The sequence below is a fragment of the Nyctereutes procyonoides genome, unplaced genomic scaffold, assembly GCF_905146905.1.
Source record: "Nyctereutes procyonoides isolate TBG_1078 unplaced genomic scaffold, NYPRO_anot_genome, whole genome shotgun sequence".
In the NCBI taxonomy this organism is placed as follows: Eukaryota; Metazoa; Chordata; class Mammalia; order Carnivora; family Canidae; genus Nyctereutes; species Nyctereutes procyonoides.
The window spans coordinates 34,353,260-34,456,943 of NW_026575140.1; the positions used below are offsets into that span (position 1 = coordinate 34,353,260).

The 103,684-nt window shown below is 40.0% G+C and overlaps 2 protein-coding genes across 4 annotated transcripts; both read right to left on the reverse strand.

Annotated features, from left to right (window-relative positions):
• Positions 1–233: 233 nt before the first annotated feature.
• Positions 234–46,796, reverse strand: NDC1 (NDC1 transmembrane nucleoporin). Of its 2 annotated transcripts, none has more exons than XM_055306435.1 (18): positions 46,493–46,796; positions 45,000–45,120; positions 42,238–42,339; positions 39,440–39,614; positions 37,037–37,175; positions 33,632–33,740; positions 31,216–31,267; positions 28,526–28,661; positions 27,596–27,688; positions 25,733–25,814; positions 23,539–23,694; positions 21,076–21,321; positions 20,847–20,962; positions 17,294–17,344; positions 15,497–15,560; positions 14,574–14,674; positions 5,460–5,620; positions 234–2,811 (listed from the first exon to the last, which is right to left on the reverse strand). In XM_055306435.1, the coding sequence occupies exons 1-18, from the start codon at positions 46,547–46,549 to the stop codon at positions 2,748–2,750; spliced, it is 2,025 nt and encodes a 674-aa protein (XP_055162410.1). In that variant the 5' UTR covers positions 46,550–46,796; the 3' UTR covers positions 234–2,747. The 2 variants fall into 2 exon arrangements, with proteins under 2 accessions (XP_055162410.1, XP_055162409.1); XM_055306434.1 differs by lacking the exon at positions 46,493–46,796 and adding an exon at positions 46,216–46,345.
• Positions 46,797–50,935: 4,139 nt separating this feature from the next.
• On the reverse strand, positions 50,936–86,575 carry YIPF1 (Yip1 domain family member 1). 2 transcript variants are annotated; one of them, XM_055306411.1, is made up of 11 exons: positions 86,472–86,569; positions 86,110–86,181; positions 85,687–85,763; positions 81,296–81,459; positions 77,462–77,542; positions 77,129–77,216; positions 71,312–71,428; positions 67,836–68,002; positions 67,294–67,476; positions 62,980–63,078; positions 50,936–51,489 (listed from the first exon to the last, which is right to left on the reverse strand). In XM_055306411.1, the coding sequence occupies exons 3-10, from the start codon at positions 85,715–85,717 to the stop codon at positions 62,992–62,994; spliced, it is 918 nt and encodes a 305-aa protein (XP_055162386.1). In that variant the 5' UTR covers positions 85,718–85,763; positions 86,110–86,181; positions 86,472–86,569; the 3' UTR covers positions 50,936–51,489; positions 62,980–62,991. The 2 variants fall into 2 exon arrangements, with proteins under 2 accessions (XP_055162386.1, XP_055162387.1); XM_055306412.1 differs by lacking the exon at positions 86,110–86,181 and having other exon boundaries at positions 86,472–86,575.
• Between the last annotated feature and the right edge of the window lie 17,109 nt (positions 86,576–103,684).

The following is a 103,684-nucleotide window of genomic DNA, read 5'->3' on the forward strand; positions in this document are numbered from 1 at the left end:
TTGCATCCTTTGTTTAGATACGGAAGAAAGAGACCTTCAGAATTCAGGCTCATTAGTTATCGTTGAACATGGATCACCCACCAATCAGTCCAGTTGGGGGCAAAAGCTCCTAGATTCTCAAGAAGTTAAGCCTTAAACAACTGAGACTGAACTGAAATGGCTCAAGAAACACGCACACACCAGAAATTAAATAACTGATCTCGAGGATACATGTATTTTAATGAACAGTCCCATTCAGAAAAATGTCAATTTATTTTTCTACCCAAGTCAGTGTCAGTCATATACAAAAGGATATAAACAGATTACCATATTTACAGCAAGATACACAAAACAATTACCAAGGAACAAATCCAGCAAAGTAACAATTTGTTGTTTATCCACATCCTCTCAACTGTAGTGGTTTATTGTAGGACAGTTTCCCAGTTCCCCGGGAAAGAAGCTATGTGAATTTATGCTAAGGCCAAGCAGGCATCACAAGAGCTGACAGGACCAGATTTTGTACTGACAGAGAAAAGCTTTTAAAGAACACACTCTAACTTTCAGGCCAATGTTATAGCATCAGTGGGCTCACAGGCACGATGGGACTTCATCAAAGGAAATGCCTCACTCCTTTTGGCTTTCCTAAGATCCTTCTCCTTGTACACAGGAGAAGGAGCTTTCTTTAGTAACAGGTGATTGAGCAACACCCTACCCCAAAAGATTATCAACTCACAACAGGGAAAAGGAACTGACTCTTATCTACTAAATACAATCCAGATTTGGGGAAGCGTTTCCGAATCTCCACTAGGAAGACATGTGACCTCTATTTCATACACAGCACATTCTCTTGGGAGATAATATGGATGAACATCTCAGAAATGTTCACACTGCTCATCAAATATACCTTTCCCCAAAGCATATGGGAAATGGCAAAAACCTAAACCTAAGCCAGAATATTTTATCCAAATTAAGTCAAAGTTTAAAGGAATCATCCCATTGTCACTCTCAGGAATCCAGTGGGTCACAGGCCACAATTCTTTTATGGAAGCAGAAGGTTAAGAGCCCTTTTCTCCCAAAATGCCTCAGCCAGGGAGAGTGGAACAGAAAAAACTCAATGGGTCTATAATATGGAACTCAACAGTTTTCAGTCAACCTGGCCACAGTCTTCTGGTCGTCTCCAAGGAACTACCACATTCAAAATTCAACATTCATATTCAAAAAATGGAATAGTCCACTCCAGATGAGGAAAAAAAAGGAAGGAAGGAAGGGGCGGGAGGGGAGTAGAATAGGGAGGGAAGGGAAGAAAAAAAGAAAGCAGTAGCAATTAGCCTAAATACTCCAGACACTTGACAACTGGGAAACTGTCTCCTAAAGACACTCTAAAGGCCAGCAGGGTTCATTTATAATTTGGCATGTGCTGGTTAAGGGGCAACAAACAAAAGGAATAAAGATATAGTACATCAAGTAACCAGACAAATGGTAGACATACATACTACATTAAAGATTCATATACGATACTGTGCTGACCTTAAAGAAGAAATTGAAGGAGAGCTGAAAGAACAGATAATAGAATTACAAGGGAACATTTCAGCCCAATGCCAGTCCAGTGAATACCTACCAGGAGGACTTTAGATCTTTTATCTCCAAAGAAGTTGATCTAATAAATTATAAAATTCCCTCGCTCACATTTGGGACATACAACAAACTCCCAAGTACACTAAGCCCTCCGACATTTTGGTTTCACTTACTATTTGATGACTAAGTTGTTTCTGGTTGTAAAGATTTTCCCAATATATTTTTATTAGCCAGTTAACACAGCAAAGGCTGCTCCCTCTGTGAGGCCAAACAAGCATCACCAAATAATTTGATCTAATGAAGATTGGGGGGGGGGGGGGATGGAGAGGAAAAAGGGAAAGTTCCTGGTGTTTGTTGCAAAACTTTTTCTCCCACTTGAAAACCTCTGCAATCACTTAATGTTTTGTTCCAGAAAAAAGAAAGCAAAACTAGTTGGGAAAATACCCATATACTTATTGTTTACTAGTATGATAGAAAACAAATTCATAGTTGTCAGTCAATCGTCTTTCGAAAACCAAATGTGAATGTTTAATCTTGTAACTTAAGAACTGAATTTTTCCACATTCCTTTATATAGAGTTAGCATCTGTAAATTGAGATCTTTTTTGGACAATCATGCAAATTTAATTTGTCCCTGGAAAGAAAAACACAACCTACCAGATTAACAAAATATGTCCTTTAAACAGTAATTTTTCTGTGAATTTTTCTGCACTGTTACCACTTTTATCCTTCAGTAAACAGAAACTACTCTTAAAAGGCTCATGTATTTCGAGTGTACAGAGACTTCTACTCTCAGAACAATTAGGAAAACTGAATCGAGTCAACCTATTTTACCTTCTAAACTGGCTCTACTCAGCTCAAAAGTAAATTCTAAAAATTTTCCAGTTATTATTATTAAGCTATAGAAGTTAGAGACATTTTTACTGCCATAGAGGCTTCTGTAAAATTGAATAAAGATTTTATTATACCACACACACAAAAAGCAATCGGTACAGAAAAGGCAGTTTTCGGTTATTCTGTTGAGAATTTCTTTCCATGATGATTTCTCCCATTAAAGTATAGTTTTCAAAGCAACCACCACGACAAAGGAAGCATCTAATTAGTCCATTTTCTTCTGATCCAAGAATGCTGAACATTTACTGTCCCATCTGTAGCTGTATCAGCAGTGTAATGAACACAGTTTATATTACTGAGCTATTCTTTGAACTCCAAGAACTGTTGAAGTCTTTTCTGATGTTCTGCAGATGCTTGCACAGCACTAAATGAAACATAAATTCAAAGCATAAGCTTTATTTTACATTAAGCATATTAAGTGAACCACAGAGCACAGAGTCAATATTTTTCAAAACAATTAAAAACGAATAGAAATCTTCACTTATTTAGTACTTCTGAGAAAGCTGGATGAAAACCCTCCTTAATCTAATGAGGAGGAGGGCTTGCATTCAGGAACGGCATGCTTCTACCTTCTGAAAGACCAAAGCAAATTAAGACTGACAAGTGAAAGCATCGATTGTAACCTGCTCTGCTGTGGAACCTGCTGTGCAGAGTTCCAGGCCGTGCAGTAGATTTTCTGGATTTTATTATTTTATTTAAACCAGATTCCAACATTATCTTTGAGTTGTGGAGTATTTGAATTGCCTTTAATATAAGGTCCTTTAAACTAAAATGTTTGGTTAAAACACAATAGACTCCACTAATCGTTTTCAAAGGTAACAGCTTGGTGGTTTAGATTTAGTTTTCTCTTTGAACATAAGTTATGTCTTGGATGGGGAAACCGAGTTCTCTCCTCACGCTCGCCCCCACTAAAATACATTACCTTGACAAAATTATGGCAAATATGTACTGAAACTAGTATAAAACTTCCTTTTAAACTTTTGGGCAAAAACTGAATACAGTTTCTGGTTTTCTAGCTGTTGAAGATGTTATTGTTAAATGATAAAATTCCAGGCTACAGAAAGTTACCATTTTTAAAAGTGCCAAAAAAGTTTATTATAATAATTTCACTACAAATCATCCCAAATTGCCTTATAAATACACATCTCTGCTAGCTTAAACCTTGCAGCTGCCTCCGATTGAACCATTTCAAGTACTTTACTGTGTGGAGTCCCTCTGGGTACTATTGAGGCCAGATAACACACCTTTTCCACAGGAGGGCAGACAGTATCACAAAGATCAGAGGTTAGCAGAGACAATTCAGCCTACTGGTTAAGAGTACAGATACTGTTCGTCAGAACTCTGGGATCAGAAAGATTTGAGTCTGAAATCTGGTTTTACATAATCGTGGGCAAGTTAAATCATAAGGCAACTTGACCTCAACCACAGACAATTAATGATGTAACCAGACATAAATCCAAATGTTTTAACTCCAAATCTTTTTTCCCACCATACCATTCCATCCCAGGTATATAAAACACTCTCTACTGACCTCACCATATATAACAAATGGCTCTTCCCAGAGAAAAGAAACTAAAGCAGAATTTCATTTTCCTCATTTTTTAAATCATTTATCCCCCTTTCTTATCTAAAACTCTGTGTCCCATTTTCTCTCTGCTTTCGCTCAATTATCAATACACATATTTCATGCTCCACATCCATCGAGGACCCTCTATGGAAGCTTACACCTTTGAGGCAGTCCAGTGCACAAGGAGAAAAGGTGGAATTTTAAGAAAAGACCTGATTTCAGGTTCATGTTCTAACACCAACTAGATTGTGCTATGAGGCAAATTCTTAACCTCCTTGAGCCTCAGTTTCCCTGTCTGTGCAGTTATGGTAACCTCTATACTTCACAGACTCTTTGAGAAAGGGACATGAAAAAAACATACGTAAGTGCTAACTGCATTGTATGGAACAGGGCTGTCCCAATAAACTTTCTGCAATGACACAAATGTTTCAGACCTTAGCTGTCTAATATGGTAGCCACTAGCCATATGTAGTTACAGAGGACTAAAATGTGGCCAGTGTGACTGACAAATTGAACTTGTAGTTAATTTAAATTTCAACAGCCATATGCAGCTAGCTACCATATTAAGAGAGCACAGATCTAGAGAGCATTCAAAAACAGGTTTGTTTTTGAACAAGTGAAAAAACCTTCATCTTAGAGCTCTTTATATTCCCACATAGGTTTTATGGAACATAAAAACCTGCTATTACTGCTGTATATTATGGAAATAAAATATACTACTGTTTCTAAAAGCAGGCAGTATGAGGAAGTTCTGAACTATTTATTGGTTGCATACAGAAAAAGGAATCTCTTGTGTCTTCTACAGTTCATTTACAATTGTGATAAACACAGTTAATAAACTTGTATCCTTTATACTGCCTAACTAGATTGTTTCATGACAAGAAAGCAGTAAACATCAATGAAACTAAATATAAACAGGTTTGGCATTTGTGGTTTTCTCTCTGGTTCCATTTCTGAAGGTGTTATGATCTGTCACTGTTTTTCCAGCATGATTCACAAAGCACCCAGGACTCATTTATGGAACACTCTGCTCACCCCAACTCTTAGCTGACCAAGATGTAATATCAGGATTATTTTTAATATGCCTTTCTGAAAAGATACTCCATTTTTTGCCCTTTATCTCTCATAAGGATGTTTTGGTAGTTAAGAAAAAATTATATATAGATACACATTTATATATGAGATTACATTTGCTGCTTTTATAACTTTCTGTCCTCTTTTCTATCTGTATGAAAGAAGGCCCCAAAGCTTATACAATAGTCCCAATTTTAAAATTGGACTATTTAAAAGGTCTATTTTAAATCTTAGTTGTTAATTCCCAGTAGGAACCATGAAAGTCCCAAAAAAGCATGTTCAACATGTGAGCCTTTATAATTTTCAAACCTATTTCTTAAGGGAACTCCTGAAAGGGGATTCTTATCATGGATTAAGACTGGTAAACTTACTTCAGATGTTCACCAAATGTAGTAGTTATTCGATAGATGGCAGTTTTTAGTGATGCTCTAAATGCAAATCTTAATGTTTTATAGGAAGTGTCCACAAGGCTTCCTGAAATCCGAGGTGGTTTACTGGAAGCATGAGGAAGCTTGAAGTACTTGTCAACTGCCTAGATCAAGAAAAAAAAGAAAGCAAATAGTTCAGAATATCAACAAAGCCGTATTAGTTGAAAAGATTAAGAGATTTTACTTCAAATCAACTGACAGATTTACACATCATAAAGACATACTAAGACGGCCCAGGTGGCTTAGCGGTTGAGTGCCGCCTTCAGCCCTGGAGGCCCAGGATCGAGTCCCATGTCGGGCTCCCTGCATGGAGCCTGCTTCTCCCTCTGCCTGCGTCTCTGTGCCTGTGTGTGTGTGTGTGTGTGTGTGTGTGTGTATCTCTCATTAAAAAAAAAAGAAAAAAAGACATAATAGACAACATTTATTTTGAGTCACAGGACAGTTTAAGGAAAAATAAGAAAGAACAGTTTGAGAAACAACACAGTAGAGGCTCAGCCCCTAAAGCAGTTAGCAGGGAAAAGTACAGGCTCGTCCTCTAAAAAAGGAGCTACACTCCAATGGCTTTGAAAGTGCAAAATTGAGAAATTAAACACAGACATCCTACTCTGCTTACAGTATGTGATTGCTGAGTATTTTCATTATAAATCTCAGCAAAAAGAAAAAAAGACCAAAACTTTATACTTTACATAAAATTATTTACTAAACTAGCTTATCTTCCTTTTCACTTCTAGATACTAAAGCATCTGTGAGCAAGAATAGGTGGGAAGAGAGAGAATTCACAAGTGAAACGCTTTATTTATGCTTGGTAAAGAGATTTAAATATATCTTTTAAAGGTCCAAGGTAAACAATATAATTTTTAAATGATATAACTACATTAAGAAAAGGGAAAACTGAAGATATAAAAGTGTAAGTGGATTAATCTACTATAGCAAGATCACATCTACAGTGACAAATAATATAAGCCTATTCTTTACAGTTATGGCTGTAACCAAGAAAAGACACACATCAGTTAAAATTATTTCTGTCATGTTTTTAATTTCAAGAACTCCTGAGTGATCCTCTTTATTTTAGCATCCTATTTTTGTTTCAAAGACGCAATACCCTCTCCTATTTCTGTGGATTTTGATGATTTTTGTTGTTTTGGTTGTTTTAGTTTCTTCTTTCCCTTCCTTTGCTTCTTTGGTCTCTATCTTCTGCATTAGAGACTTTGCTCAGAAATCTAGTGATCCCTGGCTCATGACTGAGTGAGACCTCCTAAAAAAGCAGACAGAATGCTCTGAGTACACAGAGATCACTGACAACAAGCTTCACAATAGGTGATCTGCATGGGGTTTTTTAAGGTTGGATGCCCAACTCAGTAACTTTGTTTTTCTTCTTGGATTAGTCAGAGTTCCCAGAGAAGAGTTTTCCAGTACCCTGTCTGGAGGGCCTGCACTCAGGCGAGTACACCCCTATGCTTCTCAAACAGAATGCACAACTGTGTCTATTATATCTACTCACAACTCTGCCAGCCAGAGACGCTGGTTTTCTACCCTCCCTAAAGGATAAACCTCAGCTGCTGGGGGGGAGGATCACCAGCTGCTGGGGGGGAGGATCTAGGGGTCGGAGTGATTTTCAATCGGCTCACACCCATCCTCCTTATTTATTTATTTATTTTCCATCCTCCTTATTTTGGTACGTGTCTCTTCACCCTTGGTTGGTTCCAGAGGTACTGGTGCCTGTCCCACTACTGATTTCAGATTTGCCTCTGGGATCGGCTAAGTTAGTTATCTCACCATCTGCTCTCCAGCTTTGAAGACTCTGTTGCTGTTGTCTCCTCTCCTGTTTATGGATTTATGTCTTTTTAAAAGTCCTTTTATTGTAGTTTAGCACAGTTTGGGGGCAAAGAACAAGATTTAATGCATGTGTTCAGTCTGCCATGACAAGTTCAAGTTCAATCGTTTATTCTTTCAACAGTAACTTTTAAGAGTGTCTCCTAAGACTGGGACAGAGTTGAGATAATTTTAGGCAGCATGGGAAGTGGTATTCAGTGACAAACTTAAGCAACATTAGATAACACTGAATCATAAGGGATAAAGTTACTTTTTTTCAATTTTCTTGTAAACTTTCTGATTAACCCTCATCAGACCAGGGAAAATAGTCATCCTCATCTGGCAGTAAAACCTGACAAAGGCTACTCATACACAGTCTTTATTTTACTTAATATGAATACTCAGATATTTCACTGGAGAAAAGTATTAATGTACCTCATTAAGGGGATTCTACCTCAGATTCCAATAGGAATATTATGTAATATATGATACGTATTATATATACGTATCATATATATATATATATAATATATGATACGTACACAATGTTATATTCTTAAAATCCAAAAAGATCTGTATCTTGAAACATACCCTAGGGTTTAAGATAACCTGGGTCCAATGGAGCCTTTTTATAATTTAAAGTAATCTTATAAGAAGAATGATACCATCAAAATACAGTATTTTTTAAAATTTTTTGACAGTTCATAATTTTTGTTGTTGTTGTTGAAGAGAGATTAGCCATTTTCCATGCACTGTACCTGGAAGACATTTTCACTCTTAGGTTTATAAAGAAAAATTCAAATGATCAATCCAGTGAGTTTTTTCATCTCAACATCATCGATTCCCTTTGATCACCTTTGTATGCCTTCAGCACTTATCCACTAATGAACCATATAAAGTAAATTTTGGTGCAAGGTATCATAGAAAATGAAAGAATACTGTCACGTGTACTTTTGGCAAAATGGGATGATACACAGGTTCTCATGATAAAATATTGTGAGACAAACTCTTTCCCCTTGAATGACTTACTGGATGAGAATGTCACATATATTTCCTTTTTCTCCTTAAAAATACATTGTTCTGTCATCACTTCTTGAGTTTGAGAAAATATACCTAGAATATTATTATCTAAAGACGTATAGTCTGAAATTCCTCTAATATGATCGTCATTAAAGTCTAGAGATATGCCATCCAATACAGTAGCCACTAAAATACATGTAGCTACTGAGCACTTGAAATGTGTCAGTTCTCAATTGAGATATGCTATAAGTGAAAAATATACATCAGACCTTGACGACTTAGTGTTAAAAAGTATATAGAATATTTTATTAGAAATTATGTATTGATAACATGATAAAATTATAATAGTGTAGATACAATTAAAATATATCATTAAAATTAACCTCACCTGTATTTTTTTAATGTAATTCCTAGAAAATGTAAAGTTACATAAGTGTATTGCATTATATTTTGATTTGACAGAGCTGTCTTGAGTGCTGTTCATTTGCATTCATGTTCTGATTTATCCAAATAATTATTGAATATACTGGCAATTTTCTTCCTATTACTAGTGTAATCAAAAAATGTTTAAATTCTAAATTAGTAACTATATTCAATGAAAGCTTAAAAAAAAAGACTGTAAAAATGTGTGTTGATTGCTTATAGGCCTTTTCTTGAAAGATGATGTGATACTACATGATTCCATCATTTTCCTGTTTTCTCACTGGTCTTTTACCACAATTGGGAGTAACTGATGAGTAATGATGAAATAATTCCTAGAATGATCAAAGAGCAAACTGTTCCAGGATAATGGAAGTGGAAAATCACTAAGATTTCAAAATACATCTTAGATTTTAGAAGGATCCTAAGGGTAAATGCAAAAGAATGAATTTTACTGAATTGTTCCTTCTCTTTGTTCTTCAAAAGACCTCTAAGAATGAAAATCACAAAATATCAGCTCCTATAAATAATTAGAACAGCTAAAAAAAAAAAAAAACGCAACAAATAAATAAGAAACAATAGATCCTAAGGATGTAGAGTTAAATAAGGGAGGAAAAGACTGAGTTTGGAGCTAATATGTCTATAACACATCTTTCAACCTCACTAATCGCCTTTTATGACAAAGGATTAACAGGTTTCAGGTTCAGGGGCTTCAGCAAACAATAGTATCTACTAGCTAGAGCTTTCAATTATTGTCTTTTCTCACTTTGTCTTATCCTTAACACTGAAATCCAAAATGCCCTGAAAACAAAAACTTTAACTCTATTAGTAGCAAGAGCTGAACTGACCTCATCTGGCAGTTAAACCTGACAAAGGCTACTCATACATAGTCTTTATTTTACTTAGTATGAATACTCAGATATTTCACTGGAGAAAAGTACTAATGTACCTCATTAAGGGGATTCTACCTCAGATTCCAATAGGAGTATTATGTAATATATGATATGTATACAATGTTATATTCTTAAAATCCAAAAAGATCTGTATCTTGAAACATACCCTAGGGTTTGAGATAAGGAACTGTACACCTCTGTTTGTAGTGACTCAGGCTAGTTTTCCTTTTATAAAAGTAATATGAAATTTGCTTTAATATAAATTTAAGTTAAAAATGGATGACTTAAATACTAAGAAAATAATAGCTCAAGTGGCATATGACTAAAATTATGACAATAATATATGGTATAATAAACAGTTACAGCAAAAACTATGAAAGTAGTACATGAGTAACTTAAACCTAAGATACACCAGTTTGTAATATTTGATGACGTGCCCCATGGTTGAACTGAAATACTTAATTAGCTGTGAGATTACACAAGTATCTTTGAGTACTACACATGCTTCCTGGCGAAGACTCAGATTACACAACTGGGATCTCAAATACTTAGTGAAGAATTATCTCAAATAATGAGAAGGGTAAGCAGTGAGTACAGCATAACCACTTAACAACACACTCTTCAGGAAAAGTTAAAAATTCCAAGAAGATCTTCTTACCTTAGCCTAATAGAAATCTGAAGAAGGGCTATCCTATGAAAATAGGCACCTTGGGCCCATTTGTTATTTATATGCAGCAGTATTTGCACAAAAGCCAAATGAAGAGAAAACTCCAGTTGCTCTCTCATGAATATTTACACACCCATGTCATTAACAAATGTCTACTGTATAAAGCCTTCAAAGTCCCTGGTCTCAAGAATCCTCTTACAACCCAGTTAAAAGAAAGGTTTATTCCACTAAAGCCAGAATCCCAAACAAGTGGTAGGGATAACAGCTTTGTTATGGAATTTGTTAATGGAAATCATGACTACAGAGCAGAGTTTCTCAAACTCAGTACTACTGACATTTTGGACTAGGTGATTCTCTGTTGTGGGGGCTGCCCTGTGCATTACAGACCATTTAGCAGCATCTGTGGTGTCCACACAACAGATGCCAGTAGCCCTCCTCTCTATGTATGCCAATCACAATGTCTCCAGACATTGACGAAAAGTCTTCTGGGGAACAAAACTGCTGCTGGAGGCAACCACAGCTTACAAAATAATAAAAATATTGGATGATGATGCTGGTAGCTAAATTTATTGTGTGCCAGGAACTGAGTTAACTGCTTTATTTATGTTACCTTGTTTAAATAATACAACAATTTGCTAACAAAGCCACCATGCTAACATCACAATCATTGCATTTAACGAGATGTTTTTATAATAATAGTACGTAGTACCTACTATTTATTGCATACCTTTTTTATGTTCCCTGATCATCCTGCATTTCTGTGCACTGAGGCACTTATTAAAATTGTAGTTAATTATTTGTACCCGTAAATTCTGTCTTTTTTTATTCTGTATCTTAGCACATGGTAACTGGTAATTGCCAGGCAATTGATAACTTGGCCAGACATCACTCTAGGCTTTTTACAGATTTTATCTCTAATCCTCATAATAACCCTTTAGGGTACTATATTTTAAAGATGAAAACACTGATCTCAAAGATGTTTAATAAATTACCCTTAATCACTAAGGAACTACTGGACTTGAACTGGGCATCTGCCTGACACTGTGTCTCCTGGAACGCTTGCTTACAGTATTTTTTTAAATTTAAATTTGTTAACATACTGTGCAATATTGGTTTCTGTAGTAAAATTTCAGTGATTTCTCACTTCAATATACACCCAGTGCTCAAGCGTGCATACAGTATTGATAGTAATATTTTTTAAATTTTTTTAATTTATTTATGATAGTCACACAGAGAGAGAGAGGGGGGCAGAGACATAGGCAGAGGGAGAAGCAGGCTCCATGCACCGGGAGCCCGATGTGGAATTCGATCCCGGGTCTCCAGGATCGTGCCCTGGGCCAAAGGCAGGCGCCAAACCGCTGCGCCACCCAGGGATCCCAATTTTTTTTTTCATCTTGAAGGACCCTTTTCTCCTGTACACTGTAAAAATACTGTCATACAAAATGGTAATAATAACAAAGTAATAAAAGCTTATTATCTGCTGGGCAGTCAGTGTAGGATAGGCACCCTGAGTGCTTTACAGAGATAATCTCATTAATTCTTCACCTCCCTATGTGGTAAGTACTGTTCTCACTCCCTCCATTTTCCAGATGCATATGTTTAGAGATTACTATTTGGTTATATAACATACTTCCCCCCATTTTATAATTTCTGAAATGGAGATGTATCTTCTAATTAATGATATCCTAGATTCAATGAAATATTATAAATGCATTTCCAAGGTTGCACAGGTGCGAAGTAGTAGGAGCTAGGGTTTAGACACAGGTAGAACTGACTCTGGATCTCACACTTTGGTCCTTCTGACATTCTTTCTTAGAAAAAGGTTAAGAAATGCATACCCCTCCAGGCCCTCACAGAGGCAAAGGTCCTGGGGTCTGAAAGCCTAGTTTTTAAATCTGCCTTGACCATTTACTGAGTATGATCTTGAATAAGTCATACCAATATATATAGCCTTTTCGAGGGAGACACAATCATGTACAATAGGCCTTATCCTAACCTTATGGAGTTGTTAAAAAAAAATCAAAGAAAAATAATTTCTTTCAGAGTACTACACAAACATTGGGTAGAGTACCACAGAAGTCTAGAGGAACAAAGAATGAACTGTGACTTATAAAAGAATATAGGTCAAGGGTCTCTGAGCCTTCCGACTCACAGTTCTATACTGCTGATGCCCTCAAGTCCCAGCTCTGCTACCTGCGAGACTTGTGTGTGAGATCTGAGGTAAGCCACCACATTTCCAACCCTCCCTCATCTGTAAAATAGGCCTAAATACCTCCATCCATACTTTCTTCACAAGATAGTTATGAGGATCAAAAAATTATGAGTGAAACCATATAGTATTATTCCTTCTCTGACATTTCACTTAGCATAATACTCTCCAGATCTACCCATGTTGTTGCAAATGACAAGATCTCATTCTTTTTAATGGCTAAGTGATATCCCAGTGTGTGTGCGTGCGTGTGTGTGTGTATGCACACATGTGTGTCCCCACATCTTCTTTATCTGTTCATCTATAGATGGACACTTAGGTTGCTTCCATATCTTGGCTGTTGTAAATAATACAACAGTAAACATTAGGGGTGCATGTATCTTTTCAAATTATGCTTTCATTTTCTTTGAGTGAACATCCAGTAGTGGAATTACTGGATCATATGGTTATTCTACTTTTAATGTTTTGAGGAATCTCCATACTATTTCCCACGGTGGTCGCACCGGTTTTTATTCCCACCAACAGTGCAAGAGGCTCCCTTTTTCTCTACATCCTCACCAACGCTGGTTACTTCTTGTGTTTTTTATTTTAGCCATTCTGACAGGAGTGAGGCTGGATTTAAAAAAACAAAAGAAGAAAAAGAAAAAAAAAAGGCAAACAAAAAACCAGACTCTTAACTGTGGAGAACAAACTGGTGGTCACCAGAAGGGAGGCTGGTGGGGGGATGGGTGAAATAGATGAAAGGAATTAAGAGTACACTTATTATATGAGCACTGACCAATGTATAGAATTGTTGAATCATTATATTATAAACCTCATAACACTTGTATGTTAATTAGAGTTGAATTTTAAAAGTTCAATAAAATAAAAAAAAAAATCCCAGAAACTTAATATATAGAAAACTTAAAAATAAGTTTTCCTAATTGAAAAAAAAAAAACAAAAAAAACAGAAGAAGAAATTGCTCTGGAGACTACAAAGTACTGTACTGTTAAACTACACTACCAGCGTGATAAAAAAAACAAACTATGCTGTATGTGTCAAAGATATGCCCAAATCCTGGGTATCCTACTATGTGGTTAGATAAGTCTACTATTACGCATCGTAAGAAATGCTCAGAAATTATTTCCTTAGAGAAAGGTAGCTGGGAAAAGAATACAAATAAAAAACTATTCACTTGTACACATGTCTCAAAAAACATACATGACAAAGTGAGCACAGAAAGAATTCAAAGGCAAAAAAACAAAAATCACTGGCTTTGATGGGTAAGACTTTCTAAAAGGTAAAATAAATTGAGTTGAAGAAAGGAGAAGTGAAGCCTGTTTTCTTTTCATGTCTTACATTGCTTCCTAAGACCCAAAGATGCACCAACTCTTCTCCTTTAAACCTACTTCAACACCATTCCTCCAGAAAACCTACTGTGTGGCCTAGCTCCCACCCCGAAATGCTTTTGGCACTCAGTGTTCCTATCTCTCCTCTGACTTACAACTAAAATGACAGGGCAGTGTAAAACACACCATCCAACATGAGGTCAGGAAAGGCAGCCTATTCAAAAGCAAGAAACATAGGTTCTATTTTTCTGTCCTTATATCTAGGACTAAAAAGAACTGCTACTTTAAAACTATGCACCCAACCTGGAAACAGGTATCCACTAACCTCAGCTTTACCTTCTTGAGCCTCTGGCCAATAGGTAACATTTATCTGCATGGGTAATTCAACTATAGGTCTACAAGTTGTGTAAGGATCCAAATTTATATCAATGAAGAGAATCCGAAAATCCTAAATAATCTGATTAATACCAGAGGTGTAATAACTTCCTTTTTCTGTTTCTATAAAATTATTATTTACAAAGGAATTAGAAGTTTTCTCTTCCTGGTCTCTCTTAGATTATAATTTCCTAAGGGTGAGAACAGTAGCACATTTTAACATCTAACCTATGTTTTGTTATGCAATAAATGTGATCTATAAAAAACAAACTGAAAAATCTGGGAGGGAGGGAAAGACACGACCTCTACTCCCAAACCCAAATACTGCCTACCTCTTGCAGCGTCAATAAAGTATTAAGAATAGCTGGTAGTGTAGTCTGGACAACTCCAAATCTATCTTCGGTAAATGATGCTGCTACTAAGTGAGACAAACCTCAAGGGAAAAGAAAAAAAAAAATTAAAAGGAAATCCAAATCATGCAAATCTATTTGCAATACATCTACTGAGAAAGGATTAATATCCTGAATATATAAAGAACTTAAAATAGAGGAGGGGGTAATACAATAGGAAGATGGGAAAAAGATTATTCATAGAAACTAAAAAGGTGTTCGACTACATGGGGACATGATTAAGAAAACAGTCTGCATTCTAGCAGAAAAAAGCTTTTAAATAATACTATGTTTGGTGGTGATGAGTGGTAGGAAGGAAAACAAAACAATAAGGGAACAGAGTGACAGCTATAAGGACACTTTTCATAGGGGGTCAGGAAAGGGCTCTCTGAGGAAGTATCATTCTAAGCACTGACAAGTCAGGATCTGGATGATAAAAAAAAAAGAACTCAGTTTTGTAACAACTAAGTTTTCATATTCAAGCTAAATTAAATATGTTAAAATATTTATGTTAAAAATATTATGTTAAAAATGTTATGTCATCTTAAGTTGACAGTTGAAAACAATCTATTAATCACAGTTTTTTGAAGTAGAAAAAGACAGGCAAGAATCCCAGGTTCAAGTTCTTTGCTCAAATATAAGGAAAATTTCTGCCTAAGTTAAAGTACACCTAAATATTTAAGAAAAATGATCTATAGAAAACAAAAATTTAAAAATGTATCTAAAAACTCAAAGATTGAGATCAAAGCCCAGAACAGACCTTTCATGGATATACGGCAGTATTTTTTTTTTTTTGGATATACTTCAGTATTGAACGGATAATGAAAATCAAAAAATCAAAGTTGTAGTTCACTGAGATGTCTTACCTTCTAATGCCCAAATATGCATTTGGGCATCTGAAAAAACAGCCTGAATAGAGGCCTCTGGGTGCTACAAATAAAACAAAAACACTTAAGCAAGTTACTCTGGGCATTAACTCTATTATTTTATCTAATCAACTAGGTATCCTATAACAATAAAAAATTCAAAGCTGCCTCAAGAATTAAAATCGGAAATTCTTATATGATTTAACTGCAATAAAGCATTCTGCCACCAACTTATTGTGTGACCTTTGCCCAATATCTAAATCTGTTTCTCATTTAAAGTAAGAGTTACACACACTCAACCCACCCTCAGATTAGTATAGAGATCACCTAAGAGAATGGTTACAGTGCTTTTTTTTTTCAAACCTCAGAAATGCCTAAATACATATTACTTCTCTTAAATTGTGTACCCTCAGCCCCACTCCAAAGAAACACCATTCAACCTTTAGTACACTAAGGTCGAATAGTAGGGAGCAAACATTGGCCTGTTTAGACAAATACTGACTTTGTGATGTACCCAGTGAAACCTGCTAATAAGTACATCAGCATGTTACATTTCTCAATACTAAATAGCAGGGTCTATAACCCTTAATATAGAATAGATTCACTTGCAAAATTAGAATCAAAGGTGGCCGTTCACTTCCATAGAAAAAGAAGATCTTGTTCAGCCTCTGCTCTGCTCTTACTGGGTATGTGCCCTTAGGCTACTACTTAACCCCTCTGAGTCTCAAGTTTCCTTATCGGTAAAATGAGGACAGAGACACACCTCACAGAAATGCTGTTAGAACTAAATGAGGGAACTTAAGAGAAAAGAACATGGCGTACATAAGACACAAGCGTGAGTTCTCTTCCCACCCTCTGAAGTAAAACTTCAGACAACCCCTCTTCCTCTTGGTGGAAGAGAAGACACCTTTCTCAGGGGGGTGAGAGTTTTCACAAAGCTCTAATGGAGAGCCAGAGGTAGATTCTTTTTGGTAAAGGTCATAGCTAATTGGGTAGATCACCCCTGCCACCAATGTGAGAAAACAGTTTTAAGCACTCGCAATGATTCTTTGTTCTGTGTACCTATGTTCTATCAGGTTACTCTTATTCAGATCTCTCTTCCCACAGAATAAAAATGAATAATGCATGCCAGGGCAAGCCATTCACTTTGAGTACAGTATCAGCTAATAATATAATATCTTCAGAACGAAGGAAGTTAGATTAAAATAACTAAAACAAAACAAAAATTCTTTCCCTACATATGGGCAAAGATTTTGCTCATCAAAGGATTAACATACAACAGCTGTAGTCCGTGAAAAAGGAATGATTCTTTAGCTTCTGCAGTTCAGTTATTTTCCTATGGCAGCTGGAGCAGCTGACACACAAGCTGGAATGTCATTTAGTTTGTGGACTGAATTACAACTTTTTATCCCACACAAACTTAACATCTGCAACCTAATCCAGTCATCTCTCTTCTGAACACCAAATTGGCCACAAAAGATTACAGCAGGACAATTAGCCGTGAAGGATCGCCATGGATTTGATCATTCTGTAGGAAGGGGTTGTATTATGAGCACAAAGTTGCCTGGAGCCCAGAGACTCAGGAGACCAAACTGGAGTCAGCCTTAGGAAGTCACTGAGATGAGATGGGTGTCTAGGGCAGCTCTTACTCACAAGGAGGTTTAGTCAAGCACTATACAAAGCTGTTTGGCTTGCTTCGATTGAGCTAAATATTTAAAGTCAAATCAAATCTGGTACTTCATTTCTTATTTCATTTCCTCTTCTCCCCTTCCCAGTGCTCTAACTATATATCCTTACCTTGCTGAAAAAATACATTATCAACACCCGTTTTGATAAGAAATTCTTAACCTGAGTTGGAGAAAAAAAAGAATTAACACATTTACATTTTTCAATTCTATTCAAGTATGTTAACACATCCCCAGGTTCTTCCTGACACTAAATTAAATGAAACACTTCATATCTTACAGATTAAGAACAAAGAACAATATTTACACTAAACCAAGTAAGTAAATACTTTTGTATTATAAACTAGATGACCAGGATGGGCCATCTAACCTGAACTGCATTTCCATGTACACATGTCTAACTCCCAAATTAGAGCCCTATAATAAAAGGAATTCAAAGTGGTTCTTGTGATATTTTCTTACTCAATTCCTTACAACTGTCTTGCTTTTTTACCTCCTAATACCAAAAGAGTGCTTTCTCTACAAAAAAAAAAAAAAAAAAACAAAAAACAAAAAACAAAACTTAAGACATGAAATGATTTTCTGCCAATTGATATTTACATGGGAAACAATTTTCTTAGTATTAAGCTGAAAGCTACATAGTCCAGCTGACTTTATTTTATTTTTTTTAAGATTTTATTTATTTATTCATGAGAGAGACACAGAGAGAGAGGCAGAGACACAGGCAGAGGGAGAAGCAGGCTCCACGCAGAGAGCCTGATGTGGGACTCGATCCAGGGTCTCCAGGATCACGCCCTGGGCTGCAGGCGGTTCCAGCTGACTTTGAAGTGAATTCATGATATGGTGGTACTTAGGGCATGTTGGGCAAATGGGATCCCGAAGTTTGTGAAATGTCTACAGTCCATCTTTATTAATCAATCATCCCATCAGCAAAGATGTTGTTACTCCTCTCATCTTAAAAAATAAAACTCTCCAGGATCCCTGGGTGGCTCAGTGGTTTGGCGCCTGCCTTTGGCAGAGGGCATGATCTTGGAGTCCCAGAATCGAGTCCCACATTGGGTTCCCTGCATGGAGCCTGCTTCTCCTTCTGCCTGTGTCTCTGTCTCTGTCTCTCTCTCTGTGTGTCTCTAATGAATAAATAAATAAAATCTTTAAGAAAGAAAAAAATAAAATAAAATAAAACTCTCCCATGACTCTCCAACTCCCTCTAGCTATTATCCCATTTCTTTTTTTTTTTTAATTTTTATTTATTTATGATAGGCACACAGTGAGAGAGAGAGAGGCAGAGACACAGGCAGAGGAAGAAGCAGGCTCCATGCACCGGGAGCCTGACATGGGATTCGATCCCGGGTCTCCAGGATCGCGCCCTGGGCCAAAGGCAGGCGCCAAACCACTGCGCCACCCAGGGATCCCAATTATCCCATTTCTTTGCATCCCTTATAGCAAAGCTCCTTGAAAGACTCAGCTTTTCTTGTGCCCTCTAATTCTTCCCCCAATCTCTCCTGGCTCCATCCAATCAGCATTCATCCCATCCACTCCTACCCAGAAGCTCAACAAGGACTCAGCCACCTCCACATTTCTAGCACAACAGTTCATCCTAGTGTGGCTCTCAGGCTACCCAGCAGCAGCACGTGGCACCATTCACTTCTTTTCTCGGTTCTCTTCTGACCTCCACAGCCACTTGATCTCCTCTACCAGTCCTCCTCATCTCTCAGACCTGCAGTCACTAGAGGGTCCCGTTCCTGCATCTCTCCTGCATCCAAAGAGTTTTCATGGAGGCTCATGGCTTTAAATACTGTCTGTATTCTGAGGACTTCTAAATGTCTATTTCTAGCCCAGAACTTTCCCCTATGCTCTGGATATATGTCTCAGTTCTTACTTGGTATTTTCAATTGGTTGTCTAATAAGCATCTCAAAATGGACATAAACCAAATTCATGATTTCCCTACCTTACTTCTACCAAATCTCCTCTCCCTGAATCATCAGCTAACTGCAACTGTATTTCAGATCCTCAAACCAAAAACTTGGTTTGAGGTCAACATTGCACTCTCTTTTACACAACAACCAGATCATAAGCAAATCCTATTAGACCTACTTTCAAAATACATCCAGACCTTGATCACATCTTACAGCCTCTACCATAATCACTCTGGTCACTGATACGATCATCTCCCACTATATTACTTCGACAGCTTTACAACTGTCTCTTTGCTTCTACTCCTGACCCCTGAGAATCTAATCTCAACACAACAGCTAAAGCAGCACTTTCAAAATGTAAGGTTACATCATGTCATTCTTATGGACAAAATCACCCTGTGGCTTTCCAACTCACTCAGAGAAAATGTCAGTCTTCATAGTAGCTAATGCGCCTGATGAGCCCTGGGTGCCTGCTACCTCTCTGACTTCATCACCACCTGCTAGTGTCCATGTTATTCCTCACACAAACTAAGCGCACTCCCACCTAAAGACTTCTGTATCTTGCTGTTCCCCACCTTCCCTTCAGGTTTCTGATCAAGTGTCCCCTAATCAATGAGCCTTTTTTTTTTTTAAGATTTTATTTATTTATTCATGAGAGACACATACACACACACACAGAGGCAGAGACACATGCAGGGAGCCCGATGTGGGACTCCATTCCGGGTCTCCAGGATCATGCCCTGGGCTGAAGGCAGCACTAAACTGCTGAGCCACCCGGGCTGCCCATTTTTCTATGCAGCACTTAAGACATCAAGTTTTTTCCCTTTGAAAACATCCATTTTTCATATTTTGTTTTTTTTTTATAATTTTTTTAATTTTTATTTATTTATGATAGTCACAGAGAGAGAGAGAGAGAGAGAGAGGCAGAGACACAGGCAGAGGGAGAAGCAGGCTCCATGCACCGGGAGCCCGATGTGGGATTCGATCCCGGGTCTCCAGGATCGCGCCCTGGGCCAAAGGCAGGCGCCAAACTGCTGCGCCACCCAGGGATCCCTATTTTTCATATTTTGAATTAAACATATTGGGATGCACTTAGTCCACAGCATGTCATGGTTTAAGGGGCAACTTTTTTCTTAACAGTACACAAAGTAAGTCTTACAATTCATAGTATGTTTTTATATCCAAAGAGACACAGTTTAAGACATTTGCTTGTCTATTTCCCCTTGCTGGAATGTACATATTCAGGGGCTTTTGTTTGCTGTTTTCCCAGTGCCTAAAACCAGTCTGGGTCAGCCCGGGTGGCTCAGCAGTTTAGCGCCGCCTTCAGCCCAGGGTGTGGTCCAGGAGACCGGGGATTGAGTCCCATGTCAGGCTCCCTGCATGGAATGGAGCCTGCTTCTCCCTCTGCCTGTGTCTGTGCCTTTCTCTCTCTGTGTGTCTCTCATGAATAAATAAAATCCTTTAAAAAAAACAAAAAAAACAGTCTGCGCACAGAAAGAACTCAGTTAATATTTCTTAAATGAAAGAATTCACAGCTCAAAGTATCATATTAGGTTAAGTCCCATGAAATTTCAATTTATATATTCAAAACCAGTCAAATACCAGCAATTTCATATGAGTCAATTTAATACAGGAAGCATCAAAAAAAAAAAGTCTTATTTATCACTGATGGCTTATTCATGTGAGATCCTTGATGCGCTCAATGAGAAATGCGCTCAAATATACATCCTATAATTATATCATCCTACCTGTTCACGTTTATTCTGAATCCATGAGCAAATCATACTGGGTTGTCTCGCTGTCTTACCCTCAGCACTAATGGAGGTAGATGGAGTAGGGTTAGAAAATTCAGTCATCTGCTGATCTAAATAAAAAAAACAAAAACAAACAAACAAAAAAAACCAAGATGGTGAAAACTCAGGATATCTGAGTCTCTGCAACTATGACATTTCAAATTTTCGAAAACAGTCCCCTTACCAGAAGCAGAAGTCCACAATCTTGGCCCTCTTCTTACTAGCTGAGAACTCTGAGGGGACCCATAGCAGGTATTTACATCAAAAATTCCAGCCATCCGATTCACCACACTAGAGCCAAACGGGGTTCCGAGGGGACTTGTAACATCAGGTGTAGATAATTTTGAGGAAAACAATGACGTCTTAACTAATGGTGGCACTGGAGGCCGAGTCATCTGGCTAGATTTCGGGGTCTGAAAAGTAGTTTCTTCTGTAAAAGAACATATCCAGCACTGAAGAGGCAACCTGAACAAATTTTACACATCTCAGTTTTTGGTTTAATTCATCTACCCAAGGCTTTGGGCTGTTTCTTTTTAGGTTTACATTCTCCACATCCAGCTTTTACAAGTTCAGAGATCACTTGCATAGCGTTACACATTTTCTCTCGTCAGACTGGTGCAGCCTCTCTTGTCTTCTCCCATCCAGAGAGTATCTTAACCTTCAAGGTCAGTTTCTCTAAATATAAGCTGTGTTGAACAAACCTTTCAATTTATATTCTATTTTCAAATGGCAACAACTTCAATTACTGCACTGGAGTCAGTCCAATGTTACTGCAAGGGCCTACTACAGGTTAGTTACTTTGACTAAATCTACACTGTGAAAATGTACTGATAAAGGGTCCACATTTATCCATTTTCCACAGAATTTTTCCAAGTTAACAAAAGTCACACCATAGATGAGTTTGCCCAGGATCATCTACAAATATGACCTTTAAACACCTTCAAAAATTATCTTACAATCACCAATTTATAAACTGTTGTATAAAAGCTAAGGAATATTTTTCTGGCCACTTCAGTACAAGGCATAAAGACAAATAAGTTACATTAGTATTCTTAATAAAACCACCATAAAAGATCAAACATTTAAAGTGCCAAACTTAAAAAAAAAATAAAGTGCCAAACTTTTATTAATGACTTTTTAAGGTTAGTGACAGCTAGAAATATTTGAAGAATCAATTTAAAAATTAAGATTGAAGTTTTTTAAGTTCTGCAAATTAGAAACAAATTTTGACTAAGTGATGGGATGTGACAACCATTTAAAATAATAATTCCTACTTGGTCAGACCCATGACTCCCTCAATCCAGAGCTACAATGATCTAACATGCTAATGTGATAGAACTGGCCTATTTAAAATCCTCTAAAGGCACCCTCTCCCTATAAAATGCAAACTCCATTATGTACATACAAGGCCTCCCTTCATTATCAATCATCATCCTTCCCATTTGGACTTCATTGTGACAGACTTCCTTTTAGCAGATACATTGTCTTGTCATTATTTGTGTGCCTCCCACCAAAAGGTCACTTCCAAAAGTGTTTTTTCATCTTTGACTCTCTGACTTCCAGCACACTGCTTAATATATAGTAAACAATCAATAAGCATTTGTTGAATAAAATAAATTCTAATTTGAATGCTGAGTACAACTGAAACACTCTAGAATCTTTTAAAACATGACATTCATTGTCTTACCTAAATCATTTTTCATTTGTAATGAAAAATTCTTTGCTTTTGCTCTATGACCCCCACCAAAGTAATGATGCTTGCTGTAACCCATATAGGAATTTTTTTTTTAAATATCAAGATTAATTGCCAACATTTAAAAAGTGGAAAATATCACCCACAATATTTTTAGCTTACTTAACAATGAGGTGCAGAGGTGGGGAGGTGGTATGTATGGCACAGAATACCAGGTCCAAATTCCCAGAAGGGAATTGGATTAGGGCTGAACCTAATCCACAGCTTCCCCTTCAGAGGAAGCCAGGGCTCTCAAGGTTATCACAGTTCTCACCCAGCCAGTTTTGCCCATTTTCATTCAAGGCCTGCCTCTAAAAGGCATGTGGACATTAAGTCCCTTCATTAGTCTAACACATTCCTAGGCCTCTTAAGGAATTTGGTCAAATAACCTGAGTCCCTCCACTCTACGTCATCCCCTCAGCCTCAATCCTTCAAGCATTCTACTAAGCTATCTTAAAACAATGAATGTGATAAACCCCATGGTGAAACTGCTCAGTCATTCCAAGTGCTCTCCTCTGGGCACTGTCCAGCAACTTTATATCTTTGGGATATTGTAACGAGAACAGCACCCAGTACCACCTGAAAAGCTTCACCTGGCCCTGCACTTGAGGAAGCTGACGCCTTCTATCAGATGTGCCAGTTTGTTAGCCTTTCTAATGCTACCCGCAGAGCGGACTTCCCAACTTCATTTCTTCAATCTACAATGATATGCAGGCCTTTTTCTTGGTTCAGTACAATATCCCACTTATTAGATCAATTTTCCCTAAAAATATATCCCTCACACTCATGTATACATATCCTTAGATTAACTACTGTCATCTTTCTTAGTATACATATCCTTAGATTAACTACTGTCATCTTTCTTAGGAAACAAAATGTACAGACACTGTCCTCTCACAGTAATACAGGAATTACCTGGAGAATTCGATTTCTTAGGTTCCACGGAGTAAGAGGACACCAGTCTCCCATTCGTAGCAGCTGCTTCTTGGTAGAGAACCAGTTTCTGAGTCATATCATTTAAAAGGTTCAAACACTCCCTTGAAATGGCTGTCCAATTGTGCGGATGTCCACCTAGGAGATCCAAACACCAGCTTTGAAAATGTACATAGTTACCTTCTCAAAGTGAGGAGAAAACTCAGTAAGAAATGCGATATGACAGAGGTGCTTGGATGGCTCAGTTAGGTGTCTGCTTTTGGCTCAGGTCATGATCCCTGGGTCTTGGGACCAAGCCATGCATCGGGCTCCCTGCTCAGTGGGGAGTCTGCTTTTCCCTCTGCTTCTCCCTCCCCATTGTGGCTCTCCTCCCTCGCCCTTGCTCTCTCTAATAAATAAATAAAATCTTAAAAGAAAAAAGAAATGCTAGATAACACTTTGCATCAGGGCCTACATTCCTTGGCTAAGCTACTATTTATACTCCTGTCATCTAATACACAGCAGGAGTTCAATAAATATTTGGACAAAATAATTTTCCGAAAAGTCTACAAGCAAAAGCTTGCTATTTTACCATAAAAAAAAAAAAACAAAGCAAAACAAAACACGTCTCAAATTGGCTGCTAAAATAAAGCCAAACACTAGAGCATGGGTTGAGTGAAGAAGAGCAGGACTACTTCCTTTGTAACACTGAACAGACTAAAGACTAAGACAATGAGTACAAGCATGTCTAATGACATGTACCCCATGGCCCGCCAGGACCTATAAATTGTTGTATCAGGCCCACTATGTTTCCTTACATGTTCATTTATAATAGCTCCATTTGTTTTTCCTTCTATAGGAATAACACATTATTTGATAACAATTATAGTTTATACTTAGAGAATTTATATTCTTTAACTTAAGCTACTGTGATCCACAATCTTGTAAAAATTCCTTTACTTCTCATTATCTTTTCATTTTCTAAGACCTTTATCTCCTATAGCTGCCATTTAAAAATCAACCAATCAATCATCTCTCTACATTGAGAAAAGCTGAGGAGTCCACTGAAAACTGGTTTCCCCATTCTGAGTGCCATATAATGTTTCTCTCTTCACTTGTAGTATCACTCCTTAAACATCACCCCATTTATAGCTCAAGAGGAATACAACTTAACCAGCAAGCAAACAAAATACTCCATTAGTAGGTCCCAGAATGTTCTATATTGCTATTAACTCAGGACCACTAAGGAATTATGTGATGATCAAGTTAAATTTTAATAATACTCCCTAGAATGTAAGTTCTCTGGCAGAAAACATATCATTCTGTTACAGTTTACCAGAATATCTAGTGAAAATATTTAATGCATAGAGAATTCCTTGATGAACCTGATAGAAAGGACTTGTTAATTTTCCATGGCATCAGCTCCAATCATTTATACATTTACATAACCTAATTTCATTTCCATGTAACATTTAACTATAGTAGCTTTCTTTTATAATGTGGGAACTGGTAAGTATGGCAAAATAATGAAAAGCTGATTACAGAGATGAAAAGCTACCTAGGTTCTCTGTTCTCTACTGGATGAGATGCTTTCCATCCAGGAACAAGTTTAGCACTGGCATAGTTGTAAGAAGGAGTAACAAGTAACAATGGAAAAGTGTTTTGTAGTTGCCAAGAGCATCCTTGGGTCACCATCAAATCTACTAGTTTCACTTTTTTTTTTTTTTAAAGGGAGGCAAAGTAGCATGGCAGAAGGAGGGAGTCAAATGATCAAATTTCTTTTTCCATCTCTGACATTAACTGTATGTAAGTCACTTAATCTCTCTAAGACTTAGGTTCCCCAACTAGGGATTAGATGATCTGATTTTCAAGACTCCTTGTAGCATTAAAACTTTGAGGACTCTTAAACATGCTCTCTAACTCTTCTGCTCTAGAACTGTCAACCTACCTCATAGTTTCTTCAGGTTAAGGGAATGAGGATGCTAAAGAAGATAACATATAAAAGTTTAATAGTATTTTTCTGGAAATACAACATCTAACGACAGCAATGGAAACATTTGTGTAATATTTAAATCAATACTTCATTTAATGGACTCACAGCTATGTGAGGTTTTATTAAACACATCTCTGTAACCAAAAATTTTAAGTGGAACACTTTCTGCACACATACGCCTGTATCTGTTACTTTCAGCAATACCTGGTTGGCTAAGGCTAAAAACTTCTTGTCTTCGTGAAGGAGAATACTGAGAAAGCAACATCAGGTCCTGCAAGGCCAAATACTAAACGGGGGAAAAAATACATATTATTTAATTTTTTTTAACTTCTACATAAAATCTCAGCAATATATAGGTAAGGGGAAATTACTTCAAATTTCTCATAAAGGAAATGCTTTTCAGAACCATAACCTTCATTTCTAGACTCCCAAAACTTTCTTGCCTCTACCCTCGGTAGGCTACCCCAGCCACTGTAGGCTCCAGTTACAAGAAACTATAGAACTCTTCGTGCTATTTCCCACTCTAAAGTGGTAAACTTAAAACATCACTCTTGGAACTTCCCAGGCCTCCCACACACAAACATATACTCACACAGTTCTTAACCACGGCACTTAACATAATTTATTGTAACTGCCTGTTTCCTTGTCTCTTCTGGTTCCACTCACTAAACTGTGAGGCAGGGACAGCACCTTACTTGCTATCACATTCAAAGGCAGTGTCTGGCACAAGGTAGGCACACAACATATACTATACTCTTTTACTGAAAATCTTCATTTTGTTTCCTGGCAAACCCTTTCAAGCCATCATTCAAGACACCATAACTTCTGTGAAACTCTATTATTTTAGTTGCAAGCAGAGAAAGTGGTTCCCACTGCACTTACCACAGTAAATTTTCATTATTTTGTGTATCCTGCTTTCTCCATCAGGCTGTGCTACATCTAATTTGTTATTATGCCTTACACAACTAGCAGTGACTGATACCTACCGAGCAAATACAGACTTGTTCAATAACCAAATGAGTACCTGATATTTTTGTTTATTTAATAAATTAGCAATAATTGATGTTTAAAGGTAATCAGAACCTCAGTGGTTCGTTCTCTTATTAGTTTACAACTTTTCTACAGTGTATTCCGAACTCTGGGTTCCATTTTCTTCAAATTCTTTTTTAAGCACTATAACCTCTTAACAGGATCACACATACTGTAGATATACTTTAAAATTTCAAAATACAATTTAAATCAAAATAAGTTATTCTCACTTAGTTTAACTTATAAACTTACTACAACTTCTTTAAGGCTCTTTTGATCAAAATTGATTTTAGGATCATTATCATTATTCCTATTTAAAGAGAATTCAGGGCAGCCCCAGTGGCTAAGTGGTTTAGCGTCGCCTTCAGCCCAGGGCATGATTCTGGAGACCCAGGATCGAGTCCCACATCGGGCTCCCTGCATGGAGCCTGCTTCTCCCTCTGCCTGTGTCTCTGACTCTCTCTCCGTGTCTCTCATAAATAAAATCTTTTAAAAAAAAAATAAAAATAAATAAAGAGTTCACTGTATGGGTATACCTACCAAGCACTACCTTTGATCCTATCAGTCAACAATATTATAGGAGTAAAAATACAACTTGACTCAATGATTAAAAAACAAAAAACAAAAGAGAAACAGTATTTTGTTTTGCTACCATGAGGAGTTTGTGAAAAGCTAATGCATATGGTTGGTATCATGGTATTTCATGCTTGAAAATATTTTTATATCTATTCTAAATACTGTACAAATTAGATTAGTTTGTACACATATGCTGCCATACATCCCTGTATTTTAGTCACTTGGAATGAAAACTGAAAAAAAGTAAATAGCATTCAATGCAGCATGTAGTTGATTTCTTACAATACTGGTACTAGAATATTCTAGCCCCTCAAAAAATATATCTAAGTACACTAAATATTAAGTCCATTCCAAAATTGAACACCAATAAAAAATAAATTTATTATTAAAAAAATAAGTCCATTCCAAAAGACAAGTTAGAAATGACTGTGTAAAGACATAAAATGCGTAGTTCATAGGTACCTTTATGATGAGGGGAGGATTGCTGTTTAAAACCTTTGGGAGGCATTCATCCGACTCTTCTGAAAATGGTGGCTGAACAGGGAACAGATGAGCCTATCAAATATAATCAAATATAAGGACCATGAAAATGATTATTTTCTTGACTTTATTATATTCAGTAAGTTAACACTAACTGAAATTTATTACAAGAGACAATACAACCAAATTAACATCTTCAGTGTTTTAATAATAGGTTGCACTAAAATTAAATATACCCAAACACACTACTTTCTAAATGTTATTCTCTTAATTTTATTACATCTCTGGCCCCCAATACTAGAAATAAATATTCTGAAGCCAATGAAGGGACACACACCTACAGAGATGGTAAAATAAAACACTCATTTTCTAAGACAAATACCTATATGATAAAGATAATGTAATTCCCATTCATTTAAAATAATTTCAATACAAAATTTAAAACTTTCTCTCAAAGAACAAATATTTGATTGTCTTATATTAAATATTTTAGTAGTAGTTACACCAATAGCACATAAAACTAATTTAAAATCCAGGCATTTAGTATTTGCTAAACAGAGAAATGGAAACCTTCAGAAGAGACTTACACTATGGATAAAGCAGGGTAAGTTCCACTAGCAGTTCATTCAGTTTAGTTTCCAAAAACCAAGAACACTAACACCGTTCCTTACTCTCTCTCTCTCTCTCTCTCACACACACACACACACACACACACACACACACACACACACACACGAAGTAAATTATGGTTACAAATGATACATCCCTAAGGAAGTCTCAGAAAAGAGACCAAAACCCAACTTACTCAAAATGGCTCTGGGCACAATAGCATATTACTCAGTGCTCTGCTTGCTAAAAACAAATCTGTGCACTCCAAAATACAAAAGCATTAACAAAAAACTCAATACTAACCTCTGTGGCAAAGATTTTGAAGAGTATCCATGAGATATACCAAGTCATCAGAAGAAAGACACCACAAAGCCAGACATGGTAGAGTAATGAGAGATTCAAGAGGCCACGCACAGTGTCAAGAGGCCTGTGAAACTGCCTATAAAAGCAGAAATTACTATTTAATCCTATGGGGAAAATACAATCTAAGCATTTAACAGACTTGGGGCCTCACAATGAGAAACAAATAAATCTTATTTCTACATAATAATGGTGATATAGATGCCTTTCCTTTTGCACCCCATAGAATTCTCTAACACCTTTTTTTTTTTTTTTTTTTCATGATAGTCACACACACAGAGAGAGAGAAGCAGAGACACAGGCAGAGGGAGAAGCAGGCTCCATGCACTGGGAGCCCGACGTGGGACTCGATCCCGGGTCTCCAGGATCACGCCCTGGGCCAAAGGCAGGAGCCAAACCGCTGTGCCACCCAGGGATCCCTCTAACACCTTCTTATGTACTATGTAAGGGAGCCTTAAAAGAAGAACAGACCTAAACTTGTGCTCAGTTTCTTGTGTTCCTAATCTTTACTGTCATTTATTATGGAGGAAGAATGAGCCAAACCTATAAGTCAACCCTTAGTTGCTGGGTAAAATTTTAGTACTTTTACTTTGATGCCTAACCCTTCAACAAGACTATCACCTCTCCTAGGCCAGATTTCAGCTTTGTGTTTACACCCTAAAAATAGTTCCACAATAGTTAAGAGCACATAGCATTATCTAAAAATCACAATCTTTACTTTTAAATAATTAAAGAAACTGTTAGAAGACTAAATGAAGGGGCACCTGGGTGGCTCAGTCTGTTGAGTGTCTGACCAGCTCAGGTCATGATCTTGGGGTCCTGGGATCAGCTCCATGGGGCTCTATGTTCAGCAGGGAGTTTCCTTGTTTCTCTTATTCTTACTCTGTCTCTCCCCCATGCGTGCGTGCTCTAATAAATAAAATCTTTTTAAAAAAATTTATTTATTTATTCATGAGAGACAGAGAGAGAGAGACAGAGAGAGAGAGAGAGGCAGAGACACAGGCAAAGGGAGAAGCAGGCTCCATGCAGGGAGCCTGATGTGGGATTCGATCCCGGGACTCCAGGATCACACCCTGGGTCAAAGGCAGGCATCTAAATCGCTGAGCCACCCAGGAATCCCTCAAATAAATAAAAATTAAATAAATAAATAAATAAATAAATAAATAAATAAATAAATAAATAAAGCGAACATTCCTTTACCAAAACCTTGAACAGATTAATTGGCAAAGTCATCATAATCATACAATCACACAACTAGCAATTTTAAAAGCAGGATTAGAACCTCTGGCTCTACCATTTATGAGGGTTGTGATTATGTTAACTGCTTGACCTAACCTGCCTCAATTTTCTTATTCATGTAACAGTGGCCTAATCTCTTTCTACCTCTTATGGCTATTAGAAGATTTAAAACACCTTATATTGGGAGTACCCAGCATAGTGCTTAACATTTCCTGGGAGATGAAGTTATTTTCAGATTTTTTTTTTAATCTTTATTTATCTATGCTTAGTCACACACAGAGAGAGAGAGAGAGAGGCAGAGACATAGGCAGAGGGAGAAGCAGGCTCCACGCACTGGGAGCCCGACGTGGGATTCGATCCCGGGTCTCCAGGATCATACCCTGGGCCAAAGGCAGGCATCAAACCGCTGTGCCACCCAGGGATCCCTTATTTTCAGATTTTAAGTAAATATTTACTGAGGACCTACCATATATATTAAGGATAGTTTATTTAGGCACTGTCACACAAGCAAAATGTATTTCAAGTGAAAGAAAAAAGCACTATGTTAAATTAAAATAAAATACAATTATTTTTCTTTTTCCATTTGACCCAACCTAAGATTCAGACTAACATAATAAATGACCCATGCATTTAGTTTCATTTCTAGCAATTAAGCAGAGGACAAAACTAAATTTTACCTAGAAACTATTAAAAGTTAGAAACTGAAATCCACAACATAGAAACCATAATATCTTAAGCACCCACAAATATCAATATCCTCACTCCCCAAAAATAGTATTAGTTAAATCCACACATGACAAAAAAAATCTCATAATAGCCAAAAATTAAAAGAACAAATACTAACAGAGAAATTTACATTGATTTGCCAAGTAAAGATTAATGCTTTATCATGTGCAAAATACATGGGGAATAACTAGAGCAATACATTTTAGTGATGCCACTCAACTGCCACTTCATGATCTTCAACTGGTCACATGATCTTGTTCAATTGTGGCTTCCTTAGAGGCAAAATGAGAATAATACCATAGCACTGTGCTTGCCTACTACACCATAGCAGAAAATGATTATTAAGGGGAAAAGCAAAAGAGAGGTATGTCCATGCAACTCAAAAGTCCACTTTTCCATAACATAAAGGCTGTATCTAACAAAAAACATTTACTTCTAGGGAGAAGAACTGGGTGACTAGAAAGTGGAGCAAAAGGATTCTTTTTAACTCTATATGCTTTTATATGGCATTGGAATTTTAAATTATGAACTAGACATATTCCAAAAGGAATACAAGTTTTAAAAAATTTAAAGGCTAAATCTAAACAACACATCTGGAAAGTGGCAAACCCCTAAAAAGATGGAAACTAGCAGAGTTTAAAACCCCAGACTTTTCATCTATCACTTACTCATCTATCTGAAGGTCCATCGCAGTGCTAATCCAAGTTTTTGGAATATGGCCTGAGAAGAAAATAGTGACATGCTATAAACATAAGAAGTTAATAAAGCAAATCTTAACCATTCTTTGTATTATGAGGTTGATGTGATGACCAAGTAGACACCAAGACCTCAGCCAGAATGTTAGACTGATTAGGAATAGGCTTAAGGGGCACTTGGGTAGCTCCGTCAGTTAAGCAACCAATACTTCATCTTAGCTCAGGTCATGATCTCAGCTCAGGGTTGTGAGATCAAGCCCCATATTGGGCCCTGAACTCAGTGGGGAGTCTGCTTGAGATTCTTTCTCTGTCTCCCTCTGCCCCTCACTGCCCCCTACCACCACAGCTCTCTCTAAAGTAAATAAATAAATCTTAAAAAAAAGGGGGGGGGGAATAGGCAGGAAAAGAGAATAATTTCTAAATACAAGAAGTCTTTGTTCTGCGCAGGTCAGATTATGTACTTTTTTCAGTCATATTTGAATGGTGGTTTAGTTAAATCATACCAGTCTCCCAACAACACAATTCAAATTTCAGTTACCATGGTATATTTACTGTGAGCAACTGAATATACTACTTCTAGCTTTTCAGTACACAAATCAGTATGTAGATAACACACACACACACCACATTTTGTAACTAATCATATCCCTTGTTCCTAAGTCTGTTGGTAACTGGTTATGGACATCTGTTACTCAGTTCAGGCACAGACAGCAAAACATATAATTGTGTTGCCTCCTTGTCTCCCATGAAGAGCCCACACATTTTACAAAAATGAATAACTAAAAGATGAAACTGGCCAAAAAGACCAAAGTGCAACAAAGAAAGGAAAAGTGGTAATACTTGAAATCTGAATGGAACATAAACGCGGTTATAGAAGAAATAGCTGACCACGGAAATGTTGACAGGGCTGCTATGTCAGCCCAAATGTACAACTGTAGGGGAACATCTAGGCTCACGGTGGTAGGTTAAAAAAACAACAATAAAGTGTTAACATTAGAAATGACAATAATAAGAGCTAAATAGAAAAACAGGTTATATAAACTACAAGTGAGTAAACAACAGAATGGCCTATACTTAGTGAGAACAATTCTGTAAAATTATTCCATAGATTTTTTTTTAAAAGTAGGATCAGAAAGTTAAAGAGGTATTCCCTGCTTTTCGAAAGTTCATGTTGTCACTTCACTTTTGTGAAAGGCAAATGCTAGTACCTGTTTTCACTAAATGAAGAAATCCAAATTTATGAATAATGCACAAAAGCAAAAACAGCATTCAGCATTTGTTTTGCACCAAGCCAGAGCTGTTAGGGTACAAAAGCAGGGCACCCTGAACAGTGAGAGTGGGGCAGCTAAGCCTCTAACCTGGGAAAGACATTCAACATCTCAGCATTAAGCCTCCATAGCTTTGAACTGTGTCCATGAGCATCTATGCTTTATCTCAATTTGTTTTGTGCATCTGTTAGCAAGATGTGTCCTAAGGTATCAGAAAAACCCAAGAGAGTATATTTTGCAGGTGTGGGGAAGTTCAAAAGTCTTTTCATTTAAAATAGTAACACTAATTGCTTCTTCATTTTGTGCCATTTTGGCTTACAAAAGGTTTCATAGGAATGCTCTACTTTCAGATAATGGGGGAAATCTGCAGTCTGAAAACAGTATTTTAGAATGTTGAATTTTGTTTGTATTATTGTGTTGCTACTGAGATTAATGTTTTCCATTCAACTTGAGCTGCTCCTCATATTAAATAAGCTGTATTTTTGTGCTTAAAATTCATGTTAATAAATTCTGTAAAGTTCCCTCAGTAACAGGATATTTCTAGTATATTAGTACCAAGTTACAAAAAGTTATAAAAACGAGAGTGTTATTATAGAGTACTGACCAAACAACATACAATATTTTCCTTTTAAAAAATGAACATTTTCTTATTGTGGTAAAAATCACGTAACAAAATTTACCATCTTAACCATTAAGCATACATATAGTATATGTACTTGTGCAACAGATATCCCAAACTTTTTCATCTTACAAACTGAAACTCACTATCCACTAAGCAACAACTCCTCTTTTCCCTCCCCACAGAGTCCTGGCAATCATAATTCTACTTTCTGGCTTATTTCACTTAGTATGATGTCCTCAGGTTTATCCATGTTGTAATATGTGACAGGATTTCCTTCTTTTTTTCAAAGTTTGAATAATACTCTATTGTATGCATATACCACATTTTTAAAAACATTTTCCCTTACCTAATACCCTTTGACAACCTAAACAATGAATTAGTTGGACTAATCACATACCTACAATTAAGAAACATACAATCAAGAATGACTTTGCAACTGACATTTTCTGAGCTATGAGCTAATACATACACTGTTTTAAAAAGCAGAAGAAATGCTTACCAAGAAAATAATAAACAATGCAGAAATTTCTAATCAGGAACAGTGATTCCACACAACTATGCTTAACTAACAAGAGCAGAGATCTCCTGAAACGTAAGAACTTGTATTGCTATGAAAAAAAAGAAAAACAGAATCAAATGGCATATCCAAGTAGAGGTTCTATTTCATTCTAAAGCAAGCACATAACTAAAACAGTCCACATATTAAAAAAAAAAAAACATAATTGTTGCATAAAAAGACAAAGTTTACTCCAGAGGTAAAAAATCAGTAACTTCTGATGACAAAAATATTTAATATTTACATTATACAGCATCTCATTGATATGAGAGCAGAAATGACAAAATTAACAGTACTGATCTATACTTATACTAAGGACTATGGAGACAGAGTAAGTACAAAAAACATGACAATCAGAACAGTAGCAGCTAACGTTCTTTGGCTGTTTAGCATGTCTCAGGTACCATTATTTTACACACAACCCGATAAAGAAGGTTCCATTATTATCCTAATCTTACTAATGAGAAAACCAAGGCACAACTGAACCAACTTACCAGCTAGCAAAAGGAAAATCCAAATTTTAATCCAGGCAGGCCAGTTTCAGAGACTGCAACCTTAAATATAATGTACACACTGCCTCTATAACTAAATGGTTTTAAATGCTACCTGCAAGAAAATAGGCAGCAGAAGAAGACACCAGATTGAGTCAGGAGACCTGAGTTTTAGTGCTTCTCTCTGAGCAGCACTAAGCAAGTCATGTCTCCAATCTGTGTGATAAGAAGGCTGACCCAGCTAAACAGTGCGTTAATGAGTACCTTCAATTCTAACAATCTATGAGAGAAATACCAATCAAAGAAAAAACGTGAAATGCTTTCTCCTGAAAAAATTACACTTCTTGTGAAATAGCTTGCCAAGTTTTGTCTTGATGTTCATCCACTTCTTTGTCCTTTACTCCACACTAATATTCTGCTTTTCCCTGTCAAACTATCATTAAGAATTTGATCAGGACAATAGAACTGGTTTCAGTACTGTAGACTAGTTTAAAGAAAACTAGTAGGCTAATAGTAAATTGGTTAGAATTAGATTTTTAAAAAGATAAAATTTTTCATAGTTACATGAAAACAATAGTTACTGAATAATATGAACAATATAAAACTATGGAAGTTCCACCCCACAAAATATATAATGTTACAGATATTATATATGTAAATATAAAGGATTTAGCAGAATATACACCAAACTGGCCACAATTATCTCTGAGGCAAAGACTGGGATTGGCAACAGAATGGCCAAAGGGAATTTTCATTTTATTTATACTATTTAAATATTTTTGAATCGAAATGTTACTACTATACTCTTAAGAAGTAACCTGACAGGCAGCACCAAAAATAATGATGACAAAAAAATAATAATAATGCTAATAATAATAATAAGCATATATATAAGGGTAATATTTATGTATAATATATATTATAGTATAACAATAAAAATAGCAGAGAAAAATAATAAAAGTAGTAGTTTTTTTTTAAGGTCTAACATTCTCTAGTCAGCTGGGCCAGTTAAAGAAAAAAAGTAAATGGCTACTGCGATTTATTATTTTATGGAGGTTCAGATGAAGAAATGGGCCTGATCTTATATCAAGCCTGCAATTTCCTGACAATCCTGCTTTCCTTAGCAACTTAAAGCACATAAGGGAAGGTCATACAACATGCACCAGGCTCTTAGGGCTAATCAAAGAAAGCTAAAGTGAGGTGTCCCCCCTCAATCTTCTAAGGAGGCAAATCTACCCAACTGGCCAAACATAGCTACAAACGTGATAGATGAGAAACTGTGATCCTGAGCACAAAAATTCATCATTTCAACTGCTCTTGCCACAATCCTTACCTCCCTCACTCCCTGAATCCCAATGAAACCCCTATTCCAACCATCCTCAGTTGGGAAAAGAACAAATACCACTGGGCAGACGAAAGACCACTATACATTCATGGTTACAAGAGATGACCCCGAAATACATTTTGGCCAACTACTGAATGGCCAAATGTTAAAAGTCAACCTTCTGCAAAAGCTGAACCTGGAGCCAAAGCTAAATATTACTATCAGAGAAGAAACTTCTGGGATAGGAGAATAAATCTAAATTTTAATCAAAAGAAATAAAAAATTTAGTAGTCAAATTTTATAAATATGACATGACATGGTAGAAATAATTTATCAGTACCATCAATTATTAGGCTGTTCCTACATTTACTCTACTGTGTATCTGTGATGTTAAACAAATGGTCACTTTCAACTGAGGTCCAGGGAGGAGCAAGATTATTTTGGAGTATCTCCTTTTTTTCTAACACTTTTCTTCTCTATAGTCTTATATTTGGATCAAATATGATTTAACATGGATAGTTCTGTATAGAATTTCGGGTTTTTTCCTCTGTGAAATTTTAAGGTGGCAAAGCTGACACTCTGCTTTCAATTCATTTTCTCAAACTGTGAAGAATTTCTAATTGGGACTCTTTTTTCATACAGTCAGTCTACAGGGAGGTAAGGGCCAGCTCCTTTTCTGTGAACACTATCTCCATGCAGTATGTGTATTTTCATAGAGGCAAGAGGCATGTAGCAACTTCACTTAAACCAGGAGAAGCCTAATATACACACTCTCATACTCTCATAACACATGTGTTTACACATCGCTCCCTTCCCACCAGACTGGGTCCTAATGGGAAGGGACTGGTTCTAATAGTTTTGCTCCAAAGACCAGTCCTCAGCCTACCACAGCACAGGAATAAAGTGATTAAGAACACAGGAAGAGTGGGGAACAGCCTGGAAAGAACCTTGATGCCATAGGAGAAATCTGAACTGATCTTTCTCTCTCCTGTCTTAGGAGGTGATTCTAGTTGTAGAGAAGGCTCCTGCCAGATTAGATTCTTAAAAACCTAACTGAAAGATAGCTCAAACTGTCCCACTCAAACCAGTCAAAATTGTTTTACTTAATACACATCATGCCTTGTTCTAGAAAAGACTTGAGACAGTAATTGACATTCTATACTTACTTGCACATCCTCAAGCCCATGAGTTCTTAGGTTCAAAAAGAAGCTGGCAACTGCATGAATGTCATCATCATCCTCCCCTAGCCCTGCTAGGTCACAGCAACTGCCACTACCTAGCAGGGAGGGAAAGAGTGGGGCAAAGCAGTATTCTCAGAGTGGCAGTGGGAAGGGCAGTGACGGCTATCACATACATGATAAAATCTCATGAAGAAAAATCTGTCCTCTCCAAATGGCATTTTGATGATCTCAGTCCTAAGTTTTACTACCAAATCTTGAATTAATCAGATGAGGCCAGTTATATGTACATACATCAAGGCAATTTTAACTCTGCCAAATTCTGACACAAGGTAACACTCAAATGCTATCTTACCTGTATGATAGGAAATGGCAGATAGTTCATGTTGTTAATAAAATACAGGAGACTATAGCTGTAGCCCATAAATGCTCCAGCCAGCAGGGAAAAAAGGTGATACTCATTTAAGCAGGTCTGTGTAGCAGGGCTATTTAAACTGGAGAGAAAAAATTAGATTATTAATTCAATAGTCAGGGACACATATCACAGTTTTAAACTCAAACACTGACTTATCCATTTAAGAAATGCCCCAAATGCAGGGCACCTGAGTGGCTCAGTGGCTGAGCATCTGCCTTTTGCTCAGTTATGATTCCAGGGTCCTCAGATCAAGTGTCGCATCAGGCTCCCTGCTCAGTGGGGAGTCTGCTTCTCCCTCTGCCTATGTCTCTGCCTTTCTTTCTGTGTCTCTCACGAATAAATAAATAAAATCTTAAAAGAAAAGAAGTGCCCCAAGTTCTAACAAAATGATTCATTTCAGGTTCAGTGTGGGCACAAGACTAACAAAACTCTTTCCCTGATGCATGAGAATTTGACCTCTTTAATGGTTAACTCCTTAGGTCTCCCTCTGGAAATCTGGCAAGAGTAAGAATGTCCCCTGTGATAGTAAACAATGTTGCTCACAAGTGGATATACTGCATCTGGACTGAGAGAACTAGAACTGAATGTATGGACCTCTATGCCATAACTCTATGCTTCTGTCTGTGTTGTCTAACTGGGCAATCCTTCATGCTGACCCTTTTCACTAAAGAAAATTTATCACATTAGGAAAAAAAAACTGCCTTACGTTATACTAACTAGGCGACAAAAGGAAATTAAATATTCAGTAGTACAGGGGTGCCTGGGTGGCTCAGTTGGTTAAGTATCTGCCTTTGGCATCAGATCATGATCCCAGGGTCCTGGGATAGATCCCTTGGCAGTGGTGGGCCCCCTGCTCAGTGGGGACCCTGCTTCTGTCTCTGCCCCTCCCCCACAACCTGTGCTCTTGCTCTCAAATAAAATCTAAAAAAAAGAAAGAAAATTAAACAGGGAACTTAAGATTACTACCGTAATCTTTTTTGATTTTTAAAGTCAGAATATCAAACTGAAATTCTTATCAATGTCATGTGTTCAAGAACTATATCAGTTTAGGAGAGTTTGGGTGGCTCGGCTCAGGTCATGATCTCAGGGTCGTGAGATCAAGACCCATTTGGCTCTGTGCTGGGCATGAAGCCTGCTTAAGATTCTCTCTCTCCTTCTCCCTCTGTCCCCTGCCCCCACGTGCACTCTCTCCCAAAGACAGTTTTAAAATTATATCAGTTTTATTTTATTTTTTTTTAAAACAGATTTTTTTTTAAATTTTTATTTATGATAGTCACAGAGAGAGAGAGAGAGAGGCGCAGAGACATAGGCAGAGGGAGAAGCAGGCTCCACGCACCGGGAGCCCGATGTGGGATTCGATCCCGGGTCTCCAGGATCGGCCCTGGGCCAAAGGCAGGCGCCAAACCGCTGCGCCACCCAGGGATCCCTATATCAGTTTTAAAATTATAAAAGTACTCTACTAAAGAACCTGGTTGTAATTATTTTAAAGTTTTTTCTTCATTCTTCCCATACAGTACTTCCTTAAACTCCAACCTAAATGCCACCTCCTCCAAGAAGCCAGGGATCTTTCCTTTCTGAACTCCCACAGGTTTTACATGCACAGCTCACTTTCTTATTACATCTCATTTCATGTTAAAGTTCTGATTTCTCTCCTATCACATCCCTTTGTGCCCATGTTTTAATTCCCCTACTGTTCTTAACTCTCAAGGACCTTATAGTCTATGCATGAATCACTCTCATAAATCCAAAAGCACCTAGCACACCATCTTGCACAGACAATGGTTTAAAAAAAAAAAAAAACTGCTGGGATGCCTGGGTGGCTCAGCAGTTGAGCACCTGCCTTCACTCAGGGTGTGATCCCGTGGTCCCGGCATCAAGTCCCATATCGGGCTCCCTGCATGGAGCTTGCTTCTCCCTCTGCCTGTGTCTCTGCCCCTCTCTCTGTATCTCTCATGAATAAATAAATAAAAATCTTAAAAAAAAAACAAAACTGTTGAGGGGCCCCTGGGTGGCTCAGTCAGTTAAGCATCTGCCTTCAGCTCAGGCCGTGGGATCCCAGAGCCCTGGCATCAAGCCCCATTTCAAGCTCCCTGCTCAATGAGGAGCCTGTTTCTCCCTCTTCCCCCTGCTAATCCTCTCTCTTTCTCAAATAAATAAAATCTTAAAAAAAAAAAAAATGTTGAATTCAACAAACATAAATATCAAAAACATTTGATGATATGTATAAAAGCACCTCCCAGAAGTCTAGAAAACAAAGAATGTCCATAAACTATTTACCTACGCAGGTCACCTTTGGCTTAGTAAATAAACAAGGTTCCATAGAAAAAATATATTTAGTATTACCTCTCAGTACCAGTGCAGGGAACCACAAGAAAACTGTATTGACCCCTGGTTATCACTGCAGCACACCAAGCTACCAGCATTCCCATTGCAGCATGGACGAATGAGTGCATGAGCTGCTGAGGGTGAATGATCTTCCCTATCAGTGCCAGTCTGGAGCAGGGAATGGAAGGCACAACTGTAAACAAAGCACATCACCATGGCTTTAGGCTTTATGCTCTGCAGTGTATGTAGTCAAAGGACCTGAACTATTATACCCTCTTATACTCACACAAATATTCCAAAGGAAAGAAAGAAACAGAGTTAACGTATAGAAAAATTCTAAGTTGAAAATTTGAAGTTAAAAGATTTTGGGAAGACTGAATACAGAGATGCACACAAAAAAGAAAAACCAAAGACTCTGAGAGATGAAACCTAAGGACAGCACGATTAACATTTTTCATTTCTTTTTCATTAAAATTTCTCAATAGCTGTGCCTACCCTGCCATTCTCAATAGTGTCTACCCTGCCATTCTCTTAAGTGCAAGAATAATAATCATTTTTTTAAATAGTGCTTGTTCTCTGACAAGTTATCTTTACTCCTGCGTTTGAACTTGCCAATATATAGCCCAAATGTGAAAAATAAACCGCAAACTAGGTAAAGAATGACAATATTGAATACTAAAATAAATGTTTGTATAGCAATTTCTAATACCTCTCTGATAATCAAAAATAAGTTTTCTGGAAGTGTGCTGGGGTAGGCAAGTGTGAGGAGGAGAGACGCTGACTTTTGAAAACAGCTACTAGAGGGTTTCCCGACCTATAACATTCTTTTAATATACTCCAAGTAAAGAGATTATAGAGAGAGAGAAAATTCGTGTGAAGGGAGAAAGCTTAGGTGCTCTATACTTTGAGAGGGAGGCTTCTATCACCTCTCCCTCCTTGTAAGAAATGCCCATGAGACCTACTGAGCGTGTAACTGACTACTAATGCTCTAAACATACCAAAGCTTCTCATGTGTCTAAGTCTTTTTATGTGCTATACCTTTTCCCTAGATCATCTTCCTTCTCTAATTAATACAATTCATCCTTTAAGCACCACCTCATCCAGGAAGTTTACCATGCTGGGTAAATTGTGCTCCTATATATTCCCATACTATCCAGTGTATTGTTATTGAATATGCCTGATGTTTACTCTCTGTCTCCCCATTAACTGTGATCCTCTTGGGATAACTGGGACCATAACACTTATTTCTTATCCCCACACAATGTATGGCACACAAAATGCTTGTTGAAGCAATAAGCCAAAGTAACTAATCAGGCTTTAAGAATGACAAGATGGAAAGCCCTAGGGCAGCATCTACACCATGTGGGAACATGTAAAAGAATATGTGCTCTAAGCCAAGGAGATCGGTATATGGTTTGAACTGAAAAAGAAATCCAGCACTAGGAGTAAGGGATTAGAAAAGCAAAAGAAAAGGGAATGTGAATGGATAAAGAAGATGTGGTATATATACACAATGAAATATTACTCAGCCATTAGAAACAATGAATATCCACCATTTGCTTTGACGTGGTTGGAACTGGAGGGTATTATGCTGAATGAAGTAAGTCAATCAGAGAAGGAAAATCATTATACGGTTTCATTCATACGGGGAATATAAAAAATAGTGAAAAGGATTATAGGGGAAAGGAGAGAAAATTAGCGAGAAAAATTAGAGAGGGTGACAAAACATGAGAGACTCCTAACTCGGGGAAACGAACAAGGGGCAGTGGAAGGGGAGGTGGGTGGGGGGATGGGGTGACTGGGGGATAGGCACTGAGGGGGGCACTTGACAGGATGAGCACTGGATGTTATACTATATGTTGGCAAACTGAGCTCCGATTAAAAAATATACAAAAAAAAAAAAAAAAAAAAGAAAGAAAGAAAAAAGAAAAGCGTATGTGTTGTAACATCCAGAGCAGGATCTGAAATTGTATACCATCTCTAAGAAGTAACTACTGAAGAGCTAAAAAGAGGAATGATGCTATAATCAAAAAGGAAGTGTCAGAAAAAGCTTACTGTACCAGAAGGACAGATGCAGGAATCAGAAAAGGCACAAAAAGTAAAAAGAGAAACTGAGAAAATAAAAAGCTCTACAATCTAGCAGGTGATTCTCCCAAGGCAAAACATAGTTGTTTTTTTTTTCTTTTAACTATAGAACTATAGACTTTTATATTTGAAAACGACCTTAGAAATCATCTGGTCCTGATCTCCTACCCTATAAAGGAGTTATTTTTATAATACATCTGCTGAGTCACAGCCTTAACAGCAGCTGTGAACTATTAAAAGGTCTAAATTTTTTTATTGTGGTAAAACACACATAAGTTTGCCATGTTAACCATTTTTTCCCCATTTTAACCATTTTTAGGCATATAGTTTTGTGGCATAAGTACATTCACACTGTGTGCAACCATCACCACCATGCACCTCAAGACTTCCCCATCACCCCAACTGAAACTCTGTGCCCATCAAACAACAGCTCCCCAGTCCCTCCTCCCCCAGCCCATGGCAACCACCATTCTACTTTCTGTCTTTATGCATTTGACGACTCTAAAACCTATCTAAGTAGAATCAGACAATATTTGTCCTAAGAGCTCTAAATATTCTTTTTAGACAGAGAAACTAACATTCAAATAAATTTTTAGTTCAAACATTCAAAGCAGATGATTCTGTAATCACATTTTAAATTGCACAAAACACCCACATACAAAATGCATTGAGTCTGCCATTAAGAATATATATTCACATATTTTTAAGATGATTAACATTTGAAAACTCACCTGCATAGAACTCCACATTAAAAATACTTATTATTACTACTACCACTGACAGCAGCAGGAGGTAGAAGATTACATAGGAACTATATAGATCATTGAAAGAATCTAAAAAACAAGAGAGATGAATTAGTAAGTTCATTCACTCATGTAGTTATGATCAGTAAATGGTAATAGAAAAAGGGTTTAAGAAAAAAAAAAGAAAAAGGGTTTGAACCACAACTGTAACTTTCATTTTATTTTTTATTTTTATTTTATTTATTTTATTTTTTGTAACTTTCATTTTAAAAGCCATCTTTTCTTCAAGACTTTACTCATACACTGTGACAGGTCCTACAGGACATCAACTCAAGAACTACAGTGTGATTATTTGGACCAAACTCTGGGTCCTTTAAAATTACAACAGAACTTCTTTTAGATGACCCAGATGTTAACATCAGACAAAATACTACCATATGCAAATGTCTTTCCTCATGTGAAACAGAGAAGTACCGCATTTAGTAAAATATCAGCAAGGCCTCTTTTTTACAATATAAATAGTATTTTTCAGCTCTCTTCTTAACAAATGCAATTAGCTCCTACAGCTAAAAGAGTAACATTTCTGGAAATAGCATAAGCCATAAATCACTTAAATGCTGAATTAAAAAAACAAAAAATCATGATAATCCTTATAAAATACTAACATATTCACATTTTACAGTAGTTCAACAATATTCCACTTCAAAAATCTGGCCCAGTTTAAAATACACATACATGTTATGCCTAAAAACATAAATAAGAGAAATAAAAACAACAAGGAAATACATTTTACTGAATAGACTAAAACTTAATAATGAAACCAATAATTTTTAAGAGTATCATTTACTGGCCAAAATTAATAAAGAATATTTATTAAGGATTCACAATTAAACCCCAACATTATACTGAACTAAAAGAATGAAAGAAATGATTCATGAGACAGGAAATAAGAATACAATTTATCTCAAAAGACTTTGTGAAGCAAAAGTTGAAGGAGATGAGTAACATTTGATGAGAAAAATGGCATAAATCAAATCCCATCTGGAGAGAAAGTATTATTAGGATTAAAAAACCCTGACCCACAAAATGGCAGAAAGTTTTTTCTTAAATGCCAATTCTGAACAATTGGTAATGGTTTTAGATTTCAGTACTGAATATTCCAAGGTTGTGACCAGACCACCAAGATCAATGAGAGATCCAGGCTTAGGGAAGGTGGTTACAGAAACACCTGCCATCCCCCTGCTGGCTTATGGCTTAATTTTATCTGCCTTGTAGGACCTACCGTAAGAAGTGATTGAGATGTTTCAATGAGAAACTTAGCGGGGCTCTAATTCTTTAGCAACAATATCTCCGAAGGTCACAAGGCAAAGCTGCTAACTCCTTAAAAATTAGCACTTTCTTCTGAAATTTAAATTAACAACACACTTTCCACTTCCGAAAGCAAAAGAAATTTGTTTATTGTAGTGGAAAGGAAAATTAAAAGAATTTCAAGTATTTGTGATTCTTAGCCTTAGGCAAAACTTCAAAAGCTCAAAACCTACTCTGGCAACACTTCTTTCTAATGCTAGTGTGGCACAGAGGAAAAACACTGGCTTTAAAGTCACAGACCAATGTTCAAATCCTGGTTCAGTTACTCCTCCTGGACTGTGTGTCTCTGCAGACTTCTATAACCTGAGTCTCAGCCTCCTCATTTATAAGGCGGGGATAATACCCTTTTATTATAGAAGGGTTGTAAGAAGGATAACAATATGCTTAAGATGCTTAGTACAGTACGTGGCACACAGTACATGGCAATAATTGGAGGATTATTATTAATTAACATGATCATAGCTTAATTTAGTAATTTTGTCTCCACGGATTTTAAGAAACATTTAGTCTGTACCAATCTTTTCCTCACATCAGTCTTTGTCTTTTCCTCTATGTTTTTTAGTCTTTAGCTCCTTTCTCCTTTTCTCTCATTTTTTTTTTATTAACCACAATATAGAAATGAAGTAGGCTTAATTTTAGACAGGTTTTTTAAGGATATAAACTCCAAGTTTTAAAATAGATAAAAGTGGGTAGCCCCGGTGGTCCAGCAGTTTGGCGCCGCCTTTGGCCCAGGGTGTGATCCTTGAGACCTGGGATGGAGTCTCACGTCAGGCTCCCTGCATGAAGCCTGCTTCCCTCCTTCTGCCTGTGTCTCTGCCTCTCTCTCTGTCATGAATAAATAAATAAAGTCTAAAATAAAATAAAATAAAAATGATAAAGGGAACAGTTCTGGTCCTTAAAAAGAAAATGTCAAAAAGACAAACACAAAAATTAAGTTTTTATTTATGAGGTCTTCTAATCTTTTTTGTTCAAGTGATCTCTGACAGTTTATTCTTATAATTATATAGTGAAAAGGTGATTTATGAAGGGAATGCCTTAAGATCACCTCACGGTGCATGTTTTGCTGTGTCAATCAACAGAGGCAGTGAATAAAACAAAAACAAACTGAAACATGATGCAACTTTTATGTTGAGAAGCAGGTCCCGTAGGGATGCCTGGGTGGCTGGGTGGTTGGGCACCTGCCTTCAGCTTAGGTCGTGATCCCGGGATCTGAGATCGAGTCCTGCATCAGGCTCCCTGCATGGAGCCTACTTCTCCCTCTGCCTGTGTCTCTGCCTCTCTCTGTCTGTGACTATCATGAATAAATAAAGAAATCTTTTTAAAAAAAGAGAGAGAGAAGCAGTTCCTGTAAATCTGATTTCCCCAAACTGAGTATCACTTACCAGACAGCCACTGAATAGGATGAAATAAATCAATGCTGCTGAAGATTATAAATACTGTGGTGCAGATGGGTAGAAGCAGCACTGACCAGACAATACTTGCAACTATCCTCCAGCCCAAAACCTATAATTAAACAAACAAAATCCCTCAACCATAAAGTCAAACTACTTTAGTTATTTCAGTTATGCAAATCCTATCTTTTCATATGGGCTGTTAATCACTAGTATTTACGCCAGATCGTAGCACACGCAGCTATATATAAACCGCAATGTTTACTCCTATCAGTAACACGGCAAACAACTACCGAATCTCATCCTACCAATGAACTGATGCATGTAGTCCAGAGTCAGACGCCCCATTAAATATCCCACTTTGGGGCAGCCCCGGTGGCTCAGCGGTGGCTCAGCGGTTTAGCGTCTCCCTTCAGCCCAGGGCGTGACCCTAGAGACCCAGGATAGAGTCCCGCGCCGGGCTCCCTGCATGGAGCCTGCTTCTCCCTCTGCCTGTGTCTCTGCCTCCTCTCTCTCTCTCTCTCTCTCTCTCATGAATAAATAAATAAATAAAATCTTAAAAAAATATATCCCACTTTGCGGGAGGAGAATGCTCGTCTTAGTTGTACCACCGTATTCGACAGCATCTCCACGCTTGCCTCTTTAGGCGTGACCGAGACGTCAATACGCGGGAGCTGTACACACTTTTCGGGGAAGGTGCGTACACCGTCCTCGCGTTCGGAGTCATCAGCTGCGGCAGGTACTAGGCGGTCCCTGCCCTGTATTCGCGCCCTGTAATCATCAGCGTCGGGCCCTTAGGAGACGCGAGACGCACCGCGGAGTAAGCGGATACAAGAAGAGATACTTGGCGGCTTTGAAGCGTGGACGGGACACGGGACTGGCGGATTCTGGAAGGCGAAACGCTCTTGCGTTTGCGAGGTGCTTACGATGAAGGTGGACCAGTGGGGACGGGGACAAGGCCCGCACGGCCATCAGGAGGCAGCCGACCACGGCGGCCCCAAGACCGTTCAGGGAGGTGGGAAAGGGGGGAAAAAAAAAAAGAAAAAAGAAAAGAACGCCCGTCCTGTTTCCCGAAGTCCATCTACAGGACCTCAGGGACTGGTAAACAGGCAAGGCAGAAAGCCCCCCGAGATGTCAGCGCGGCCACGGCCTCCGCTGGGCCACACCGCCTTCTTCCCGATTCTGGACATCCTCTCCCGCTTCTTACCGGGCACACGCCCCCTGCACGAAACGGCATCCCCGTCCCTCCGAGCGGCCTCCACTGCCGAGGCCCCGGGCCGCCCTCCCGCCCCCAGAGTCCACCCGGGACGCCCCCGCACGTGGCCGCCAGCATCCCGGCGGGCGCCCCCTCCCCACGCGCTCCCCACGCCGCCCGGGAGCCGGCCCCTCCCCCGCCCAGCGCGCACGCGCACGCGCACTCAGCGCCCGCCCAGCGCGACCCCAGCAGCGGGCCGAGCGCGCGCTACACGGCGCGCAGCACTCACGCGCCACAGGATGTCCCGCGACCCGCCGGCGCAGGGCCGACTCGCAGCCGTGGCCATGGTGATGGCGACCCCGGCTCTCGGGGCGGCGGGAGGCCGTGCGCCCGCCCGCCACCGCAGTTCAAAGGGAGCAAGGCCCCCGGAGGACCCTGTTGGGGCTGCCTCAGACGCTGCCTGAGGGGAGCCCGGGCCGGGCCCCGACCCGTCCCTTCGAGACCTCGTCTGGAGAGGCCCAACGCGCCCAACCTGCCCCGCGGACACGTCTCCCAAACGGGGCTGGGGCTTCAGGACCCGCCCTCTGGAGTCCAAAAGGTCTCTCCGAAGCAGGGTCCAGCGGGGCGCCAGAAACTGGGGGCGGCGCTGCATGCTGGGAACTGTGGTCTCGATGCCGCTCTGGGCGCAAGGGGAGCGTTGCATTCTGGGACTCAGAGTTCCAAAGTACAGCATGCCGGGAGTGGAAGTTTTCCCGGAGGTACCTTGTGGCATGCTGGGAATCGTAGTCTTTTATGAAGCCGGTAAGAGTAACAGTGCAGCTTGATGGTCCCAGTTTGACCTGGCAAAGTGATTGGCCCTTATTTCTCCCGATTTTCTATACGGACTGCCTGAAAGTGAAATCAAAGAATGTTGCGTCCCTCTCCACAGATGTACTCACCGATATTACCGAAATGGAAAAAAAAAAAAATCTCTCTAATGGTGAATTTGATTTTCTAAGATCTGGTTTCTAGTTCCAGCTCTGTCACTTGCTAAATGGAATGACTTGACCCTCTCGGGGCTTCCATTTCTTCACCGATAAAATAAGGATAAAAATAAAGGTGACACCCAGTGATGTTGTGAAGATATGATAAAATGCTATACAAATATTGATTATCATTAATTTCCTGCCAGTAAGGAAAAAGGGTTTTACCAACTCAAGTCCCACTTAATTAAGTCTTCTCTGATTGCATTAGCCCTCAGTTAGATCCCTGGAGGCATACTGCTAACACCTTTTAATACCCAATTACATACCACAGTCAACATTCAGGACTCTAGAAAGGTTTAGTGATTTTACGGACTCTGGAGAAACTCAGTCTAGTGAGAGAAATCGAGGTCACACGTACTGTTTGCTAATAGTGTTTGCTAATAATGGTTTCCTGAGTCGTTTTGAGATTATATTCATTTCCAAAAACACGTTAATACCAATCATGTCTGAAGCACTGCAGAACAAACTGGGAATACAAAGGTAGGTCAAGTCTCTGCCAAGAAGAAACCTATCTGGTGATGGAGAAAGATGATAAAGAATCACTTTAAATGAGTGTCCTTAAACACACCCCAGGTTGCTTGCAATCAGATTACTTTGTTTAGTCCCTTTAGCATCTTGTTCATACTGTGCTAGTTGTCTTTCCCAGGATATCTATTCTCCCCTACTTCTTAGAAATAAAATCCCCCAAGTTTTAACTGGGCATGTGGCTACATTTCCTGGTGTCCTTTGCCACTAGGTGGAGCCAGGTGACTGAGGAGTTCAGGCCAATAAAACGTAATCCAACTACCCAGTGCGTGGTAGCTTCCCAGAAAACTCCTCTTAAAAGAGAGCTAGCCAGTTCTTTGCCCCTTCTTAATCTCTTCCTGCATCCAGCTGCATGGAATTTGGATTGTCACACTCCAGGCAAAATCAAGTACTAAGCCCAAAGTAAACTTGATTACTTGGAGCAACCATAACAATCCTAGGCTACCTGCCCTTACCTCCTGACTTCATTTACACAAGAGAGACAATTATTTATTCTTTACGCCACATTTATTTTTAGAGCACTTATCACACCTGAAGTCATGGTGTGCAACTACTTGTTTATTGTCTGAGTTCTCACCAGCACATAAGCTTTGCATGGGCAGAGACTTTGTCTAACTTGTTTATCATTGTTTTCCAAATGCTGTAACATTAGGAGGTAGTCAATAAATATTTGTTTTTTTTTTTTAAAGATTTTATTTTTTTATTCATAGACACAGAGAGAGAGGGGCAGAGACACAGACAGAGGGAGAAGCAGGCTCCACGCAGGGAGCCCGATGTGGGACTCGATCCTGGGTCTCCAGGATCATACCCCAGGCTGCAGGCGGCGCCAAGCCGCTGCGCCACCGGGGCTGCCCCAATAAATATTTGTTAAATGAACAGAAGAATGAATGGAAGTAACTACATCAGAAAGTGTCTATTCAGGACAACAGACTTTGTTATCTTAGTCAAAGGGACTGATGCAGGGAATTGATAACAAACGTATTTAAAGGGCTGAAAGAACATAGGGGAGAAAGAATAAGGTTGTAGTAGCAAAAGGGAGAAGGGAGTTATTATCCAAGTATCATGAAGGCACTACTTCCTCTACATTAGAGTCCACGAGCACACACATGTGGAGCTGCTGAGGGGAGCACCTATACCGTTAGAACTACACCATTGCTTTGGAGCAGGGACTTCTATTATTTCCTTAATTTACTTTAGCTTATTTTGAAATATTATAATTTTCATCTGATTTTGTGGGCATGTCTTTCTGAAATGTTTTCATATCATTAGGGATACTATTCTCCGTGTTTTCATTTTTCTTATAATAGCTTCATTATGAGATTTGATTGCAGTCCTTTCTGTTACTCATTTTTATATGAAATTAGTTTTCCTGCATATTTAGGAAGGAGGGGCAAGTTAGGACAGCTTTACTAAATTCAAGACTCTACAGCTTCTTTTTCTGTTTTCATGAAGTGTCCAAAAATATGGCTTCAAACTTTCTGAGATCTCCTGGCTCTGTGCCCTTCCCCCACCTTCATCTGACTTGCCTTTTCTTTGCCCCAAATATCCCTGCCCTACTCTATCTGTATTCTATTCCCTGTAGTTTCTACTCTAGTGTCCTGGAAAGATACTTTTGGCTGGTTTTGAGAATTCACAGGACCTGGGCTGCTCCAACTTCTTCAGACCTTACTTTGGACCCCTTGCACTCATCAACTGCAAAGTGGGTGGTGCCAAACTGCCCCCAAATCTGGCTGTTGTTCTCCTATTGGTCCACTGTACTTTCCAGGGAGTACCTCTTGGCTATTTTGAGGTTCTATTATTTTTAGATTTCTCAGACACCCAGCTGCTGCTTCCCTCTGCTTCTTTTCACAAAAAAATGCTGATACCATGCAAGTCTTTGAATGACTAGTGGTTCCACATGCTTGAATTTTGGGGTTTGTGGTGATATCTTGTCACCCAGTTTTGTTAGAGATATTTTCCATAGGTTTTTGGCTTTGCTATCCCAGATGCTCTGGTTTTGGTGTGTGTGTGTGTGTGTGTGTGTTTTAAGATTTTATTTATTTATTCATGAGAGACACCGAGAGAGGCAGAGAGATACAAGCAAGGGTAGAAGCAGGCTCCCCAAAGGGAGCCCAACGTGGGACTCAATCCCAGGAATCACACCCTGAGCTGAAGGCAGATGCTTGACCACTGAGCCACCCAGGCATCCCCCAAATGCTCTGTATTTATGAAGGAATTTGGGGAGATTAAAAAATGCCATTGCCATTTTCCCAGAATTATTTTCTCTTAAATCTTTTCTTTTTTAAAGTAGGCTCCATGCCCACTGTGGAGCCCAATGAGGGGCTTGAACTCATGACCCTAAGATCAAGAATCCGATGCTTAAATGACTGAGCCACCCAGGCACCCCTTAAATCTTTACATGATGCCAACCGGTGAAATCAAACTGACAATGGAAAAACCACCATCCATTAACTTTTCTAAAAGCAGAGGTTCCAAGATGTAATAATTATCTATCTAAAATAGTTATCTCTTCTGGTTTCATTCATGGTGGCCGTGTTCCCAGCCAAAGAGCCTCTCTTGCAGTTAGGGATGAGAACGTGATACACCTCTTATCAATAAGATAGAAGCACAAGTAAAACTGCTAATTTGATTAAGCTATTGCTTTTTAGGGTTCTTTTACAGTTGAATACAATTCATAAGTGCTTCACAGGGGTCCCAAGAGCAGGGGCTCCTAAAAGGCAGTTGTTTCATGCTGGTCAGTTCATGACATTTTCACTGATATTTGGTAGGTGAAGAAGAAAATGAACAAGGTAATCAGCTTTTCAAAAAGCTAAACTTATTCAAGTTTTTAGTACTGACATTGTGTTCTTCGAGATTACTTGACATTATAGTGTCCTCTCTTTTTATAAAATAATGGTGCTAATTTATGGTGCTGGTTGTGTTTAAAATCCTTACTTAAAAGTTAAATCCTGACCCCTGTGTTAAAGAATCTCTAAACAGGGATCCCTGGGTGGCGCAGCGGTTTGGCGCCTGCCTTTGGCCCAGGGCGCGATCCTGGAGACCTGGGATCGAATCCCACGTTGGGCTCCCGGTGCATGGAGCCTGCTTCTCCCTCTGCCTGTGTCTCTGCCTCTCTCTCTCTCTCTGTGACTATCATAAAAAAAAAAAAAAAAAAAAAAAACATCAAGGAAGAAATGCAGACAGACATTCTATGAGGTATTTATTTTGCAATAATTAGGTTCGGTTGCCCAGCGTCAAGTCACCAAAGACAAATTTTCAGGCTCCCAATGAATTCAAACCAAAGTCCATACATTTTGGCCACTGTAGGATGGCAAGCATTTGGAGAGAAGAGGACCACCTTAGAGGAACATCTGTACACAATTCAGAAGAAAGTCCTCCCAAGTTAGGATGGATCCACTCACACAGTAAGTAAGGGCGGACCTAACATGAAGCATGTCATATGACAGAGAGAGGCAAATGGAAGGCACAACTACCGCGTTCCCTTGTATTTTGTTCCAAATCAGTGTATATAGTTCTGATGATAACTGACAGGTGAGAAAGAAGAGCTGAAAGACACATGTACTGAATAACATTTAATTACTGTTTGTTAAATTAGGTGATTAGACTTCAATGTGGCCCCTTTTAGATGCCAGAGGGTGGTGCCATCCCATCAGTTTTCCTGTGGCTTGGTCATTCTGCTTTCCTGCAGTAGATGCCATGGCCGAAAGAACCACACTCCAAAAAATAGAAAAGAAAACTGAAAAACAAAAAGAATAACGTTAAGAAAAAGACTCCCCAACTCAGAAAGGAGCTAAACTGTAGGATAGGGTATTTGTTTGTATAGCTTCAATACCAGAAAGCCTTGAGCCCTGGTTTATGAACTCTCAAGAAGACTTATTATTAGAGGAGAGATGACATATTTAAAAATTTTCCTCTATTTCTTTGGAAACCCACTGATTTTTCTCTGCCAGATCCCAGAGCTACCTTCACCCATCCTTCTTTCTCTCTCTTCTTTGTGACAGCTGTGTTAGGTGCTAGAGGAGGAATAAAGTAAATATGGAGGGACATAAAAAGATTTGAGAACAGGAGAGCTCTTGGTGGTTGTTGAAACATGAGGTTATGCAGGGGACAATGGCAGGATATGAGGCAGGACAAACAGATTAGGAAAGATCCTGGAAATCCCGGGAGTTTAGATTTTGTCTTTTAGACAATCAGGAGTCAAAAAAGAAAAGAAAAGAAAGTTTTTAAGTAGAGGAGTGATATAGTTTTGTAATTTTTCAAAAACCACTTTGGCTACACATAGGATGGACTGGAAGAAGGAAAAGAAAAGAAATAGAGAAATCCATCAAGTTACTATCACAGTCCAAATGTAAGATGATTGGACCCTGAACACCGGGCATAGTACTGATAGGACACGTCTGAGAAATATTTCAGTAGAAAAGACAAATCGTGGTGATAGATAATATGTGGAAGGTAAGAGGGAGGATTCTACATTGATGATGAGGTTTCTAGCTTGGGTGACTGGATGGATTTTTTAAGTAATCCAACAAATACTGATTAAGGATTCATGTGTCAGATGTGTCAGGTGCTGGGTAAGTGATGAATAAGGCACACATGGTCCCAACTCTCAAGAAACTTACCGTGTGGCAGTGGAAACTACATGGTAAACAAACACATAACATATTACTTACATACCTACAATTGTAAGGTACTGTGAGACAGGATAATAAAGAATCAAACGTGGCCTAAAGTCAGGAGCAGTGTGGATGGTAGTGCCACTCACTGAGACAGGAAAATATAAGGAAGGCCTGGTTGTGGGTGAGATGAGTTTAGTTTTGAAGATAATAAATTTGAGTCATCTGTTGGTACACCTAGTTGGGAATTTGCAATAGATAGGAAGTTGGAAAGAGAGGCTAGAGATATAGTGAAATCCAGGTCGGGTTTTAAGAAATGTGGCAGAGAGGCCATTTCCTAATAAATGGCCAGGCTAAGAGAATGTACCAGGCTGCCTTAGAAACCATCAGGAGATACATCACAAGTCGAAAGGTGGGGCTAATGCAGGGGCATCTGCCTATACCCGGCTCTAGAAAAGGGAAATGATGTCAGTAATGTATCTGTGAAAAGTGGTTGGAGAAGGGCAAACACTGTGATTTTCTGGGCTGGAAGAACTTAAAGTCCTGACTGGCCTTCTGGTAAACATTAGCTCAGGTTTCTGAAATGCTAAATAAAGATAGGGACAAACAAGCCCACAAGGCAGACACTAAAGAGTTCATTTTCATAAACATGCTCTTTTCTCTCATCTCTCTAGCTGTTTGTTCCAAATTAATGTCAAGACCAGAGGAGCGTTTGAAGACAGAAAATGCACTTGCCCTGCTGCCAATGTTTAGTAGGTAGCATGGAAGACAGACACTGGGGCTTCCTGGGGCTCAGGCCAGAGGGTGGCAAGTAAGAAGAGATGGCCCTTTGTGCTAGACTCGGTCCATAATGCCACTATCAGCCAGGGAGAGCTCTCTAGCCTTTTCCCTACCTAGGACCCAATTCCTGGCCACTCCTGGCTCCCTACCTGGCCCCACTGCGGCAACAGCCTGCCCTGTGCCCCTTCGTGGTGGCAGCCCCTCACCCAAGCCTCTTTGGGGTGTTCCAATCCAAAGTTCCCAAAGTTAGGATTCTCTCTTGAATTCAGTAGGGCCTTCTAGTCTGTCTGATGCCTGCGATAGAAAATTGGGATGTAAAATCAGGAAAGGTAAGGACTTATCTCCATTGTTCACCCCAATCACCCAGCAGACAGTAGCAAAGGGTGGGCTCTCAATCAATGAACAAATGAAAAGTGCCCAAGTAACCTGGCAAACAAACTGAACATATGTGTATGTAACACGTGTATCAACTGTCACTTGTGCAAAATCAAGCTTTCCCCCAGATGCCTGCTGGATGCTATGGTTATACTGGTAAATAAATTACCACTCTCAAGGAATTCTTAGTCTATGTCACAGTTAATAAAAGAACCCTTTTATTTCGTATGCCCTTATGGAGGAACACACAAAGAGCTGTAGGAGAGCACAGAGTAGTAAGCCATCCAAACTTCCTCAAGGACAGGGTATCTGAAGTGGGTCCTCAAGACTAAATAGTGGGCTTCAAAGTAGACCAACCAAGGAAAGGAATTCCAGAACTTAAGAACCTTAAAAGGTTTTAAAGCAATATTTCCAGTAATTAATGGGAATGCTGTCACTGTGATTATTGGACTGTGGTGAGTTCCTGGATAAAACAATTAGGTACTTATGTGATAGTCCAAGTCTATCAGTGCTGGTATTGTTGAAAAGTGAGATCCTCTGTAGGTGAGAAAGGAGATACAGATAGAAGATAAAAGCAATTCTGAAAAAAATCTGCAGTGGTAAACAAGAATAGAAAGTATGAGTATGAACTCACAGTGGATTTCCTTTAAAGAAAACAAATCAAGCACACAATACATGTATTTCCTGACTCTGAACAGTGGAAAGGCCTGTGAGCAACAACCACGCCAACAGCAACAAAATGCCACCAACACCCAGATTGTGACCTGGTATTACTATCTCTCCACTGAACAGAACCAAGACTCCTTCAAGAAATGATTCAGTCTGGGTCTGGGACAGGAAATGTTCAGAATGAGCCTAGAAAAACCTGGAAAATGCTGTTGTAACAGATAACAAGGTAGTTATCAGAGACTCTTACGGCCATGCCAATAGGACTCGGGCCAATTTGAAGAGGTTCCCATTAGCCAAAGAAGGGACAATTTCAGTATTGTTAAGTGTAATACTTGCAATGGACTGAAATTAACTGGTCATTGTTGCCGAGTGCTAGTTGACCAACTACTGTTTTGAAAATAGGTGAAAAAAAAAAAAGAACAGAATTATTTATCCTGCTTTTCTGTAGAAACTATATCACTAGATAGCCAAATAGTAGATAAAAGGGGGGAATTTTTTATGAAATAAGTATTCTAATTAACAAAGAAGCAAAGATAGAATTGAAATATCACCATTTTGAAAATCCTAATGACTTAACAGATGTAGGCATGGCTTATTAATGGTCACTAGTATAAAAAAATAAGATAACTGTACATTATGAATTTATGGCTGAAATAATTTAACACCACATATCAAGTAGTTTTGCCAAAACCAATCAACCAACCAATGCTGAATCTGATCAAAATTTAGGTACAACTGCCAGTTTGCAGAAAACAAAAGACAGAGAGCAACATGGTAAACGACACCATAGAGATATAATTGGCAAAATCCAGATAGTGAGAAACTATAGGATAAATGATTCTTCAACAAATACATGGTAAAGGGAAAGAGAGAAGGGGGAATGGAGTGGGAATCTATCGTTTACAGCACATTTCAGAGATACATCCAGAAACTGCAAGATGAAATTCAAACAATGAAGTATATACAATGCCTCAGAGAAATGGTGGAGACATTCCAGACCATGGCAATAAAGTGGATACCACAATAAAGTGAATCAAATGAACTTTTTGGTTTCCTAGGGCACATAAAAGTAATGTTTATACTATACTGTAGCCCATCAAGTATGCAATAGCATTATGTCTAAAAAATGTACATACTTTAATTAAGACATACTTTATTGCTAAAAAACGTTAGGCATCAATGGAGTTTCCAGCAAATCATAATCTTTTTGCTGGGGGAGGGTCTTGCCTTGATGTCGATGGCTGCTAATGGATGAGGGTGGTGGGTGTGAAGGCTAAGGTTGTGGCAATTTCTTATAAGACAGAAATGAGGTTTGTCACATGGATTGATTCTTTTCATAAACAATTTCTTTGTAGCATTTTACCTGCAGCAGAACTTCTTTCAAAACTGGAGTCAATCCTCTCAGACCCTGCTGCTACTTTATCAACTAAGTTTATATGATATTACAAATCCTTTGCTGTGTCCTTTCAACAGTCTTCATGACATCTTCACCAGGAGTAGATTCCATCTCAAGACAACACCTTGCTCAAACATAAGAAGCAACTCCTCATTCGCTCAAGATTTATCCTGAGATGGCAACCATGCAATCCCACCTTCAGGCTCCACTCTAGTTAGCTTGCTCTTTCCACCCCATTGGCAGTTACTTCCTCCCCTGAAGTCTTGAACCCCTTCAAAGTCATCCATGAGGGTTGGCTTTCAAAGTCCTACTCATGCTGATATTTTGACCTCTTGTCATGAATCATGAATGTTCTTCTAAAATGGTGAATCCTTTCCAGAAGGTTTTTAATTTACTTTGCCCAGATCCACCAGGGGAATCACTGTAGCAGCAATCGCCTTATGAAATGTATTTCTTAAATAATACGTCTTGAAAGTCGAAATGACTCCCTGATGCACGGGCTGCAGAATGCTTGTTGCGTTGGCAGGCATGAAAACAGTCATCTCATACATCTCCATCAGAGCTCTTGGGTGACTGGAATATACTGTACTATCAATGAGCAGTAACATTTTGAAAGGAATCCTTTTTTCAGAGCAGGTCTTAACAGGGGGCTTAAAATATTCAGTAAACTATGTGGTAAACAGATATGCTGTTGTCCAGGCTTTGTTGTTCCATTTACAAAGCACAGAAAGCATAGATTTAGCATAATTCCTAAGGGTCCTAGGATTTTATGGATAGTAATGGAGCACTGGCTTCACGTTGAAATCACCATCTGCATTATTAGCCCCTAACAAGAGACTCAGCCCATCCTCTGAATCTTTGAAGGCAGGCACGGACTTCTCTCTAGCTATGGAAGTGCTAGTTGACATCTTCTTCAACTATAAGGCTGTTTCATCTACACTGAAAAACTGTTGTTTAGTGCAGCCACCTTCATTAATGATCTGAGCTAGATCTTCTTGATAATCTGTTGCAGCTTCTACACCAGCACTTGCTGGTTCACCTTGTACTTCTATGTTATGGAGACGGCCTCTTTCCTTAAAATTTAGGAACCCAACTCTGCTAGCTTCCAACTGCTCTGCTGCAGCTTCCTCACCTCTCTCAGGCTTCACAGAATTGATGAGAATTAGGGCCTTGCTCTGGGTCAGGTTTTGGGTTAAGAGGATGTTGTGGCTGTTTTGATCTTCTATTTCAGACCACTCACACTTTCTCTACATCAGCAGTAAGGCTGTTTTACTTTCTTATCACCTGTGTGTTCACTGGAGTAGCATTCTTAATTTCCTGCAAGAACTTTTCCTTTGAATCACAACTTGGCTATGTGTTTGGTGCAAGAGGCCTAGCTTTGAGTCTGTCTTGGCTTTCAGTATGCCTTCCTCATTAAGCTTAGTCATTTCTAGCTTTTGATTCAAAGTGAAAGACATGTGGCTTTTTTTATTTGAACACTCAGAGGTCATTGTTGGGTTATTCCTTGGCCTAATTTCAGTATTATTATGTGTTTAATAGAGAAGCCCAAGAAGAGGGAGAGAGATGGGGGAATGGCTGGTCAGTGGAGCGATCAGAACACACATAACCTTTATTAATTAAGTTTACCATCTTAAATGGGTACAGATTGTAGTGTCCCAGACAATTACAATAGTAACAACAAAGATCAGTGATCACAGATCACCATATCAAAAATCATAATAATGGAAAAGTTTAAAATATTGCCAGAATTACCAAAATATGACACAGAGACACAGAGTGAGCAAGCACTTTTGAAAAAAGGATGCCGACAGACTTGGCTCGATGCAGGACTACCAGAGACCTTCAATCTGTAAAAAACACAATTAACTGTGAAGCTCAATAAGCAAAACTCAATAAAATGAAGTCTGCCTATATTAAATAGTTACAATTTTTTTAGATGTGACTATGGTATTGTGATCATGTTTTTAAAAGTGTCTTATAGATGCAGAATTTAAATATTTATGGGTCAAATAATAGGATGTTTTAGACATGTTTCAAAATAATATAGGGGAATAGATGGGTGTATGGGTGAAATAAAGTTGACCATGATTTGACAACTGTGCAAAGTAAGAAAAGGGTACAGAGAGATTCATTCTACTCCTCACTCTACTTTTGTCTATGTGTAAAGACTTTCCACTAAATAAGTTTTAAAAAGAATAAAAAGTTACTGTATTGCCCCACTCTCCACCCCAAGTTCTCCCAATTTACTTCGAAGACAGAAAACCAAGAAGAAAACTGACAGAGAAACAGCACAGAAAATGGAAATGGGTGACCTGAGCAGGGAAACCGCAGACATGGTGTAGACAAGAAGAAGGCGCTGGTGAAAAGCAGTGTTAGCCATGTGGGAAGTCATACAGTCCAGATGCTGTGTTAAAGAGGATTATAGCATTGAGTTAAGACTGATTTCAGAATAAAAGAACTGATGTGTATAAACGTAGTAAAAGGGTTTGTAGCCTTGGCTCATAAAATGAACTATTAGCGTGAGTGAGTGAAAGGATAATTGTACATAAGCCCTGTGTATCAAATCAGGAGGGTTTTTTAATTACAAAGGAATCTCCTAAAGCCCTTTGCTCATCTCTTATTAAAGCCCTATCACAGTGCAGTATAATAACCTGCTGGCCACCCTCCTCCAGACAGCCCCACTTGTCACGGCTCCTGGGAAGGCAGCCCCGCTCTGAATGCGGTCTTTCAGATACTCCATCCCACAAGCCAAAGAAAGTCTCTCAGGGTACAGTTTCTAGGCTTCCCCAGGGTCTTGGCTCAGAGAAGAAATGGCACTGGCCCTCAGATGATAAATTAATTTTTAAAAAATGAAGGAAAAGAGGGAAGAAGAAAGCTGGATATTCTAATATCTCAGTGTAGTTTCCCTGATCACAAGTAATTGGAGGCTCCTCTATGATCCTGAGTTTCCAGGGAGAGAAGGGGTGACTGTTCCCTCAGTAATCCATGCCAGGCTAAGCCCTCCAATGTGCAGATTTACATGTGGAAGGTTATCTGCAAGATTAGAAGCCATTCTTTTTCAGTGAAAGCTAGGAGCCTGGAGATTACAGCAGAAGGCACAGGCAGCTCATAAATCTGTAGTGCCTGGGGCTCTGGACAGCCCTCTCATTGGTAAAGCGATTGATGCTTCTGCCAGGGAAGCTCCAAAGAAACTGTTCATCACTATCTCATTTGGAAACTTGACACCCAAATGGAGACACTGACACCCAAGCTTATAGATCTAAGCAAAGCCCAAAGGTGTCAAATCTGTATAAATCAGGATGGGAGGTCTGTAAAGGCCCTGAGGACTAGGCTTTTCTCAAATGCCAGCTTGTGACTCTCTGAAGGTTTACAGCACCTGGGACATTGGCCTAGAGCCTTCATAACAAAATATAAGGAAGGAACTCAAGTCATAATGCAGGAACAGGCTATAAGAGCCCCTCACCAGGTCCATGTCAGGTATTCTCAGTGAAGGCAGAGAGACCCAAGCAACTGTTGCCACTGTGGTCTCTAACTCTGTCTTCCAGCTGGGCTCAGATTTTCTCATTCTCAGTGATGTAAGCCCACATCACATCATTGTGTCCCAATGAACAACCAATCACTTCACCTTCCCAAATGCCATGGGAATCCAACTACTCTCTTCAGAAAAACAGGTTAATTGGTTGCTTCTGCTCAACCTTCAAGGCCTGGTTCAAACAAGACCCCTTCCATGAAGCCTTCCCTCAGGCCAAATGAGTCACAGCTTCTGTACCCCACCCTCCATGCTCATCAATTCACAATCTGGGTAGGGCACTTCTTACACAGTCTGTTTATTATCTGTTTAGCTGTTTTACCCACATGCCAAGGCTCCTCAAGGCAGACTGTATTTGACTTTCTAGGTCCCCCATGCCTGGACCATGGAGGCCACAGAATAGGCTCAAGTTAGCACTGAGCAAGAGAGTAAATGATGTCCGGGACTGCGAGCCAAGATACCTCTGGTAAAAGCCCACATCCCACTCTTGCCTTAATCTTACAAAGGGTCACCTCCAACCAGCCAACATTAACTGAGCACTCGCTCTGTCTATGGCAGGCAGGCATTAGGCCAAGCACTGGGGAGTTCAAATCCAATCAGACTCAGCCCCTTTCCCACGGGACCTCAATCTCAGGAAGAGCCCACCTCGCCCCAGGGCCTTCTCTGCTAACAGTCAGTGAAATCTATCTGCAAAAGGAGCTGAAAAAGTATGTAGACAATCAAACCATAAGGCAAACAAGCTACCACATGCTCATTCTAAAGCAATGGGCAGCAAAAACCACCCCCTGAGGTAATGGGAAAAAAATTTTAGAACTTATATTATTAAAAAAAAAAGAACTTCTATTAATATTTATTTTTTATCAAAAAGTAAGAAATTAAGCTTTACTAGTTACTACATGGATTGACAACAGAATATGCAAATCCTTCAAATATACACATATTACAAGGGTGTGTGCTTGTGACAGACATACTGTAAAATGACCTCCACACAATGTATGTGTGTATCAAATCATTACAATGTATACTTTAAATATCTTACAGTTTTCTTTGTTAATGATACCTTAATAAAGCTGAAAAACAAAATAGAATAAAAATGCCTTCTGATAATCTCTGCCTCTAGGTATTCATGTGTTAGGGTAATCCTCACCCCTGAGTGTGGGCAAGACTTGTAACTCACATCTAATCAAAAGAATACAACAGAGCTGCTAGAGATCATTTCCAGAGTTACTTCACATTATATATCTTTTGTCTTCCTAACAGACTGTCTATCCATTATCTCCATTTACAGCTTTGATGAAGTCGGCCATCCTATGGAACAAGGAACTGAGGATAGCTTCCAGTTGGCAATTAGCAGGGAGGCCCTCAGGCTACCAGGCCATGAGGAAGTGAATCCCACCAACAACCTTGTGAGCTTGGAAGAAGATCCTTCCCCAGTCCAGCTTTCAGATGAGACCCCAGCCCAGGCCAACACTTTGTGTGCAGCCTTGTAAGAGAACTCAAAGGAGGGAACACAGATCAGTAATGCCCAGACTCCTGAGCCACAGAAACAGAATAAATGGGAATTGTTTAAGGTGCTAAGTTTGAGGTAATCAGTAGACAGCAATGGATAATTAATACAGTCCTCAAATTCTTAACTGAGAGGTTGTACCATCAAATAAGTATGGATTCTCTGAACTGAAGCATCTCTAGAAAAACAGAGAGGGGTTCTAAAAAAGAGGCCAAGGGAGCCTACAAATTTTAGCAGTAAAAAGATCATCAGCCTTAAAAGTAGGAAAGTAGAAAACCCTAAAGAATTGGCTTCAAGAACACCTTGGTTTCAGTCCCAGCTTTCTGCCTCTAAGAGTAAGTGATCTTGGTCAACTCAGACTTCTTAAGTTCAACTTCCTTATCTATACAATGAGATCAAGCAGGCTGGTGACAATGGACAAAGAGAGAGTGATCTAGAAACTATTTTGTAGAATGGAATGTGATATACACATTAGTTCGCTACAAAACTCTGGGAAGGCCTTGAACAAGGCACTGTTCTCTCTTGGCCTCAGCTCCCTTATGATAAGGAGGAGAAGCCCATCTTGTCTCCAAGGGCTCTGACCTTTGATTCTAACATCATATCCCCATGTGAAGAGAGGAAGAAGGGAAGGTGAGCTGTATTGTGAACTACAATACTTCCTAGGCATTCCATTGAGCAGAGCAACTGTCTTACCAACAAGACCACCAGAGGTGTCTTTGTTTAACCAACCACATCTTGTCAACTTGCAGGCTTGCAACCCAAATTCCTCATCTAAGAGGGAAAATCTATTTGTTTTACACAAAGGAAATAAAAGGTCCAAGTAAAATCAGTGAGAACCACCAAATTTCAACACAAATGTGGACCTACTCTCAGGTGGGCAGTAGGATTGATTCTGTCACTGAGCACCTTAACAATGTGCCAGGAGCTTTCATAAACATGATCTCTAACCTTCACCAGTTTTATAGTATGGATTATATCATCCTTCTTTCACAGTTAAGTTGGCTGAGGCTCAGAAACGGTAAGCTCCTTGCCCCAGGTACACTGCCAGTACATGGCAGGGCTGGGAGTTTCATTTTAGTTCCACTTGACTCTAGAGGCCTTGGTCTTTGCACTACCCCCTGTTGTTGCTCAGGAAGAGGAGCAAGTCACCCTCTGATTACAAAACAGACTAAAGGTTCTTGGCCCACAAGGAGATCACATGCATAGTGTGGCTTCATTCATTCACTCCGCAAACATTTACTGAGCACCCACTGAACACCAGGTCTTGTGGTAAGCAAGAGGCTGCAATGAGGATGCAGAGTAATACTCACTTCTTGGTCTCATGTTTCTGAGTCTAACTGGAGAGGCATACCAGTCCATGGAGGACAAGTGAATCAGTGAATGAGCAAATGAATATGCAGACAGACACACAAACAGTGAGCAATTAGTGCTTCGAGCACCATTAACAGTGATTTATAATACAGGGTATAATGGGATCACAAAGTACGTGATGACTGTCAGAAGACAGGTAACATTCCAGGCATTGAAAGAGAATGCAAAGGCATATGTGTTCTGGCAATGGCAAGAAGTTCAACTAGAGCATGGAGGCAAGGAATGAGCCATGGAGGAATCAGCTCTTCTTCCTGTGCTCTCACCTACTGAGCTAACCACTGCAGTAAAATCATCCAAGAGGACAGAGAGCAAACCAGGCATGAGTATTTGTAAGCTTTAGAGAACCTATGAGTAAGTCAAGAGAAGTCACACTCAGGGTCTGAGGCCAGGTTGAGAGGCCACAGGGAAATTAGAAAAACCACCAGGACTGTAACCAAATAGAACCAACCCATACTGTGCTCGTGGGAAGGGGACAGAGAGCAGAGCAGAGGGGAGGCTGGGGCCAAAGGCAGGAGCTCCTCTAATGAAGAAGCTAAGAGCTCACATCTCCCAAATCTGTCAAGCCAGGACCATGTGGATTTCATGATCGAGGCCTTTGGCTGAAGGGACACATATATACAAACATGCTCGTGCACAAACGCCATAGTGAATCATACTTCCAGAAAGACAAAAGGGTCTGGCTTTCTTGGTTCTTTTTTTTTTTTTTAAGATTTTATTTATTCATTCATGAGAAACACAGAAAGAGAGGCAGAGACACAGGCAGAGGGGGGAGAAGCAGGCTCCATGAAGGGAGCCTGATGCAGGACCTGATCCTGGGACTCCAGGATCACGCCCTGAGCCTAAGGCAGATAGATGCTCAACCACTGAGCCACCCAGGTGTCCCTTGCCCTCTTGGTTCTTGATGCTAACAGTATTGGAAGTGATGCACCTGCCCACTTTTTACTGTACTAAACAGTAAAAAATAAAATAAAAATATAATCTCTTACTTTCCTCTTTAGTTACTTGGCTGCAGCAGCTGTTTGGTTTGGAGCAGCTGTAGTTGCTGGGAGGTGATGGTCCATCTCTGGTGCATCAAAAAAGTATGCCTGCAGGAAAAGGAAACCCATGAGGGGAGTTAAACACGATGGTCTGCCCCAGTATTCTAGACTTCAGGCTAATAGTACTTCTGGGCTCTTGTGGCTCCTCCATTTCCCTCTGCCACACGTATCCCACCGAATCATGACAAATTCTTTTTCTGTCCATCTCACTCCCTCTACTATGAGTAACTTTTAAAAAATGTAGCCACCCTGTACTGGCCACTTCCTATATATGACTTAATCTGCATAAGAACCCTGTAAGGCTGCTACTACTATCCTCATTTGACAAATGAGGAACTTAGGCTTCAAGAAGCTGTTTTGCAATCTGGTGCACACAGCTAATGAGTGGGAGAGTCAGGTCTTCCTGACTCCAAGGTTTAGACCCTCAATCACTATATCACACAGTCTCTCTTCCAGAGCAAAGACCACATATATTCCTTTTGTCCCCGTGCCGCCAGCCTCTCACTCAGGGCCTGGCACACAATGTAGACAACCACTACCTCATGAACTAACTACAACAGATTGCTGCTAAATCAGCTGGCTCTAGGTAAAGACCTTCAAAAGAAAGTGCCAGGCAGCCTTTACCTCATAATTCTTCAGCTTGGAAATGAAAGGTCTGGTAAGGGCTTCCACTCACATCTACAGTTTCACTGCCAAAAATCAGTAAGAGGTGAAGGGGTGGGGGGGCCAAGGGGGATCTTCCTGTCTCAAGGTCAGAGAATCCTGACTTTCGCTCAGGAAAAGACCTGGAGTGTACAAAGTAAGGGGAATCCCTGAATATGTCAGGGGTTTACCTCACACCTGTGATTCCCCCTTGGAGTCAGGGCAAGAGCAAAGTAAAAGGACAAAAAGCCAAAACAAGAAGCATGTCAGCAGCTCCGCTCTCTATCAGCCAGAAGGGGGCACCAAGATGACGCATGGTAGCTTTCCCCAACACAATCCTATTTCGCAGGAACTCTTCAACATTCTTGTCCAAGTTTCTAGCTGCAGAGACCCCCTAGCTTGTCACATTCCCAGAGCAATCCTATTAGCTCTAAAAGCCTTCTTCCCAAGGCTCCTTCTGGCACCTGCTTTCTGAGGCAGGGAAAGAGTGGTTCCTGACATAAGGGGGTGGTGGCCAGGGGCCATGCTGCCAGTGTTGGGCCCCTCCAGTTATCTTGATGGTGCACAGAGCCACAAAGCCCCCCTGATGCGGGAACCATGCCTTTCTTGCAGGCTCCTGGAGGAGACCCTCATCTAATGCAATGCACCAAGAGGCTAGGCTTTTGTAAACTTGGTTCTGCTAGTAACTCACACTGTAGCTTTGGACAAGTCACTCCAACCCTCTGAGCCTCGGTTTTCTAATGTGTAAAATGAAAGGATTGGGAAAAATTCTAAGGGCAAACTATAGTCCTGCGACTCACTAAGTTCATTAATTCCACAAATACATAGTAACAACCACAGTTACCATTTGGGGAGTGCCTACTGTGCACCAGGCACATACCTGATCATTAATCTACTCAATAATCCCATATAGGCAAATTTTATCCCCATTTTAGAGATGACCAAATAGAGGTTCAAAGAGATAGAGATGTTCCCAAGGCTATACAACCCTGTATCTGAGCTACAGTTTCAACCCAGTTGTGTCCGGCTCCAAAGGCTATCTTCTTGTCCTGTGCAGAGTGGCCTGCAATTTGGTACTTATCCTATGCCCAGTCTAGATCTAGGCACAGTGAGGCCTCAGGATGAATGATCAGGCTTTCTAGGAGTAGGGCTGGAGTGTTACCTGGCACAGAGTTAGGGCACAGGACTGTTACTAACCACCACAAACACAGGCTTGCACATCTCAAACACGCCAGCCAAGAAACACACCCTCTGGTACATACTTAGTCATCCCCCACCCCTGGAGTGTCCTGCTACCAACTTAGAGCACAGCTGTGAGCACCGAGGGGCCCTCAGCAGGTAGAGGGCTGGCCTACGCTTCAGTACAATGAGGCAAAAACAGCAATCTATGCTCCCCAGGGCTGCTCACTGCCGGTGAGGAGCTGGTGCCCCTCCCCTAACAATTCTTCTCCATGTCCTTCCAATAAAAATAATGTCTTGCATTTGTATGGCTCATGTTGTTCATGTTGACATAACATTCAATCCTTACGAAAATAAAGATGTTCCTGCAGTTCCACTTTCCAAGCAAGGAGGGTAGCGTCCAGAGGGGAAATAGCCAGGGCAGAGGTGAGGGAACTGGGTCCGGACCCCATCTGCTCACTTCTGCTTCAGTCTCTTACACTGACATCTCCAGAAGAGAACAGAGGAGGCTACCTCAGTGTGGAGAACAAAACCCCAGACACAGAGGGCCCCTGGCTAAACACCTGATCATAGAATACTCCCTTCCTCCTCTGCCTGCCTGCCAGGAAGGGGCCTCACACACCCTATCACTGGGGCACTCGGGAGGAACAAGCAGCAGAATAGCCATAGCAGCTTCAGATGACACACGGCTCTTTTAGTAACGTCTTTACATCTAAAGAACCTTTCACAGTATATGAAGGGCTCTCACAGCCATCTCACTGAGTCTCACAAAAGCCCAGAAAATAGGAATCTCCGTGACAGAGGAGGAAGCCAAGTTTCTGAGAATGAGGGCACTCGCCTAGGTTCGCAGTGGTAAGCCCATTCCTGTGCTCTTTCTACTTCACCATCATGCTCTCCTCCAGCAAATTCCTGGCAGCAAGATGGGCAGGTAAATCCCAATGTCAGTGTCATTTACTCCAAAAGGGAGTAACAAGCATAGGGGATAAAAGATCCTGCCACATGTACCAAATGAAATCAGTTCTTAATAATAATATTACCACCACCACCTCCTTCTCCAAAGTCTGATGTACTATGCTCCTCTCTATCATTTACAGAACTGAACAAAGCAGCACTTCTTCTGCCTCCTTCTCTCCATCAACTCCTCAACTAGGTATATACAGAAAAAAAATTTAAATGAGACATGGGGACATAGCAGTGAGAGGGCAACGGTGAGAAAGGACATTTTTCCTCAACAGACAGAAAGGTCAAGAAGGGTCGCGGCAGCATTACAAGGGATCAGCCCAGGAGCTCCAAGTACCAGAAATTAACAGTGTCACTCTGCCATGAGTCAAACCAACAGTCCTTAAGAGGTCTCAAAAATTTAAAGCTCAGACACATGGAAGGTATATGTAAACCAGTTCTGTGTTTCAGAACTTGGCACTTTTTATGAGACTTATTCAATGATCAAGTATCAGGATCTTATGAATGATCCAGGGTGTCTACACAAAAAATATTAGAGATCAAATGGTGCCAAAGTAATATTTACTTCCACAACTGTCCAACCTGACCAAGGGCCTGGACAAGCGTGATGTGAATATCTTCCCACAGGCATGTCCTTTCCTTCATTGGTGACCTTAACATTCTTAGACTAGGAGTTCTTTAAAAACCTGTGTCAGGCCTTGTTGAGGCCATGGACAGCAATTTTTGTGTACAACGTGCACAGAGGATATAAAATCATGTCTCCTTAGGATCAAGAAAGGATTCTATTTTATGGGCTTTGATGGGACAAGTTCTATATTAAATGTTTTACGTGTATCATTTCATTTTATCCTCAGAACAACCCCATGTGGCAGTTACAGATTAGGCATATTATGTCCATGTTTCAGATTAAGACGTTCAGATTCAAAGAAGTTAGGTACCATGGCCGAGCTCACACAGCCAGGGAGTGACAGAGCTGGTCTCCCATCTGGCCCTATCTGACTCAAAAAAACATACTCCCCCTAAAAAGACATCCTAATACAAGAATTCAAAAACTCTTCTAAATGTTATTCACCTTAAAAGTCTCTCCCCTTTTCTAATTTGACTTCATCTTCATGCTTTCCACCTATGGAACTTTAAATTTCAAAACTCTAGGTATGTGCAGAAAATCATCAAAGACATCCAAAGGCAAAACTCTCCCCCATCTCCACACTCCAACCTATTATATAGACACTCATCCGGCTCTACTCTACTCTGAATCTGGCCAGACTCTGAATCTTAACCAAATTTCAGATACTGGGTAAAGCCAGAGATAACCATCAAATTCTCTTAAATTGACTGACCACTTCTCACTTAGGACAGTCTATTTAAAACAGTATTGATTTTATGGAGCCAATTTTAAAAGAATCATTGTGAATAACAGCTTGAGGTCTTTCAGCATTTGTAGCTAAAGCACACAGGAAGATCACAGGAATGAGACCATACCAAGCAGCCCACAGAGAGCAGTGTGTGAAGCAACACAATTGTCACAATTGTGGCCAATGCGATGCGCCGGTTATCCTCACGAACAGCTGGCCAAAAAGTCATTGCCAAGACAGAGCCTGAGATACCCAGGGCAATCATGACTAGAATCCAACGAACAGCCTTCTGGGGGATAACCCACAGTACCTGAAAGAAAAGGAGGGAGAGAAGGACTTTTTTGGAGGTGTTTGAGAGAGAGGCGTTTGTTCATTCCAGGTACCTGTGTTTAATAAAGTCCCCTGAGCCAATCAGCTGGGTGCCCTCTGCCACTCTGGTTTCTCAGTACAGCCTGGAGAAACACCCCAGCATGCAGACTGAGGTGAATGCTTCTGGAACCAAGGACTTGAGGTCCAGCAAAGGCACTTGGCTCCCTATCCCCATTCATACAGAACTTCTAAATTCAAAGGGTATTTTTCAGGTTCCCATCAGCGTTAGGCTGGAAATGAAGACACCGGTTGAATTTTCGACAAGCCCAGGGTGTCACTCAGAATGAGTGTGGTACTTACAGCTGTGGGGATATAAATGAAGAGCGAATATCCATAGACACACACAATCTCCAAAAACGAATAGGAAACGATGTTCATAACTTTGCTGTTTCTCCACATGAGGAAACCCCAGAGTGCAAGAGGAACCAGCCAGGCGTAGGCATAGATGATGGTGGCTGCTATGGACACTAAGGATGACAGGACACAAGTGGTAATCCCCCATGTAATCATGCCTTTAATTACTACCAGAGCACTTCTAACACCTTCCCTGACTTATTTCACAGCATGTCCACCTGCTTCATTGGATCATGGGATCGTGTCTTACTGGTCCTATTCCCTATACCTGGCACTAGAGGGTGGTGTTGAATTGGGGGATTTCAGCATTGTCTTTGTGGTGATGACCAGGGTCTCTCAGATGGTTTTTATAATTTGTTTAATAACTAACAATTAATAGTATTTAACAACTGTATCAAGCATCTGAAAAACTTCAGAGGCCCTCACTATAAGTGTTTATACATTCCAATCATTTCGATCAAATGAAAGCCAACTATCCCTCTAGAAGAACACACCCTCTTTCCTCATATAACAAGAGCTGATGCTGATTTCTTGAGCAAAATTTTTTAAAGATTTTATTTATTCATGAGAGACACACAGAGAGGCAGAGGGAGAAGCAGGCTCCCCACAGGGAGCCGGATGCTGGACTCGATCCCAAGACCCTGGGATCACACCCTGAGCCCAAAGCAGATGCTCAACCACTGAGCCACCCAGGTGCCCCTTCTTGAGCAAATTATTAAAATACCCTGGGCACAGATTAACTGACTCCGTATGCTATTTAGAATGCCTTCTGTCCCTGAAATATGGGGTTTCAGTTCATTCATGAATTGCTTAAAATATTCTTTTACTTTCACTTTCTTCATTAAGTAATTCGTGTCTGCGCTGGAAATGCTATGCAGCGGCTCCTCACAATGGTAACGCTCAGTATTTTACTGTCCCTTCCTCCTCCTCCTCCAGTAGCACCATGCTCCAGAGGATTTCTTTTCCTTCTTTTGGAGTGGAGGACCAGTAAGTGTGGCTAAGCCCGTGGAACCAGCCCTTCCTACAGGAAAATCAGTAGGTAATGCACTTAATGCTCTTGGCAAGCACAAAGGCACCCCAAGCATTGTAAGTCAGACTCTGGTTAAGACATATGATTGGCTAAAACATTTTTAGCTCCCAGAGGAGTTTTTTTCACACAGGGAACTACCTCATTAAGCCAAATGTAATTCTGCTGATATACTGTCCGCCCCCCTTTTTTTAAATAACTACAGAAAGGGGAAGAAAATGACCTCTACGCTGACAGCCATCCACTAGGTGTCAGGCATTACACCGAGTGCTTTACTGAGGGGCAACACTGTATAATAGTCAAAGCACAGACTGCACATGCAGACTCCATGTGCCACTTATAGTTAAGGAATCCTGGGTGGTGAATTACTTAACTTTCCTGCCTTAGTTTCCTCCTCTATATAATGGGAATAATCATGGTATACTACCTTATAAGATTAGTAGGAGAATCAAATGAGTTAAAACAAATATACTAAGAACATTGATAAATAACAAATGTTCAATCAAGAATTCACTTTTTATATTATTAACCAATATGTAAATACATTATTTCACATCATATACATCTTCATTTTAGAGATAAAGAAACATGATTAGAGAAGCTAAGTGGTTTGGTCAAGGTCAAATAATTAACAAGCGGTGGAAGCAGGATCTGAGTTTGTATGTGGATGTATACTCTTTACATAAAATGGAAAAAAGTTTAGGGGTCCCTTGTTGGCTCAGTCGGTTGGGCATCTGACTCTTGGTTTCAGTTCAGGTTGTGATCTCATGGGTCATGGGATCGAGCCTCATGTCAGGCTCTGCGCTCAGCAGGAAGTCTGCTTGAAGATTCTCTCCCTCTGCTCCCTTACCCTCTCATAAATAAATAAATCTTTTAAAAAATGGAAATATGCTTATTGTTGGAGTCAACGACTATCTTACTGGTACATTCATATCATGACTCCCTTATATCATCAGCTAGCCAAGGAGGAAAAGAAAAGATAAAACCCACCCCTGAGCTTCCAGACCTTCAGACAGGGTCATTGACTCCTTCTTCTCTGTCAATATACCTACATATACATCTGATACAGAAGTTAATAAATACCATTTACATCAACATTCATTTACCTGTCTTTCTTTACATAACCATTGAACAACTTGAAGGCAGGGTCTATAGCTCATGAATAACATTTATTGAGTTAAACTCAAACCAGAGTCATTTGACAAATGAGGCTGTAACTAAATCCAGGTCTGACTCTATGAGAATGGGCATGGAGGATAGAAGGAAGGGTACATGGAGACACATACACACACATGCAGGTAACTATATATCTCCCTATACACACATACATGTGCATGTGTATGAACTCTTTTTTGTGTAAGGCATCATTCCAACATCTTTACACACACATCAACTCTTTATTCTCACAATAGCTCAATAATATAGGTATGATTATTTTTTTCACTGATAAGGAATCTGGGGCCAAGAGAGATGAAATCATTTGGCCAACAAGTAGAAGCTAATGAGTGGTGGACCTGGAACTTGAAGCCAGTGAGCTGGTTCCAGAGACTATGCTCTTGGACCTTCTCTCCACAGTCTCTCAATAGGACAGCAGGTAGTCAGGAGGGGTAGGGGGAGGGAAAGAGAAAACCGAGGAAGTGGCCCACATCAATCTCCTACAAAGCCAAAATTCCTCATTTTGGGGTGGCTGTAAGTCCCTAAAAAAGCTGTTGGTTTGTATAATTATCCAATACTGCCACAAGACAGGAAGTTTTAAAACAATGTCATCCACAAGCCCATCATTAGGACAAACTCATTTCTACATTCTCCCTTCCAGACCCTGACCATTTACAGACTTCTCTTTAACAAAGTTGCTAACAGCACAGGCATAATTGTGGATGATCAGTTTTCCATATTGTTCTAAGTGCTTCATAATTAGTGGCTACAGACCCAGCTAGTTGAGTCACCGTGACTTAAATAACAATGCCCCTCTTGTTTCCAACATCTGGATAATACAAATAATGCTACAATGGAGACTTTCATGCACACTGCTTTTTACTTACTTTGCACATTTTTCTTTGGATAAATTCCAATTGCTATTTGGCCTTGCCTTACAGCCTTCTGAAAGATATGTGGATTCACAGTACTGGGCATGTACTCAATGCTACTGAATTATATAAAAGAGTTAAAACAGCAAATTTTATGGTATGTGTATTTTGCCACAATAAAAAAAAAAAGATTATGCAGATTTATATAAATGGGTGGTAATTCTGAGATGGTAAGTATGTATGAATCCTTAAATACAAAAAGCAGGGGCTGAAGCACCTAGAGAAACAGGCCCAGGAGCTCAGTAAAAGGCACTCATCTCATGGTTACAAATTGAAAGCATTCCAAATGAGTCAAGCTATTCACCAACCTTTTCGGAATTCGGGCACATAATGGTATGTCTTCTCTCCCAGATGGATTAAGAAGTTGGAAAGATTCCCACTAATCGCTATGGCAAAGACCAGTGTGGCGCATATCCAAAAGGGGCCTGCAGAGAAAACCAGAAAATTCAGTCAAGAAAATGAAGCACTAGCTTATAGACTCTTAGAGAATAATTTCTTATCTCCCTTGCCCTATTCATGTAAGCAAGGGAAAATGAATTTTCGATGCAATCAATACTCATTTAATGGGAATTTCCTTTTTTAAAAGGTCAAACACACAACTCAGCAATTAGGTGCATTGAAGATGGGGAAGACTGAATGAAAAGGCCAAAACACCTTCTACAATTAGATGAATAAAGACACTAATTTGTTTATAGCTTCTTTTATTAGAGGATCATCCAGAAAATCATGAACATTTTGTGAAATCTGCACCACCAGGATACAGGAAGCAAAGGTTACTTCCCTTATCTAAGTGCCAAATGGTAATTAATGCCAGAGAAAAAGAAATCAGGCAGGTCCTTTTGCAGTCTAAATGAAAGAGCAGGGCAAGCAAAGCACTTTAGGGAAGAGTTAGTTTAATCTACTGGATCATCATGGTTGTGTGTGTGCATGTAATGTGTACTTAAGGCTTTTTTTTTTTTAATGAAAAAGTAATACAGGCACATAGCTCAATGTTCAAAAGGCACGAAAGGGAATACAGAGAAAAATAAACATTCCTCTCTCTCTATTCCCTGGCTCTATGCATTTCTTCACCCCAGAGCTCGCCACCATCCCCAGTTTCTGGTGAATCCTGCCAGGGATTTCTATATACCTATAAACAATTGCATATTTTGTGTGTGTTTTTACAAATGATAACATACACACATGTTCTTTACTATTTTCACTTTATCTTATTTTATTTTTATTTTTATTTTTTTTAAGATTTTATTTATTTTTTCATGAGAGACAGAGAGGCAGAGACACAGGCAGAGGGAGAAGCAGGCCCCATGCAGGGAGCCCGTCGTGGGACTCGATCTGGGAATGCCAGCAGCACACCCTGGGCCAAAGGCAGGCGCTAAACCGCTGAGCCACCCAGGGATCCCCTACTTTAATATATCTTAGTGATTCTACTATAGCTATTCATAAAAATCACCTTATTCTTTTTTTTAGTGGTTATCAAATATCCCACTGAGTGAATGAGCAAACCGTGCTCTGCAAATCCCTTTCACTACTTTTACTTATTTCATGAATGCCACCCTTGTTTCTCCCTACCTAGGAAAAGTACTACATAGAACAAATAGAATTTTTCAATTGAGAGATTTCTTTTTTTTTTTCAATTGAGAAATTTCTAATGAATCTTATGAATTTTTCAACTTCACCAATATTTCACAACACCTTTGGGAATAACTACAGAAAGCTCGACATGTCACAAAACTCAGAAAATTACTGTGTCGTGGGACATGCCTGGCAGAAATGGGTCAGCACTTCTCGACAACAGGCTGGTTCCTGAAGGAAGGGAAAAGGAGCACAAGGATTTGACTGGGATGCTCCACAGAGTCACCAGCAGTGGCTTTCAATAAATTGGTGCTGACACACTAGCCCACAACCTCTCTGGTACCAGACTAAATCTTGTTCACTGTATTATTCTGAGTACCAACCATACAAAAACTGTAGCAAACAAACCCAGACCAAAAAACCTCCTACAATTTGACAATTAAAAAATCTCCCCCAAAAAAAAAAAAAAAATCTCCCAAAGTTCTGCTGAACAAATGAACAAAACTGACCATGTGTTGTCAATGGGCTGGGACCATCCAAGCATATGACAAGTGGCCAAAGTATTACAGTTCCTATAACTAAAAAGCAGAGTATATGATATCCTATTGACCACTGCTTGCAAGAACCCACTATCCTCTAGACCCTGGGCCAGGTGCTGGGGACACCATGATGCACAACAGATACAGTCGTTGTGTCCTGTGCCTGCCGGCACACAGGAAGGTCAAATTCCAGAGACACACAACCACCCGCTCATCTCAGGGTCTGCCAGGTTGCTTTATATGCCTTCTCTCTTCCTACTTTCTGCCAAATTCCTACTTATATTATGGGATGGGGTGGCAAGGAGCCTTAATTTAGTCTGCAACATGCATTTTTATATTATAAAATATTTCTAGGGCAGCCCCGGTGGCTCAGCGGTTTAGCACCACCGCCTTAAGCCCAGGACATGATCCTGGAGTCCTGGGATCAAGTTCCACATCAGGCTCCTTGCATGGAGCTTGCTTCTCCCTCTGCCTGTGTCTCTGCCTCTCTCTTTCTCTGTATCTAATAAAAATAAATAAAAAAATAAAATATTTCTAACATACAGGAAAGCACAAAGAAGGATGAAACTAACACTGACATACCCATCATGCTACTTTTTCAAATCTTTCTAATGGGGTCATACTACTCATGCATCTTTTTACAACGTACTTTTTTTTCATTCATCTTTGTTCTGAGATCTACCCACATTGATGCTTCGACCTCTCATTCCTTCTTAAAAACTACAGATTCTGTGTGTAAACACACCACAATTCACTTCTCTCTTCTCCTGCTGATGAATATTTGGTGGCTCCTAAATATTTGCTATTATAAGCACTGCTGCTGCAGCGAATAATGTTCTCCTTTGTCTTCTTTCATATTGGCGAGTTTCTTGAAGACCATACATAGGAGAGGAACTGCTAAGTGTCAGGGTACGAGTCTCTTCAAAGGGCTCCCAGTCCTGTACCACTCACATCCCCACCAGGCACACAAAAGTTTCCATTACTGTGCACATTCTTGACAACTCTTGGTATCCATGTTTCTGAAGATCTGATTTAAGAGTATGCCACAAACCCTCAAATGGCTTCACACTCAAGTAAAAGCTGAAGTCCTCATTGTGACCAAGACTCCACACAACTTGCTCCCCGACATCTTCTCTCTGACCTCATCTGCTAGGTCCCCTTCTTTCCTCTGGCCCAGTCACGCTAGTCTCTGCTGTTCTCAGAGCACACATTAAGCAAGGTCCTGCCTCAGAGGCTGTGTGCTTGCTGTGCTCACTGCCTCAGATGCCTTCCCCTTAGATATCCACATGGACTGCTGCCACTTCCTTCAGGCCTTTACAGTTAAATTCACCACTTACTTTTTTTTTTAATTTTTAAAAAAGATTTTATCTATTTATTCATGATAGACATAGAGAGAGAGAAAGAGGGGCAGAGACACAGGCAGAGGGAGAAGCAGGCTCCATCCAGGGAGCCCGATGCGGGACTCGATCCCGGGACCCCAGGATCACGCCCTGGGCCAAAGGCAGGCGCCAAACCGCTGAGCCACCCAGGGATCTGCCCCCCCCCCTTTTTTTTTAAATTTCAAATCCACCCACCCACCCAAACATTTCCTGTCCCTTAAATTTTTCACCTTGGCATTTGTCACTAGCATATACATTTGACTTACTTTGTTTATTGTTAAACTCAGTAGATTCTAAACTACCTTAAAACAAGGATTTTTGTCTGTTTGTCTCACTGCTGTATCTCCAATGCCTAAAATAACTGAGTGCTCAGTATTTGTTTAATTAATGAAATGAAGACAAGCCAATTTGTACATGTTAGCTAAAATGATGAATATAATATGATATCTTATTTTGTTTTTATTTTCCTGATTATAGGTGGGGCTAAAGCATCTTTTCATATATTTGTTGGCCATTTGAGTTTCCTTTTCTGTGAATTGCTCATTTTCCCCCAGAACTTATCATTGGTTTTATTCTTATAATTGGTAGGAATTCTAAACATATTATTGCTTTTCCTCTCTTGTTGCTAATAAGAATTGCAAATATTATCTCTGGGTTTTTTTTTCCCTTTGCTATGGTTTATTTTGTGGTGTAGAAAATTTATATTTTAGTTTACATGTGGTCAAATTCATTGATCTCTACTTCCAATTCTACAGATTGGCACTTCTGTCATCTTTTTCCTGACCACCTGCCTCTCTCCCACCTCCCCTCCAATGCCCAGTTCTCTCTGCTATCAAACACTTTAGTTAAATAGTATCTCCTTTTTTTTTTTTTAACCATGTCTATAAGCTCATGAAGCTAATAGTGCTGTGGAAAGAAGCAAGCTTTGGGTTCAAATCCTGGCTTTGCCATGAGAGGCAGCAGAGCAGAATGATGAAGAATATAGGTTATGAGCTGAGCTCAGCCACTTACTGGCTATATGATCTTAGTCAAGATACTTAACCTCTGCGTGACTCAGTGTCTTCATCCATACAATGGGATAATAAGAGTACCTACCTTATAATGTTGGGGTTGCTATGAGGATGAAGTGAGTTATTACAGATTCTTCACCAACAATACGGGTACGTAGTAAGCACTGCGTATGTTTGCTGGTGTTGTTTTCATTGTTAATTCTGTGACTATGGGCAAGCTATCCTCTCCAAAATTTCATTTTTTTCTTTTGTAAGACAAGGCTACCTCAGAGTGTGGGAAATGAAACAGTAACACAGGGCTGAGCTCTTGCTGGTGAGGCACTCAGCAGATGTTAGTTCTCTCCTTTCTCTCTCCCTGGGGGTGGAGACTATGACTTTATCTTTGAATCTTGTCTATAGCATAAAATAAGGTGCTCAAAAATTGCTGGCATGCTTACTCTGTGCCAGGCCTCTGCCAGGCACTGACAACACAGATCACTCAGATACACAACCTGTCTCAAGATCTCAGAAGAATGAATGAGAGAGCTAGGAAGAGAAACCGCTTTGGCAACATTCAGATAAGAGACACGGGCCATGTGCATTGCTTTGCACATAATGTTTCCTGGTGCTCCAGGCACTGCACCAACATCTTGCTGGAGCTTTGGGTGCAGCCAGAGAGAGAAACTATTCGGAAGGAGCCTCTCCTCAGCCTCCTCCACGGCAGTTCTGCTTTCAGTGGTTCCAGATATTGGACATCCATGCCAGTTGATAAAAAGGTCATGTAACTTAAAATCACCAGGCAAATAGAATAAAGATGGGCTTTATGTAACACTAAACTAGTTCTAGTTCTACCTTTTTAGTTTGATACCTCTCAGCCACGGTTTCCTCACAGGGAAAAATGTCTTGGTGTAAGGACTGAACAGGGTATGCAGTCACTGACACAGTAGATCCTCATGAATTCTTTCTCCTCTTATAATTAACATAGATACAAAATACGTAACATATTACTCTAATATTACTTAGGATTAAGCATACATATCACTCACTGAGCCTCATGGCTACCTCATTTGAGAAATGGAGATAATAATAGCTACCCAAAAGGTTGCTGCAAGAATTAAACGTGACCACGTATGCAGAGCACCTGCACGCAGAAAGCATCTGGAGCTGTTGGCTCTCTTCTCCCTTCAAACATGGAAGTCCATGGCTGTTGGAGCCCTTTCTCTCAGGAGTGCTGGATGGACTCTGACTTTTTCTCAGACAGCAGGGAGGTCAAGGATGCCAGTCACGCCCCCCTACCCTTCCCTCTTACAGACTTCCAGTGCTGCTGGCTGAATCCCAAGGGGAGCCAGCTTATCAGAAGGCAGAGCTTACTTTATTTAATTTTACTTTATTTAACTCATCTCAAGTTTGTAGTGTCATTTGAAGACCTTCAAATGGACATACTACTTGTAACCACAGCATTTATATAACACAGAATTGCATTTTCCCCAAAGTTTTTTGCAAAGGTTGTTACTGACGTTCCAAAGAGTTGAATAAAATGTTGCATGCCCCTCCAACAGTGCACTTCCCTGACTTTTCAGGCAACCGGCATGCTCACCTGAATTCAACAGGTGCACGGTAAAGAATCAAAACAGTGCTATACATACCATAAAGATCTGGATTGCTGCGGATATACAGCCTCACAAAGTTTTTTCCTGGTATGGGCAAAAGAGACCCTTTTATTCTGTCAAAGACCTAGAAAATAACACAGCAATAAGTCTATTGAAGATTTCTGTAAAGTTTAATAAATTCAAATACTGCAAAATTGAAACTCTGTTATTACAATCTTTATAATGAGAGTATTTTCAAATGCCAATAACCTTTTACTTTTCTAAGACCATAACCAGTATACAAAAGCTTTCATGTTATGTGATTGTTTAACCATTAAAGACACAAGTCTCCATTACATGTGAAAAGAAAGGTGAAACTGGTTTACAAACCTGATAAGTGTCTACATCAAAGAATGTTTGATAGTATTCAAATGTCCAGAAGGGGGAGCTTTTCTTCTGTCCAGCAAGTAACTGTCAGAGGTAAAATCAAATAAAATGAACACAGAAACAGTTTTCTTACATCAGCCACGCAGACACTAGGAACTGATCTAATGGAAAATCAAGATGTATTGATTTGGAGCTCTTCTGCATTCATCATCCACTTTGCAATAGCCCTGCCCAACAGCCTGATAGAAAACAAGCATCCGTTTTGAAGTCACACCCAAAGGTTTCAATTCCTGGTCTGTCCACCAGGGAGAGACTTGTCAAATCACTAGACTGGGTTCTCTTAAAAAGTACAGTGAACAAGATCCACCTCAAAGGATTATAGGAAGGATTAGCTCAGTTATATATAATATATATGTATCAGGTATATAACATATATATATGCATATATACACACACAAACATGTACATACAGAAGGCAGTCTTTTATTACCCAACCTCCTCAAGATTCTTACTACTATCACCACTGAATTCCTAAAAATCTGATCTACTGATTTATTCTAACATACTTAAAACTTAAGATATACTCCTCTGACAAAAACCCCCCACAAAATTCCAATTTAGAAGAAGCACATATCTATCCCAACAGTACAGCTAAATAGCAGAATGTAAGCCCCTTGCCAGGTACTGTGATTGCCACTTCAGATCTTTCATAAGGATTCATACAGCAAAAGGCACAGATGGCCTATGAGGAGCTCTGCAGGACAAGGGAAGGTGCTATGAGGAGATATTTTTTGTTCTTTAAAAGGAAAACTTTTGGGGCACTTGGGTAGCTCAATGGTTGAGTGTCTGCCTTTGGCTCAGGTCATGATTCTGGGGTCCTGAGATCAAGTCCCACATCAGGCTCCCCATAGGGAGCCTGCTTCTCCCTCTGCCTATGTCTCTGCCTCTCTCTATGTGTTTCTCATGAATAAATAAATAAAATCTTAAATAAATAAATAAATAAATAAATAAATAAATAAATAAATAAATAAATAAAGGAAAACTTTTCCATAATTAAAATTGTCCAATAGTGGCACTGGCTGCTTTCCATGGTAATGAATAGCCCTCTTCTGGAGGTATTCAAGTGCTGCCTTTCTGACATATCACAAACAGCATTAATATCTTGGGAGGGAAGCTGAGACAGAGGAAACCGAAGGTTCTTTCAAACTCTAGTATTACAAGATATTGAACTCTAGAGACCCATGTTCCCTAAATTAGGACAAGGAATTAAGTATCTATCATAGACTATTGGTAACATCTTCCCAATTCCCAGACAAATTAAGATAATGGATAGAATGTTTCAATTTTAAGATTTTTTTCCCCTTAATACATTTCTCAAACTTTTGATGCCTGCTGTTGCTCAGTGTGATGGTTAATTTTATGTGTCAATTTGTCTAGGACATAGCACCCAGATATTTGGTCAGACATTAGTCTGGATGTTTCTGTGATGCTGTTTTTGGATAAGCTATACATTTAAATTAGTGGACTTTCTGAGTAAAGCAGATTGCCTTCCATAATGTGGGTGGGCCACAACCAATCAGGTGAAGGCCCGAACAGAACAAAAAGCCAACCTCTCTGAGCAAGAGGGACTTCTCTAGCAGACTGCTTTTGGACTTCATCTGCAATACCAGCTCTTCCTGGGTCTACAGCAGAATGTCTTTAACTCAAACTCAAACTCCTTCCTGAGTCTCAGCCTACTAGCCTTTTCCATCAGATTTTGGATGCACTAAGCATCCACAATCACATGAACCAATTTTTAAAAACAAACCTCTTTTGGGGCACCTGGATGGCTCAGTCAGATGAGTGTCGAACTCTTGGTATCCACTCAGGTCATGATCTCGCTGTTGTGGGATCCAGCCCACTTTGGGTTCTGGGCTCAGCACAGAGTCCGCTCTCTCTCTTCCTCTACCCCTCCTCCCACTGCCACTCTCTCTCTCTCTCTCTCTCTAAAATAAATCAATCTTTTTTAAAAATTAAAAAAATAAACCTCTTTCTCAAGGTACCTAGGTGGCTCAGTCAGCTGAGCATCCAATTTTTGGTTTCATCTCAGATCATGATCTCGTGGGTTGTGAAATCAAGCCCTGGTGGAGAAGTCTACTTGAAGATTCTCTCCCTCTACCCTTCCCCCCATGTGTGCACTTGTGTGAATTAAATAAATCCCTCTTTTTAAAAAGTTTAAAAAAATAAACAAACCTCTTTCTATATTCACACTGTATTGGTTCTATTTCTCTGGAGAACTCTAAGTAGTTGCATATACTGAAGCAAGTTATTTAAACCCTGTGCCTCAAGTTTGTCCTTTGTAAAATGAGGATAAGAACAGTTCCTGGCATACAGAATTGTTTCGAGGATCAAATAAAATGATCCAAGTAAGGAACTTTAAATGGTGTCTGATAGCTATTAAGCACAGAATAAACATTTGCTATTGTAATGATAATGATGACAATGGTCAATATACTATTTTCTTATATCAGATGAGAAAAGCCAGTCATAAGGAAGTCCAAGTACCTTACCAAGACCACAGAGCTATTCCTACTGGCTGACCCAGGATTCAAAGTTAGGCTCCTAGGTCTAAGCTCCTGCCACAGTATCTAACATATAAGGGTATTTAATTTAGCATAAACTTCAGTACCTATTTTGACATTTCATGGAGTTTGAGAAAGAGCACCTGGCACCCAAGAGCTAAACTATTTCATGAGTCTGTGGACTCAATGCTATAAACTGTGTGCTCCTCTAGAGTACCACAGTCATGGCTGCATTTATAAAATATTAACAAAAATACTATTTTTCTGGAACACACTAGCAGTATACATGGAAATAAATCTTTGTGATCAAAACCAGCCACTTGATATTCACTGTTCATCCAGATGCAGGAATCTAGAAGTGTTCCTGGAATCCTTGCTCTCTCTTCCTCACCCGTTTCCCACCAAGTCCTACTGAGCCACCTGAGCCACCCCCTAACCACCTGTATCCAACTCTAGTTTTGGCTTCATCACTTCTAGCCTAGACCACCTTCACAGTCTCCAACCTGGTCTTCTGGCCTCCAGTCCATCTCCTTCCAATTTACACCCCACAGGTCACCCATACCTTTATCTTTAAACTTACCTGGCCATATCATCTAAAATATGTCAGTAGCTTCATCAGAAGCTTCTAGAATACAATTCCTACTCATTCGGTTGAGCCCTTGCAGAGCTTTGGAGCCTCACCTCCTGTCTGCACCTATATTTTGCTCCCAATATATGCAAAGATGGGAAACATGCTGTGTATACCATGTTTTTTTTTTTTTAAAAAAAGATTTATTTATTTATTCATTCAGAGAGAGAGAGACAGGCAGAGGGAGAAGCAGGCTCCATGCAGGGAGCCCGACGTGGGACTCGATCCTGGGTCTCCAGGATCACACCCTGGGCTGCAGGCGGCACCAAACCGCTGCGCCACTGGGGCTGCCCTATACCATGTTTTTTTGAGCCTCTTTGGCTTCACCAAAACAGCTCCTTTTGCCTGGATCACCCTTCTCCACCTTCTTCCCTTGGCTACCTCCTACCCTTGTTCCAAGACTCAGTTTGGTGATCAACCTCCACAATACCCCCACTCTGCTCCCACAACCCCACTATTCCTTCCACCAGCACACTTCCTGTAGGTAACAACAGCTGTGTACCTATCTCTCCCTTGGAGGCAGAGGCCACATGTGATCTACCTTTTGGACTGTCACTGCCGGCTCTCTATGTGGCACACAGGAGACAGTGAATAAATGCATGAAGGAGCTTTTAAAACATTAAAAGGAAAACCAAGGCAAGTTCAAACCTCAGTTTTGTCAGAGTCATCATTTCCCAGCAACTCATCATCCTCTTCTCCCCCTGAACCTCTTGGGAGTCCTCGTTGGTGTGTCGGGCTTTCACTAGGACCTTCGATGTGTATCGTAGTAGCACCTGGATTTGCTGCTGGAGAAGTGGCTGCATCACCAAATTCTGAAAGCAATTGGAGACCTTACTCACAGAGGAAATGCTGTACTTTTCATTTAAAGACAAACTGCTACAACCTCGACTTTGTACAGACTATTTGATACAAATGGCAAAAAGCTCTGAAAAAAGAAAACTCATCTAGAAATCAAGCTGCCTTAGAAAAAGGATTATGAAGACAACACAATTTGCAGTAATATTTGGATTTTATTCCTGGCTCAGCCACTTACTAACAAAATGAGCCTGAGTAAGTAACTCAACCTCTATAAGCCTCAGTATTCTCATCTATCCAATGGGAAGAACAATATTTTCAGAGAATTTGGGGAAAGTTAGAAGTAAAGTCCTTCACAGAGTAGCTGCCCCATAGCAAATACCCAACCTAAACCTCACTTCTTTGATTCAAGTTCAAAAAAATGTAATGGAAGTTATTTTTTCCAATAAGTCCTATGAAATCACAATGGAAAATATAGGGTCAAAAGTGCAAGTAGAAACCACAGAATAAATATCACTCATAGTCCTACTACATAAAGGCAAACACTAATAATTTTTGGTATTTTTCCACTTCTCTATATAGTGACTCTGTAAGATTCATGCCAGTGCTGAACATTCATTCATTCAACAAATATTTACTGTATGCCTACAATGTGCCAAACACTGATCTAGGATGTGATACTATATAAACAATTTTGTATCCTGCTCTGTTGACTGAAGATTATAGAAAATTGATTTTTTCATTTTATATCAGTCTTTATAATAATCATTTTTATAACTACATAATATTCCATAAGCTAGAAGGTGGAGGGAGTAAGAGAGACTGTGAATTGGATGTTTGGAGTGTTTCCAACTTTTCGTTATAAAAATAACACTGTAAGAAATGTTTGCATAGAAAAAGCTCTTGAGTTATTATCTATGAACACCTATCACTGCAGTCACCAGGACAAAGGGCACAAATCATTCATAAGGCTCTTAAGCCAGAGAGATAAACTGCTTTCCAAAAGAACCTCAGCTATTCACATCCACCAGCAATGATCGAGACTTCCTGTCTCCGGGTATTCTAACAAACTTTATTTAGCTGCTCTTGAATAAAACTCAAAGCATCTCTGAGTCTTGGCAGGATTAAATAAGAGTACCAGCAGGGCACTATTATAAAACTACAAGCATAGGGACGCCTGGGTGGCTCAGCTGGTTGAGCATCTGTCTTTGGCTCAGGTCATGATCCTGGGGTCCTGGGATGGAGCCTCGCACGGGGGCTACATATTCAGCAGAGAGTCTGCCTCTCCCTCTGCTCCTCCCCCCTGCTTGTGTGCACTCTCTCTCTCTCTCTCAAACAAATAAAGTATTAAAAAATAGAAATAATGATAAAAAGTAAAACTATAAGCATAGCATGAATCCTATGACTGGCAGTAGGATGGGGCTCTAGGATAATTGAGCCCACTCCTACTGTCTTTCAGCTATGTAAACAGTTTTATACAGAGAATCAGAGTGACTAAATTTAATTAAGTGGCTGATGTATAATAATTAGTCAAGCCTCATTCTGCAATGTTAAAGCAGCATGAAGCTCTGGAGTGAGATGGTCCTTTGTTAAAGTGAGGACTAACACTCCATGATCTCTGGCAAATGACTCTGTATCTCTAAGTTTCTGTATCTAAAACGTAGATAACATCTATCTTACAGACAGATTTTGAAGATGATATAATAATAAATATTGTCATACCTACCACTTATTGACTGGACAGGACACTAACTGGATGGCCACAACTGAGGGTACACACTTAAGTCTCATATTTAAAAAAACAGTACAGTTCAGGGGCGCCTGGGTGCCTCAGTCGGTTAAGTGTCTCCCTTTGACTCAGGTCATGATCTCAGGATCCTGGGATCAAGCCCCACATTGGGCTCCCTACTCGGTGGGGAGCCTGCTTCTCTTTCTCTCTCTCTCTCTCTCTCTCTCTCTCTCTCTCTCTCTCTCTCTCTCTCCCCCCTGCTTGTGCTCTCTCACTTTCTCTCTCTCAAATAAATAAAATCCTTAAAATAATAAATAAAAATAAAAACCAGTAGTTCAGCAGGCAGAAGGGCATGCCAGAAGGAGGAAGAGAGGGTCACTTTGGGGAGGAAAGGCCAAAGTTGTTCACAGGAGGATGATAACTCATCTATTTGACAGGATTAGGAAAGGCTTCTTGGAGAAGATGCCATAAATGGCAGAAGAATGGAAAAGGATGGCCAGAGATAGGATGGCATCTCACACAAGAACTAGAAGATGGAAAATGTGTCCCTTAAGAAACAGCAGGTAACACGGTTTGATTGGCATGTAGCATGCATGTACCTCTCACAGGATGACTGTCCCCACCTTCTGCTCCATATTAGTTATTCATGTCCATCTCAGCTCCTTGAGGGCAAGATTGGTGTGTTCTTTATTTCCATTCCACCAACATTCTCTGCTTCTACATGCTGGCAAGTCCTATGGTATGTGTGGCCTCTGTACGTTTCTTGACTCAATGTCTTCCACCTGAAGGGTCCTGATCGCCACTTTCTCACCTGAACTACCATCTTCCTCAGGTAAGCCTTCCGGGATCCCCACAGCATCCTGCATCCTCTTCTAAAGAGCAAAGCCTTAACATTGTTTACCACATCCTTGGTGATTTGGCTCCTGCCTCATCCCCAACCTCACCTTGTGCTAGTTTGCCTTGCCATTTGGACTCTGCATGTTGGCCTTCCTTCAATTTACTTGGGAGGGTGTAGGGGTGGGGGTGGAGTCAAACAAACATCCTCCCTCCTCAGGTACTTTGCATATGCTGTTCTCTACACAGAATTTTCTCACACCATACTCACAAAGGATGACCAAGGAGGGCCTCTCAAATGAACTGAGATTTGAACAGAGTGAGGGAGCAAGCTACATGGTTATCTGGAAGAAGAATTCCCAAACAGGAGGATGTCACAAAAGCCCTAAGCTGTGAGTGTACTTAGTGTCTAGGAGGGGCAGTGACAGGCCCAGGCAGGAAGGGCAGAGTGAGAAATAGCAAGAGTAGCAGGAGAGGAGATTGGAGGGAGCGGAGGGCTGGACCATGTCTGGCTTTCACACCTAGTGAGATGAGAGCCACTGGAAGGTTCTGAAGGGATGATGTGATCTGACTTAGTTTTAAAGGACTACTGGCTGCAAAATGCAGACTGTAAGGGGGCAAGGGAGGAAGCAGGAAGACCAGAAGGAGGGTAAGGGCTATAATCCACACAAGACGTGATGGTGACCTTGAGCATGGGGACAGATACAGGTGATAAGAAGTGGTTAGATGCTGGATGTATACTGAAGATGGGGGTGGATTTTTCTTTAAACATGCCATCTCTTCCTCAGATAGCATTGGCTGTGATGTCAAGCTGTCTGGATTCAAACCCTGCTTTACCACTTATTAACTACATGACCTTTAAGGCAAATTATTTTTCTGTGCCTGAGTTTCCTCATTGGTAAAACGGGGAGAATAAAATAACTATTTCATAAAGCTAACACAAAGATTAGATGAGCTAATATTTGTAAAGCAAAACAGTGCCTCACACATAGTAAGCACTGTGCCAAGTGTTTACAAGACAAATAAGTATTTGTCGATCCCAAGTCTAGGTCAGGCTCTAGGTTATGAGTGATGAACTGTTCCTCCAGCACTTTCATAGTTTGTGGATACATATTTAAGTGATCTTTACCAAATTAATGTCTCCCCACTAGACCGAAAACTACATAAGGGGGTGAACTGTCTTCCTCCCTCTTCTATCCCTGATTAACTAGAATAACTGCCTGGTTCATAGTCACACTCATAAGATACTTACTGTGTCAATGAAGGAATAACCTGATCACATTTCATCATAATTACCTTTTCACACTTTTATCTACTCCAGGTATGGAAAAAACTTCTCCTTTGTCTTTTTATTTCCTGTATCTAGTAAGTTCTGAGCCCAAAATAGGTGCTCAGTAAATATGTGTGTGGAAATGCAGTAACTCTATAAACATTTTTTTGCAATCACTGTATTAAATTAACGATGTTACCAATCTGAAAGGCTATTTGGCAAAAACAAAAAAAAAAAAAAAAAACAAAAACAGCTGGTGTGGACAAAGAGAAAAACCTGGATGTGGCCAACCTTCTTTTACCAAGATGTCTGAAATAATCTCCTTGATATATATGGCAGTATATCAGTGAAAACCCATCGCTGTGATGGTGGATATACTGATCATAAAAGGTAGGCACCCAACTGATGTACCTTCAAACTGCAAGTCATCTACAGCTGCCATTCAGCCAGTGGATCTTCTCCCAATTAAGAAGAAAATTTGCAGAGTTCTAAAAAGGAAAAATAAATAAACTTCATAGGATACAAGAATAAAATATACGCAAACGAATCTTGTTTCACTGTGAGAAACGGTACTGATTTCCCTCACCTCCTTTTTTAGTGGGGTGAGGAAAGTCAGATATTATGAAAACTGTCATAAAGAAGCTAACCCTGGGAGGTCCAAAGGTTCCATCCAATTTCACTCACTCCGTAAGTTAAGGACCAGGCACAGCCTGGAGGTGTTAAGGGTGACGAAGGGGCGGCTGGAGTTTGAGAGGTAGCTATGAGGACAGTGCAGAGCGAAGGCAAGCCAGCCTAGCCAGTGGTTAAGGGCACAGGCTCTGGGGTCAAACAGACCTGGGTTTGATTCCCGATTCTGCTTCTCCTCGGTGTGGGACTGTGGGCTCCTCGGGGCCTCAGTTTTCTCATCTGTAAAATGGGTTCATAATGGTACCGACTCACAACGTGTCAGAGGCCATTAAATGAGACGGTGAGTATAAGTGAGGCGCTTTGTGCACAGCCAAGCAATTAGTAGGCGCTGGAGTGAGGGCGACCCTGCAAGCCTTGGGACACCCTGAGCCCAGGCAGGTCGGGGAAAGAGCTGCCCAGGAAGCAGAGGTAGTGTTTTAGGGGGAGGAGCTGGGCCGCAGCATCCCGGCTGGCGGGAGATCGCGGGCCCACTCCGTTCCGGGCCGGCTCCGCAGACCCGGCCGCCTCACCTCGCCGAGGGGCTCGGCGTCCAGCCGGTCCCGGGAAGGCTCCGGCCTCAGGTGCTCTGCGCAGGTTCGGGTCCCGCGGAGTTGCCGGAAGCCGGAGATCCGGGGGCGGGCGGGGGGGGGGCGGAACCTCCCCGCCTCCTCCGGGCAGAGCCCCGCCTCCTTAAAGAGACCGCAGCTCCGGGAGCGCTTCCTGAGACTCAGCGGCCGCGGCCTACGGAGCATGCTCCTCCCCCCCCCGCCCCCCCCCGCCCCGCCTCCCCGCCCCTCCGAGACGGAGGTCCGGGTTCTTAAAGAGACAGACACCGCGGAGAGGAGGCGGGGCTACAGGGGCGGGGTGGGTAGGGCAGGGAATTCTCTTGCGTGTGGGGTCTTCTTTCTGCTCGTTTATACCTCTTTCCTTACGGAAATATAAAGTAGCGTCACGAAGGACGGTTGTCAAGAGACAAAGTCATCACTCCCTCGCGTCCTTTGTTGGCCGTAAAAATGCAATTAACCTGTGACGGCGTGGGCGAGGCGAATCCTTTCCGAGTTGTGAATGAGGGATGGGGGGCAGGTGCCGTCTGCTCACGTGGCCGCCCCAAGCCCGGGCGCGCCCCTTCTGCCCCGGGCGGGCGCGCGGGGGCGGGGGGAGGCCCAGGCCCCGCGCACCCCTGGGTCCCGCGGCGCCGCGGGGGCCCGTGAACTACGGAGGTGCCGGCGGACCCGTGTTGATGCGCCTTGCCCGGCTTTGTGCGTGTCCTGGCTACGCCTACGCAGCCCCCCGGATTGACCGTATTCTCCTGGCAGAGCCCCCTGCCTTGACCCGGGACCCCGCCAGGACCCGTTTGCCGCCACGGCCTCCTGGGCTTGCGCCTACCCCCGCGCTTGCTGTCGCCAGCCCATCCTTACCAGCCTGGGCGCGCTCTGAGAGCAAGGACCAGGAACGACTCCGGCCTCCGGGTGCCCGGGCCCCGCGCACAGTAGCTGCTCACTGAACGGTGACTGTAGACTGAACACCTTCTGGCTGTCTGAGCAGCATAAGCCTGATTCGCGGCTCACCCAAGGTGGAAACTGTGACTTTGGCGTCCCCACACCCGACCCTGGTGGTCAACTGCAAAGACTTTACATCTGACTAAATAAATATATATGCCTTTATGCATGCAGTCTATTTCCTGAACTGGCATCATGATCGGGCTTTACACATGCACGATCTCTGATTCTCAGGACAATCCTGCGAGCTTGAGGTGATTGTCCTCAGTTTACAAAGAGGAAGTTGAGGCTTAGAGTACTGCAGTGTTCTTTGGCTGAATGGGTAGCAGGAATGAATCTCAGGGCACAAGTTCGGGTGTGCAAGTATGTCAAACACCTCTTATACTCCATTTCAGATCCTCTTGGCCTCACTTGCTGCTTATTTCACCATCATGGATCTTATTGGGCACCAGCAGTTATAACCTAAGTGATCTTCACCCCAAGCCCAAGCCTCAGGCTTCTCATCAGCATCATGGCTTGTGTCTTGGGAGTCATGGATCTGCTGGAACTAGTCAACACTGGGACAGGAGCAACCCAGAAGTGCAGAAGTGAAGAGTGGTTGATGCATCATGGGACACATCTTTGACTAATGGAGTCAACAACTGATGCTTCTCACTTTTTCCCTTCAGACTCTCCCCAGATATTTCATATTGTTTTCTAACTCTCTTGCAGGATCAAGCAACAAATGCCTTAGGAAGTGACCAATTTGGTGCTGCATCCTTGCAATGGCTCACCTTCCTTCTCTGCTTCATAACCCCTGTCCTTCGCTCCTGGTTCTTGGACTCACACTTGCCAATAAAGTACTCAAATGAGGAACCTACACTAAGGCATGCTGGTGCCAAGAGTGGCCCCAGGAATCAGCTCTCAGGTTGGAATTTTAGAGCTGGACTGCTCAACAGTCAAATGGCAAAAACTCGTCGCTGGTGATAAGTGTATTTGTTGCAGGGGGTGGGGGTGGAGGTGAAAACACCTAGGCTATAGATTTCTTCTCTTAGAAACAAATAAAAGTTATATCGATATATTAGTCATCACAATATGTAAGTTTTGGCTCAAAATGAGATAAGAATCAAAGATTACTGGTTTAAAACAGTGATTCTCAGCTGCAGGCTGTTTTGCTCTGAGGGGGTGTTTGGCAATCTCTGAAATCATTTTTGATTGTTACAACTGGTGGAGTGCTACTGGGGTACTCCTGGCCACCATACTTTTGAACACCCTACAGGCCACGGGATAGCCCCTCACAACAAAGAATTATCTAATCCAAAATGTCAGTGGCGTCAAGGTTAAAAAACTGAGCTCAAATGTTCAGATGTTCCTAACTGGTAGGAACAAGTAGATGAGCTCAACTGGTGATGCTAATTCTACCTCTACTGCCCTGAGGGGGAAATGAACCAGGGAGAGATGGAAGCCACACCCACCCTCCCTTAGATAGAATGAGGGGAGGGGAGGGGAAGCTGAGGTACAAGTCTTGCTCTGATGGACAGGGATGGAGGGGGTGAGTGGAGGGGCCACTCTAGTTAGACACTATGTGTGATCCTGGCTTAGTCCCCCGGCTTTCTTCTGGCGACCACACAGCTGAGCCATGCTCCAAAGAATATCTCTTACACCTTCATGAGTGACACTCATCCCACGGAGAAGGCTGCTGAGACTGTGGGAGCATCTCACTCTGACTCTTGAGGTTGCAGATGAGGGATGGGCAGTTGGTACCACTTTAATTGTTTTCTTTTGGATTCTCAACAGACAGTACTCTTGTCCTTTTTTAATGTGCCTGGTGTTACGGGCTAAGATTATTTGAAGCCATTATGTGGGCAAGAGAGAACTGGAATAGGCTGCCTGCACTTGCTCAGGGTAGGCCAGAGCCACCCTACAACAAACAGAACACAAGATTCATATAAGTTTACCCCCCTTCCCCACCCCAAAATTTGATTTTAAAAATGTATAAACTGTGTACATTTAAAAGACAAAACAGGAGGGGCACCTGGGTGGCTCAGTGGTTGAGTGTCTACCTTCAGCTCAGGTCGTGATCCCAGGGTCCTGGAACCAAGTCCCACATCAGGCTCCCGGGGGGAAGCCTGCTTCTCTCTCTGCCTATGTCTCTACCTCTCTCTCTGTGTCTCTCAAGAATAAATAAATAAAATCTTTAAAAACAAATAAAAATAAAAGACAAAGCAAGAGACTTCAAAGACTTTATAAACTGAATGGGCTAATCCCAGATACTCAGCAGCCAGCAGTATCTGGGAGGCAAGATTGAGAAGCATGGCCTGATGCTCTGTCCCTTAGAGTGGCTTGCATTCTGTTGTGTACCCTCTCTGGTAGGTTAAGTGATTCAGCCTTAGTCACACAGCTAGGTGGATGGAGTTCAGGCCCGTGGTGTGCTGAAGCATTCTCAAACCAGTTCATAAGTGCTGGTTGTTAAATTCTCAGAAATTCTGTGAGCCAGCCATTATTAAAAGTTAAATTATATAAACTTACAGTTAAAGAAATTATATAAACAATAAATTAACAGCAGAGGTAATAGTGTTCAAAATATGACTTTTAAATATTTTTCTACATTTTGCCATTATCTATTCTCCTGAGGTTATATCTATTTTATATAAACAGTGTGCTTCTGATAATCACTTCCCATCTCCACATGCATAGTGGCATCACCTTGGTAGCTTTAAGTCAGCAGTGGTGTGGGACGCCCGGGTGGCTCAGCAGTTGAGCGTCTGCCTTCGGCTCAGGGCCTTATCCCAGGATCCAGGATCGAGTCCCACATTGGGCTCCCTGCGAGGAGTCTGCTTCTCCCTCTGCCTATATCTCTGCCTCTCTGTGTGTGTGTCTCTCATGAATAAATAAATAAGCCTTAAAAAAAGTCAGCAGTGGTGGAACTAGTTATATCACAGAAATTGCCAAATGCTACACATCTGGGGTTGATTTATTGTTATGTTAATTGTCTAGACCAGGGCTGGCAATCTTTTTCTGGAAAGTCCAGAATAGTAAATATTTTCAGCTTTGTGGACTGCATAGTCTGTTGCAACTAGTCAACTCTGCTGTTGTAGCACAAAAGCAGACATAGACAAAAGTGTAAATGAATTGGCAGGCTGTATTTCAATAAAGCTTTATTTACAAAAATAGGCAGAGGGCCAGATTTGGCCATAGCCTACAATTTGCCAATCCCTGTTCTAAATTTAAGAAGATGATGGAGAAAATGTTGAAGTGCAGATTAAATATAACAGTATGTGCTATGCTTCTAGTAGTAATATTGTGAATAACACAAAAAAATTAAGGAAGTATTCTTTGAGTATTTGAAAACAAGTTCCTCATATCATGAACAAACAAGCCAAATTTTGACATACATGTTCATTGTTTCGCTTTTATCTTCTGCCTTAACTTAAAGGGAAATACTACCAACATTCATGTCCAAACAATCCTGTTCATCAATTGCAGACATAGGTGGGCTGCAGAAAAGTGTTCGGCAATCAATGAAAACATCCTATGGGAATCAACTGGCTATGTGGAATTTGCAGTAACAAATATTTTACATTTATATCTTTAAATATTTATTTATTTATTTTTGAGAGGTGGAGGAAGGGCAGAGGGAATCTCAAGCAGACTCCACAGTGAGTGTGGAGCCCCATGTGAGGCTCAATTCCATAATGCCATCATGACCTGAGCAGAAACCAGGAATCGGATACTCAAATGACTATGCCATCCAGGCACCCCAAGAATATTTTATATTTTATTGTATTGTAATTTGTAAATTGTTCCTTTTTACCAATTTCAGTATCTTGATAATTTTTTTGGAAATTTACATGTCATCTCAGTTTACTGATGTGTCTTTCAAATGTCATTTTATTCTTGAAATCTCTGTAGTGTCTGTTCTTACTAATGTTTATTTGAGAATTTTTCTTGATTAGATTTTGTTAGAGATTTATGTGTCTTACTAATCATTTCAAGGAATGATTTTTTGAGTCCTATTTTTTCCCTTGTTGCTCTCATTGCCCCATTCCCAAATTCATTCTTTTCTTTCCTTATCTTTATTATTTCCTCCTGAGAGGTGCTTACTCTATTGTCCTTGTTCTGGCTATTCATTTGAGTCATTAGTCCTTTTATCATTCTTTCTTGTTTTATGAAAAAAATATTTAAAGATCTGGGTTTTATTCTTAGTATTGTTTTAGTGATGACACACACTGTGCTTTCACTGTTATTCGATTCTAAATATTTTATTTTTTTTTAAATTTTTTTTATTTATTTATGATAGTCACACAGAATGAGAGAGGGAGGCAGAGACACAGGCAGAGGGAGAAGCAGGCTCCATGCACTGGGAGCCCGACGTGGGATTCGATCCCGGGTCTCCAGGATCGCGCCCTGGGCCAAAGGCAGGCGCCAAACCGCTGCGCCACCCAGGGATCCCTGATTCTAAATATTTTATAATTTTCCCCAATGATTTCTTCTTGAATTCAAGGCTTATCTGATAGCATGCTTTATCATTTCAAGGTATAAGGGATTTTTAAGCTATCATTTTGTTACCAAATTTCTAATTTAATGATGATATATAAGTCAGTAGTTATTAGTACATTCACAGAGCTGTGTATTCAGCCCCATTATCTAATTTTAATTACTTTTGTCACCCCCCAAAAAATCTTGTACCTATTAGCAGTCACTCTCCAATCCCTATCAACTCCCCCACAGTCCCTAGGAACCACTGATGTACTCTCTGTCTTTATACAGTTGTCTATTCTGGACATCTCATATAAGTGGAATAGTATAATATATAGTTTTTATTTTCTGTTGTTATTTGTCGATATATAGTTTGTATATATATATTTTAATATATGGCTTTTAAAGACTGGCTTTTTTCACCTAGCATATTTTTTTCAAGATTCTTCCATCTTGTAGCATGGATTGGTATGTCATTCCTTTTTGTTGTTAAATAATATTCCACTGTGTGGATATACTACAATTTGTTTATCCTTACCCCCATTGATGAGATTTAGGTTGTTTCTGCTTTTTGGCTATTGTGGGTAACGCTGCTATAAACAGTCACGTACAAGTTTTGTGAACATGTCTTTCATTTTTCTATACCTAAGAGTAACATTGCTGGATCACATGGTTACTTTTCTGAACTAATGCTGTAAGATCTGTATTCTTTGTTGTGTGTGACTACTGAAGTCTGTATTCTTTGTTGTGTGTGACTACTGAAGTCTCTGCTTGGTTGCTTGAGTGGGTAGCTAATAATTACACAGGTTTTCTTAACTGCCTGGAACGAGTAAGTCTCCCAGATTTTGCTGAGGGTCTCTGTGCCAGTGTTGGCTCATGCCTTCAACACTCAGTCACACAGTGGACGGCTCTATCTTGGCCTCACTGCCTGCTGGTGCAGAGCCTCAACGTCAGGCCAAGATAGAGATTAGGGCCTCCTTGAGTCTTTCTTGTGTTTACCTACAGGCCACATGTGCACCTTGGCCTGTAGTAGTTTGGCCTTCTGGATTCCCAGGAATATGTTGGAGCTTTGCCAGGGACCCCCACAAGGTCATCTCATTCCTCAGTTTTTCTTTTTTAAATTTTTTGGTCAGCCTCCTATTACCCAAAACTTGCATCACCACCTCAGGCAGTAGTAGTGTTAAAGAGTTGCCACTGATTTTTTTTAACAAATGCCCTGTTTTTATAGAGTGAGCTTTGAATCAGGTCAAATAAAGCCAAGACCTGAGAATGGGGCTTTCCAAAGAAGACATTAGACAAGTCAAATAATGGCCCTTCTCTGGGGATGGGACTTTTCTGAAGAAATCCAAACCTGTTCGGCAACCAGTTCGGCAACCACCCATGTCAACTTGATGGCTACTTTTTACCGCAACCATGATTGCGAAGCTGTTGTTTTTCAAGTGGTGTTGGGAGAGAGGAATGGGAATAGAGCAAGTTAAAACATCACAAAGCTCACTGTTCTTCCTAAGATTCAGTTGTTTTTCTTGAATAGACACTTTGCAGATTATTGCAAGTTTTTCTTTGGTTAATTTAAAGAATTCTGAAAAAAGCTGATTTTGACAGTTTTTGCCAGTGTCTTTATGAAAGAGTGGATTTCCTAAGATGTTTCCATTCCAGAAGTGCTTCTAACTTATTTACATTAAATGCAATTATTTTCTGTATTTAGATGTTTCAGTTGTCTTTTTTCACATTAAATATATCTTTATATGTCCTTTCCTATTTTTCATTAGCTAGATTAACTTTTTTCTCACTAATTCAAAGTTATATATCTATTTTATTTTAATTGTTGCTTCTAATTCATCTTATTTTTTCCTATCAGCTTATTAAGCTTCTAGCATACATATACTATCCTATTATTGAACAAGAAAATACCTTAGCACATTCTTTAGAATTTTAATTCTGTATTATATACAGTTTGTTCTTATACTTGCTTATTTAGATGATAATAAACTTTACAAACATACTTACTCATTCTTATTTTCCTCAGCTCATTGGATTTTCCTGGATTCATTTCTCTTCTTGCTGAAGAACTTCCTACAATAACATGTTCAAGACAGGTCTCTGTGTGGTAAACCTTCTGATTGCTATACATGCTTTATAATATCTCAGATTTATTTTACCTCCATGTTTAAATATTCACTTAACAGGACATGAAATTCAGTCACTTTCCTTCAAGGAAGTTCTTTTCCTTCAACACTTGAAAAATATTATTCTATTTTCTTCTTGCCCCCAGTAGTTATCCTTATTTTATTCTTTTGTAGATGTCTGCTTGTTTTTCTGGGGGGGGGATCCTGTATATTGTGTTTTATTATATCGCACTGTATTACATTGTATTGCACTATATTTTTTAGAGAAGCTTTAGGTTCCCAGCAAAATTGAAAGGAAAGTACAGAGATTTTTCCTATATCCCTGCCCCTACATGTACAGTTTCCTCCTTTATCAACATCCCCCATCAGAATGGTTCTTTTGTTACAGTTGATAAACCTACACTGATACATCATAATCATCTGAAGTCCATGGTTTACAATAGGGTTCACCCTTAATGTTGTATAGTCTTTGGGTATGAACAAATATGTAATGCCATCCATCCACCATGATAGTATCATACAGATTACTTTCAGTGTCCTCCAGGTCCTCTGTGCTCCTCCTATTCATCCCACCCTCCTCCACCCCAAGCCCCTGGAAACCCTTGATATTTTTCATTATCTTCATAGTTTTACCTTTTCCAGAATGTCATATGGTTCAAATCATACAGTATGCTTTTTAGTCAGGATTTCACCAAAATATTTTCCCCTATATTTGTTTCCCCCCTGAGTTCATGAATCAGGACAGGCTTGGTCATGCCACGATAACTGATGACCCTCCCCTCACTGCATGCTTTGATATAGGTTGCTCAATTGAATGTTTTCCTTTATTGTAGCTGTACTCTTATAATGGTGTCTTATTTTTCTGGATGAACTCATACTCCCCTAGTAGTTTTGGTTCCTGTCGTGGTGACAAATACTTGAGAGAAGAGCCTAAAAAACTGTGTTCTATGGGATGAATTGGGAGGGGACGGTGTGGAGACCTACCTAAGAGTGGAGAGAGCTGATGTGTTATCACCGTCCTGGCATTGCTTATTGTCAGAACACGGTTCTCGTTAGCTATACCCACCTAGTCTTTGGAGGTATGGAGAGAGATGGCACAAGTGGGACCACTTAGGGCTGGCCAGCCTCCCTGAAAATGAGTTAACCATGCCCCATTCTAGTCAGGTACAGGCAGTAGTGGTGAGCTGGCTAGTGCGTGTGTGTGTGTGTGTGTGTGTGTGTGTGTGTGTGTGATGAGAGGGAGTGAAATGTAAGAGACAGCAAAAGACAAATAGAAAGATGGAATCCACCCTCCACCCTTTCTCCAGTCCCCAGTGCCCAACCACCTTCTCATCTTGGCTCTTCTCTACTCTGTCCCACGCCCTCACCAAGACCTGCTCACCCTATGTTGCCCAGGCAAGTTACCACCATGTTCACATTAATTTGACAGATTGATCAACCACTTTGGCTTCTGGGTGTTTCCAGGTGGCTCCATCCTCTTAGGAACTATAATATTTTCCCTATATCAATCACTTTTGAGGAGATGACGCCCAATATTTTATTTCGATTCTTGTTTTTCAATTCAAACAATATTTATTTAGATTTACTTATATGTTTCCAGTCTCACTGCCACTATTCCTGCTGGCATTTTAGACATTCCTCCTGGGAGCATTTTCTTTCCTCCTGAAGACTTTGGAAGTAATTTTAATGAAGTATGTAATTGTAAACTCGGTTTTTATTTATTCAGGAATATTTTCTTTCATCCCCATGCTTAGAAGACAGTTGAGCTGGGCACACAATTCTAGATTGCCAGTTATTTTTTTCCTCAGTAGTTTGAAGATGTTATGGCCTTGCCTTCTGATTCTGTTGTTGCTGCTGAGGACTCTGCTATGATGGATGCTGTTGGTACCCACCTAGATCTTCACTACTACCTGGTGCATCCATTTGCCACCTTCTGTGTTGACTACTAGTGGCTCAGAGCTCCCCTTTTCTCTGGAGAATTACCCTCAGCAGAAGGATTCTGTTTTCCCTGGAAATGGCTCGGAGGTTACACACACAGCTGGTTACCAAGTGATATGTGTTTACTAATGGCTGACCCCTCTTTGCCTCAAACTGATATAACTCAGTGGTGCCATTCATGACTCAGAACTTCCTCATGGCATCAAGGAAAGACTATACTTCATCTGAAACCAGCTTTCATCTGAAAGAAGATAACTTAGCTTCTTCCTTTGTCCTATCCTATTTTCCTCTTCCTTACAGGTTCTCCTGAGAGCACTCCCTCAGTACATCATGTGCCAAAGGATCATGTCTCAGGTTCTGCTACTAGTAAAGCCGAGAGAAGAGCCTAAAAATCTCATGATTGTTGTCAATACATTTCTCATTTCTTTGTAGGTGATTGTTTCTTCCTTCTGACATTTTTTTCCTTGCTTGCTTGCTTTTGCCTATTTCCTGTCCCCCCATGCCTGCTTCTTTTAAGATCTTCTCTTTGTTGTTTTGTGTGTGTGTGTGTATGTTCCATAGTTTCACTAAAACTGTGTACTGATTTTTTTTAATTTTTAAAAAATCTTTATTTTTTAAAAGATTTTATTTATTTATTTATTTATTTATTTATTTGAGAGAGACAGAGACAGAGACACAGAGACACAGGCAGAGGGAGAAGCAGGCTCCATGGGGGGAAGCCCAACATGGGACTCAATTCTGGGTCTCCAGGATCACAGCTTGGGCTAAAGGGGGCGCTAAACCACTGAGCCACCCGGGCTGCCCTGAATTTTTTTAAAATCTTATTCCAGGAGCACGTGGGCGACTCATTTGGTTAAGCTTCCAACTCTTGGTTTTGGCTGAGGTCGTGATCTCAGGATTGTGGGATGAGCCCCATATCAGGCTCCAAGCTCGATGCAGTGGGCTTGTCCCTCCTGCTGCCCCTCTCCTCCCCCCTTCCCCTCCCTCACTCATAGGCCTGAGCACTCTCTCTCTCAAATAAATAATTTTTTTAAAATCTTACTCTGAATTGATTAATTTCTCTTTCATGTTTTCAAATAACATTTTTTTTCATGTTTTTCAAATCCTTTGATTTGTATGGCATTTTAAGTAATTTCTTTATATACCATTCTAGTTTATTATTTCTTTCTTCAGGGATTCCTAATCTGCTATTTAAACCACCCCCTGAGTCTTTAATCCAAGAATTATGTGCTTATTTTCTAAAAGTTCTGTTTGGTTCTTTAAAAATCATTTTGGATAACTATGAATGCCTTTCTTTTTAATCCAGTGAGGCAAATACTTTAATAGCTTGCTGGTAGAAGCTGCCCTGGCTCATGTGAATGAATTAAACCTTTAATACATATAGTTATTTAAATAGTATGTATTTGATAATGCCAATGTCTGAAATTCTTGAGGATTTAAATGTTTTTTTTTCTGCTGACTCACTCATGGTGGTTTGTTTCTTTGTATGTTTCTTTGATCCACTCATGGTGGTAATATTTGTGAGCTCATATCGGTTTCATCCTGATATATGGAAATCTTCAAGGTCTAAATATTTTGTCTTTTCTGAAAGTTCTATTTGGCTCTTTTTTCAAATGTACACAGTTATTGTTGAAACCAAAATGCAGGGGATACCTTTTCAGAGAGGAGTGACTATTGCTTCTTCCAGAAGCCAGAAGTTTCTACTGATATGGGACCACTTTCATATCCTTCCAGGAGTCTCTGTCTTAATACAGGAACCTCAGATTAGGTGTTCTATAGCATATTCAAGACTTCCTTGCACAATCACAGAGCTGATTTGGCATTTTCCCTCAGAACTGCTTAACTTTTGCATTTGCCCAAGACCATTTTGCCCAGTTTCCTATTTTAGTTTTACCCAGTGATATTATTTATGTGTGTGTACACTTATGTGTGGATGTTTGGAGATTTTCCTTTATCTCTTCTAAAAGTAGTGCATTAAAATAGTTTTTTCATGGAAAAGCTAGCTATATTGTGAGCAAAGGCTGACATACTGTTAGAAATGAATTTTTCAATTATTTTTTCTAGTATTCAAAATTCCAAGCATGCACAGAAAGTAAAGGATGATACCATGAAATCGCATATACCATCACCCACATTCACTTGGTCCAATTTTGCCATCTACCTCCTTTTCCTTCTTTCTTCTATGGTTTTGTGAGCTAATTTTTTAAATTTAAAGATACTTATTTTATTTTTTTAAGATTTTATTTATTTATTCATGAGAGACATAGAGAGGCAGAGACACAGGCAGAGGGAGAAGCAGGCTCCATGCAGGAAGCCTGACGTGGAACTCGATCCCGGGTCTCCAGGATCAGGCCCTGGGCCAAAGGCAGGCCCTAAACTGCTGAGCCACCCAGGGATCCCCTTATATCCATTTTATTTTTTTATTTTTATTTATTTTTATTTTTATTTATTTATGATAGTCACAGAGAGAGAGAGAGAGAGAGAGAGAGGCAGAGACTTAGGCAGAGGGAGAAGCAGACTCCATGCACCGGGAGCCCAACGTGGGATTCGATCCTGGGTCTCCAGGATCGCGCCCCAGGCCAAAGGCAGGCGCTAAACCGCTGCGCCACCCAGGGATCCCTATATCCATTTTAAAGAGAAACTTTATGCAACTCCATGAAATGGAAAACTGTGAGGGATCCCTGGGTGGCGCAGCGGTTTGGCGCCTGCCTTTGGCCCAGGGCGCGATCCTGGAGACCCGGGATCGAGTCCCACATCGGGCTCCTGGTGCATGGAGTCTGCTTCTCCCTCTGCCTATGTCTCTGCCTCTCTCTCTCTGTGACTATCATAAATAAATAAAAATTTTAAAAAAAATTATAAAAAAAAAAGAAATGGAAAACTGTGATCACTTGCCATCAGTAGAATGTAACTATAATAATAAACACAATGAAAACCAAAGTTATTAAAAATTAAGGAAATGAATAATAAAATATAAAAATAATAATTGATTTATACAAATACATATCTAAAAAGTTTTTTTTCAGTAAGAATAATGGAACAACATATGATCAATCAGTAACAAACATCTCTTAAGCTCATGGTCTCTTTATTTAAGATGAAGATTATTTTCTAGAATAATAAAATGATTCTGTCTTTTGTTTTCAACATTATAATACCAAGAATCCTAACCCTCAACACATATCTGCAACTGGAAAGGAAGGTGAAATATATTTAGGTCTCTTTTTAGGTTTCAGTGATACATATTTATACCTACTTTGCATTATGAACAATTGTCAGCCTCTGACAATGTATCACTGAAAAGAATAAAAGTACTGAAGGTTTAAAATATTTATGGGAAAAAAATAAAAAAATAAAATAAAATATTTATGGGCATCCTGTATAATATGGGTATCACAGATCCACCTCAAGATTCAAGGATCTGTAAGAAGTCACAGAGAACCGAGCATATAGTTGTACAGCTATGCTTTCACAGTGAAAGAGTATAAAACAAAATCAGCAAAGGGACATGGGGTAAAAGTCCAGAGAAAACAAAGTTGTGACAATATGTGTGAAATTTTGTCTCCCATGGAAGCTCATCAGAGACTCAATACTCAAGATTTTTATTGGAACCTGGTCATCACATCCCTAAATTTGATTACCAAGAAGGAAAGCAGGTGTTCAGTATCAAGTGTTCAGCGGGTGTTCTTATTGTTTTCATAAACAGTTTATGCACCATGAACCACTATTATCAGTGGTGAGAACCCTTCTAAAATCCCAAGTTCCCAGGCGCTAGTAAAGTCCTACTAAAAAAGGACTTCAAGTCCACTTAAAAAGTCCTGCCTACAGGACTTTTTAAGGATAGTAGTCTTAGATCTGCTACATTAACTCTTTTCTGAAGACATAGCTCACCACTATACTATCTACTTTGGTCTTATCCTAAGTGAAAATATCTATGAAATTACAGTTTTGGTGTGCTTTTTATGTGTAATTCAAATTGAAATAAGTATATAACTATTAAAAGTTTAAATGTTGAGTGCCTGGATGGCTCAGATGGTTAAGCATCTATCTGCCTTCAACTCAGGTCAGGATCCCAGGGTCCTGCAACTGAGTCCTACATCAGGCTCCCTGCTCAGTGGGGAGCCTGCCTTTCCCTCACCTTCTCTCCTTACTTGTATGCGCTCTCTCTCTCTCTTTTCTCCCCTCTCCACCCCCCTCTCTCTGTCTGCCAAATAAATAAATAAATAAAATCTTTTTAAAAATAAAAAAATAAAATTTTAAATGTTAATGTGTACACTGTCTCATACCTATTGGGATGGCTACTATAAAAAAAAAACAAATAACTAGTGTTGGCAAGGATGTGGAGAAATTGAAACCCCTGTGCATTGGTGGTAGGAATGTAAAACGACAAAGCCCCTACGGAAAACAGTTCCTAAAAAAATTAAAAGTGGAATTACCATATGATTCAGCACTTCCACTTCTGGGTATATATCTGAAAGAATTGAAATCAAGGCTTAAGGAGATATTTGTACACACATGTCCATAGCAGCATTATTCACAATACCTAAAATATGGAAGGAGCCCAAGTGACAATGAACAGATGAAGAGATAAGCAAAATGTGGAATATTGGAATACATGGAATATTATTCAGCCTCAAATTAGGAATTAAATTCCTCAGTATGCTACAACATGGATGAACTTTGAGGACATTATGCTAAGTGAAATAAGTCAGTCACAAAAAAAACAAATACTATATGATTCCACTTACGTGAGGTACCCAGAATGGTCAGATTCTTAGAGACAGAAAATACAATGAGGGCTGCCTAGAGCTGAGGGGAGTGGGGAGTTATTGTTTAATGGGTATAGTTTCAGAATTGTAAGATGCAAAGAGTTTTATGGGTGGATGATGATGATGACTGTACAATAATGTGAATATTCTTTTTTTTAAGATTTTATTTATTTATTCATGAGAGACATATATATATAGAGAGAGAGAGGCAGAGACACAGGCAGAGAGAGAGCAGCAGAACTGATGCAAGGAGCCCGATGCGGGACTCTATCCCAGGACTCCAGGATCACGTCCTGGGCCGAAGGCAGACACCCATCCACGGAGCCAGCCAGGTATCCCAATAATGTGAATATTCTTAATGCCCCTGAACTGTATGTTTAAAAATGTTTGTGATGGTAGTTTTTTGAGAAAAATACCTAGAAAATTAGAAAAGAAGAAAAATGTAAAATTCATAATCTAAGCTTTATGAAACTAGGGGGAAAAAGGGAAAATTAAATCCAAAGTAAGCAGAAGAAGATAAATAGTAAAAATTAGAACAGAAATTAATGAAATTAAAATGGGATATCAATAGAGAAAATAAAAACCAAGAGGTTTATTGATAAACCTCTAGCCAGCCTAAGAAAAAACAAGAGAGAAGACACAAATTTCTAATATTGGAAATGAAAGGAGAGACATTACCACAAATCTCATGGGTATTAAAAGGATACTAAAAACAGCTCTCTGCTCACCCATGTGATAACCAACATAAAATGGACTAATTTTCTGAAAGGCGCAATGTGTGTAAACTCATACCAGAAGAAATAAACAATCTGAATAGGCCTATATATATTAAGTAAATTAAATCAATAATTAATAACTTGTCAAAACAGAAAAAGCCACAGGCCCAAATGGGTTTGCTGGTAAATTCTACCAAACATTTAAGAAAGAAATTACACCAATTCTCTACAATCTTGTCTACAAATCAGAAGCAGAGGGAATAATTCCTAATTCATTCTGTGAAGCCATCATCACCCTATTGCCAAAACCAGACAAAGGCATTACAAAAAAGAAAATTACAGACTGATATTTTTCTTGAATAGAAATGCAAAAATCCCCAACAAAATATTAGCAAGTCAAATCCAACAATGTATAAAAAAGAATTAACACCCCATGACCAAGTGAGATTTATTCTAGATATATAAGGCGGGTTCCATATTCAAAAATGAAATAATATAATCCATTACATCAGCAGACTAAAGAAAAATCACACAATTATAGCAATACATGCAGGAAAAGCATTTGACAAAATCTAACTCTCATTAATGATAAAAACTCTCAGCAAACTAGAACTAGAGGAAACTTCCTCAATTTGATAAAGAACATTAACAAAAAACCTACAATAACATCATATTTAATAGTGAAAAATAGATGCTTTCCCACTATGATCAGGAACAAGGCAAGGATGTACCTTATTGGTTTACAACCTGGCCCCTTCACAGAGGGCAAAGAGAGACTGAAGAGGAAGACTATTTCAGATTAGTAGGTGGCAGCTTCAGTAACCTGAAAGGTTTAGAGGTTGGTTTTGGGCAGCCACAAGAGAAGTAGATCTCTATACTTACCCACCAGAATCTTAAAAATTTGTATATACCATTCAGATGGTCTCAACAACACATTACATCTCAAGGCTCTGTCCTTGGGCAGCTTCTAGTACAGGGTGGGCAAAGGGCACACACATTCCAAGGATATGGGAGGTGGAAAGGAGCCTCTGATTGCCCAGGCCCAGCTCATTAGTCAACTGGCAGTCATGTCCTCCTAGTAATCTCTGCCAATGTCCCTTCTAACACCACTCTTTTTCAACATCATACTGGAAGTCCTAGAGAATCTAATAAGGCAAGAAAAGGAAATAAAAGGTATACAGATTGGGAAGGAAGAAATAAAACTGCCTTTGTTTACAGATCGCATAATTGTTTATGTAGAAAATCTGAATAAAGTGGCCAAAAACTCCTGAAACTAGTAAGTGATTATAGCAAAGTCATAGGATACAAGGTTAATACACAAAAGTCAATCGCTTTTCTATATAACAGCAATGAACAATTGGAATCTGAAATTAAAGTCATTAGCACCCCCCCAAAATGAAATAGTTAGGTATAAATCTAGGAAAATATGTAAAAAATATATACAAGGAAAACTCTGGTGAAATAAATCAAGGCAGAACTTTAGAAATGGAGAGATATTCCATTAGTTATATATTCCATGCTCATGAACAGAAGACTCAATATTGTCAAGACGTCAGTTTTCCCCAACTTAATCTATATATTCAATACAATCCCAATGCAAATCTCAGCAAGTTATTTTGTGCACATCAACAAACTGGTCCCAAAGTTTATATAGAGAGACAAAAGACCCAGAAGAGCTAATACATTATTGAAAGAGAAGAATAGGGATGCATGGGTGGCTCAGCGGTTGAGGCCTGCCTTCAGCTCAGGACATGACCCTGGAGTTCCGTGATCGAGTCCCACATCAGGCTCCTTGCAGGGAGCCTGCTTCTCCCTCTACCTATGTCTCTGCCTCTCTCTTTCTCTCTCTCACTCTCTCTGTCTCTCATGAATAAATAAATAAAATCTTTAAAAAAAAAGAGAGAGAAGAACAAAGTTAGAGGACTGACACTATTAGGCTTCAAGACTTACTATAAAGATACAGTAGTCAAGATAGTGTGATATTGACAGGGGAACAGACAAATAGATCAATGGAACAGAAAAGAGTCACAGAAATAGATCCACAGAAATATAATCAACTGATCTTTGCAAAAGAAACAAAGACAATACAAAGGAGAAAAGTCAGTCTTCAAAAAATGATACCATAGGGGAACCTGGGTGGCTTAGTCAATTAAGTGTCTGCCTTTGGCTCAGGTCATGATCTCAGGATCCTGGAATCAAGCCGCATGTTGGGCTTTTTGCTAAGTGGGGAGCCTGATTCT

Bases quoted from the DNA above. Each gene is read 5' to 3' on its own strand.
- NDC1 (XM_055306434.1), bottom strand. From the start codon at position 46,341: ATGCTGGCGGCCACGTGCGGGGGCGTCCCGGGTGGACTCTGGGGGCGG. The intron at 39,615-42,237 runs GTGAGTTTTCAA...CTTTGTTTACAG, and splicing joins TAATGTGGAGTTCTATGCAG to TTGTGCCTTCCATTCCCTGC. The intron at 31,268-33,631 runs GTAAGCATTTCT...TTTTCTTCTCAG, and splicing joins CATTGTTTATTATTTTCTTG to GCCATATTCCAAAAACTTGG.
- YIPF1 (XM_055306412.1), bottom strand. From the start codon at position 85,717: ATGGCAGCTGTAGATGACTTGCAGTTTGAAG. The intron at 77,543-81,295 runs GTTTGAACTTGC...TACCTCTGACAG, and splicing joins ATGACTCTGACAAAACTGAG to TTACTTGCTGGACAGAAGAA. The intron at 63,079-67,293 runs GTATGGTCTCAT...CTTTTCCTGCAG, and splicing joins TGCTCTCTGTGGGCTGCTTG to GCATACTTTTTTGATGCACC.